The following is a 144,179-nucleotide window of genomic DNA, read 5'->3' on the forward strand; positions in this document are numbered from 1 at the left end:
AAACTGACCTCATATGGTATCTGATAGGAAACAGTTGAGAAATCGCAGTGTCATTTCCAAGACATTCTTACTCCAAATAAAAGAAAAAACCAAACTGAATCAAAGAAACACATTTGGATGACATTCTACAAAACAAACAGCCTTTCCACTTTAAAAGCATCAAAGTGATGAAACACACATGTGTAGGTGGAACAATCATTTCAAGTTAAATGAGACCAGAGTCATACAACAGCTATGTGCAATGTGTGGTCCTGGATTAGGTTCTGGGACAGGAAGAAAACGTATTTGTTTGAAGGACAGTTTAAGGGACATTAACAAAATTGGAAGAAGTGCTGTAGTTGGCTAACAGTTTTTTAGTGATACTGTTCTGGTCTGGATCCTCAAATTATAATTATAGAAGTCTTTGCTTTTAGGATATGGACTCAAGTATATAGGTACACATGTGTGATCTTTCCAAAATAACTCAGAAAACAGTAGGAATATAAAAGGTGGAGCGCAAGGCATCAGGGCCACCCAGGGAGAGAGATGGGTGAAGAGGGAGGGATGGTGCGATCAAACAGGCATGGGAAAGAAAGCAAATAATGAGTAATGCAGGGTACACAGAAGGCATTTGGACTTTTCTATCACCTTTTCTGAAGGCTTGAGGTCATTTCAAAATAATGTTGGGACTCAAAACCAGAAGGAAAACAAAAGGAGCAGGGAACTGAAAAAGATGACTGAGTGCTCTGGAAAGCACATGGGGTTTGTAGGATGTGACCTAGTGGGGACATGATAAGGGGGTTATTCGAGGAGTTTCTGATGTCAGTCTCTTCCATGAGGTTCTGGGATTAGAGTTCACTCATCTATTCTCTAGCCTGGAGGTATGGGAGAGGGTTGGGAATTTAGAGTCTTCATGCACAAAAACTTTCAGGCCCTCTCTGCACATTATTATTATGCACTGTCCAGGGCATAATAGAGTGTCTTATTCTTTGTTGATCTTTGAGGGCCTTGACTGAAAGCTGAGGAATCAGGCAGACATCCAATTGCTTTTAAAAAGAAGCCTTATACAAACCACAGGCACCTTTTGGCCCTCATTTCTGGTGCCATCTGATGTCAGTCTCAAGCTTTTGGAGGGAAGGCTTTTGTGGTATGAATTGAGCTGGTTCTCACATTCTTTGCTGCCAATTTAGAATACTGTTCTTTTGCTTCTAAATTATTTGCTTTTGGGCTTTCAAAGTTGTGATTCTGCTTTCTCCTCTCCCATGTTACTCTGTTTTGTAATTTATATACCTATTAAAAATACTACTTACTCTCATTCAGTGAAGGTCATGAATGTTCAACCCGTGATTATTTTGCAGTTGGTCTGCACACATGTCTCTCTGTGTTCTTAATGGCTTCCTCTGGATGGCATCCCAGAAGTGGAATTACTAGGTAGAGTGTGCCATCCCTTTTAAGGCTCCTTTCCCTTCCTCTCCCCACTATTCCATTTTTAAGGCTCTTGATGAACTTTACCAAATTGCTTTTCAATAGGATTATGTTCACACAGTTTCCATGACTTGATTCTTTTCCTGAAATTTTGCCTTCCCTGGGTAGGATCATTAAAAAATAACATATTAAAATATTTGTATTTTCAACAAGCCAAATACTACTGACTTTTGGCGCAATTCCCCTTAATGGGTGATTTTCTTTTCAGAGAGTTGTTACAGGTTCAGGCAAGCTGCAAATGGATTTGGCTAAAGGATGACTGGAATGGCAGGGTGGGGAATTGGGTTAGACTATGTTTGGTAGCTGCTCTCCAAAGAACACTGTTGTTTGTGTATAATAGGGAAAGAATCTGGGCCCTGAGTCTCTGCTTTCTTCAGCTATGATACAAGTAGCCCTGGTCCCATGATGGACACATTCACATAAACAGATTGGATCAAAGAGATAGAGATAAACGACAGTAACAATGGAAATGGAACAGTAATGCTTCTACCCAAGTAACACTGCCCTAGACTATACCTCCTATGGGTGGCCTGAATCCTCTTGTGATGCTAGTTCAGTTTCCATGTGCTTCTCATAGTTAGGGCCATTATGTCACATATATAATGCTTTGATATTTTGATATGTGCATTTTGTTTTGTGCAGCACAACCCTGACATGCCAGCCAACCTCTTTACATGGTGCTGAATTAATTTCTGTTCTATGAGATACAGTTTAAAAATAAAATAATAAGACTGCAGGAAGCCGATTTGCCGGCTGCCATTACAAGATGGCGCTGAACCCCTGCACCACCGAGTAAACAACTCCATATTAGGCAAGGCTGTAGACAGAACCTCTCGCATGCGCAGTAGTGTGCAGTAATCATGGCCAATCCCGTGGCCAGGGGCATCGAAAGATGAGCGAGTAGCCAATCCAGGCACGACCCATGTCCACTTTCCCTATATAAGCAGCTGCTGTTTAGTCCTTGGGGCCCCTCGCTTCCTGCTCTCCCTTCAACCAAGAGGCTCCAATAAAGCGTGATTTGAGAAGAATCCTTGACTGATGGTTGTTCTTCCCTGCTGGCCAGGGGGGTTCACCGCAACTGGTGCCAGAAACCCGGGATGCCGGGACATCTTTTGGTCACTGGGCAAGGGGCCGAAGAGGATTAAGAACTCGACACGCGGAGCGGCGACGTCGGTAAGCAAGTCTCCCAGGTATGATGATTGCTGGAGTTGAGCCTGGAGTGTTCTGCCTCGCTTTCGTGGTGATACTGATCTGTGTGTTCCTGTGTTGCTTTTGGTTGCACTGCCATAAGCCTGGTCAAGAGTGCCTCTGTTGTTGTGATTGTGCCTAGTCAAAAATCAGAAGTAAGACTGCTGTAGATTAAGCGGCTCCCTGGTAGGGCACCCATACATAAGACTGCATTATGGGCAACACTCAAGGGGTCGGCCCTGGTACCAACGACCTGATTAGCCCCTTGCAGGCACTGCTTAAACAACGTGGCCTGAAGGTTTCTCAGAGCACGATCAATACGGTCATGAAGGACATTGACCAAAACGCACCGTGGTTCGCGGTCTCTGGGGATTTCACCTTGCCCTTATGGGAAAAATTAGGATGGGACTTGGAAAGAGCTAAACATGAGGACAAAATAGGCCGCGGCACTATGCCGCTATGGCGACTAGTGAGGAACTGCTTACGAGGGGGTGATAATACAGATCTTGTTAGAAAAGGTAGGGAGGCATTAATGGCACACCAGGACAGCTTATCAGAATCGGAATCAAAAGGGGGAGACTTGGATAAGCCTAAAAGAAAAAAGGAAAAGGATCCAAAAGTTAAGCCCAGGGAAAAGGGCCAAAGAGAGCCCTTGGGCACAAAAATGGAGGAGAGGAATCGGCTTTATCCGGTTCTTGAGGAGTTTGCTGACCTAGACTTGTCGGACGATGAGCTGAGTCCTCAGGAAGAGGAGGACTTAGAGGAGGAAGTTGCTAGATATGAGGAGGAGTGGTGTGGGCGGCAAAGCCTGCTGCGGGTTCCTGCAGTTGGAAGCGGGGCCAGAGGAGGGCCTGGGCGGCTGCTGGGTGAGTTTTGACCCACAGCGCTGCCATCTTATGCGCAGGCAACACAGCCTGACAAAGGCTATCATTTCATTAGCAGTAATACTTGGGCTCGTTTGGCCTCAGCCTTCCCAGTGTTTGAAGATGCTGATACACATCATAGATGGTATGAGCCGGTGCCCTATAAACAGCTGAAGGACATAGTTGCCGTGGCTAGGGACTTTGGGCCCACTGCAGACTATACCATTGTGTTATTGCGCAGGCTCTGTACCCAGGTTTTAACACCCACAGACTGGACAGAGATTGCTAGGGCATGCCTGTCCCGAGGACAATTCCTGGAATTCAAATCCCTGGCCGCTGACAAGGCACAGGTTCAGGCTCGGCTTAATGCATGAAATGGCCACCCAGATTGGACTGCCGAGATGCTTTTCGGACAAGGACAGTTTGCTGGAAACCAAGTTAATCACCCCCTTGAGGTGTACCAGCAAATTAGTGATATTTACTACCTTGCTTGGAAGGTCCTACCCAATAAAGGGGAAGTGACAGGCAATTTGACCAAGATTGTCCAAGGACCCACGAAGCCATTTGCGGACTTTGTGGCCAGGATGACTGAGGTCTCTGAAAAGATCTTTGGAAATTCAGATGTGACCCTGCCGTTTGTGCAACAGATAATTTTTGAACAAAGCACTAAAGAATGTCAGCGAGCCATAGGACCAGTCAGGCAATAAAGGACTGGATGCTTGGTTGAAGGCCTGTAGGGAAATTGGAGGCCCTTTAACAAATGCAGGCTTAGCAGCGGCGGTGCTTTCGGCCACTAGATCGGCCCAGGATACAAAAAACAAAGGATGTTTTCGATGCGGCCAGATGGGACACTTAAAAAGAAATTGTCCTAATGGCAGCGGACAGCCCAAACCGCCTACAAGGCCTGGTCTGCGTATGCCAGGCACTTGCCCTAGCTGTAAGAAGGGAAAGCATTGGGCCAATGAATGCCACTCAGTGAAGGACATTAATGGTCAGCCTATCCCACAAGCCTCTAGTTCTGAGACAAAAAAAAGGGATGAGGGGCTCCAGTCCCCGGAGCCCGAAAATATTTGGGGTGCTTCAGGCTTCAACCCCACCTCTGAGTCACCAGAGGCATGCCCACCAATCCGGAGAGCCACCATCGGTTCTGCAGGGTTGGACCTCTGTGCCACCTCCGGAATGGTATTAACCCCAGACATGGGAGTTCAGATTATGGGAACTGACATGTCGGGCCCCTTGCAGGAGGGGCATGTAGGGATTGTTTTGGGGCGCTCCTCATCTACTATGAAAGGATTGATAGTTCACCCAGGTGTTATTGACCCTGATTATACGGGGCAGATTAAGATTCTTTGTCACGTTCTCCATGGTGTAATTTCTGTTGCTCCCGGTGACCGGGTTGCTCAATTGTTAGTTTTGCCCTCCAAGCATGAATCATTCCCCTCTGCAGACAGAGTAAGAGGGAATGAGAGCTTGGGGTCCACAGGAGTTGACCTTGCCTGTTTGTCCATGGCCCTTAATGATAGACCGATCTTAGAGTTGACTATTGAAGGAAAAGTTTTTTCAGGCTTGGTGGACACTGGCGTGGATCAAAGCATTATCAGAACCCAGTCCTGGCCTAAGCAATAACTTTACAGCAATCCTGCCAGTCCCTACAGGGGCTAGGGTACGCATGTACACCGTGCATCAGTTCTAAGGAATTGACTTGGAGAATAGAAGATCAGCATGGGAAAATACAACCTTTTGTAGTAGACCTCCCCATTAACCTCTGGGGGAGGGATGTTCAGCAGCAATTACAGCTCAGGTTGACTAATGAATTTTCAGATAAAAGCAAAGATATGATGAGGTTGCAAGGATTTGTTCCTTCTCAAGGCCTGGGAAAAAATCTCCAAGGCATACCCGACCCGATAATACCGGTCAGTAAGACAGACCGCAAAGGATTGGGTTTTTCTTAGGGGCCACTGACATATCGGCTTCCACAATGGGCTCCATACCCATACCATGGACAACAAATAAGGCTGTATGGATCCCCCAGTGGCCCCTTTCCCAGGAGAAATTGGAAGTCACTAGACAACTAATTGAGGAACAATTGCAATTAGGTCACATTGAGCCTTCTGTATCACCATGGAATACCCCGATCTTTGTTACCAAAAAGGCATCAGGAAAATGGAGGTTATTACATGACTTGCGGGCTGTAAACAGTCAGATGCAAGTCATGGGGGCAGCCCAAAAGGGTCTCCCATTACTCTCTGCCCTGCCAAAGGATTGGCCAATTATAGTACTAGATATCAAAGATTGCTTCTTTTCCATTCCGCTGTGTTCCCAGGATAGGGAAAGGTTCGCCTTCACTTTGCCTTCTGTAAATCATGAACAGCCTGATGCCCATTATCAGTGGAGAACCCTCCCCCAGGGGATGGCAAACAGTCCTACTATGTGCCAGCTATTTGTAGACTCTGCCCTGATGGCTGTAAGGAGACAGTTTCCCACTGTAAAGGTCATTCATTACATGGATGATATCCTGTTGACAGCTTCATCCCAACAGGTACTTAGGGAAGCTTTTCAAAATACTGTTCAGACCTTGGAAAAGCAAGGGCTAATTGTAGCCCCTGCGAAAGTACAGTGCTCTACACCTGCACAGTTTCTGGGTTCCATTATCTCCCCAGATACAATCAGACCCCAGAAGGTCCTTATTCGTACCCAAAACTTAAGGACACTTAATGATTTCCAACAGTTACTAGGAGATATTAATTGGATCAGAGGGTATCTACATATACCAAGGTCAGAGCTACTGCCCCTATTTTCTATCTTAGAGGGTAATCCTGACCTTACTTCCCCCCAGATGTTGACACCTGCCGCTATGCAATCTTTACGTAAAGTTGAGGGGGTTATATCCAAGGCACAGCTGTGCCGCCATGACCTGTCTTTGCCAATTTCTCTTTGTATATTAAAAACAAAAAATATTCCAACAGGAGTTTTATGGCAAGAGGGACCTCTATGGTGGCTGCATGGTAATTCACTTGGGGCAAGAATGCTTAGATACTATCCTGACTTGGTAGCTAATCAAGCCTTAATGGGAATAAAATTTTGCTTGACCTGTTTTGCAAAGATGCCTGATAAGCTGATTATACCCTATACTAAAGAGCAAGTGGAGGTCTTGGCCGCTACTGTGGACAATTGGGCTATTTTGCTTTGCACCTTTTCTAATACTATTGATAATCATTTTCCTAAGCATCCAATTTTGAGTTTTGTGGAAAAGAATTTGGTGTACTTTCCACGAGTTACCTCCCCTAAGCCCTTATTGGGAGCTGTAACCATATTTACTGATGGCTCAAAAACAGGAATAGGGGCTATGGTGGTGGATAATCAGCCACCGGTGGTATTTAATTTTCAACCCGATGCCCCTCAGACTACCGAATGCTTGGTGGTATTGGAGGTTTTTAAGAAATTTCCTGAGCCTTTTGTTTTCGGACTCACAATATGTAGTTAATGCGGTGTCCTCCCTCGAGGTGGCTGCTTCCATTTGCCAGTCAAGTCCGGTTTCCAATGTTCTAATACAGATTCAGCAACATATACTTCAAAGGAGTAATCCATTCTATATTGGCCATATTAGAGCCCATACCCTACTGCCTGATTCTATGTCTGAGGCTAATGCAAGGGCTGATCAGGCAACCAGAGCTATGGCCTTGGTTGCTGCAGACCCAGTGGAGCTTGCTCGAGAGTTCTACAGGCTCTATAATGTACCCGCTGATACCCTTTGTAGAAAATTTGCCCTGTCCAGAAGCAATGCAAGAGATATTGTGAAGGCCTGTTCCTCTTGTGTGACTTTTCTTCACCCTCCTCACACAGGGGTTAACCCTCGGGGCCTGCGCCTGACTAATCTATGGCAGATGGACGTGACTCACATCCCTGAATTTGGGAGGTTGAAATATTTACACGTGTCCGTTGATACCTGTTCAGGAATTGTCCATGCTACCCCCTTGGCAGGGGAAAAGGTTGCCCACGTTAAAATTCATTGCCTGGAAGCCTGGGTGGCCTGGGGTAAACCGCTGCATTTGAAAACGGACAACGGCCCAGCATATTCCTCCCACAGCTTTTGCTCCTTTTGCATACAGCTTCAAGTTGAACATACTTTTGGCCTGCCATATAACTCCAAGGCCAGGGGATCGTTGAAAGGCTAACAGAAGCCTCAAAGATATTCTAAAAAAACAAAAAGGGGGAATAGCAGAAACAGTGTCCCCCAGGGATAGAATTGCTTTGGCACTTTTTACATTTAATTTTTTAATTTTTGATGGTCAAGGCCGAACAGCGGCTGATAGACATGCTAACATGACCCCCGAAGATAAGGGAGTGTCTGTTATGTGGAAGGATGTGTTGGATAATAAATGGAATGGACCGGATCCAGTCATTGCGAGATCTAGGGGAGCTGTTTGTGTTTTCCCACAGAGTCAAAAAGTTCCTCATTGGGTACCGACACGGCTGACAAGAAGCCTGAGACCAACAGCTGAAGATGAGGGCTGCAACATGGATGCTGATCCTGGCAATAGAGACAACCCTGCTGAACGCGAGTCCAATGATGTTATGGGCGGTAACGAGGGCCTGGCCCATGCCGATGCCTGTTCATGCTAACTCTTCCATATTGCCCACATTGTTTTCCACCTCCTGTGATCTGGAGGCACCCTGTCTGCCTAACTCAGATGCTAAACAGGAGTTGTTTAATGCTACAAAGATAGCCCTAAATGGGACTATGTGTTTCTCCCTTGAGGGGAAGGGACCCTGCATAAGGCTTTTACACAAAACTTGACCAATTGGATGGATCCCCTGATGCAGAGTAAAGTTGGGATAGGGTTCCTGGGTGCAGCATTAGCCCAGGTGACTCAGGGTGCCACCTCAGGGTCAGGAGGGCCCAGTAATGCTACATCTATTAATGCTACCACCTTGGCCATGAGAGTGGAGTCCATGGTACTGTTGAGAGGTGCATCCACCCCTAAAAATGCCACTCATTTTAGGGTGTCACCACACTGTGTTCCAGATTTTTCATTTCCACCCACATTCACTGCCTGCCAAGCTAAGACTTGGGAAAAGGCACAGGTTGCCTATGGGTTCTCCCTATCCCCATCCATGAGGAGATACTTTTATAACCAGTCTAATCAAAATTCTACTATCGGATCAGGATGGTCCTGGTTTCAATGGCTGCTCTCTAATGAGATGGGAGCCACTGCGGACATCTCAGCCCTGGCAACGCTACAATTAACTAGGACTTGGCTCCTTAATGTTTCTGGTAGCATATCAGAGTCATTGGGCCAGGGGAGATGGCTTCACATTAATCAGGAAGAAGAACTGGGTAATGCCACTCTAGGGGAAGCTGCAGTCTGTGTGACCCCTCCTTTTTCCTTTTTGCTTACTAATTCCACCCCAGACTCCTCAGGTACCTTGGATTGCACAAATGGATCAGTTAATTGCCACTTGTCTGAATGTTGGAATGGCACCCAAAAGCTGGCTATAATGGTGAAGGTCCCAACCTTCGTACCCCTCCCGGTCCAGGCTGACCCGGACCAATTTCCCATCACAACGCTTTTGCATGAACGACGTGACTTTGGTATTACTGCAGCCATAGTCACCGCTATAGCAGTGTTGGTGGCGGCTGCCTTCACGGCTGGGATAGCCATGGCTAATCAGGTGCAAACGGCGACAACAATTAACGATGTGGTTTCAAAAACAGCTGATGCATTAGAAACCCAGAATAAAATCGGCAATCATATCCTTTCTGGCATAATATCTGCCAATCAGAGGATAGATTATGTGCAGACCCAGGTGGATGAATTGACCCGTCTGGTCCAGATCGGATGTGTCTCCTATCAAAAACATGTGTGCATTACTTCTCTTGTCTTTAACAATTCCAATTGGGGAGTATCTGGCAGGGAACTGGTCACGGGAAGCGGAGCTGTTTCTCCAGAATCAATTGTTTCAGATCACTATCCTGAACAATACTCATGTCCAGCCCATCACCCTTGAACAGTTTTCTGATTGGCTATATTCCTCTCTCTCCTTTTTTAAAGAATGGGTGGGGGTTGGGATATTTCTGGCATGCTGTCTGGGAGGATGCATGGTCTGCTTGTGGCTGATTTGCCATCTTCAAGCCCAAACAAATAGAAATAAGGTTGCTGTCCTACAGGCCCTAGCTGCTTTGGAGTGTGGTGACTCTCCCCAAATATGGTTATCGGTTCTTAAGAACCAGTAGGCATTTGTCCTGCATAGCTTTTGCACCCCTGTAGGGCTAGTTCCCATTGTACCAGGGAAGGTATGCTGAGACAATGCTTGAGATACTGCCTTTGCACCTTCTAGGGGTTTGGCCCATTGCACAGGAGAAGGAGTACCACAAGCCTGGGCCTCCCTTGATCCCCCCCCCCACATCATGAGGTGGGAGCCAGAACAGGAATAAGACCCCTTGTTGCCTATTCTGATATAAAAACAAAAAGGAGGAACTGCAGGAAGCCGATTTGCCGGCCACCATTACAAGATGGCACCGAACCCCTGCATCACCGAGTAAACAACTCCATATTAGGCAAGGCTGTAGACAGAACCTCTCGCATGCACAGTAGTGTGCAGTAATCATGGCCAATCCCGTGGCCAGGGGCATGGAAAGACGAGCGAGTAGCCAATCCAGGCACGACCTGTGTCCGCTCTCCCTATATAAGCAGCTGCTGTTTAGTCCTCGGGGCCCCTCGCTTCCTGCTCTCCCTTCAACCAAGAGGCTCCAATAAAGCGTGATTTGAGAAGAATCCTTGACTGGTGGTTGTTCTTCCCTGCTGGCCAGGAGCGTTCACCGCATAAGACAAAATAAAACCCCTTTGAGCTAGCAAGATGATTTGAAAGGTAAATGTTCCTGTTACCAAACCTGACAACCTGAGTTTGATCCTGAAGGTAGAAAGAAAGAACTGACAACAACATGAGTGTTGTGGTACACACACACACACACACACACACACACACACATGCACACATGCACGCATACACACACATACACACATAGATACACACAGAGGATATCACACAATATAAAAAAAGTTTTTATATTACAAAGCTACAAAATAGAATGTAGGATCCATTTATTATCTTCATTCAGGATCCTCATATGTTAACACATCACTTAACCAAAATCTTTACTGATACTCAGAAATTAATATTCATAACAGCCCCATTTATTGACCTATAGACCATATTTGACATTTACCAGTTGTCCTACAGAGAAGGAGATGCGCACCCTAGCGGGGTGGAGTTGGATTGGCATGGTCATTTAAGCCTTAGCCTCAGTGTTACCCACAGCTGGCTTGGCTAGCACAGCACAGTCCTTGTGTTCTCCTTAGACACAAATAATTTCTCAGATTGCCAACATCAAACAAGGCCCCTCTTTGACTAAGAGGGATGAAGACAAAACAAGGCTGCTCTGTACTCATGTCTTAACACAAACAACAACATGAACATTGTACAGACAGAAGGACCAAGCATCTCTCACTCTGACCTTAACCATGAAGAAGCTAAACAAAGGCTGCTCTTTTCCTAATGGAGCTCCAGACACGCTTCAACTTTTCTAGCCTGTACTGTGGATGTAATCTGATATACAATAATATAATTCCTTCCAATTCTTCATAGTATCCAGTTTAGAATATTTCAAGTGAGCATTTATGTGTAAATGGAATTTTATGGCTCTTCTACCTGCACAAAAATCAGCTTGTTTTATGTGCTCACGGTGCTTTTCTTCATGTGAATTCAGTCATTTATCGTCCTTCTGTACAAGGTGTGGCACCCTTTGTATGGATGCGCTGGAGTTTATTCTATAGTCCCGCATAACCACCTTCATGGTATTTCCAACATTTTGCTATTATAGTACATACCTGTTTATTTTTATCATAAATTAAGTATTTATTGCTTAATTGCAATGACTAACATTCCTGCAAACAGTATCTTGGATATATTGATTTTTGCACTGCTGACTGTGGCAGGATCCAAAGGGATACATGCCTGCTCCAAGAGCCAATTTTCCCTTGGGATTGCCATGCTTGCTGGCCCTATGGTCACAGTACAGGCCTGAAGCCATTCCTTACTCATCTGAGTGGAACAGGGGTGTTCTTCTTGTCTCCTTACTATCTCTTCAAAGAGCTCTAACATATGAGGCACTGGCATAAAATGCCTTTGCTGGGCAACGCCCCCAACTTGATTTCTTGGAAAGCAAACCTGCAAATGCTGTTGTACCCTGCTTGGGTGTCAAGTTTTTTCTATCATTTAAAATTCCTTCAAGAGCTGCAAGCTGATCAGAGAATATCCTATGTTCTTGTGAGCTCAATCAGGCCGATGTGTGTGGAAAGCAGGGGTAAGGTGGATAGGGGAGCCACAGCACCATGAGCTAACTAGGAGACTGGTGCTCACTGGGACAATATGTCCTCATTCTCTGCACATAATGAGCACAGATGGACTTGGTAAGGCTCCCTGTACCATGTTCACTGGAAGATTCCCTTCTGAGCCTGCTGGAGGGCCAGGCTAGGGAGGGAGGTGGGGACAGAAGCTGCCCAGCTGCCTTTCATGAATGACCAAGGGTCTGAATGGGAGAAGCACCAAAAATAACCACAGTCAGACTGTCAGTAGCCAGAGGGCTAGCAGCCTCCTGGGTAGGGGTCAAGATTTCCTCCAAAATGTCACTATGTTCTCTATGGAGAATGCCTCTGTTCTTCCCTTTCAAAAAGAGACAGACCCACATCACTTACAGGGGACAATATTTCTGCAAGAGTAAATCTCTTCCTCCATATTTTATACACAAAAAGAGTGAGTTCTGGAAAAGATAAATAACATGGAGAAAGTTATACAGTAACAGGATAGTCATGATTTGATAGCAAGTCAGTCTATTTCCAGAGATCAGGACTTTCCCCCAAAGACCTCAGTTTCAACAAAGTATTTCTGTTAACACCAGAGAAAACGTTCAGACTTAGGGAATCACTTATAGGCAGAAGTCAGACGATGCAAGAGCACAAGCAGGAAACTTAAAAACAACCACACTTAACAAAACACTGAAGCCAGCATTCTCCTGTGCTAAGTCAGACTTGTGGGCGAGCTGGCATTATATCTTCCTGATAACTGCAGTTGGTGGAGTCTGATCTCATAAGCCTTTGGCATATATTACATTTCATCCCTGTTCTAAACTTGCTCCCTTGGGTGTGAAGGTTAAATGAGCCCTTAGCAAATGCCAGCAAGACTCAATGTCAAATGTAAGGGGAATCCGTATCTGCACTCTGTCCCCTGGGCCAGCTTGGTGAGCCTGTAACCTATAGAGCAGAGGGCCTCAGCTCAGCTTTGCTGTTTCATTTTGCAACTATTAGTTGTTTCTGTACAGGTCCATCTCAAATTTTCATTTGTCTTTGGGCCCCACAAGTCACATAGCCAGTCCTACGGGCTAAAAGGCATAGCTGACAAAAACTGGCGAAATAATGCCTCCACTCAAATCCCAGGGAGTAGAGACTAGCTGGTGATAATTTTTTTCTGGTTGAAGGCTGAGTGCTGACTCAACTGTCTCTTGCCTGTTGAGAAGTCTTCCATCTGATGGGTAGCCATTATGGTGTATGAACAATGTAGGGAAGGGCTAAAGAAGGCACTCATTTTTCTCAGCCTCTGCTCTGGGTCCTGCCCTCCCTTGTTGTGGGGAACACAAAGTTCTCCACATCACTCCCAGACTCAGGAAGCTCCCAGACGGATGGGGAAGCAGGACACAGGTCTTCCTGAAATCATACTCAAATGAGGCACAAACATGTGGACCAGAATTTCAGGGACAAGGTTCAGAAAGTGTTCTGTAGTGGTTGGCCTATTTTAAAGGCTCTGCATAAATGGAGGACTGAACAGGCTCTTCGGTGATGTTTAGAGCTTTGGAGGAAGGAAGCCCTCAGCCCTGGATGGGGATACAGCACATGTTTCCCATGCCAAGACATGCTTCTGTTGTACTGGGACCAAAACTAGGGCCCTGAGCATGCTAAGCAAGGGCTCTACCAGTGCGCTACATCATCAGCCCAAGGACTACTTTCCATTTGCTCACAGTAGACTGTGGACAAGTATTGCAGTTGGAGCTCTCTGGAAGCTGATATTCAGTAGACTTTGGAGTATGTATTGGATTCCTGAAGGTATTTAAACAAATCACTATACAGAAGGTGGTGTATACCAATAGATTTATATCCTTTCACAGTTCTTGGGGTTCAGTGGGTTAAAGTTAGGGTAGCATTAGAGCCATGTTCCCTCTTAGGGATCTGGCAGAAGGTTCATCGCTTGCCTCTTCCAGATTCTGGTGACTCCTGGAGGCTTATAGTTGCCCTCATTCCAATCTTAGCCTCTGCTTTCACATCACTGGTTCTTCTCTCTTAAAAGTCCCCCAGCCTCCCTCATAATGAAGACAAATGGGCTGCCATTTAGGATGCACTTAGATAATCCTGGAAAGTCCCAGCATCCTTAACCATATCCCATATAAGGCAATTGTCACAGTTTCTGGGAATTAAGATGTGAACATACTTTTCTGGAGCTACCATTTTGGCACAAAATGGGCACAAGTTGTCTAGCCAACACCTGTGAAAAGAATTCAGAGGAAAAGGAGGAGTGGGGGAAGTTGGACTGTGATGAAGGGCCAGTAAAGTCTTGGTCTGATTCATGGAGAGTTTTGAAATAAAAACTACCCATCAGAGTTGTAGCTAAGTGGGACAAATTGCCTGAGACATCACATCTTGCCAAGCCCAGTGACTAGGTATGGATAAGCCTTAGGATGGGCGTGGCCTGGAGTGAAGCCACAGAGTGACCAAGGCAGAGCCCAAAAAGCTGGCAGTCAGTACTCTCTGCCTACTACACTCCTGCGTTGGAGAGAGAGGTGTCCTTTGAAGGAGCGGTAGAGAATAAACAGATGGCAGGTAGTGGAGAGTATATCCCTTGGAGATAACACCTAGGAGGGGGCCTGGGATCTTTAATCACAATGACAAGAGCAAGTCTGCTTTTTCCTCAAAAGGCATGAGAAAAGGGACTTCTCAACCTCCTGATCTTGCAAAAGGTCACTAGCTGAGGAGCTATTTCCAGGCCACTCCAAAGTGTTAGGCCCTGCCTAAGAGTTGTTTGTCCTCCTTTGGCCAGCCCTGCAGATGTGCTCACAGCTGCAAAAACACATAGTTTGCTTTAGCTTGTACTAAAAACAAATATCCCACTCTCCTCCAGGGGGTACTCAGATAGTTTTGTTCTTTGCTCTCTCCTGGGATGCGATCAAGGGTGACATAAGATGTCTTTGTCTAGATTCAAGAGGTGTCTAGGGCTATGTTCCCTTCTGAGAATCAGCAGCTCCACTCTTTAGAGTCCCAGATCACTGGTCCAGAGGAGAGTTTCCCCCCCTTCTTGCCTTCCCCACAGATATGTGGTAGAGAGATAAGAAGAGGGTTATAGTAAGTTCCATTTTTCAACTCCCCCTGGGGCGTCACTCAAAGTCACTTACAGTCTTTAGTGGAAAAACAATGGTTCTGTTGAGAGAGGCCAGGCCTGGCATGCGTACTGGAGAGTCCTGAGGACAGTCTTATGTTCATGTGCACCTTTGGGGAGTCTGAGACTGTAGCCTCTTCCCTGGGTTCTGGTCAGGAGGCTGTCTGGGAGCACATACCGTAAGCAAGTCAGTAGGGAGATGCAGTCGGACTTGATTCTCAACAGTCAACCAGAAGACATCAGCTTTAAAGCTTCTCAGGCATATGACAAGCCAGTCCTTGCAGCAGCTTGGCCTGCCATCCTCACTGTTGTGGTTCCCAGGGGACAGAGAGTGTCTGGAGCAGTCAAAAGGCAAAACTGAAAGGCCCCCCAGTATACCACAAGATAGGGATTTATGTTTAAATGTGAATGAAATTATAACTGAATAGTCCAAGATGAGAGTCTGAGACTGATGGGGAAGGCAACAGGGGAATGAACTGGTAGGGAGGGTTTTGGCATTATCCAAGCAAATCACATCCTCCCTGGGCCTCTGTTTCCCCACGGGTGCATCAAGGCTTGTTGACTGGGTATTCTGACCTCCAAGGTGCTGATTTAGAGGTAGTAGAAAGGAGGTAGACTGATCAATTCCCAGGAGTAGAAGACTAGTAGGGAGGCTAGGCAAAGGTCTAAGAGCCCTTTATGATTATTAAGGAGACATGCACAGAGGCCCATAAGCCATGTAGTTAAATATTTTAAAGGTACAGCAGAGGGAAATGCATTCCATTGATTGATCTTTAAAAAATATTTTTTTTTGTTTTTTGTTTTAAATAATAACTTGTAAGGTCACATTTGGATGAAAATTCTAGGACTCCTTTGAGTCTTGCACTGAAGCATGTGGTGTGGAAGAGACCAGGCCCTGGTCCCAGGCTTCAGCTACAATGAGCAATGGAACCTGTCTGGTGCCCTCAAGCTGCTGTGCTCTGAAATCTGTCTTTGTAGCTAAGCTGTAGTCACACTTGGGCAACCTGTTCTGTCTAGCCCTGAACACACAGGGCTAATACAGCAGACCTGTTCGTGAGAGACATGGAGCTCTCTTGGTGTATGGCTCCATATTGGTCTTGTAGATATCCAGACAATCTTTCTTGCATTGCCTATTTTTTTTTTTTTTTTTTTGCTGGTGGGTCAGAGTGCAGCACGAGTTCGCCTGTCAGCCTTTGCCTGTTTGCCCTTCTTACCTTCCCCATAGCATGTCCTCTCTAAGAAAGCTCATGTAATTGTGTTTTGACACTTGTCTTTTAGAGAACTTGAACGCAAGCACATAGATGAATTTCTTTCACTAGCTTTGAGTGTTTCTTAGAAAAAGTAATGTACTTAAATATTTAAACTGAATTGCTTCTTCCAATTTGGCATCAACTCAACCAGGGACATGGAAGAGCTTGTGGATTGTCCCTTCAAGCTAGTTAGGCCCCAGTCACTCAGAACCTGTCATTATACTTGCAGTCTGGGTAGCGGTAGGCAAATCTAGGGTCACAGGTTCTCAGTGGTCTCAAGATGTCCTTCAGAAGGTTGGTGGCCCCTAAAACTTCCATGTCTGTGCTGGCATTCTTGCTACACAAACTGAGAGCAGAGTCTATTTTCTCTTGCACAGGGGAAGGGAACTTTCCCTGGAGAAGTCGAGGCAGCAATTGTTGACACACCAGCACCAGGTTTTGCTTCTCAGAGACAGTGTCACAGGAGGACAGCTGGACCTGGCAGTCAGAAACCAAGCAGCTAAAAATGTCTTCATTCTCTCCAGTCCCGGAAGCTGCTTGGTTGCCTAGAAGAGAAGTAGAAAATATCAGATATTGTAAACCTATTCTTGTGGGGGTGGGGGTGGGGGTGGGGATGGGGTGAAGGGGGACTGCGAATTACAATTGCAGAGTGAAGTGCTTTAGTATCCAAGCATTTCCCTGTCATCAGAAGATGTAGGGCTCAAGAACACAACAGCCCCTTTGGAGAACAGTATTGAGTAATACTGTCCTACAATTAGGCTAAAGCCCAAGCATGGAAAACCCACTTGTCCCTACCAGAAGCTGGGCTATAATTCTAAAAATCATAACCACATTGTTACTTTCCTGTTATTACTGAATTAGGGAAGTGAGGATGGTATTAGGATTGGTTTTATTATACAATTAGGATAAAAAGTCAGGGAGGAAAACATGTCATCTAAAATATGTGTTCAGCAGGTTCCAATGGAACTGATGTTTGCCTAGCTGGGATCAATCTCTCTTCTAATTTGATTCTTCTTAATAAAGGCAAATCAGGAAGTGAGGAAAGGTTTTTTTCTCTGTCTTTGCAGAGTTTGTTAAAAAAAAGTGTCAGAAATGGGAAAAAAAATCTTTTGTCCTCAGCAAATTCGGTCACCTTGAGAAACTGGGGCTTAATGGTCTCTAGAACACTTGGCTGAGCTGTTGTAAACAATGAGAACTGTGACTTGCTCACACACCTCATTCAGTTCCCCGTCTTTGTAATTTTCAAACCTTACAGGGTCAATATTTTAACACTAACTGCAAAGTGAACTAGTGCATCAGGCCAGCTGTTGTATCTTAGATAAAGGCTAAGAGCATCTAAGGAGAAAGGGTCTGACGGGGAGAGGGGCCTGTAACTTGTTTGTGAGTAAGATCCAGAACTACCCTGGGAGGGCTCACCAGGGGTCCATACCACCATGGACAATGCCCCTTACAGGCAAGACCAAATTCATTTTCCCTTTGAAAATAAAGATAAAACAGAAATTCAAATGAGGGTGAGGGGATATTGTGCTATGACCAATAACATTTCCCAAACTTGGATTACTCTGTGACATACAGAGAGTACAAAGGCCCAGGTCACCCCTCCTTAGCCTTGGTCACCCTAACATCCCCTTTGACAGCTGCTCAACCAAGCCCATGCTGAGTACCTTCCTGCTTGTCGATGACACCTAGTGCACTGGCATCCCGGATGAACAGATGTCCATTGTCAAAGATGCCAAACATGTCTGCATCAACATGGGTGAAGTAGAAGAAATAGTTCAAATCATTGCTCCTCAGGGATTCCAGGACCCCAAGGAGTTGGTAGGCAAGGTCAGCAGCTTGTTCTGGGGGTGCATCGTAAAATTCTTGCAGTGGTCTGGTGCTGGTACTGATCAGGAATCTACCACAGGAGCCCAGGTACTTGGGCAGTGGCCAGCCCTCTGCCCCTGGGAAGATCTGCCAAGCCAGAAGGAGCAGGCATTAGACACAGAGAGATCTCACAGAGCAGTTTGTTTTCTACCTCTCACCCACAGCCCACACAAATAAGTCTTACTGCCAGCCTGGATCTCAAAACATGCTGGCAAAACATTTCCCCATCTTTTCATAGCTTTTGGAACATAGTAAGGCCCTGCCCTCCCCCCACTTTGGGAGTATGTTGCTAATGGAAAGACTCAGGAAGGAGGCTGCTCTCATTTATGCAGTGGATCAGATTTTACGAGTTTCTCCAAGTGGAACCTGAGAATGCTAACCAACCTTCAGTGATTTTCAGTGGTATCCAGGATTCAGGGTATTTTTCTTTTAAGTTGTGCCATTTAAAAAATATGACTAGTCTGTACTTTCCAAGATATCATTACTTAGGAAGAGGCCATGGAAAAAAATAAAAGAGCAACTTCAGGGCAACTGAAAGACAAATAATAATAAATAACTAAATAAATATATTACAAATAAGGTATCATATGAGCTGGTTTCTTCCAGCTGCTCAGAAGGATGAGGCAGGAGGGTTGAGGTCAGCTTGGTCAATAGTGCTCATGAATAAATAAATGAATAAATATAACTACCTGGTTCTAGGATGGGACAACAATAATTCAGGTGGCAGTCCCCGCTTCTAGACTGGACAATCCTGCATGGTTCAGGTAACTACACACTTAAAGATTCTTCTCCACTGGTAGGAAGCTTTCAGATAGACTAACATTGGTCTAGGGAAGCATAGCCCAGCCTCTGTCCTTGTAAAAGCTCTCAACTTGTGGATTTGGGTAATATAAAGTTAGGAAGAAATCCTAGCTGTTTTTTCTTGACCATTTTTTAAATATTTTATTTGTTTTTGTCTGTTTTTTGTATATCATAAATGAACCCTGTAGCTCCATCATTCCCACCCCTCCCTTCCTCCTCTTAACTTCTGTGTCCCCCTTTTTTCTCCAAAATTCGTGATCTAGTCTTTATTATTGCTATACATAGATACATATATTTATAGATATATATAATCACACACATATATACAACCTACTGAGTCTATTTAGTGTCACTCATATGTACATGTGACCAGAGCTGGTCATTGGAATTGGAAAATCTATGTGGGAATTTGTCCATGGAGAAAGAAGACTGATTCTCCTTCTCTCAGTAGCCATTGGCCACTTGTATTCATCTATTGGTAGGGCCATAAGGAATATTCCCTGTCTGTGTTAGAGCTTTAACTGTTGATCATTTTCTCAATGAATCTGTCTAGAACTGACAAACAAAATTATAAACACCACTTTTCCCTTTGTTTACCTTCTTAAGAAATCAAAGTAAGTCTGAGTGATGCATCTTAGTAGCAGACTGCTTATCTGACATACACAAGGCCCTGGGTCCCATCCCCAGCACTACAGAAAATAAAAAAAAAAGTGGACTTTAAAGTTCTCTCTCTCTCTCTCTCTCTCTCTCTCTCTCTCTCTCTCTCTCTCTCTCTCTCTCTCTCTCTCCTGTATCTTCTACCTCTTTTAAGTCACGTTATAAAGAGTCATGCTCTTTGAGCTTCCCTAACTGGAGTACCTTATACACTATGTGCCTCCAAGGGACAACCTGGACCTACTGACCTTGTTTAAATGTGCAAAACCATCATTCCTTGGTCTCATACCACACTCTTTCTGGGTAAAGCCCAGGGTTGAGTAAAGTGTCTCAGCCCCATGGTTCCAGGTCAGGTCTCTCAGGAACCAGTCTTTCGGGTAACCAAGATGACAACAAAAGTTAGAATTGTGAGTAAAAGGCCTCCAAGAAGACCCCTGAGCATGTAGGACAAAGAGCAGCTTCTTCTCTGTCACTGGGATGTCAAATACCAAAGACACTAGGCAGGTTTAGTGAGTAGAGTATAGCTTCTGTTGTCTCTGATGGCAGACATCTTTGAGTTTAGCATTCACAGGTGATAGTGGGTGGCTAAGGCACTTCTTCTGTCTTATTCCCAATGGGGATGACAATATCATTCTGGGGGCTTGTAGTGAGAACTAATTGACAATGCTAGCCATTATTCAGTACACCTGGCATGCAGCAAGAACCTAATAACCAACAGTCTTCATTGTGTAGTCATTCATTAGTTTTTTGGCAAATATTTAGGATCTATCTGTGTTGTGGCTCCTTTCTTCTCTGCCTGTATTTTTATATTATGGTATTTTAAAAGATGGTCTCATGCCAGGTGGTGGTGCACGCCTTTAATCCCAGAACCAAGAGACAGAGACAGGCAAATCTCTGTGAGTTCAAGGTCATACTGGTCTACAGAGTGAGTTCTAGGACAGTCAGGGTTACACAGAGAAACCCTGTCTCACACCCCACGCCCCCAAGAAGATAGAAAAAAAAAGAAAAAGAAGATGGTCTTGTTATACAGCCTGTGCTATCATGCCAAGATTTCCCTCCTCTTTTCCTTCCATCCTTTTCTCCCTCCCCCTACTATTCTCTCTCTCCCTCCTCCTCCCATCCCACTCCTTCACCTTTTACTCTTCTTTCACCCTTTCTACTACTCCCTTGTGACTTCTGGTATCTTTTCTGTCCATGATGTAACTTACGTGTCCATGTCCTGACCCTTGGTCTGGGGTAATTTAGCTCCATGAATTCTATGGATAACTGTTAACATGGTGTCTCTATCTTTTTGACTAAGTGTGTCCCAGGCCCAATATGTCCTCATTTATTTGACCACTTTTCAATTATGTCACTTCCAGTTTTTTTCTCCTTTCCAAACACAGCTTCAAGGTATATCTCTAGGTAGCTGTTTCACCAATCCTTTTAACTTGCTCAGATCATGTTTCTCTTAGTGGCAGAGATTAAATTCGCCTCCCTTAACAAAGGCCTTCCTGTCTGCCTCAACTTGTAAATTTGATTGCTGTTCCCTGTCACCCACATTCCCAGCCCTTCACTCCCATACCTCTTTCCTCACTAGCTCCCAAGGCTGTCACTTACCTGATGTTGCAAATGTACGAGCCCAGATTTATGGCCCCAAGACATAAAGCAAGAAGGGGAGAAAAATCAACCCATGGATGGCCTCTGAAATTCCAAGGTGGTAACATAACCTGGAGAGCTTGTGGGTGTCACCAAGTACCTGCAGAATGATGGGGTGTGCATTGACAGCCAGTGTGTAGAGGAGACGCAGCTTGTCACGGTCAGTGAAGTGGTCCATGAAGATGCTGCCAGCATCAACCACTTCAGCATAGCGTCGAACCACACGATCCAAGAGTCTTTGGGAAGGGCAGCGTAGGAAGGGACTGGGCAGGCCCTGGAGACACATGAGAGAGACCCAGGATGAGTTACTGGACTCTTGTAAGGGACACAGATATTGGATTGGGAGTTTAGATAAATAGTAGAGGAGAGATCCATGGGTGGTTGAGGAGGATGCTGAGCAAGAGGGTGGACACCCCTGGGTGGGACATAGAGAATGGGAGAGGGCATAGAAGGCTGTGCAAGAATTGGGGCACTGGGACTATACAGAGGCAAGCTCTGCCTCTTTGAAAGTTTAAAGTTTTGCTTTTTTTTTTGCTCCCATACAGAAAAAAAATCAAAAGAGAATTAACAGTACAAGTCATACTGCTGTCCATGTGCTTCTAATGGAAGCTCCTTTCCCATGACTGCCTGCTTAGAGAAGTAGGATAAGGATAAGGCTGTCTTGGATGGATCCAGAATTTCCTATGTAAGGACTCTTCCTAATGGGGCAGATGGTAAAGTTAGCTTAATCCCCTTGAGGATTTACATTTGGAGATCCATCTGAGACAGAGGGTCTATGAGAGAGCTATGAAGAAAGCATGAGATGCTGTGAACCAAAGTGATTGGAAACTTATGAAAGAAAATTTAGAACAAAAATACAACCTTGTTTCATTCTAGAGCACAAGACTTATAAGCTGTTATACTACATGTTAAGTCGAAGACGGTGTTACGTTTTGACTTTGGTCCTCAAATTGGAACTTTAAATCCCAGTCATATGTTAATGGTATTTGGAGGTGGGATACTTGAGTGGTAATTAGGATTGGATGAAGTCAAGAGGGCAGTCCCAATAATAGCATTAGTGGCTTTTAAGAAAAGGAAGAGAGACCTAAGCTAGCACACTTGCTCTGTCTCATCACGTAATGCCTCTGCTAGGTCATAATACAGCCCACACCAGATACTAGTGTCAAATTCTTGGACTTTTCAGCCTCAAAAACCATTAGTGAGACAAACAGCTATTCTTTAAAACTCAGGGATGATGTTCACATATGCCAATAGGAAACAGACGAAGACAGCAGCACCACAAATTCCTTTTCCAGAGAGTGGCTTCACTGAGTCTTTGTTCCTTGTCCCAAGGAAGCCAAGCAGCTTTAGCAATTTAGAGAAATGTGGCTTTCCTGAGGCACTGAAGGAAAGGCAGTGGTTAGGATAGGAAGTCCTGAATCTATTGAAACTTAACCTTAGCCTCAGGAAACTTAACCTTAACCCTTTCTCTCACCTCACAAGAATGACCCTTCAAAAAGTTCTTTTTAAACACTCAGCATCCTGGGTTTCAGAAAACCACATTATGGTTAAGCTAAAGTGTATATTAATCACTCAAGGTTGTTCTGACTGACTTGATGTTTTCAAAAGCAAATACTGCTCAAAAGGTGATGATTTACCACTGCTGAACAATCTAAATATCTGTTCTGATGGAAATATAAATGCATGAAGGAAAAGAACACCAGTTATTCTGAGAAAGAAAATCTACGACCAGCAGTATGGCTTTTCACCCTAAGATTGGAAGTTGGCTCTTCTCAGTAAGGTTGCCTCCACCAACTGACTTTAGAATGCTGAAAGCAATGTACAGCAAAGGAAGTTTTACTTTGAGGAAATTGGCTGTTTGCAAGCTCTTCTAGCCTCCAGGAGAAAACGTGAATTTGAATAAACTTACTTCCAGTTATACATCTGAACACCTTTTACACTACTGTTCACTTACGTATGCTTGTAAAACAGAGCTAAGTTTAACCATGAATCACAGTTAATCAACGGGCTTCTATTAAGACAATAAAATTTAATAATTGTCTCAATTGTTATGGATAGTTAAAACTTCCTTTATTCAAAACAGGAAAGCCCTGTTTTATTTTATTAAGATAAACAACTGACAGTTTTATGACTACTCTAATTTTGTTCTTTTAATAAAGTTGTTTTTTTTCCTCTGAACACAACAGAAAGTGTTTTGGTGTATCAATTACCATTCTATAAGTATCTAATAGCATGGCGATGGCTTTGAAGTAACCACATGGATGCTTTTAATCATTTAGAAATCCAATAGCAACCTTGTTACTCTCAGGTAACTTGACAGGCAGAGTTCTTCTTAGCTCACTGTTACTAGAGGAAGGAGGAGAAGCTTTAAGTAGATGGTCCCTAAATAATTTCAATTTTTCTTCGAAATCCATAAGTTAGGGCAGGTTTATGATAAGTCTCTTTTCCCTTAGGAAGTTGCTCTATGCTACCTAGGCTGATCAACCTAGAGTCCCTGATATTAAGGCACTGGTACAAAGTCACCCTAAAAGGATAGAGGTAGAGGAGGAAATGAGCTCAGGGGGAGTGCTGAATTTGGAGTTTGTCTTAGATCATGTTAGAGTGAATAGCATACTCAGGACAGTTGAGTAGACATTAAATCCATATTCAATTAGCCGAATGACTTGTTGAGAAGGGTAAACAATATGGAAGGTATTCCATGCACCACAAGTACAGTCTCTCAAAGACCAAGTTTCTATATAAGACAGGTCCTCTCACTTCTGATGACATCTTTCCTTAGGCAGGGTTTCTGTTTGTTTAGATTCTTACTTGCAGAGACTCAATGTTGTTCTCTGAGGAGCAGAGCAGTTGTGATTATGTCCCATTTTGGTTGCTGCAGGATATTCCAAGGAGAGGAGTAACGAGTGTGTGAAGTTGTATTGGCTTTATCCTTTTTCCTGCCTCTACCAGAGTCTTCCAACACATTTCTGTCTTACCTCTCCAAACTGACTGCCTATTTCCCTTTATTCAACCTTGTACTCCTCTGACCTAAAGAGGGATTTCAAGCTTGAAATCACAACCAAGCTTGGATTTCAGAGACCTTCAGAATGCAGTGTGATGAAAAAGTTTCAAGCACATCCTTTACAGGAAAGCTGGCAGGTTCGAATTCCAGATCTGTCACTTAACAACTGCATGATCTGGGAGTTCTTTATCTTATATGTAATTTGGGGATAACTGTTAAGGGGATCATTTGTCTTATCTTCTGAACAAGGAGCTTTTTTGAGAGTGAAAGAGGTGATTTCAAGAATTTGATTAATTAAAAAAAGATAAACATACTTGTATTGTATTACATTCACCTCCACTATCTTCTCTAATCCCTCCTCTACTTCTATTGACCTCCTCTTTCCAATCAGTCTCCCTCCTACCCTTGTGTCCTTCCTTTCCTTCTTCCCTTGCCTATACAGGCAGTCACAGTTTCTGTGTGTTCATGATTCTATAGCTGTGCCATATCCAGAAGACATACTCCACTGCACTTCTCTTGGTTACTTCCCATAGTCCTTCCACCCACTCTTCCTCAATGATCCCTGCATTTTAAAGGGGGGGGGGGTGTAACATAGGTGTCCCTTATTAATCCAAGCACTCATCAGTTACTTATTCTCAGCACGTTGATCAGTTATGGGTTCCTGCTTTGAGCATTATCTACTACCAAAAGAAGCTTCTCTGATCTGTAAACGATACATTCTCTGTCCTACCCTGTCCCATAGCTGCTTCCAAATAATCATTCAGAGGCTTATATTAATTATTAATGCTCAATCAATAGAATACATATTCACAACATACAGAAATATCATCTCACAGCACCGAACGAATCTGAGAACTCAGAAAACCACTTGCCTCTACCTCCAGAGTGCTGGGATTAAAGGCATGTGTCACCACTGCCCAGCTTGCTTTTTGACTTTAATTGGTTTGAACACACTTTTTGATCCTTGTAACTGAAACACACAGGCAACAGAGAAGGCCAGCAGGAAGTGAAGCCAGGCTATAAATCCGCAAAGTCCAAGTGACAAGTTTTCTCCAGCAGTGCTCCACCTTTGAAAGGTCCCATAGCCTCTCCAAATATTGCCACCAACTGGGGACCAAGTATTCAATACATTAGCTTATATATTTCTCATTCAAACCACACCACAGTGAGCTCATAAAGCAGTAAGTTTCTTTGTGGCTTTTCCATACATTCTTAGTTTGGTTGACCATCTCCCCAACACCAACCTTTCTCTTATCTGCCTCCCCCGCTTTCCTTTAAATATGTCTTACCCCAGGATTCTCCCCTTTTTCTTCCATATGTTATTTTCTTCTCTTTTAGGCTTCTTCCTCTCACCCTGTAGTAGGAGACCACTTGTTTGTTCCTGGTTGCTCAGCCCCAAAATAACCACACAGAAACTGTATTAATTAAATCACTGCTTGGCCTATTAGCTCTAGCTTCTTATTGGCTAGCTCCTACATCTTAATTTAACCCATTTCCATTGTTTTATATTTTACCATGAGGTTCATGGCCTTCCGGTAAGGTTACAACTGACAGCTGGCATCTTTCCCCTCTGGCGGCTCTATGGTGTCAATTGACTCTGTCCTCTTTCTTCCAGCAGCATTCAGCTTAGCTTTCCCCACATAGTTCTGTTCTGCCCTGACATAGGCTCAAAGCAGTTCTTTATTAATCAATGGCGATCTCAGCATTCAGAGGGGAATCCCACATCATCGTGAAAAAATGTGATTTTAACAATGAAATAAATACAGTAGGCATGCACTAAGGCCACTTGAAAGAAGTCTGAACAACCTATTAATTACACATGCTCATGCGTGGGTTGAAAGGGTTAAACTATGTAGAAAGCTAATGGGTATTGTGCCTGTTGACTTTGTGAGAATAAAAGCAGCAGCTAATATTATTGAATGCTTGTTCTGTGCTGGGTAAATGTTGTATTAATTTTTATACTTTTAGGGGAACAGACTTGGCGCTAAGTCACAGTGGAGATTTGTTTGCCAGGGAGTTAAAAGAGAGATTAATAATTTTGTATACAGTGACGGAGCCAGTGATGGAGCCAGGATACTAACCCAGGTTTGTCTGAGTGCCAGTCCATATTCCCTCTTTGTATTGACTCTCCAGTCTCTGTTGGACCTTTTCTCTCCAATACTGTCAGGGAGTCCAGATGAAGGAACTGGATCTCACGTGCCCTCATTTCTCCACAAATTCCCTTCTAGATATTGTGTGGCCTATGGTAAGTGCCATACCAACAGGATCTTCTCTCCCTTCCCTACTTTCTCCATCAGTTTGTGTGAACCCCATTCTATGTGGGTGTATCCTGACCTACTTTTGCCATGAAGTCTCTCTAATCCTTTTCTGAACCTCTTCCTTTCTAACCTGTATACAACATTTAAACTTCCTTATGGAAAGACCCCACTGTCCTCAGTTGCTTTTGTCTCCAAATACGAATTCTCAGAACCTGCTCAGATCTTCTGAAGAAGCACCCCGGGGGCCAGAACCCAGTGATGTATGTGGTAAGAAGCTCTTCAGGATTCCTGATGCATGTTGGCAGCTGAGCACCATTTCCAACAAGTGATGTTTAGCTATCTGCTCCCAGCCCCAGCCTGGTCATCACAGTGTTTGTAAGTTCAACACAGTGACAATAGGTCATGACACTTCCATCTTCCCATAATCACACATTATTTTCCATTCTCTTTGTGCTGCCGACAGAGGATACATAACCTTTTCTCTACCTCATCCTTCCTCTTCAGGTCATACCTCCTCCAAGCAGCTTCCTGGATCTTGCAACACTCATTTTCTTTTTTCTCTTGTTGCCTGTGCCTCATAGGTCTTAGGCTATATGCTCATCACATGTCTCTTTAGTCATCTGGTCCCTCGTGGCCAGGACTTTGGAATTTTACACTTCTGTAACCTAGTAGTGTGTGGACAGCTTTGAAATTTTAAGAAATAAATCCTTGTTCACAGACTGATATGATGCAGTATGTAATTATGTACTTTCTTGAGGTATGTGCCCTAGTCTTCAAATCCTGAGAAGCTTAGTAAGGCAGCTGGTAATTGGTCCAAGAACTCTGACTTCCGGTAATGTTGGGGGAGTAGAAAGCATGAATAACATGGAAGGATACAGTTGACCCCACAGGTCATAGCATGTAGTGAGGGGCTGTGGGCTGCATTCCCGCCGCCCTGCTTTCGGCCTTATGACTAGCTTATGCCCCAAAATAATTACACAGAAACTGTATTCTTTTAAACACTGCCTGGCCCATTATTTTCAGGCTCTTATTCACATCTTGACTAACCCATATCTAATAATCTGTGTAGCACCACAAAGTGGTGCCTTACCAGGTAGATTCTAGCATGTGTCCATCTTGGGCTGGAGCTTCATCGCATCTGGCATCTCTCTGAGGAGAGGCACGGCGGTCTGTCTAACTTAGGAGAGAAGTGGCATCTGACTGAGCCATCTACCTCACTTCCTTCTTCCTGTTCTGTCTACTCCACCTACCTATGTTCTAACCTATTAGGCCAAGCAGTTTTCTTTATTAATTAACCAATGAAATCAACAGATTGATAGAAGACCCGCCTCCATCAATAGCATGGACTTCCAGAAATGGATATATACAAGAAATGAATGGGCCATGAAACAGACATAAGTGGACTGAGCGAAATGTCTTGCAGCTTCCTAGTTCCCTGGAGGAGGCAGAGGTAGATACATTTCCAACACATTAATCGTATTAGTTACTTTTCTCATTACTTGACAGAGGCAACTAAATGAGGAGTTTTTTTTTTCACTTCAGAGCTTGAAGGTACAGTTCATCATGGCAGTGAAGGCATGAGAGCAGGATCATGAGACACTTGGCTATAGTGCATCTGCAGACAGGAAGCAGAGATAGATGAATGCTGGTACTCGGCTCACTTTCTTCTTTTCTTCCTTCTATTTAGTCTGAGTCTCCAGCTCATGGGACAGTGCTACCACATCCAGGGTGAATCTTCTGTCCTCTATTTAACTTCTCTGGAAACACCTTTCCAGTCATTACCAGAGGTGTGTCTCTTAGATTATTCTAAATTCAAATTAACAATCAAGATTAATGATCGTACTAACTCCTTTTTTACTTTATTTATTCATTTTTTAAAAATTTTTGAGTCAGAGTTTTTCTATAGCTTTGGAGCCTGTACTGGAGCTAGTTCTTGTAGACCAGGTTGGCCTCAAACTCAGAGAACCACTTGCCTCTACCTTCAGAGTGCTGGGATTAAAGGCGTGTGCCACCACTGCCCAGCTTCCTTTTTGACTTTAATTTGTTTGAACACACCTTTTGACCCTTGTAACTAACTTCACTCTGACCTTAACCACGATTAAGACACAGATGAAAAGTTGAATGTAGTGTCACAGTCCTTCAGTTCCAGCACGGGGGAGACTAAAGCAGGAACACCAAGTTCTGGGCAGCCTGGGCTTCAGCGCGAGGTCCTGTTTAAAAACAAAACAAAACAAAACAAAACCAAAACACCACCACCACAACCACCAAACAATTGCCTAGCAGATTTGCCTTGTCATGTAGAAGTAGAGGACCATCTTAGCTCATCATCCTATACTGTCATGCTTTGTGTCATGTGTAGCTATAGCCCTTGTCAGGCTCCTTCCCCTCTGTGTTTTCATGTCTCTTGTGTTTCCATGTCTCTTGTGTTTCCATGTCTCTTGTGTTTCCATGTCTCTTGTTGGCAAACCACTGGTATTCAGAATCTCACCTGGTTTTGCTCACAGGGTTGTCGACATCCTGGACTACCTGGCAGATGGAAATCTTAGCTGGCTTTCCCCTCCTGCTGGGGACTCTTGTTTCTTTCCTCCTGCTTCCTGTTCTGTCCTGCACCTTCCTCTCTCTCAGTGCCCCTGGAGCTTTGCCACTAGAGCCTTTGTGGGTTGCTCAAAGATTTTCACTGTGCCAGATGAAATCATCACTGTGGAAGGCAAAGTAGTTGACAGCTGGGGTGGGCAGGGCAACTGATACAGAGTAAAATGTTATTCAATGATCTGTCATTTGGATTCAGGCATGCTAAGGTGGATCATAATTCTCCACTGGGCCATTTCTTTTTATGGGCTACTGATTTTCTCTTTTCTTCTTCTTTTTCCAATAAAAAAGTAAGAAGCTAAGCATCTCTGTCAGGGCTGGTCCAGGAGGTTCTGAGAATTCTGATTGTCAGAAAAGCACTCCTGTTGGCCTAAGAATGGAGGGGGGGGGCATTGCTAGGTTTTTTTCTCTACCGCTCCTTGAGTCCTTCAGGTGATATTATACCACATGTATTAGGCAGGATTCAAATAGAGAGGAAGATTCATGGGACTTTTCCTTTTTGTGCTGGGAATAGAACTCGGGGCCTTGCACCTCCTAAGCCTGTGTTCTGTATCTGAGCTATAGCCCCAGCCGCTGTATCCTTGTTTCATATTCTATCTTAACCCTATGTTTTCTCTTGTTAGTATCCCCACTCCTGTGCACCCAGAGTGGCTTCACAGGGTACCATCTACTGTGCCTTTTTTATGGTGGAAGGAAGGGCTGTGGGCAGAAAAAAAAGTAAGTAGCTTCCCAGGCATGAGATAGTAGTCCCAGAAGCAATGGGAAGAGAGGTCTAGAGCTGGGATCAGTCTCAGTTAAGCACCCCTGGCCCCCAGAAGGAAGTGTTAGCAGTCCCAACTCACTGTGAATGTGTCTAAGCTCAGATCCAGCCATTGCATTTCAGACAAAATCAGAAAGAATTGGGAAAATAGACCACTCCAGTCATGCACATATGTTAAACAAAGCTTTGTCAAAATTTATGCAAAGTGTCATATATATAGAAGGGGTCATAGAGATAAATAAAAGAAGGTCCCTACCTCTAAGGAATTGGTACTATTATGAGCCAGAATAAAAAGTCACAAAGTTCACTGTGGGATAGAATACAACAAATGCTCCAGGAGGTGTAAATCAGGCATTGCGGAAAGCAGAACAGCAGGGGAATCTGGATAGGTGCCACAGAAGTAGCCATATGTGCCTGGCTTTGAGGCTGAGTTGGATTTGGGTCAGTGGATATTTCAAGTCAGTGCTCTTCAGGCCACAAGGTCAAAATTGACAAAGAATAGAGGCATATAAGGAATAGAGTTAAAAGCTATCTCTGGCCTGGAACATACAGACATGGAGTCACCCAAGGAGAAGACTGGAAAAGAAAGCTGAAAAATGAGCCATTTGAATGTTGATCACATAATGTACATAATCTTAGAGGCAAAGGTTATGGTTCATGAAGATGCTGTGAACATACTTTAAAATTTTTAGTGAGTGGGAGGATGGCAAGATGGTGCAGCACTTGCCGAGTTTGATGCCCAGGATCCACATGGTGGAAGGAGAGCATTAGCAGCTGCAAACTGTCTTCTGATTTCCAAACAGGATATGGCATGGTCTCTCTCTCTCTCTCTCTCTCTCTCTCTCTCTCTCTCTCTCTCTCTCTCTCTCTCTCACACACACACACACACACACACACACCTCTAGTGCAAAATGCTCACATCCTTGTGGTTAGTAGTTCTACTATAATAACATAATAAAACAATAGAGAGTAAGCAATGTTTATGGTTGTAATTTCTGGAGTCAGGAGAAAGGCCTGTGTTCAAATCCAAGTTCCCAAATTTACTAGCTGTGTAAGCTTTGAACACATGTTTTAGATTCCCCATCTAATGGGGACAAAAATGTTTCAGGCGCCAAAGATCAACTATCACCAATGTGTATGAAGGGTGCTTGGTCAGTATGTGGTAGCTTTGAAAAGAAAATTTATCTCAAGGACATAATAAGATTCAGACAAAGCCTTTGCACTAACATTTTCTTCAAAGTATATTTTGATCAGTGAAAAATCAAGCAATAACAATATTCAACAATAGTAAATTAAACTATGCTGTATCAACATGATGAAATAATGTTTATCATTCCAATAGCAAGGGGACTAGTATGGGATATGCAATTAAGGCATAAGGAAACATTACACATAGAACTCATCTGCAGCCAAGTTAAATTAAACATGACCAGAAAAGGTCTAGAAGGAAGAACTACAATATGTTCAAGTTGTTGCCTCCGTTATAGGTGATTTTCATCTTCTTAATTTCCTAATGTTTTGTTCCATTGTTTTATGGTCTTGGGTATAAAATTCAGGGCTTTCTACATGCTAAGCAAGCACTCTGTGACTGATCTACATCTCCAAACTTCATTTTTATAAATACATAGAGACTATAAATTTTTTTTCCAAGACAGGGTTTCTTTGTGTAACAGCCCTGGCTGTCCTGGAACTAGGTCTGTAGATCAACCTTAAACTCAGAGAACCACGTGCCTTTGCCTCCTAAGTACTGGGATTAAAGGCGTGTACCACCATGCTGGATGAGACTATGAATTTTTATAAAAAGTAGTTTTTTCTCAGTATCCATGGGGGATTAGGGCCAGGACTACCCTATAAGCGCTAAAAGTCCCTTGTGTAAAATGGTAAAACATTTACATAAAACATAGGCTTATATCTGTGTATATATGCCAAACCATCTTTAAATCATTTCTAATACTGTTATTGGTTTAAACTGAAAATGTTCCCCACAGGCTCATGTTTTGAGCATTGGTTCCCCAGGTGTTGGTACTATATTGGGGGACTGTGACACTTTTAATAGGTGAGACCTAGCTGGTAGTTGGCTAGGGTAGATCATTGAAGGCTATAGTGTGTTTCCCGGTTCCAGTATCAGACTGTGTACTTCCTGGCCTGTCTTTCTACCTCCCAGGGAACAGAGACTAAGGGTGCTGTGTAGGAGGGTTACCTTGTTGGAAGGAGAGCCTTCCTCATACTGGCAGGTCCATGCAGAAACAAAAAGATCTATAAGAATCTACTTATAATATACATATGTGATAAAGAAATCGTGTTTGGAACGTAAATATAATTTGTGTAAGTTGCAAAAATCAATAATAAACACAGAAAACCTTACAAAATGGACAAGTACCTTATCAAAGATAAAAGAAACCAATAAATACATGAAAACAGGCCCTATATTATAATTTATCAGAAAATACAAGTGAGACCATGTGAAATACTGCTAGATGCCCACTAAACTACCTGAAGTTCAAAATTAATAAGAGTGAGCTAACTCAGAGAGGAAAGAGCAATCAGTACCCTCTCTTCCATTGCATATAGGAGAAGCATATATGCATACTGCATATAGGAAAACCAGTGGACAGTACCTTCAGACTCTGTCCATATGTAATGTTATGACCATGGAAATTCATTTTGACATGTATAAGTTCAACAAAGAAAGCTGACATCAATCATTCTGAGTGAGATAACCCAGACCGAGAAAGACAAACATGGTATGTTCTCACTCACAAATGGATATTAACTGTAAAATAAAGGATAGCCATGCTACAATCCACAGACCCAGAGAGGCTAGAAAACAAAAAGGGTTCATGGTGGTGGGGCACCCAGATCTCCCTGGTAAGTGGAATAGAAGAGATTTCTTGAGTTAATTGAGGGCTGGCCAGGATGGGAACATGAGTGATCAGCTTGTGGGGGGAGGTGTGGAGCTGTGGGAGAGAGTACTGAAACAGACTACTGGAAAGGGGTGGCATTTAGGGTCAGATAAAAATCTTGTGCAAGAGAATCTCCCAGGAATCCACAAGGAAGATCCCAACTTAGCAATAGTGGATAAGTAGCCTGAACTGACAATCTCCTGTGATGAGTAATTTTCATCAGAGAGGCTTCATCCAGCAACTGGTGGAAACAGGTGCTGACCCACAGCCAAGTGTTAGGCAGAGTTCTGGGAATCCTATAGAAAAAGGGGAGGAAGGATTGTAGGAGCCAGAGGGGTCAAGGACATCACAAGAAAACTCACAATATTAACTAACCTGGGCTCATAGGGACTCACAGAAATTGAACCAATAACCTGCATCGGACTGACCTAGCCACTCTGCATATTTGTTACAGTTGTATAGTTTGATCCTTTTGTGGGACTGCTAACAGTGGGAACAGAGGCTCTCTCTGATTCTTTTACAGGTTTTTCAGACCCTGCTCCTCATACTGGGTTGCCTTGTTCAGCCTTAATACATGGAGGAGGAGGGTGCTTAGTTTTATTGCAACTTGCTATGCCATGTTTTATTAATACTTATGGGAGACCCGCCCTTTCATAAACAGAAACAGAGGAAGAGTGGAACAGGTGGTGGGAACTGTGAGGGGATGGAGGAGAGGGACTGGGAGGAGAGGAGGGAGGGGAAACTGCAGCCAGGCTATAAAACAAACAAACAAACGAGAGAATGTTGACATAAATTTCAATTGACAATAACCCAAAGTAAATACAACTCAAATGTTCATCAATGGCAGAGTATGTAACTTATATCATCAAAAGTAAACTATCATATTTTTAGAAAAAAGAAAATTAAGTATTGATTCAATAACATGGATATATACCATGACTTGATGAAATTCTAGCATTATAATACTGTGTTATTACATTTAAATGAAGTTCAAAAACAGACAAAAATCGGGAGGTAGAGACAGGTGGACCTTTTTGAATTTGAGGTCATCCTGGTCTACAGAGCGAGTTCCAGGACAGACAGGGCTTCACAGAGAAATCCTGTCTTAAAACAAACAAACAAAAACAAAGCAAAACAAAACAGGCAAAGAACGTCCAAGGTGGTTCAGCCCAGAAAGGTGATTACTTTTAAAAGGAGATAGAGTGAGCTTTTAGTTGAACTGGGATTGAGAAGTTGCCTGGGATATTGTACTTTTATTGCTAAAATCAAGTACTTCTGAGCAGACTGGGATTGTTTGTCATCCTAGGAAGGGATTTTTTACTGGAAAGGGACAAAAAAAAAAAAAAGCCTTCTGAGGGGCCAGAAACATCCAGGATCTTGTTGTAGGTGGTGTTTCTGAGTGAACCCACATGTTACATTTTACCCAATATACTTAAGATTTATGTAACTATGTAATTCATACTTTAATTAGAAGTCTTTAAAAATAGCTATTTGAGCTGAGTGTGGTGACACATGCCTGAAATCCCAACACTCATGTTGGAAGATCATGAGTTTAAGGCTAGCCTGAGATAAATAGCAAGACATTGTCCAAACCAAACCAAACCAAACCAATTAACCAGCCAACTAAACAAACAAAAAAGCAAATCTAAAACCAAACAATCCCAACACTTGGCATCGTACAGAGATTTAAAAAAGGCTTGTTGAATAGGGTCATGGGAAGAATTTTGGTGGCTAACAAACTGAAGGGTCTGCTTTTTTTAAGGTTGACTGTCTTCTTTGCCAGATGATGATCTGAAAAGAGTGGAACAAGGTCTGGTGAGTAGCAGCGGAAAGCCAGCTGCACCAAACAAGCTTGTACTATTCTGAACCAGACCCACGGAGACTTTGTAAACAGTATCTCTGGGCCATGGGCAGTCGATGAAGGTGTCAGAAAAGACTTAAAAGTATATTTTAGATATTCCAAAGGAGCACAGGGTGGATTAGAGAAATCGGCTCGTCTTGGATCATGGTAAGTATCCTAAAGTAAGGCTTTAGTGGGATGATTTAGAGACTTCTGGGAAGATATTTGATATCATGGAGCCACTGAGAATTCTGTTAATCAAGTATTTCCTAACTGGCTTTCTTTTTTGACCTGGTGATTTTATTTCTTTTTAAATCTCAGAAGTGAAATGGACTTAGAATATGTGTATTTAGTGAGATATTCAACAATGATTCTTAGTATAACACTGAACATCTTGACTGCAACAAAACAAAGATAATGCTAACTGGGTTTGCCTGAAAATTAATAGATAAATTTCCATGGAACAATAAGGTTTTCTTTTTAGCTCTGTCCCATGTAGAAATTTTATTAACAACTGAAACTAAAGTTTTGTTAAGTAAAACTGAGGGTGAGGTGTACTTGAGATGATAGTAATATGAGAAAGAATCAGAATCAGGAGGCTAGAGAGCTGCCTCAGCAGTTAAGATCATTGGCTGTCTTTCCAGAGGACCAAGGTTTGGTTTCCAGTGCTCATAACTATATTGATTGCAGGGAATTGAAAACTTGCCTTTGGTTTCGGCAGGCACCAGCATGCATGTAGTACACACACATACATGTATGCAAAACACACATTAAATAAAAATAAATAAATATGACTCTTTTAAAATCAGGATCAAGCTGGTAGACTAGAGTAGTGGATTTAATCTAGGATAATATTTATTGGGTTAAATTAAATGTTCTGTTCTTTATGAACTAAAATCTAGCCACAGAGTTTATAGCTGATATAAAGATTAATACACTTCAATATGAGGGCAATGGGCAGATGGGAAATAGGACTAGGAATGTTTAGACTAGAGACACAACAATTTAGAAGGACAATCTTAGAGGAATCTAATAGAAATAATTTATATGCAGGAAAGTTACAAGAAGATAGATTGACAGTGCATTTTTAGGGGCCTGAGCTCGGATCCCCAGTGTCCATATAAAATCTGGGGACGGTAGCATACATCTGTAACCTGAAAGTTGGTGAGTAGAGACAGGATCCTAGGAACAGCTCTAGGTTCAATAAGAAACTATGTCTCACAGAAAAGAAAATGTAGAGAGGTGCTTTAGGGAAATCCTGATGCCAATTAAATAAAATATTATATAATTATAGCAACGTACTATAATAAGACTTACTTCAAAGCTATGAACTATTTGCTTCTGGAATTTCCTGTTTGATATTTTTTGAATGACTGTGGGAACTAGAAAATGGAACTACAAATAAAGGAAGGGCTACTGCATATCAAAAGAGGGGCAGTGAGATCTTTAATGAAGCATTTCATAGCAAAATGGAGGCTTGATGCCCTTTGAGAGGTTTGGCTCACTACTGTGCAAATGCTGGACAAGGTTAAAACCCTGTGTAGACAGGCCCCCTTTCATGGTCTGTCTTGACTGTCCAGACTTCAGTTCTCTTTCAACTGGGGGCTTCTCTTTTTTTGAGTAACACATGGGCAGGCCTAGGACCTGTCTCATGCTTACTTTTAACTTAGTTTTCCCTTGCCTCCTTTTTCTTCTTAAACTTGGCCATGTTGAGCCTGAAAAAGCCTTTCAGCATGTTCTGTTTTGTTTTCATTCATGAGGTCCATGAAGAATGATTTAGGAGTCATTTTATCAGACCAAGTGGGTGACTTACTTGCCCCTTTTTCGCGAATCCACAATGCAAAGTACGGCCTGGAAATTAGTATGTCAAGCATCTTAATTTTGCTTTTGTTTGGTTGTTGTTCTGTTTATGGAGACAGGGTTTCTCTGTGTAACAGCCCTGACTGTCCTGGAACTCAGAGATCCATCTGCCTCTGCCTTCTGAGCCATAGGATTAAAGGCACGTGCCACCACCTCCCAGCTTAATTATTTTCTATTGCTGTGATAAAACACTATAACCAAGGTAACTTATAAAGGAAAATATTTGATTTGGGTTTATGATTTTTAGAGAGTTAGAGTCCTTGATGGTGGAGCAAAGGTACAGTGGCAGGAACAGTTGAGAGCTTACATCTAGATGTGCAGAAAGAGGCAGAGAGAGGGAGGATGAGAGAGTGAAGGAGCTAGAGAGATATAGATAGATAGATAGATAGATAGATAGATAGATAGATAGATAGATAGATAGATAGATAAATAGATGGCGGGAGAGAGGGAGAGAGAGGAGAGTAGGAATAGCAGGAGTCTTTTGAAACTTCAAATTACCTCATTTCACCCCTAGTGAAACACTTCCTCCAACAAGCCCCCCAATCTTTTTTCCAGCAAACATATGAGCCTATGGGGTCATTTCATTCATATATCCTAGGCTGGCTCTCCACTTGCCCTCAGCTTCCCAAATGCTGGGATTATAGATGTGCCTCATCACGCTAGGCTAGTCATTTCAATTTTAACTCCAGTGTTAGACAAGTATGAAAACGATACAGCCAGCAGCAAGCTATTTTTATGTTTCAGCATCAATATAGTCCTGCTAATATTTGAACAAAGAAACAAACAAAACCTGTTGAAAGGTTTGGAAAGGTCCTTGTGAGGAATTAAAATTTATATTCTGAAAAGTAGCCTTGAATCTCATATAAAATTGCATCCATGATAGCATCCATGTCTGATATCAGAATGCATATAGTGCAGTCTGTAACCACACTGAAGTGTCAACTTCTAGAGTTTAGGGACCTGGTTTCCTCCTAGTGTCCTTCCAGTTCTGTAAACATCCCTTTAGATATTTTTGAGCTAAATTTAAACAAAAATGAATTCACCTTGTTCGGCAGTTACATATTAGCCTATATTGACTGAATGATTAAACTGTGTTTTGGTGAATTTTATCTATTAAAAGAAAAGGAAACTAGGAAGTAAAATTGCCAGGCATCCTGGTTTAAACAAAGCTGTTGAAAGACTCTGTAATGCCATCTAGTGGTCAAAAAGCTCCTCTTCCGTCTAGCGCAATCTTGGAGGTTTTCCGGCCAGCAGTTAGAACTATGTCCCAGGAAGATTACTGGGTTCTTGAAGGAATGGAAGACAGACACGATGGAGGGTATGTTTATCCCTCTCCAACACCTGCCTGGCTAGGGTTCTTTGCACTTGGCATAACAACAGAGGAAGCCTTCTTTGTGATTTTACAAACAAGCATATCGTGAAAAACAGTGTGGTGTTCTTGGCTGTGCTGCTGTTCGGGGGACTAGCAATTTAGGCTGTGGGATATTTCCATTAGAACAATGCAGGAAAGTCACGGTTTAATTACTGTAAGCGCTGGGAACACACAGCCACATAAGCCCTGGATTTTCAACTTCCTCTTGATTCTTAGTTCTGCCACCATCTTTGGCAGCTCCCGCTGTAAATAGTTTGTGGTTCCAGGGAGTGTCCTTGTGACAGAGCTGTACTTGGCTCTATAGGAGGGGAGCCCCAGACTCCAGAATCTGCCCCTAATAGTGGTGACCACTGGCCCTTTCACCCATGCCGACTTTATTACCAAACAAGACACAGTGTAGAGATCTAAGGTCCACTGGCCAGCTGGATGGCTTCTTGGTTCAGTTCATTTTCATTTCTGTATTTTCCCCCCTCCTCTCCCCTTTGCCTTTCCAGTTCTCTGAACAAGACCTGCTAGTTTATTGTAGCCTTTTTTTTTTACCTTCCCCAAATATACGAACACACACATAATATACAGACACAGTGTTCTCTCTCTCTCTCTCTCTCTCTCTCTCTCTCTCTCTCTCTCTCTCTCTCTCTCTCACACACACACACACACACACACACACGCACACACACACACACTTAAGGGATCTGACCTAGATCACTGTTACAAAGTGGCACTTGAGGAAATGAGAGTTGGGGTAGGCAGCTTAAGTTAAACACTGACAGATGCCAGGGCTGGCTTGGTAGGTAGGCTGAGCTGGCTCTGGGCTATTTGGTGTAAATTGAAAGATGAGGTACATATCCTTTCAATCTATCCCATAATAGCTCCCCATTTTGTTCATAAAACTCACACATAAGTAAAAACAGGATTTCCCAACCAGAAATAAAGATGTACGCCTGATGGATTGTCAGAAAAGCAGGGCAGAGCTGTTCAGCCAAATCAAGAATGAATGGTGTCAGAGTTCTCAGCTTTTTCTGGATGAGATCAGGAACAGAGGTTGCTTGTTTGGAATGCTATTGAGAAGGATTCGGTAGCTATATTTGACCCCCAGGAGAGGAATAGGCAGGTATGTGGTTGGCTTTATGATCTTCCACAATACTTGATCATTTGTAGACAATGTTGGAGTGCTTGTGTAGAGTCCAGGCTAGATGACTTACAATAACCCAAATCATATACAAATAGCTATACTTTACTGCTTAGGGAAAGACAAAAAGAAAAAAAGCATGCCTACAGTTAATACAGACACTTTTAGATTGTTTTTAGGTAGTTTCTCTGCATAGACTATTTTAGAATTCCTGAGTTTCAGGAGTGCTTCTGCCTCAACCTCCAAAGGAGCTAAGACTACAAGTGAGAACCACAGATTACTATGCATCCACGATTGGTAGAATCCAGAGATATGGAGTTCATTAATATAGAAAGTTGGCAGTATTAGGAACATCTGAGACAGTTAACAAAACACTATTGTTATTATTATGCCGTAGAATTACATTGTTGGCTTTGTACTCAAATTGTTTCTTGGAGAGCTGATAGTGAAATGCTCTCACTGTTAACATTTTGGCCTAGGTTAGCTGTCCATCACATGACTCTAAAAGAATGGAGTCACAAGATAGGCTAGTATTTTAATGACTCCTTCCTTTTTTATTGACAAACATTCACTGTACCTAGCACTGAGTTTAACAAGGACATATTCATACTTGGACACAATGTTCTTTGGTCACATTCACCCCATCATACTTCCACTTATTACTTAGCTAAAGGTCACATAACATTAAAAAGAGTTCACTGTCAGGTGTGGTGGTGCACTTGGGAGGCAGATCTCTGTGAGTTCCAGGCCAGGCTGGTCTACAAAGCAAATTTCAGGACAGCCAAGGCTGTTACACAGAGAAACCCTGTCTGGAAAAACCAAACACACATAGAAAAATGTTCATATATATATATATATATATATCACAAAGTTCAACACTTTATTGTTTCTTTCAGTAAAATATCTCACTATGTAGGGAAGAATGGCTTCAGACTTGCCAGCTTCCTGCCTCACCTTCCCAAGTGCCAAAGCTACAGGCACGCACCACAGTGTCTGGGCACTTTAGTCATTTCAAACTATACAATTCGATGGGTTAAAGTACATTCACAAAGCTATGAAAACATCATCAATACCTCATTCTAGAATCTGTCATACCCAAAGGAACTGCATCCCAACAATACTCACTCTGAATTCTTTCCTATTCTTAGATTTTGTCAACCACTAATTTTCTTTTTGTCTCTGTTCATTTGCCTGCTGAGACCATTTCCTATAAATAGAATCACACTTGCCCTCTGGTGTCTGGCTTATTTTATGGACCATGTTTTCAAGGTTTATCTGTGTGGATGTGAATCAGTATTTTTTCCCTGTTACAGCTGACTAATAAATAGTTTGTGGTTTGGACACAACACATTTTATTTAGCCATCCATTGGTTGATGGACATTGGGGGCTGTTCCCACCATTTGGCTATGATAAGTAGCACTGTTATGAATATTTACTATAACACTTTTAACGTCTGGTTTTCAATTCTCCTGGGTTAGGCTAGGTGAGGGATTTTTCCCTCCAGTGTTAGTAGAAAAGGGTATATTTGAAACTAGATTTTTCTCAAGCTAAGAAGAGGCCTGTGGGTGATAGATGAGTCCTAGGAGTAGCAAAAATTCAAGGGAAGATAGCTTTTAGAATCCAAGGGCAAAGGTCTCTGGGAAAAGTATGACAAGAAAGGGAGAAGATGCTGACAGAAAAGAATACTGACAACTTTGATCTTCATGAATAGAAAAACAATGGAGTTTTTCCTGAATTTATAAACTGGTTGGTGATATTTTTTCTGTTTTTTAAATATATTTTTTCTTTTTTTTTAGGTCCAGTGGGGGATGAAAAGATGTGTTAGGGGAGGGCCAAGGAAAAGTGAAAATAGTTCTGGCTTGGGCTGTTTTATTGAGTCTTGGGGAGAGATGTTGTTTGGGTAGGAAGAAAGGAAACTCGCAAGCTACATGTCAAATACAAAATAAAAAATCAGACGGAGAAGAATTTTGCATAATGACGCTCAATTGTTACCAAAACTCCACATGCATTTCTGTAGTGATAGGGTTTTTCTAAAGCATTTCCCATCTTTAAGAATATGAGGATGAAGGAATCAGGCAGACAAGGAGCATGTACTGCCATTTTAGAAATGAGAGAATCCAGGACCTCGCAGTACAACGGTAGCATGTCTGCCTCCAGAAATGAGAAAATCCAAGCCTAGCCCAGCACTTGGTGATGGCAGATGTCAGGTGCGTCTGTGAAGTAAACGTGGCAGAGCCACAGAAGTCAAAGAATGTCAGAACCTGGAGGGTCTTTTGTCAAAGCAGAATAGGGTAAGTCTAAGGCTTAAATTCCAGGCCATTGGTCAGTGAATAAAAGACTTAAATCAGTACTCTGGTCCTTGTCCCCATAGAGACTATCATCGCAACATGAAAGAGTTGGTAGTGAAAGTGGTCTTATCTGTCTCCACCACTGAGCCAAAAGACTAGGGCAGGAGGTTGTGTGTGATTCATCTCCAAATCCAAAGCTGAAGCACAGTTGTTGAACTTGTTGAATGTTTGAATGAGAACCAGAAGCACCCAGTTCTTCTTGGGACTCTGTTTCTTCTCATTCTGCCACAACTTTTAGTGGGAGATCCTAGATTCAAGCACAGTTTTTATGTTCCATGGAGCTCTGGCCTATACCTTGATGTCTACATACATCAACACAGGTGACCCTAGATGTATCAGAAGGGTGCTCTGAACATGTCAAGACCCAAGGGATAACTTACATCTATTGTTAATATGGAAGTGTCTAGAACTCGAAGGGAAAAGAGTTTTCCTGAGTCTAGAGAAGTAGTTCTCAACCTGTGGGTCACATATCGGTTATATACATTATTATTCATAACATTAGCAAAATTACAGTTATGAAATACCAATCAAATACTTTTATGGTTGGAGGCCACCACAATATGAGGAACTGTATTAAAGGGTCTCGGCATTAGGAAGTCTGAGAGCCACACTTGTCTAGAGGCTAAGGCCCATCTAGCCACATTATAATGTCTTTTGTGGGAGGTATGGTGGTTGTTGTGCTCACAGACAAGCCCTAGGGGAACCAGGAATGTTACAAGGTTACACAGAACCTGTTTTTCACCCATAAGAGTGGGAGCAGAGATGACTGGAAACTTGCACTATCTGTGTGGCTAAGATATGAGCTCATCAATGAATCAGATCTGTCTTTCTGGGAGATGTCACATGTACTTTACAAAGAGTATTATCAATGTAGTTATGTCTTAAGTTTTCTTGTACACACAAGATTGAGTTATTTATCAACAGGAAGTTATTCACCCAATTTTGCTGTGTTTAAAAACTCAAAAAAACCCTCAAATGCCTGAAAAGCTATTTGTGTTCATATTACCAAAGTTTGAACCAACACTGGCTACTTAGTCATGCTGAACCAAACTACTGCTTTGCTTCCCTGCGACAGAATTGCTCACCTGTGGCTGTGGTGGTAACAGAGATCCCCACAGACTTTAGAATTTATCTTGTACTCTAGGAAGTTCCTTCTTTTGCTGTTTCCCAGTTTCCAGACAGAAATATTCTTGCCTTGAGGGACTGTGAGCCTTGGGATGGACTTGTGAAAAAGAAGGTAGGGCAGGACAACCTTGGGAAGCTCAGCTTTGTCCAGTGTCAGATGTTGGCTTTGAGACCAACCCTGCACTCTTCCTGATGCCTGCTTTCAAAACAATCTCCACATGTACCAGTCAGGTTTGCTAAAGGTGCAGATCATGGTGTGTGTGTGTGTGTGTGTGTGTGTGCGCACGCACACATGAGTGGTGTAGGAGGTCCTTCTATATTTGTGTTGATTTCATTGGTTGAATAAAGAAGCTGCCTTGGCCTTTTGATAGGGCAGCCCTTAGGTGGGTGGAGTAGACAACAGAATTCCAGGAGGAAGAAGGCAGACTCAGAGAGAGCCGCCATGAAGTTGCCAGAGTCAGACATGCTGAATCTTTCCCGGTAAGCCACAGCCTTGTGGTTCTACACAGATTATTAGATATGGGTTAAAGCAAGATGTGAGAGTTAGCAAATAAGAGACTAGAGAGAATGGGCCAGACAGTATTTCAATGAGTACAGTGTCTGTGTAATTATTTCGGGCATAAGCTAGCTGGGCAGTGGGACAAGGCCGGTGCTGCTCATCATAGAGAGAGAGAGAGAGAGAGAGAGAGAGAGAGAGAGAGAGAGAGAGAGAGAGAGAGAGAGAGAGAGAGAGAGAGAGAGACTCACTTTGTAGCCTAGACTGGCCTTCACCTTGTGTCATGCGCCTCCTGCCTTTGCCACCTGAGTACTGGGGTTACGGAGAACATGCTCCCATGTGTGGTGATTCCCCAAGTATAATATTATTTTCATTGCTACTTCATAACTGTAATTTTGCTACTGTATGAATCATAATATAAATATCCGGATTTTCTGATTGCCTTAGGTGATTCCTGTGAAAAGGCCATTCAATCCCCAAAGGGGTCATGGCCCACAGGTTGAGAACTACTGAGCTGTGAGCTATGAATGGATATCTCCTGCCACCCCTCATTCTACCAAGGCCCACACTCACCTGCACTAGGTCAGGTGTGAGTCGCTTGGCCTGCAGCCATTTCTGGAACCTCCCTGTTTTTCGCAGGATGCGCTCAATGCTGCAGGTTTTCGGAGCCGATGCAGAGGCACATATTCTTCTGTCAGAGATCTCGCTTTGGTACTTGCTGACCAATCGAGAGACCTCCACAGGGCGCCAGGTTTTAGAATCATCCGAGTAATTTGCAGAATAAGAAGGCAAGTCCTGAGGAGGCGGTCTCAGGTGGGAAGTCATCAAGTTGTCAAAGCTGTGGGAAGCATAGGATAAGCCTGTGAGGCAGAGGTGAGCCAGGGAGATAAGGCAGCAGCCTGTCGGAACATTTCTTTCCCTTTGATTTGTTCCAAACTCCTTTTCCAAGAGGATTATCTGGTTTTGGCCAAGCTCAGAAGTGTACATGTGATGTCAAAAGAAGTCACACAAAAACTGCCCTCTTCCCACAGAAGGAACAACTATGGCTCTTTGAACTTCAACCCCATTTAAAGACAATAGCTTTACATTTTTGTTTCTTTTCATGCCCCACTCTCACCTTACACATGTGGAAATTGAGGCTGATAGAGTCTAAGTATTTTGCTCAAAATGGAATACAATGTTGACAGTCAGAGGTATAAAGCACCAAATCTATCCTTTGCCTACTCTGCCTGTCCAAACTACCCATTCTTTGACCAATGCCTGGGTTCTGGAAATACAGTTCTCCAAGAGGTTCTTGGGCCTGAACTTGCGAGACCACTCCACCCTCATATCGACATTGATTTAAGCCATCAGCACCAAGCAGATTTCAGGCATCCATGGCAGCTTCACGTCCATCAAATCTGAAGCCATCTGGCTCCAGCAGGTGTGTGACAGTGCACTGTGGTGCAGTCAGCTTTTAACCCTCCTCAGGGGAGAGGCACTGGCCTCTTGTCATCTGCTGGTTTTCTAGGCTCCATGGTTACACTTTCTAGCAGAGTCACCTCTCCAGCTGTGCGCTGACATTTCCATTAGGGAAGAATGTTGAATCTGCTTTTGATTTATGTCTGAAAAAATTACTCAGAAAAAGTTTGCATTCATTATTATTAACTGAAGGTCATATTGCAAGTGAAAGTCAGACTATATCAAATACTGAACTTAAAAGGGCGTTTTCCATTCTTGTTATTGAGCACTATTGGGCAGTCATTGGTAATGAGTTTTAGCTAGTATATTTTCAATGAACTAGTATTTCGATGAATCTGAAACTGTATATTGTTTTGTTTTCTTACTCATATAATTCATAGTTGTTCGAAGAGATTACAAGTTTTCCACCGATTGTTAATTGCAGTGCTGGGGAGGAATCTCAGGACCTTGCGTGTGCTACTGAAATGTGCTACAACTGAACCACACTATCAGTTCATTCCTAGTATTTTGATAGCCAGGCAAACCACAGAAAAAGTTTAAGGACAAAAGGCCAAGGTCAAGAAAGAATAGCCAGAGATCCCAGGTTTCCGAGTCCCTTCTGTATTAGAGTGCCAGTCTCTTATATTTGGGAAAGAGCTGCCAGCAAGCTGCTCCTGCAGTATAACAATGCAAACAGCAATGGATGCAGGCTCAAGAGGTTCTGTTTAAGAATATTGCCACAGGGATACTGAAGAAGAAGAACTCGAAAAGTGTCATCCCAATGGAAGTTTGAAGACAACTGCAGAGAACCACTTTCCCCTCTAAGAAGGATTAGAAAGGGCTCAGGGCCCAGAGATAGTCCTGCTTTCATTGGCTTCTCCTGCTCATGAAGTTCCAACCCCACAAAGGTCCTGGAACTTAGGATTTCCAATGAGAAACAGTAACTTAAATTTATGAAGCCTTTAAATATGTCATCTTCTTTGCTAAACTATGTGTATTAATTCATTTAATCTTTTTGTATTACACCCAGGGTATCAAACATACTAGGCAAATGCTCTACCACTAAATCACATCCCTAACACATAATCTGTTGTAGGAGGCTGCTCGTTCATTTCCTGGTCACCCAGACTCCCAAAATAACCACACAGAAACTATATTATTTGAAACAGTGCTTGGCCAATGATTCTAGAGTATTCCTAGCTAGCTCTTACATATTAAATTAACCCATTTTTATTATTTTATATTTTACCACAAGGCTCATGGCCTACCGACAAGGTTCCTGCTGGCAGCTCCTGTTTTTCTCCTCTGGTGACTCCATGGCTTCTCCCTGACTCCATCTTTTTTCCTTCCAGCATTCAGCTTGTTTTTTCCCACTTAGCTCTCTTCTATCCTATCACAGACTCAAGCAGTTTCTTGTTTAACCAATGGCATTCACAGCATACAGAGGGAAATCCCACATCATTATAATCCTTTCAATATACCTATGATGTTGTTATCATTACAAATTGTGCAGATGAGGACCCAAGGCATGGGATAGCTATATAATGTTTCCAAAGATATTTGACCAGGAATTGGAAGAAGTAGCATCAAGGCTGCAGAATTTGCAGTCCTCACAATGTTGCAATTGCTTATTCCTATATAGTCCATTTTATGAGTTAGCTCATGGGAGCAGGTCAATAATATTAAAGGCCAGAACCAGCAAGTCCTGAAAGCTTATTCTATTCTTACCCCCATTTCCATCTTATTTTGAGGATGAAAAACTGAAGACAGAATATTTGTGGCTTCTCTGAAGAATCACAAACAATTACTAATAAAGGGAAGCAGCTCCTAGGGAGTCCTTCAGCCAACTGGTAGAGTTGAGAGGAGAGAGACTTCCTACTCTGTGGGGCCATGGTTATTGTTCTTTTTCTCTGTTTTCATTTTCTGAGGAGGCTTGATAAGATGACAGCATGTCTTTGTAGGTGATCTGCAAGTTCAGTCATGGCCAAAGGGATTTCATAATGAATTTGAGGAAAAACAGACAGGTTCTCTCCCATTCAAAATGGTGTGACATTTAGTGCTGTAAAGGGGAAGTGTGTATCTCACAGTATCAACTGCCTACTTCACAGACTAGAAGAATGTTGATGAAAGCGTGCCCTGCTCTTCATTCATTAAAATACCACTATTCTGGAGTTTGGAAAACAAAACAAAACAACAACATAAAATCCAGGCATCTTTGTACTCTTTCTTTTGAATGGAGATCAAAGGCATGATTGAGGTAAGGCTGGCTGCAGAAAGGGCAGATCAGCAGGGCCATACTTCCTCAAAACTGGAGAGAATTAAGGTGAATAGGGCAGACATGTGGTTGGTAGTGGTGGTGGTGCTAGGGAAGATGGAACTAGAATTGGAATGAAGTATTCTCTTTTACTGTATTTGCACATACCTTTTAAAATATTTCTTGTCTCCTCTTTTCATGCCCCAGATCTATGCTGAACCCTAAAAACACCCATCTTCTTTCTAAAACTCTCAGGACAAAGTCATGGTCTTTAGCACAGTCCACAGTGATCTTTCAAGGCTCATCACCTGCTGTGCTTTCATTCTCCTTACACATTTCCTTTGGTCTCACTAAGCTACTAGGTACCCTTGGATAACTATATCCTTTCAGGTTTCTGACATGCCCTTCCCTTTGTCTGAAACACTTTCCTCCTGTTTCTTCTCTGGATGGCACCTACTCAACCTTTTAAATCCTTGACAGGTACCACTCCTGATCTTTATTTGTTTTGCTTCTATTTGAGATGGCTTTCTTTCTATGTGTTCCCATGACAGTCTGCATTGGACATTTTATATATTTTGCCTTAAATATTACTTCGTTTTTCCGTTTTCTCAATAACAAGCTCCTCATGGGAAAATATTTCAACTTTATAACTCAAGCGCTTACCAGAGTGTTCCTACCAAGTTGGTACTCAATACCGTGTAGTTGGATGAATGAATGTTTGGATGTATAGATGGACCATGGTGGATATTTAGATGAGAGGAGAGAGATGTTCAAAGGACAGGATCATAGAATGCATAAAATGATGATGGTGTAGAGAAGAATGCATGGAGGACTGACCAGATGAATAGCTAGTTGGACAATGGATGAGTGGGCACATGGATGAATAGATGAATGGGTTGTATAGGTCCCAGAGCTGACAAGACTTCTGAATTGGGGTCAGAAAATTAATTAAGGCAATAATTACTGTTCTCTTTGTTAAGAGACAGTCTTTACTACCATCTTGAGTAGATTTCAAATTACCTGAGAAATACCTCTGGGTATGCCTTGGAGGGGGTTTCTAGAGAGGTTGGACTGAGGTAGGAAGATGCACTCTGAATGTGGTAGCACCATCCCATGTACTAGGGCTCCCGACCAAGTCAAAGAGTAAAAAGGAGGAAGCTGACTGAACATCAGCATACACCTCTTTCTGCTTCCCATCTGCCAATACTATTCAGCCAGATGCTGATGCCTCCTGTGGCTACAGAGCTGCCAAGTGTTCCCTGACATACCTTCCCTGCTATAATAGACTGGATTACCCTCAAACTACAAGGCACAATTAAACCATCCCTCCATTAATATGGAGTAGGAGGGCCTTCTGTCTATGTGTTACTTTCATTGGTCAAATAAAGAAACTGCCTTGACCTTTTGATAGGACAGCAGCTTAGATAGGCAGAGTAGACCGAACAGAATGCTGGGAGAAAGAAAGCAGATTCAGGTAGACGCCATGGCTCTCCTCTCCAAGATGGATGCTGGTTAGACTCATGCAGGTAAGCCACAGTTAAGTGGCAAAACACATTAATAAAAATGGGTTAATTAAGATGTAAGAGTTAGCCAATATGAGGCTAGAAATAATGGGTCAAGCAGTGTTTAAATGAATACAGTTTCCATGTAATTATTTCAGGTAAAGCTTCCTGGGAGCAGGGTGGCAGGAATGCAGCCTGCCACTCCGCTTACAACAGAGTGAGTTGTGGCAATAAAAATGGCTACAGCCAGTACCTCCACCATGAGGCTGGAAAGCTAAGGAATGGGCTGGATCTAGCCATCAAAGCCACAGCTTTAATCCTCTCCATAAAGACTCATGTGGTCAGAAAAAAAAAGATATACTGTAAAGAGAGATTCAAAGATGAAGAAGACCTCTAAATGGTTTACATTGTTAAAAATATATGCAGGCTAAAGGTTAAAGTGCTTAAAAATAAGAAAGAAAGAGAGTAGTTGGGTGTGGTGGTAGATACTTTTAATCCCAGCACTTGGGAGGAAGAAGGCAGTGTGGCAGACACCATGGCTCTCCTCTCTGAGATGGACGCTGGTTAGACTCATGCTGGTAAGCCACAGTCAAGTGGCAATACACATAAATAGAAATGGGTTAATTAAGATGTGAGAGATAGCCAATATGAGGCTAGATATAATGGGCCAGGCAGTAATTTAATTAGTACAATTTGGTGTGGTTATTTCAGGTATAAACTAGCCGGGTAGCAGGACGCAGCCTGCCGCTCCTCTTACAACATTAATATACTTTTTTTGGTCATGTATTTGGTCACAGAGACAAGAAAAGTAACTACCAACTCTTTCTTGCAGGGGACAAAAAAAAAAAAAAGGAAAGGGGAAGGCAAAAACCAAAACATAAACAAAACCCAACTTGTTTTCTGGCAAACCCTTCACTAGTCAGTAAGAGGTGTCTGAACATTCTTTAAGGTTTTGAGAGTAAGAATAAGAGATGTTAGCCCAATTACATGTAGTCAGGAGGATGAGATAATGAATCAGCCCTGGTGCAGGCCCAAGATTCCCTAGGAGGGATCCTGGTCATACGTGCCTCCCAGAATATTTCTTTCTTCTCTTCTCTCTTTTATGTGCCTCTGCACCACACCAAGCCCTTGAAACATTCAGGATCTTTCCAAAGCACTCAGGGTATAGTCATGTTACTTAGCACAATTCACTATGACCTTTCTAGGCCTATCATCTACTGTTCCCCTTATAAACTTGCTTTGGTCTTATGAAGTCACTGTTGACCCTTGAGTAAACCACATCTTTTAGGTCTCTGTCAATATTTCTAAAACACTGCCACTAAGTACTCTTGCATGCACAGTATGGGCAAATATTAATAGATCTAGTGGTTGGAAGCATCACCTCAGCTTCCTGGCACCCCTTTATACAAAGTCTGGAATATTTAGTCGGGGGCTTCACCCCAGCCCCCTGGCATCCACTTTTGGAATGCTGGACAGAAATCTCCACTCCAAGTTCCCTCCCATGGGAGTTGCCTCAGTCCAAACTCCACCTTCGAAAAAGTCCACCAAAAGGAGACCCCTCACCAGGGAAAAGGAGACCCCTCACCAGGGAGGGTCAAGGAAACCCACCAAATGGTGACCCCTCCTTAGGGAAGGTCAAGACCACTCTCACAGGCTATTTACACTGCCCTCCAGAGAATATACATGTGGTCTTCCCTTTTCCTCTCTGGTGGTCATTTCAGCTTTTTTCCCTCCCCTTTGTGTTTTTCCAGGACCACCCAAGAGTACAGGCACTCAATTAAACCTGGGTATATTTTAATTCAGTCTAATTTGGTCTGATTGGGGTTATTTGCATTGGTGGAGAAGTTTGATTAAGAAAATACTTAACATTTGTAATGTTAATATATGTAATAACATATTATTCATATTATTGATTAGTATTAATATCAAATAAAATATTTGTGAATGTGCAAGAAATGAGCTTTATAGTTAGGAGTACTCATTCAAAGATGTATACATGTATATACATGTAGAATTTCCAAATATTGTTTATAAATGTTTCTTTACATTTAAAGGAGGATATGCTATAGAGATCAATACTTTGCATTGGTATGAATCTTGGTTTATTGATAAAAATTAAGATCAATTTTGTTATATACATATACATATTTTTTTCTGGTCTTGATTAAGGCATTATGTTTGTGCAGCTCATTTAAAAATATAATGTATAATTAAGAAATACAGGTTAATAGTCATCTATAATAGTCAAGCTTATAGCCATGCTAGTTAGGTTTTCTAAATATGTAGAGATATATTTCAGTTAGGTATTCTTCAAATCTTTCAGAGACCTTCAGAATATGGTATTTAAAATGTTTTAAAAACTTGAGACTTTTCATGACAATGAGACACATCTGCTCCTGGCAGTACCAATTACTTCAAGAGGATGATGGGCACCATAGAGGCTCTTTATGGAGTTTGTTAGCCATTTGGGCAAGAAACTACTCTTGCCTGAACTGCTTGACTGGACTTGCAGGACCCACAGAAAAATGACTGCTGAAGTTGCCTAAAAAGAGTGAGCAGTCCTTTGGGGTTCCTGTTTCATGAAAGAGTCTGCCAGACATTCTGCAGGACAACAGAAGAAAGTGACTGACAAACTGCCAATATATGTGGAACTATCTTTGACATTTCCTGCTTCCTGGAAAAGTTTGCCAGATACTATGGCCCTATAGGCTGAAGATGGGTACCCCATTGTTACAGAAGAACTTTGGGTGACTGTCCAGGCAGTGAGATATCTCTGTCAATTCTAGAGTTTTGGAAGTTGCTTACAATGCACTTTATGTTTACTTAGGTAATATTATATTTTTCTGGAGTCTTTGATGGAGTTAAAGAATAGAGTTATGGGGCTGGAGACATGGTTCAGAGGTTAAGAGCATTGCCTGCTCTTCCAAAGGTCCTGAGTTCAATTCCCAGCAACCACATGGTGGCTCACAACCATCTGTAATGGGGTCTGGTGCCCTCTTCTGGCCTGCTGGCATAAACACAGACAGAATATTGTATACATAATAAATAAATATTAAAAAAGAATAGAGTTATAATTATAGTTTTCCATATTTATGATAAAAATAAAGTAGATATAAATATTGTAACTGTAATTCTTGCTTGATACCGGTTTTGTTATAAGTAATTTTACTGTGTTAAAGTTAAAACCTTCCTTTTTATTTAGACAGAAAAAGGGAGGTGATGTGGGGTTCCCCTCTCTATGTTGTGAATGCCACTGGTTAATAAAGAAACTGCTTTGGCCTATGATTGGGCAGAATAGAGCTAGATGGGAAAATCAAACTGGATGCTGGAAGAAAAAAGTGGACTCAGTAAGACGCCATGTGGCCACTTAAGATGTAAGTGTGAGCTAGAAATATGCATAAGCTAATAGGCCATGCAGTGTTGTAATTGATATAGTTTTTGAGTGATTGTTTTGGGCACCTGGGAAATGAATGAGCAGCGTCTCACTACATATACATATATACAATCCTAAAAATTAGTTTTTTTCATTCATATATACCATTTTTCAGAGTTTGTCACAGGGAATTAATGAGATGCACAAATTCTTGCTGCAGTAATGTTTGGCACATCATTGTTTATAATATTGAAAAGTGAAAAAAATTCTGTTGTCTTATGCTTGTGGGTTAGTTAAATATGTTATAGTTGGTGCTGTACCAATATCATGAAGCCATTAAAATCAAATTATGGAGGAGAATATTTATTAATGTAAACAAATATTCTTTACATACTGTTAAACTCCCTAGAGAGTACTGGATCTTTATACGGGTGGGCATGTGCATGCATGCATGCATGCATGCATTTGTGTATGTATGTGCATGCAAGCACATGTGTATTTGGGTGTAGATGCTACTGTTTGTATGTATGTGTGAAGGTCAGAGGTTGATGTCAGGTGTCTTTCTTAATCATTCTCCATTTTGTTTTCTGAGACAGCCTCTCTCACAGAACCTAGAACTCTCTGTTTAAGCTAGGCTGGCTGGTCAATGAGCTTCAGGATCTTGTCTGTCTCTGCCTTCCCAATACTAAGATTATGTTTTTCAAAAAATTTTATTTATTTATTTATTTTTTAAAATCAATAAAATTTTATTGTTTTAATTTGAAACATTCTTAGAGTTTTTTTAAAAATTAACAAACAATAAGGAAATGATGGTAACGAACAGGAATCAGTCATCATCCAACATGGCATATTGGAAGCCATGGCAAGAGGGTTATCATCTCTGGAGGCAAATCTTTCATTAACATTGTGAAAACAGCCTTTCTATTTTAGTGAAGAAAAATTGTTTGATTTAATTATAAATCCTACAAAAAAGAACCATAGAAAAGGTGCTTTGACTAATAATAGGATATTTCTGCTTTCTGATATAGGGCATTATAATTTAGTGAAAATATTTAATATAGAATTTATTTTTGTTTTTATTGAGATATATATTTTTCTCTGCTCCTCTCCCTTCCTCTCCCCTTCCCTTCTATCCTTTCCCATGATCCCCATGCTCCCAATTTACTCAGAAGATCTTGTCTTTTTCTACTTCCCATGTAGATTAGATCCATACAATCTCTATTAGGATCTTTGTTGTCTAGGGTAGGTAGAAATTAGAATTAACATAGTAAAAATGGCAATCTTACCAAAAAACAATTTACAGATTCAATGCAATGCCCATCAAAATCCCAGAAAAATTCTTTACAGACCTTGAAAGAACAATACTCAACTTCATATGGAAAAGCAAAAACCCAAGGATAGCTAAAACAATCCTGTACAATAAGGGAACTTCTGGAGGCATCACAACCCCTGACTTCAAACTCTACTACAGAGCTATGGTACTGAAAACAGCCTAGTATTGGCATAAAAACAGACAGGAGGACAAATGGAACAAAATCAAAGACCCAAATATTAATCTACACACCTGTGAACACCTGATTTTTGACAAAGAAGCTAAAAATGTAAAATGGAAAAAAAAGAAAGAATATTCTACAAATGGTGCTGGAATAACTGGATATTAACATGTAGAAGAGTGAAAATAGATCCACATCTATTGCCATGTACAAAACTCAAGTCCAAATGGATCAAAGACTTCAACATAAAGCTGGCCACACTGAACCTTCTAGAAGAGAAAGTGAGACGTACACTTGAACATATGGACACAGGGGACCACTTCCTAAATATAACCCCAGTAGCACAGACATTAAGAGCATCAATAAATAAATGGGACTTCCTGAAACTAAGAAGCTTCTGTAAAGCAAAGGACATGGTCAATAAGACAACAATAACAGCCTACAGAATGGGAAAAGATCTTCACCAACCCCACATCAGACAGAGGTCTGATCTCCAAAATATGCAAAGCACTCAAGAAATTGGTCATCAAAAGAACAAACAATCCAATAAAATGGGATACAGACCTAAACAGAGAACTCTCATCAGATGAATCTAAAATATATACTCACTCGTAAGTGGCTTTTAGACATAAAGTAAAGAAGAAACAGTCTATGACTCACAATTCCAGAGAATCCAGACAACAAAGAAGACCCTAAGAGAGACATAATTTTATATATTTTTTAACAGGGTATCTGGGGACTCATCTGTTACCACTTACCAGTTCTGGAGTTACAAGGCCATATAGCCATGTCCAGTATTTGTGTGTGTGCTAGGGATCCAAGTTCACGGCAAGCACTTTACCCATGGATCCATCTCTATAGCCCATTTGAGAATGAATTCTATATGATTTTTATTTTGAATTTTCCTTAATATTTCTAAAATAACTACAGTGCTTATAATAAAATAAAATTATTTATAAGGTAGTGAGGCAGGGGATGAGCAAGTCCATAACCTTAGGCATTCTTTGTCTCTTTATGTTGAGGTTAAGCATTCTCAGCATAGAGTGCTGTAATCCCACTAGCCTGCCATGTTTGATGTTTTCCTTTGTCCAGCTACATACTTTCTCTTTAGGCACACATGGAATGTCTTGAACTCTGAAGAAAGAGTGTTGCAAGAAAAAGCATCTGGAATTTGATGAAGGAGGGCGGGAGCCTAGAGCTGTTCTTTGGAAAACTGCAGTTCCTTTCTCTCCCAGTTTAAACTAGATCGATATCTTCATTTGTTGCTCTCTCTAAGTAATCAGCACACTTCACTATGTTCTTGATTCTCTGCACCCCACTTCCTAGGTGGGAATTTCTGAGTTCAAATTCAACATCTCTGTATTTATATTACTTTCTTTCACAATTCATCAGTCAACAAAATGAACACAGAGCTGAATTCAGATGGCTTTTTTCTGCCCTCTTTGTCTGAAGTGACCTCTCTTCTGGTTCTTCAGTCCCTAAGAGCAACCCCAGGCCACCCTGCCTATGGCTTTCTGTAAGATCCCCCTTAAACATGAATTTTTATCTCCCAGCTTAGCATCTTTCCCATTGTCTGCAGCAGAGCAGTCTTAATTAGGGATCGTTCAACTTTGCAACTTTCACAAAGCCTTTATCCAGCCGGAGAGCACTTGGCTGCATTCGAAAGGCCCTGCATTTTCATTTCATCACTAAGAAAAAGAAAACAGAAATGGAAAATTCTTAACTCTCTAAAACATCTAAAATTATAAGAGGAAGTTTAATATATCTAGGGATATAGCTCAGTGTTAAGAAAGCACTTTTAGAGCAGGACCAGATTGGAGTCCCAGCAGCCAACTGTCTGGAACTCCAATCCCAGAGGATCTGTCTTCCTCAAGTACCAGCCATGCATTTGATGCACAGACACACATGCAGGCAAAACACACACAAACATGAAATAAAATAAAAATTAAGTTTAATGTTCTTACTCTCTCTGTGTCTCCCTCTCTCTGTCTCTCTGTCTCTGTCACTGTCTGTCTCTCTCTCTCTCACACACACATACACGCACAGACACACACACACAAACACAAACACACAGAGACACACATGGAATTTTATGCAACCATAAAGAATAACATAATTATGTCATTTTTAGGAAAATGGATGAAATTGAAGATCATCATAGTAAATGAAATAAGGTAGACTCAGAAAAACAAATACCACATTTTTCTCATATGTGGACCTAAATTTTTTTAAAAAATATATAAAATGAAAATAAAGAGGAATGATTTGAGTAGAGGAATGTTATTGGGAAGAGGCGCTCAAGAAAAAGTAATGGGGTAAACACCACTAAGGCACATAATATACATGCATGGCAATGTCATAAGGAAGCCCATTATTTTGTAGAATGAATATGTAGTAATAAAAAAGCAAAATAGAAAAAGAAATTTAACATTTTTGATTGAACTTTTCTACTGTTTCTTTTTAGTAACTTAGTGTAACAATCATAGATATCTGGCTAATGGAGAGGTTGTATATTATTGCTTATGCCTTTTGTTTAGTCACAGCATCTTACAGGCAGAAGGCTAGGTTTCAGTGAGGTGAGAGGAGGACAAAGGGTGTCTGTCAAAAGATCTTTGGTTCTGAAAAAACTGGAAGCTACTGACTCACAAGCTAAGTTCTCCATTTCTTGGTCCAGCATTCAAGGGACTGTGCCTCACGTGTCGTTCCAGGCTTCTCCTCTGCCTGTATCCACCTATACCCAGGGCTTCAGCCACTAGCACCTCTCATCTCTCCCCACATACTTCCACCCATGTTTATGATCATTCTTCTGCCTTCCCCTTGCAAGATCCACAGTTCACCCTGAAAGACCTTGCTCAGAAGTCCTCTCCCCAGAAAATCTCTCTCTGTAATCAGTGTCCCCTGTCTGGCACTCCTGTACTCTCGCCTGCATCAGACCAAACCTCAATATTATTTGTAATATTGTCGTTTCTCCTGACCATCCAGAACATAAGGAGCAAAGTGGCTGCTCCCACGTAGTCCCAGCTGGATTCTAGCCTTGTTAAATACCCTGTGACTGTGTACTAATCGGCATGAATGCCTTTTTCTGATGAGAGACACACATATCACAATGAACTAAACTGTGATTTTCCTCAGATCATTATCACACAGCAGAAGACAGGCTCTGAAATGTTGGAGCAAACTGTCTTTGTATCCCAGGTCTGCCTCGCACAAGTTCCTTAATCCTGCCATGTCTGCTTAATGTCTGAATAATGGGTGCAAACTGTCAACACCCAAAATTGGAATGGTTTAAAATGTCCGCCACATAGTAGTTTCTTATATATTTTATTCTTCGCATTATGAGGAATGAGTAGGAAAACTCAACAGTCTCTGGCCACCCCAGTCATAGAAAAGAAATTTCAGGCTTCAGTTTCAAGTGGAAACTTAGACTTTAGAATTTAGGGCTAGAATTTGGCTTCCACCCTTGCCCTTCTATGTCAAGCTATTACCACTGTTAAATGCCTTCCTCTAGCTCCCACCCATAAATTATATCTCTTCACACTAAGAGAAACTTAATTTGCTCCTCAGAGTTATTTCATGGAGATTCTGACCTTATTTCTTCTTTAAAGAACTTCTTACAAATGGATGTCCCGATGCAGGCATTGCATTTATCAAGACCGAGGAACGTCCTTCCCAGAGTGTAGCTGCTTCTGACTCGGGGTACCAGGGACGGAGGGAGAGAAGCTGGTGAGGAGAAAGAACAGCTCAGGGCTGAGACCCACAGCAGCAGCCGGGCTGGCCAGCGCTGGTGGAAGGCGGCAGTGTCAGCTCCAGCTAGGGGCTCCATCCCGCTTTCTGTGCTGCAGCTGCGGTGTTGAGCGTAACACTCAGAGCAGCACAGAGACCAGGCTTGACCAGAAAGGAAACTATCAAAAGCAACTGGCCTCAGGATGCTGACCCTATCCCAGCCTCTGAGGTTTCTGTCTGAGGATGCTAAGGAGCTAGCAGCTAATGGGGTTGGGCAGGAGATGAGGAAATCCATGGAGGATGCTGATAACGCATTTCCAAAGTCATTCTTCCTCTGCTTGGGGCGGCTGCCTCAGTCTGGGGAGGGGCACACTGTCAGATTTCAGGAAGGACAATGGTTATGGCTTCCCTGTGTAGTCCTTTTGACAAACACAGGATATCCCAGCTGGGCAGGAAAAGTCCATGCAGGATGTGTGTAGGACCTAGGTTCCACCTGGGAGTTTCAAAGAATCCTGAAGGCCTCCACCCTCCACTGTTTTTATTCTGGGTACATCTGTTCCTGTGGAAAGCACACACACACACACACACACACACACACACACACACACTACATACCTTGCATACCTCCACCAACATATGCATACACACATCCGCTCCATCCCACCCTACTCCATCACACATAATGCACACATACCTCACACCACATAGATATGCACTCCACACACACACACACACACACACACACACACACACACACACACACACACATTTAACACCTTGCAAAATGAACATCACAAGACATACAGAGTCTAATACACATACAAACACATGCATCCTATCCCAAATCTCTATCCTACAACCCCTGCAAACATACACATGCACACCACACCACATCTCACACACACTTCACATCACATATACATATACCACACAACACACACACAACAAACACTCCATAACATACAGATACACACACACACACACACACACACCACTCCTCTTCCCAACCCTCATGCACATACAACCCCACATCGAACACACACACATCTCACAGCACATATATTTCACAACAAAACCCTATAATACACACACACACACAGAGTTTAACACACACCGCACCCCTATCTCCATCCTCCTTAACACACATATATACACAACCCCCTCTGTCTCTTTTTCTCTCTTTCTCATACACACCTTCTACCACATATAGAAACACCCCACAACACAAACCCCTTAACACATACATACACAGAGTTTAACACACACACATGCACTACCACCACCCCACACTAACTTCCCCTTCTCTGAAGGTGCTAATCTGTTCTGCACTTAATCAGTCATACTCCCTGACTTTCAGCAAATTCCATAGTGAGATAGCTAGAGGTTAGCTTGCTGGCCATTAGGCAGCACATTTAACACTGATTTGAAAGCTTTTTGCTGCTTAAGGAATAGAAAACCCCAGATTAGTCCATTTCTTGCTGATCTGAGAACAAGAGCATAGAAAGAAGCTGGTGGCCTCTATAGCTTGATGAGGGCAGCAGCAGAAGGAACCCTGCTGTACACAGCTGTGTTCAGCTCTCTTTGTAGGCCTGAAAGCCCCTCTTTTCTTTACCACCTTGCCCCACTTCTCAGCTTTTACTTGACTTGGGACAATTTAAGTGTCCAGGATTGACTTCCCCTGGATACTAAGATGAGGTTCACAGCATGGAGTAGATGGGAATAAACTGTGAGGACCAAATCAGATTGCCTGACTTTACACAAGGGTTGGGAGTACCTTGCTAGGCTACTGTGCATAGGAAGACAGGGCTGGGGGAGGAAAAAAGAAGGTGGGAGGCAATGAGGATGGTGTCAGGGAAGTGATGAGTTTAGTTAAACATTAATGAGAAGAGAGGCTATTTATTAGCTATCTTTGTGTTCTTGGTGAAGAGTTTGATCATGTTATTTATTGCTGATTTAAGAAATGTATTCATTTATTTCTTTGTATGTGTACATACAATGTTACATGTTCTGTGCCATAGTCTGTGGAGGTCAGAGGACAGCTTTTGGGAATTGGTCCTCTTTTTCTAGCTTGTTGAGGTATGATCCCTCTTGATTCTCCCATGCTTCCTATTGTAGATTCAATGGCTTCCAAGGTTTAAGGGATTCTCATGTCTTTACCTCCCACTCGCTGTAGGAGTACTGGGTTCACAAACATGTACTATGGTGTCCAACTTTTACATGGGATCCAGAGATCTGTATTTAGGCCATTATTCTTGTGTGTCAAGTGCTGCTACCCACTGAGTCATCTCCCTGTTCCCATTATTAATTTTTGAGATTTCAAAAACATGTTCTAGATCTTAGGTCTTTGGTGGTTATGTGATTCTATAGTTTAGACCTAGAATGTCCTCCACAGACAGATGTGTTAAAGTCTTGTTCTCCAGTCTGTGATGCTTTAGGAAGGTTATAGAAACTTTAAGAGGTGGGGCCAGTAGGCGATCCTTCTAGGCCTGGCTCATGACAGAGACTGTAGGCCCATGGGTCTCTTAGTCACTCTTTCTTTGCATCAACACTATGAGATATTCTTCTACTAAGTGCTCCCTGCTGTGATGTACTGCCTCACAACAAACTCCAGTTGAGCCTTTCAACCACTGAAAATCCCAAAATGGTGCACAGAAATAAACCTCTTTTTCTTTATAAATTGGTTTTCACACTGGTGGGAAGCTCTCTGCTAGGTGGCTTGTGAATATTTTCTCTCAGGTGGCATATTACCCGTTAAGAAAAAATCCTAAGAAGGGGCAGCTCCACCAGCGCAAGAAAATCCAATTAGGTCAAACCAAACCAAATTAAAATGCCCATCATTTTATTAAGTATGGCGCTCTCGGGTGGCTGAGCGCATGGTGGGGAGACAGGAAAGTGGGGAGCACATGCAAACCCAGAACCATGTGTTTCTCCTCTGGGAGCCCACTTAAATACTCTGTCAGGACCTGGAATGCTGGGATTTGGAGTCCAGACTAATATACTCTCAGGCCAGGGGGGGCTGGGCTGGTTGCCAGGGGTTGGGGTTATACTCCAGCCTTAACATTCCAGACTCTTTGGATATAGGGGTGACAGGAAGTTGAAGTGATAGGCTTTCTTTGAAAAAAGGGGGCATAGACTCGTCTGGCTACTTCCTGCAGGCATAGGGTGACATGGGGAGGGGAGAGCTGGGTGTTGGTGGGTCCATGTTCAGCGGGTGGTGTAGCTGGAAAGGCATCCTGATCACTGTCATTCCGGAAATGCCAGGCATTTGTTTCTTAAGGGAAGTAAGAAGGCAGGTGTCTAGGAGAAAAGTATTGTTATTATTGGACCTATGAAATGGGGCTAGCCATGGGATGAGATACAATAGCAGATGAAACCAGATTTTAGTTGGCAGGTGTCTGTGATCCAGAAGAGCTGGTACCAATGAAGTCCCAGGAACTGGTACAGGTGCTTTTGGTGTTGTCCTGGGAGCATTTTGTAGGTTGGTCTTGACTAGGCAACAGGAGTAACCTGTAAAATATGCTTAAAACCGGCTGGGGTTAAAAGGTAAAAGCCTTGGATTTTACCAGACCTGATTTTTGATGTAGGATAGAAAACCTGTTAATCCTGAACTATGAAGCCTGTTAAAGAACAGTACCTTGAGTTGTCAAATGCCTTTAGACAGATCTGGGAGGGATAGATGAGCAAAAATTGAGACAGCTTTTGGCCAGTAGGCAATCTCAAGTCCTCTCCTTGTCCATGGAGAACATCAGGCTTAGAAGCAGTATTTGCCATTAGCTGTTGAGTGTGAGAGGCCCACAGATTTTTCCTGTGAGCGGGAAGAATTTACTTTACCTGTCTTGGCAAGAAAAGCAGATCAATTCCCTGGGTAAAAGGCCTCTTTGGCTTCTGTGTTGGTGGCTTTGCAAACCAGAGCAAGCCTGGAGATGGCAGGTCTTTTGTCTTCTTGGAAGACACATGGTACTGAAGAAGCTGGCTGTCTTTGTTAGAAGCTCTTGTTAAAATGACATGATCTCAGAACTATAAAGGCACTTGAGAACCAAGTATTATTACCTGGTACTTTAAACTGGGCAAATAAGCTAAAATTTTAAAGCTGTTGTAATCTGGAAGCACACATAAACACAAAACTCAAATTCACATCACGAAAACACAGTTACACACTTAAACACAATGAGCACATTATGCTAAGAGAAACAGATAGGACAGCCTTAGGGAAACTGTGTCAGCTGACTAGGCGTTGCAAGAGAGAAAAGAAACATAAAGACAAAACATTTTTGTAAGAGTTTTAGAGTGGAAGGATGGGGAAAAAAGCGGATTTATTGTCAGCAGGGAAGAGCAGGGCAGGAGCAGTCTGAGTATGGATGGCAGAGACCAGGGTAACAGCTCAAGTGCCACTCTAGGAACCAGCCGTGCGGTGTCTCTGTAACTGATGGGCAAGTGCCACTCTGCTAACTGGCCATGCCCTTTCTCTGTTGTTAGGTGTACAGCGGCAGTGTTGGAATTGGCCACTTTGGAATGGAAGTGGGGGCAGGACAAGGCACTAATGTGAAATCCATTGTTTTTGGGGGGCACACAGCAGTGGTTACAGAGGGGCAGAAGTGTGTACAGTGCAAAGAGCTGATGGCGAATGAACATAGAGATAGAAGTGGAGGCGGGACAAAGAACTGCCAGCGAATGAACACACAGAGAAATGGAAATAGGGTCAAGACAAAGTGGGGTCACCAACTAACAAGAAAAAACAGTGGAAGTGGCTGGGGGGCGGACATGAGCGCCATACTTAAAAAAAAAAAACATGGCTTTTGGAGCGTAATTTGCCTTTGCAATTTAAAAAGGGTTTTAAGTGCCCACTTAAGGGCATTTGAAATCCGCTAGGAATTGCAAGAAACCCACTTAAATGCATGCCTCTGAGACTAGCCCGTTGCAGTGTGTCCATATGAAAGGTGGCACCGAGTCAGTTGTTATGTATGGGGTACATGGGAAATTGTCTGGGAACATCTTTTGTCACCCAGATCTCATCTCAGTAGGAAACACGGCCTCTGCGTGTGTGTGTGTGTGTGTGTGTGTGTGTGTGTGTGTGTGTGTGTGTGTGAGAGAGAGAGAGAGAGAGAGAGAGAGAGAGAGAGAGAGAGAGAGAGAGAGAGAGGCTTTAGTCATGGCCATGACTCCAACAAAAGACTGAAAAAGCAAATGGGTCACCCCCAAACCCTACCTGCATCAAGTTTAAAGGGGAAACTCACCAAGTGAAGCTGAACTTGCCTGGCAGAGCGTGCATGCAAAAAGGCCTGTTTTCCAGCATGGCCCTTGACCCCAGGCCCTGGGGCCTGGGCCCCACAGGAAAAACTGAGACCTCTCAGTGGGGAACCTCCATATGTTAAGAAAAAATCCTAAGAAGGGGCAGGTCTGCCAGTGTAAGGAAATCCAATTAGGTCAAATCAAACCAAATTAAAATGCTCATCGTTTTATTAAGTATGGCACTCTCGGGTGGCTGAGCACATGGTGGGGAGACAGGAAAGTGTGGAGCACATGCAAACCCGGAACCATGTGTTTCTCCTCTGGGAGCCCACTTAAATACCCTGTAGGAGTGGTTCTGACCTAGCATGCTGGGATTTGGAGTCTAGACCAATATACTCCCAGGTCAGGGGGGCTGGATGGATGCCAGGGGCAAGGGTTATGCTCTAGACTTAACATTACCTAGAGGTTAATTGTTAGCTCTGATTTCTACCCTTCCTTCTTCTCTCCTTTCCTCTCTCCCTCCTTCCCCCCCCTCCTCCTCTTGCCCTTCTTTTTTGAAATAGGGTCTCATTAAGGCTGGTCAGGAACTCACAGTCTTTCTGCTACAGAGTCTAAATTCTGGGATTACAGCAATATGGCCCCTATAGCCAGCTTCTGATTGCTACAGTTTCTGATTTCAATTGACTGCTTATATTAGGTTTTTTTTTTTTTTGTTCACGTAGGAATTTAAAGTGCTGGAGTGTCTCCAGTCTCATGGCCCTTCAGTTACATGTTTTGTTTGTTAAATGTAAGAATTCTTCTAAAGTTAGGGCCAGTAAGACAGCTCAGTGGGCAAGGATGCTTCTTGTCAAACCTGAATCTGACCTCTAGAAACAAGATGGTGGAAGGAGAAAGGGAACTTCTGCAAGTTTTTCTCTGATCTCCCACCACCTATGATGGTGCTTCAAGCATATATGCATACAAATAAATGCCAAAAAGAAACAGAATTCTATGGAGTCCTGTGTTCGAAAGATTTTATCTTGTGACTTTTAATGTTTCATAGTTTTTTGTTTTGTATTTAAATCTATAATACATTTTGAGTTAATTTTCCCCCATAGGACAAGATTTGTATTTGTGCTAGTGGATGTGCAGTTATTCTAGCACCATCTGTTAAAAAAGTCCTTTATCAATTGATACTGCTTTTAAACCTTTGTAAAAATTTAGTTGTCTGTACTTGTGGGTGACTGTGCCTGGGTCTGTGTTCTATTGAGTCATGTGTTTGTTTATCTGCTGATACCACACTGATGATAATTGTAATAATGATGTGATAAATATTGAGACTATAAAGTGATTCTTTTTATTTTGTTCTTTTCCAAAAGTCTGTCAGCTGCTCTAGTTCACCTGGCTTTCCAAATACATTTTAGAACATTCTTGTCTGTATCTCCAAAGACATTACAGAGTTTTTCTAGGAACTGGGTTAAAATCTATATCACCCTGTCTTTTTTTCTCAGTTTTCAAAGTGAATCGATCTCTTTCTGATGCTGTCTTCAAGTCCTTGAACACCTTATTTCTCTTCACTTAGTTACAAGCTTTTTTTTCATTTAAAAAAAGACAATGTTTTATGCTTGGCAACTCCCTAATCTTGCAAACGCTATTGAATGTAAAATTCATTCATTTTAATTGGCAAATAATTGTATATATTTATTGGGTGTGACATAATGTTTTAAAACATTGAGATAGCTAATATACACATTGTGGAAGGAAGGCCATTATGGAGAGATTAGAAACCCTGAATATTACAATAAGAACTTGTGAGGCAAGGTATGCCCACAGGTGTAGAAGGAGCTACGGGCTGCTTTCCGCCACCCGGCTAGCTTTACACCTGAAATAATTGCACAGAAACTGTATTTATTTAAACACCGCCTGGCCCATTAGTTTCAGCCTCTTATTGGCTAATTCTCATATCTTGCTTTAACCCATATTTAGTAATCTGTGTAGCACCATAAGGTGGTGGCTTACCAGGAAAGATCCTAACCTGTGACAGTCTCAGGTCGGAGAATCATGGCGACTGACTGACTCGGCTTTCTTTCTCCCAGAATTCTGTTCTGTCTACTCTGCCTACCTAATTTTCTATCCTATCAAAGGGCCAAGGCAGTTTCTTTATTAACCAATGAAAGTAACACATAGACAGATGACCCTCCTCCATCACACAGGCATAATAGTAGCATTGAAGATACTATATAAGAAATAAAAGACATTATCAGAAAATGAAAAGATCTCCCATGCTCTTGGATAGGTAGGATCAATATAATAAAAATGACAGCACTACCAAAAGCAATCTACAGATTCAATGCAATTCCCATCAAAATACCAACACAATTTTTCACAGACTCAATATTCAACCTCACATGGAAAAACAAACAAGCAAGCAAGCAAACAAACAAACAAATCCAGGATAACTAAAACAATCCTGTACAATAAAGGAAATTCCTGAGGTATCACCGTCTCTGACATCAAGCTCTATTATAGATCTACAATAATGAAAACAGCTTGGTAATGACAGAAAAACAGACAGGTCAACCAATGGAATTGTACTGAAGACTCTGATATTAATCCACATACCTTTGCACACCTGATTTTAGACCAAGACGCTAAAATTATACAATGGAAAATAGGAGCATCTTCAACAAATGATGCTGGTATAACTGGGTATCAGCATAAAGAAGAATGCAAATAGATCCATATCTATTCCCATGCATAACACTCAAGTCTAAATGGATCAAAGACCTTTACATAAAGTCAGCCACACTGAACCTCATAGAAAAGAAAGTGGGAAGTAGCCTTGAACACATGGGCATATGAGACTACTTCCTAAATATAACCCCAGTAGCACAGATACTGAGAGCAACAATAAATAAACTGTACCTCCTGAAACTGAGAAACTTCTGTAAAGCAAAAAACATGGTCAATAAGACAAAACAGCAGTCAACTGAATAGGAAAAGATCTTCACCAACCCCACATCAGGCAGAGCTGATCTCTAAAATATATAAAGAACTCAAGAAACTAGACATCAAAATACCATATAATCCAATTAAAAATAGGGTACAAAGCTAAACAGAGAATTCTCAACAGAAGAATTCCAAATTGCTGAAAGACACTTGAGGAAATGTTCATCATCCTTTGCCTTTACAGAAATGCAAATCAAAATGACTCTGAGATACCATCTTACACCAGTCAGAATGGCTAAGTTCAAAAACACCAATGATAGCTTATGCTGGAGAGGATACAGAGTAAGGGGAAAACTCCTTCACTACTAGTGGCAGTGAAAACTTGAACAACCATTTTGGAAATCAGTATGGTTGTTTCTCAGGAAATTGGGAATCAGCCTACCTTAGGATCCAGCAATACCACTCGGATATATATATATATATATATGTATATATATATATATATGTACACACACACATATATATATGTGTGTATATATATATATATATATACCCAAAGGATGTTCAATCATACTATAAGCACATTAGCTCAACTGTGTTCATAGCAACATTATTCATAATATATAGCCAGAACCTGGAAACAACCTAGATGCCCCTCAACCAAAGAATGGATAAAGAAAATGTGATACATTTACCCAATGGAGTATTACTCAGGGGTAAAAAACAATGACATCTTGAAACTTGCATGCAAATAGATGGAACTGGAAAGAAAAACATTCTGAGTGAGGTAACCCATACCCAGAAAGACGAACATGGTATGTACTCACTAATAAGTGGATATTAGATGTAAAGCAAATGATATTGAGCCTATAGTCCATGACCCCAGAGTAGCTAGGTAACACAGAGTTACATATATAGATATAAGTAACATATATAGATGTAAGAGTAACATATATAAATATCCCTGTGAAGGGGAAATAGACAAGATCTCCTTAGAAAATTAGGAGTGTGGGGGTGGGGGAAGAAGGGATGTTGGAAAGGAAGGAGCAGAGGAGATGAAGAGGGGAGGAAAAATGAGGGAATGGGATGGTCGAGATGGGGGAAGGACAGAGAGGGCTAGCAAGGGCAGAGATATCTTGATTGAGGGTGCCATTATGGGGCTAGCAAGAAACTTGAAATTCCCAGGAATCCACAAGGATGACCTCAGCTAAGACCCTAAGCAATAGTGGAGAGGTTACCTGAACTGGCCTTGCCTTATAGTCAGATTGATGACTATCTTAAATGTCACCATAGAACCCCCATCCAGCAATTGATGGAATCACTGTAACAGCTTACTGGAATTAATGGGAGCCCACTATCTCTCACCTGAAAGTGAGGGAGCCATCATAGCACCAAACTAGGCCCTCTGAATGTGGGTGACACTTGTACGGCTGGGGCAGACTGTGGAGCCACTGGCAGTGAGACCACAATTTAGTAGGGTCTGCTTGTACTGGCTTTTTGGAACCCATTTCCTTTTGAGGGATACCTTGCTCAGTCTAGATATAGTGGGGAGTGCCTTGTTCCTGCCTCAAAGCAATATCTGAGTGATGTGTTATTTCCCTCTGTATACTATGAATATGTTTTATTACCATTGTTTAATATGCTATTTATAACTGATGGTAATAAAACATATTCACAGCATACAGAGGGGAATCCCACAACACTAGACTTTGGTGACTTCCCATGGGAAGCCTTACCTTCTCTGAGGAGTGGATTAGGGGTGTGGTGGGGGGAGGTGGAGGGAGCATGAGGAGGGGAGGGAGTGGGAACTTGGATTGGTATGTAAAATGAGAAAAGATGGTTTTATAATAAATAAATAAAAACAGAAAAATAAAAGAAATATTGCTATAGTGTAAATCACACGTTGAACCTCACATATTAATTGTGGGAAGCTTCAATACCCCACTCTCACCCATGGACAGGTCATAGAGACAAAAACTGAAAAGAAAAAATAGTGGAACTAACAGGTTTTATGATTCAAATTAATCTAACAATATCCACAAAACATTTCACTCAAATACAACAGAATATACCTTTTCAGTACCTCATAAAACATTCTCCAAAACTGACCATATACAAGTCTCAACAGATTCAAGAAAATTGAAATAAATCCCTGTACCTTATTTGACCACCATGGATTAAAGTTAGATTTCAACAACACAGAAAGCCTACAAAAACTGAACAACTCTCTACTAAATCACTACTGGGTCAAGGAAGAAATAAATAAAGAAATTAAAGACTTCCTAGAATTAAATGAAAATGAACATACAACATACCCAAACTATGGGACACAATGAAAGCATTACTAAGAGGAAAGTCCATAGCACAAAGTTCCTTAATAAAAAAATGTAGAGAGATCTCATATTAGTGGCTTAACAGCAAACCTGAAAACTCTAGAACTAAAAGATACAAACACACCCAAGAGGAATAGAAGGTAGAAAATAATCAAACTCAGGGCTGAAATCAGTAAAATAGAAACAAAAGGAACACATTAAAAAAATAAATGAAACAAAGAGTTTGTTCTAAGAGAAAATCAACAAGATAGACAAACCTGTATCCAAACTAAATAAAATAGAATATCCAAATTAATAAACTCAGAAATGAACAGGAGAATCTAACAACAGACACCTAGGCAATCCAAAGAATCATTATGTCAGACTTCTAAAACTTGTACTCTTCAACTGAAAAATCTAAAAGAAATGGACAATTTTCTCAATAGATACTACTTACCAAAGTTAAATGAACAAAAGATAAACAATTTAAAAAGACCTATAACTCCTAAGGAAATAGAAGCAGTCATTAAAAGTCTCTCAACAAATAAAAATTCAGGGCCAGATGGCTTTAGTTCAAAATTCTACCAGACTTTCAAAGAAAAGCTAATACCAACACTTCTCAAACCTTTTCACAAAAGAAAAACAGAAGGAAGATTGTCAAATTCATTTTATGAGGCCACAGTTACCCTGATACCAAAACCACACTGACTCAACAAAGAAAGAGAATTACAGACCAATTTTCCTCATGATCATTGGTATAAAAATCAATAAAATACCCACAAACCAAATTAAAGAGCACATCAAAAAAATCATTCACGATGATCAAGTAGGCTTAATCCCAGAGATGCAAGGATAGTTCAACATACAAAAAACTATCAGTGTAATCCATCACATAAACAAACTGAAAGAAAAAAAAACACGATCATCTCATTAGATGCTGAAAAAAAAAGTCTTTGACAAAACCCAACACCCTTCATGATAAAACTCTTGGAGAGATACAAGGGACATACCTAAATGTAATAAAGGTAATATACAACAAGCCTATAGCCATATGAAATTAAATAGAAAGAAACTTAAAGTAATTTCACTAAAATTAGGGGCAATACCTGACTGTCCACTCTCTCCATATTAATTTAATATAGTACATAATTTTTAGTTATAGAAATAAGAAAACCAATGGAAATTAAAGGCATACAAATTTGAAAATAAGAAGTCAAATTATCACTATTTGCAGATGATATGATAATATACGTAAGTGACCATAAAAATCCTACAAGGGATAAACACTTTCAGTGAAGTGGCTGGATACAAATAAACTAAAAAACAAAATAAAACAAAAAACAGTTGCACTTCTATATACAAATGATAAATGGGATGAGAAAGAAATCAAGGAAGCAAAAACCTTCACAATAGCCACAAATAATATAAAAATATCTTGACGTAACCCTGACCAAGTGAGTGAAAGGCCTTTTCAAAAAGAATTTCATGTCTTTGAAGAAAAAAATTGAAGATATCAGGAGATGGAAAGGCCTCCTAGGCTCATTGATCAGTAGGATTAACGTAGTAAAAATGGCAATCTTACCAAAAGCAATGTACAAATTCAATGCAATCCCCATCAAAATACCAACACAATTCTTCACAGAATTTGAAAGAACTATACTTACTTAACTTTATATGGAAAAACCAGGATATCTGAAAATATCCTGTACAATAAAAAAACTTCTGCAGGTATCAACATCCTCGATTTCAAGCTATAGTATAGAGCAGCAGTAATAAGTACCTCATGGTACTGGTATAAAAACAGACAAGTGGATCAATGGAATCAAATTGAAGACCCAGAAATAAGTCCACTCACCTATGGAAACTGGAATTTTGATACAGAAGCCAAATTATACAAGGGAAAAACGAAAGCATCTTCAACAAATGCTGCTAATCTAACTGGATAGATCCATATCTATCCTCATGCACAACACTCAAGTCCAAATGTATGAAAGACTTCAACATTAAATGAGATACACTGAACCCGACAGAAGAGAAAGTGGAGAATAGCCTGAACACACTGTTACAGGAAACCACTTCCTGAACATAACACCAGTTGTGCAGTCACTAAGATCATCAATTAACAAATGGGAGGACCTCATAAATCTGAAAGGCTTATTTTGTAAGGTAGATATCAAAAACCCAAAATAATCAATTAAAAATTGAGTATATATGCAAAAAGAATTCTCAGCACTAGAAACTTAAAAAGCTGAGAAACAAAGAAATGTTCAATACCCTTAGCCATAATGAAATGCATATCAAAATGACACCGAGATTACATCTTATACTTGTCAGAATGGCTAAAATATAAAACACAAGTTACAGCTCATGCTGGAGAGGATGCAGAGCAAGGGGAACATTCCTTCACTGCTGGTGGCAGTATAAACTTATACAGCCATTTTGGAAATCAACATGGCACTTTCCAATAAAATTAGGAATCTACCTCCCCAAGATCCATTTATACCACTCCTGGGCATATACCCAAAGGATGCTCCACCATACCATAAGGACATTTGTTGGAGGAGGGGCCGCTTGTTTGTCCTGTCCACCATGCTTACTTAGACCCAAAATAATCACACAGAAACTGTATTAATAAATTACTGCTTGGTCCATTAGCTCTAGCTCCTTATTGGCTAATTCTTACATATTAATTTAACCCATTTCTATTAGTCTGTGTATGGCTGCGTGGTTGTGGCTTACTGGACAAGTTTTGGTTAAGTTTCATCATGTCTGATTCTGGCCACAGCTCCATAGTCTCTCTCTCTCTCTCTCTCTCTCTCTCTCTCTCTCTCTCTCTCTCTCTCTGCCTTCCTTCTCCCAGCATTGGGTTTGATTATGTTCATAACATCTCTATTTGTAGTAGCCAGGAAAAGGAAACAACCTAGATACCCCTCAACTGAAGAATGGATAAAGAAAATGTGGTCCATTTATACAATGGAGTATTACTTAATTGTTAAAAACAATGACATCAGGAATTTGCTGACAAATGAATGGAACGAGAAAAAAACCATCCTGAGTGAGGTGACCCAGACCCAGAAAGACAAACATTCTTGTGGAATATTGGTTGAAGATGTGTTACATTTGTTTATGCTGTGAAACTTTTGTTTAATGATGCAAAGATGTGTTGCATTCTTTTATATTGAATTTGTGTAACTGTGAATCTGTGTTACCTTGCCTGTCTAAAACACCTGATTGGTCTAAAAAAAGAGCTGAATAGCCAATAGCTAGGCAGGAGAAAGGATAAGAGGGGCTGGCAGGTAGAGAGAATAAATAGGAGAAATCTGGGAGGATGAAATTGAGGAGCAAGAGGAGGAGAAAGAGAGGAGGATGCCTGGGGTCAGTCACAGCCACACAGCCAGATACTGAATAAGAAAGAAAATATATACAGAAGGAGAAAGGTGAAAACCCAGAGACAAAAGGTGAGGGAATAATTTAAGAAAAGCTGGCTAAACATTAAACTAAAGGAAGAGAAACTCACAGCAATCCCAATGAAATCAGGAACAAGACAAGGTTGTCTGCTCTCTCCATATCTATTCAATATAGTTATTGAGGTCCTAGCTAGAGCAATAAGACAACAAAAGGAGATCAATAGGGTACAAATAAGAAAAGAAGTCAAACTCTCACTATTTGCTGATGATATAATAGTTTACATAAGCAACCCCAAAAATTCTACCAAGGAACTTCTACAACTTATAAACACTTTCAGTAATGTAGCAGGATACATGATTAACTAAAAAAATCAGTAGCCCTCCTTTACACAGATGACAAATAGGCTGAGAAAGAAATCAGAGGAACATCACCCTTCACAATAGCCACAAATAGCATAAAATATCTTGGGGTAACTCTAACCAAAGAAGTGGAATACTTGCATGACAAGAACATCAAATTTTTGAAGAAAGAAATTGAAGAAGGTGCCAGAGAAAATGGAAGGATCTCCCATGCTCTTAGATACATAGAATTAACATAGTAAAAATAGCAATCCTACCAAAAGCAATCTACAGATTCAACGCAATGCTCATCAAATTTCCAGCAAAATTCTTCACAGACCTCGAGAGAACAGTACTCGACTTCATATGGAAAAGCAAAAAAACCCAGGATAGCCAAAACAATCCTGTACAATAAAAGAACTTCTGGAGGCATCACAATCCCTGACTTCAAACTCTACTACAGAGCTAAAGTACTGAAAACAGTCTGGTATTGGCATAAAAACAGACAGGAGGACCAATGAAACCAAACAAAGACTAGAATATTAGTCTACACACCTATGAATAGTTGTTTTTTGATGAAGAAGCAAAAATAGCAAGTGGAAGAAAGAAAACATATTTAACAAATGGTGCTGGAATAACTGGATATCAGCATGTAGACGAATGAAAATAGATCCATATCTATCACCATACACAAAACTCAAGTCCAAATGGATCAAAGACCTCAACATAAAGCCAGCCACACTGAACCTCATAGCAGAGAAAGTGGGAAGTACACTTGAACACATTGGCACAAGAGACTGCTTCCTAAATATAACCCTAATAGCATAGACACTGAGAGAAACAATAAATGGGACCTCCTGAAACTGAAAAGCTTCTGTAAAGCAAAGGACACAATCAAAAAGACAAAATGGCAGCTTACAGAATGGGAAAATATCTTTCACCAACTCTACATCAGATAGAGGTTTGATCTCCAAAATATACAAAGAACTCAAGAAATTGTTCATCAAAAGAACAAATAATCTAATAAAAAATGGAGTACAGATCTAAACAGAGAACTCTCAATAGAGAAATCTAAAATGGCTAAAAGACACTTAAGGAAATGCTCAATATCCATAGTCATCAGAGAAATGCAAATCAAAACAACTTTGAGATTCCATCTTATACCTGTAAGAATGGCCAAGATCAAAAACACTGATGACAATTTATGCTGGAGAGGTTATAGGATAAAGGATACTCCCCTGCATTGCTGGTGGGAGTGTGATCTGGTATAGCCCCTTTGTATATCTGTATGGTGATTTCTCAGAAAATTAGGAAACCACCTTCCTCAAGACCCAGCAATACCACTTTTGGGTATATATCCAAAGAATGCTCAATTGTATCACAAGGACATGTGCCCAACATGTTCATAGCAGCATTGTTTGTCATAGCCAGAAACTAGAAACAACCTAAATGCCCCTTGACCAAAGAATAGATAAGCAAAATGTACATTTACCCAATGGAGTACTATACAACAGAAAAAAAATAACGACATCTTGAAATTTCCAAGCAAATGGATGGAGCTAGAAAACATCATATTGAGTATGGTAACCCAGACCCAGAAAGACATTAATCATATGGACTCGGTTTTTAAATATACAGCAATGAAAACCAGCCTACAAATCACAATCCCAGAGAACCTAGATAACAACGAGGACCCTAAGAGCGACATACATGGATCTAATCTACATTGGAAGTAGTAAAAGTCATGATCTTCTGAGTAAATTTGGATCATGGGGACCTTGGGAGAGGGTTGAAAGGGAGTTGAGCGGCAGGGAGGGGAGCAGAGAAAAATTTATAGCTCAATAAAATCAATAAAAAGAAAAAAAAGAAAAGCTCTCTAGAAAAAAGCCAAGCTAAGGAGAGGCATTCATAAATAAGAATATGTCTCATGTATTTATTTGGGAGCTGGGTATCAGACCACCAAAAGAGAAAATAGTAAAAAAACAAACAACTACAAAACATGGTACGTATTCACTCAAAAACTAATATTAGCCATAATGAAAAGGGTAACCATGCTGCACGACTCAGACCCAGAGAAACTTAGTAACAAGGAGGGCTTGCATGAACCTCATTGTGAAGGGGAAATAGAATGAACATTACCAGAGGACAGGGGGAGGGAGCTGGAAGGAGGGTGGGGATGGGAACAGGAGGGATTAGGTGTGGAGAGGGTGGATGGAGAGAGTACTGGGAGAGACAATTGGAATCTAGGGGGCATCTCTGGAAAGAACTAGAAACATAGAGCAATGAAAACTCGCAGGAATCTATGAGAGTGAACCTATCTATGAGAGGAATCCTAGTAATAGGTAATATGGAGCCTGAAGTGGTCATATCCTGTAACCAGACAAGACTTCCGGGGGACGGACTGAAACAGCAACCCTGCGTACACGATATACTGTGATATAACACAGCAATTGTGGGAGTGGCCAATCAATGACTAGTCTAACTTGAGACCCGTGCCATGAGAGGGTGCCCACCCCTGACACTGCCTGGAGGCCAAGGTCACAGAGGCTGGATAGTCCAGAGACCTAGGTTAGAGCCAAACGTGACTGGCAAAAAAGTCAATGAAATGATTTCTAATGATATTGTTATACTCATAGATTGGTGCCTAGCCCAGTGGTCATCAGAGGGGCTTCACCCAGCAAATGAGGGAAACAGATGCAGAGACCCACAGCCAAACATTCAGAGAATCAGCCACACTCAGAGAATCCTACTGAGGAGAAGGAAGAAGGGTTGTAGGAGTCAGAGGGCTCAAGAACTCCACAGGAAAATCCACAGAACCAACTAACCTAGGCTCACAGAGAATGAATCAACAACCAGGGAGCCTGCATGGGACTGACCTAGGCACTTTGCATATGTTACAGTTGTGTAGTTTAGTCTTCTTGTGGGATTCCTAACAGGGAATGTCTCCAACTCTATTTTCTGCTTTGGGGATACATTTCTCCTACCAGATTGCTGTATCTGGCCTTAATAGAAGAGGAGGTACCTAGTCCCACTGCAACTTGATATACCGTAGCTGGCTGATATATGTGGGAGGCCTGCCTGTATCTAAAGAGAAGCAGTGGAGGAGGAGTGGGGCAGGGGGTGGAGCGGGGGAAGAACTGGGAAGAGGGGAGCGAAGGGAAACTTAGATTGGGATGTAAAAATAAAAACAAATAGACATCAAAGACCTGCATCAGAAAGCACTAATGACAGACAAGGATATGTAAAAGAATGAATGTTAAGAAGAGATTACAAATTCAAGATAATAATATACTCAAATATAGATAAAGCCAAAAATTAATGAACATGCCCTCAACTTCCAAGTCTGGGATACATTAAAGAGACTGCATCTAAGAATCATGGCATAGAAGGAGGGTCTGGGGTAAAGGCAAAATGAGTAGACAAGTTATTTAATTATGGTTAAAATGTCTCAAACTTAAAGAAGTTAACACTGAAACACAATAGACACTTTGAACCCTAAATAGATATGACAAGAGAAGAACTCCTCCACTATGTAACATAGTGTTTCAGCACAGCTTATATAGGGGTTCCTAACTGATTGCCACACCCCAGTCAAACCCACCAGAGACCATTCCCCTGCCATTAGGAACTCCCGAGGGTCTCCAGCTCAGAGCAGCTGCAAACACAGGAAAACAAGTTGTTTTGCTCAGAGCAGCTGCAAGCATAACAAGTTGTTTACAGGAAATTTAGGGTCTGGGTCCACAGCCCCAACAGTTTCCTATCTGGGGTGAGTAGATATTTGTTAATATCTCCCCAGAAATAGCATCACACAACACATGTTCATAGCTGTTTATTCATAATTGCTTGAAAATAGTAAGATTAGATGTCTATCAACTGGTAAATGTATAATTAAACATGGTATATATATATATATATATATATATATATATATATATATATATATATATATATACAATGGAGTTCAATTCAGTTGTAAATAAAGGTGACCCAGACTCTGAAAGACAAATCCTGCATGTTCTCTTCTGCATGTCCATCCTGGCTTCTAACTGGTAAATGTGTGTATTGAGGTTGGAGTGTAAGTAGAGGCTACAAAACTAGAAAAAAAGCTAGTTAAGATGGGAGAAAGAGGTTTTAAAGAAAGATGTTGGGGAAGATAAGATAGAATTTATTAGATCTGGAAGTGGAAGGGAGAATATTAGGGGTAGAAAGGTTTCCTGGGAAAAAGGGAGTGGGAGAGACTTGTGGTTGAGGAAATTACCTCAAACTAAGTATGTATGAAATGCTATAAGAAAACGTGTTATTTTGTAAGATAAAAAAACTTCAAATAAAACCCTAACATAAAAACATAAACATATTTAAACAAAAAACAAAACACACACACACAAAAGAAATAAAACTATAGGATACTGCTTTCAAATATTTTTCTTCCATACACAGTAAAATAGGTTTCCTGTACATAGAGTTTGTTTAGAACTACCCCCTCTCCCTCCTAATTGAGTTATTTGTCACTAGCAGTTAGAGATCTTTGCTTATAAGTCATACAAAATCCTGACAGATTTTTTAGAAATAGCTCTTCATTTGGATGCTTCACCAGATAGGGATTTTTTTTTGTCTGTTTTGCCTACAGCATTCAGAGCAGTTTCTACCATATGCTTCCTCAAGCTAAGTAAAAACTCAAGACTCAAATTTAATATATGACTGTTGTCTTAGGGTTTCTATTCCTGTGAAGAGACACCATGGCCACAGCAACTCTTATAAAGGAAAACATTTAATTGGGGGTGGCTTGCAGTTTTAGAGGTTTAGTCCATTATCGTCATGACAGGAAGCATGGTAGCATGTAGGCAGACATGGTGCTGAAGAAAGCTGAGAGTTCTACATCTGGATCTGCAGATATCAGGAAGAGAGAGACACTGCGCCAGGCTTGAGCATCCGAAACTTCAAAACCTGTTCCCAGTGATAAAATTCCTCCAACAAAGCCACACCTACTCCAACAAAGCTATACCTTTTACTAGTGACATGCCCTATGGACCAAGCATTCAAACACATGAGTTTATTAAAATCATCACATTCCACTCTCTGGCCCCCATAGGCATGTATCCATAACATAATGCAGAAATGCATTCAGTCCAACTTTAAAAGTTCCTATATCTATAATAGTCTCAATCCTGTTTAAAAGTACAAAGCTCAAAGTCTCTTTTGGGATTCATGCAATCTCTTAAGTGTAATCTTCTGCAAAATCAAATGAAAAAGCAGATCACATATTTCCAACATATAATAGCATCAGTGCTCCAAAAGGGTGGAAAGGGAGCATAGTAAGGAAAACCAAACTGGCAAACTCCAAATTCTGTATCAATATGTCTGATGTCAAAGTGCTCTTCAGATCTTCAATTCCTTTCATTTTTCTTGACTATACCACACTTCTTTCCCTTTGGCTGGTTCTACTCCATGTTAGCAGCTCTTCTCGGTGTCCCATGACTCTGGCATCTCCATCATCTTGTGTTCTCCAAGGCAATCCAAGTTTCACCTTCACAAATTCATAATGGCCTCTCTAGGCCTCCATGTAGGTACACCCCTCACATATACCTGGCCTCAGTGGCTTTCTTTAGTAGGGGAAGGAGATTCCATAACCCTTTTATCTATCCTTGACTCTAAAGCCAGAACCACATGGCCAAAGCTGCCAAGTTCTGTTGCTTGCTGGGGCTGGACCATGGTACCCTAATTCAATTACATCTTCACCGGTTTTCTATGTTTAATGGTTTCCTTCACTGCCCAATCATGGTTGTCTTGAAACTTGCTTTGTGGACCAGGCTGGCTTTGAACTCAGAGATCTTCCAGCCTTTGCTGTCTGAGTACTGGAATTAAAAGTGGGCACCACCTTGCCTATACCTAAACTTTTCTTCAATTATTTTTCACAAGCTTGAAGATTAGCTGTGTGGGGTCTTGCCCTAAGGTCCCCTACTACCTTTACTTCATCTAACATCAGGCTTTTCTGTTTATTTCCTTGAATACAAGATTTAACTTCATTCCACTTCCTAGTGCTCCTTTTCTCTTTAACTTGCACATTTTGTATTTTTCCATGATCAGCTGGCTCCTTTTTATTATAGATCTTCGTAAGACTGAACACTAATAACCACACAACAAATCAATACTATGCTATTTGAAATTTCTTCTGCCAATGCAGCTGATCTAAAACTCTTCAATTTAGCCTGAGGCAGACTTTTTGGGCAAGGACAAGAAAGCAGCCACATTCTTCACCCAAATATCACAAGAATAGTCTTTAGGCCACATACTAACATTATTCTTCTCTGAAACCTCTTGAGTCAGATACCTAGAGTTCAAATCACCTTCAGTACCACTTTCTTCCACATTCCTACTATTGTGGCCCATTAAATTCTGCTTAAAGTGTTCATCTGCTTTTTTAATCCAAAGTTCCAAAGCCCATATTCCTCAAACAAAAACATAGTCAGTCTCTGGTACCAACTTCTGTCTTAGGATTTCTATTGCTGTGAAGAGACATCATGACTGTGGCAACTCATAAAAACATGTAATTTGGGCTGGTTTATAGTTTTAGCGGTTAAGTCCATTATCATCATGGCAGGAAGCATGGCATCAGGAAGACATGGTGCTGGAGAAGGAGCTGAGAGTTCTACAACTTGATCTATAGGCAGGAGTCAGAGAACTGACTTGAGCTGCTGAGACCTCAAAGTTCACCCCCTAGTGACTTCTTTCAACAAAGGCACACCTACTCCAACAAGGATACACCTCCTAATAGTACCATGTCCTATGGACCAAGCATTCAAACACATGAGTCTATGGGGGCCATCCCTACTTAAACTACTACAGTTGTAATAACAAGTAATCTTCTCCACTATTGCAAAATTCTTAGAATTATATAAAGGGAAGTCCCTTTCATAATTTACCTATCCTTAAGCCTCTTTTGTACTCCATCGTAAAGTCTTTCCTAATTAAGAAAATCTTAGGAACAGCGGAATAGCACGGTAGCTATCATATAAAAAGAGGCATAGCAAACTCCATTTCTTGATTATATAATTCAGTGATGATATATATGAGCAAGGGAAAGGCTCCATTGTAGAGGCCTTGGCCAGTAAGCCATTGAGAAGGTCAAGGTGGAGGTATGGGAAGGTAAGGGATAAAAAAAAGTGCATGTGACTTACTGTGGTATCAGCTTGGCTGAAAGCAATGGTGCCCAGGTTTAGAGATGAGGCAGTGAGAATAAAGGCAAAGGTTCAATGTGGGAGGTAATAAAAGAGCTTGATCTGCATGGTATAGAAACTGAATCAACAACAGAGTAAGGAAGAAGCAATAATTCAGATATGCTCAAACTTTTCAAATCTTGGTGTTTAGGAAATTATAGTACTGTTGCTTGATTCTGGGAATGAAGGAGAGGGGCTTGTACTGGAAGAAGAACTTTTGGGCCTTTTAATCAGTATTAGCTACTGATGTAACGTTTCTTGATTGAGTTACATGAATATGTTGCTTAAGTTGATCAGAATGTGCCCAGATTAACTATTTTTCAGTTCCTTTATGGCCCTTTGATAATAATAATCTTAATAATCATAAATAAAAACTGAAATCAATTTACACTAGAAAACTCACATTCTTCTAATGTGCCAGTCTGATTTCCACTGAAAGCACGTGTCACCACAGCATTTTCAGTATGGTTCCCAACTCATCTGTAGTGGTTTCCAATGCTTGTTACAAGGAAGTCAGGGCCTCCAGGGCTTCGGCCAACCATGGAGACATGGTGGGACTGATCTAATGGGAGCTCACCAAGGCCAGCTGGAATGGAACTAAATGAGCCTGTGATCAAACCAGACTTTCTGAATTTGGCTGGCAATGGGGGCTGACTGAGAAGCCAATGATAATGGCACTGGGATTTGATTCTACTGCATGTACTGGCTTTTTGAGATCCTAGTCTGTTGGATGCACACCTTCCTAGTCCTGGATGGAGGCCGGAGGGCCTTGAACTTCCCGCAGGGCAGGCTACCCTGCCTTCTCTTAGGATTTGAGGGGGAGTGGGGAGGGTGAGCAGGGGGAGTGGCAGGGAAATGGAAGGAGAGGAGAAGGTGGAAATTTTGAATGGTATTATTTACAAAGCAATAAAGAAGAATGTTATAAATATCTTTAAAAACAACAAAAAAAAGCTTCAAAGTACTCCATTCAAGAATACAGTCTAGCCTTCCTCATCCTCCCGTCTTTGGGGCCACAAAATCCCACAGCTCAGCCTGTTTGGGCTCTGGGGACCCGGAATTGAGTGCACCCAGGCCGGTGGGAGGTCCCCTCCTTCATTTGACTGCCTGGGGCAAGGTAGGCCTTTGTCTGAGAGCTGCTTGGCCTGCAAGGGGACCTCACAGTCTGCAGAAGGATCCATCATTCTTTGGGGTGAGTGAGGAGTGAGTGCCCGAACCAGGGCAGCTGCCCTGAGAGGGACCACCGACTCTCCACAACTCCCCCTGCCACCAGCACACTTCCTGCTCTTCCTGCAGGGGTTATTCTCCCCGGATACTGCCTCTCTCTTCCTGTCCCTTCCCAGCTTGCACCCAGAATCCTCCCCCCCTCCCCCTGCCTCATCCTCCCGTCTTTGGGGCCACAAAATCCCACAGCTCAGCCTGTTTGGGCTCTGGGGACCTGGAATTGAGTGCACCCAGGCCGGTGGGAGGTCCCCTCCTTCATTTGACTGCCCGGAGCAAGGTAGGCCTTTGTCTGAGAGCTGCTTGGCCTGCAAGGGGACCTGACAGTCTGCAGGAGGATCCATCGTTCTTTGGGGTGAGTGAGGAGTGAGTGCCCGAACCGCGGCAGCTGCCCGGAGAGGGACCCCCGACTCTCCACAACTCCCCCTGCCACCAGCACACTTCCTGCTCTTCCTGCAGGGGTTATTCTCCCCGGATACCGCCTCTCTCTCCCTGTCCCTTCCCAGCTTGCACCCAGAACCCTCCCCCCTCCCCCTTCCTCATCCTCCCATCTTTGGGGCCACAAAATCCCACAGCTCAGCCTGTTTGGGCTCTGGGGACCCGGAATTGAGTGCACCCAGGCCGGTGGGAGGTCCCCTCCTTCATTTGACTGCCTGGGGCAAGGTAGGCCTTTGTCTGAGAGCTGCTTGGCCTGCAAGGGGACCTCACAGTCTGCAGGAGGATCCATCATTCTTTGGGGTGAGTGAGGAGTGAGTGCCTGAACCGCGGCAGCTGCCCTGAGAGGGACCACCGACTCTCCACAACTCCCCCTGCCACCAGCACACTTCCTGCTCTTCCTGCAGGGGTTATTCTCCCCGGATACCGCCTCTCTCTCCCTGTCCCTTCCCAGCTTGCACCCAGAATCCTCCCCCCCTCCCCCTGCCTCATCCTCCCGTCTTTGGGGCCACAAAATCCCACAGCTCAGCCTGTTTGGGCTCTGGGGACCTGGAATTGAGTGCACCCAGGCCGGTGGGAGGTCCCCTCCTTCATTTGACTGCCCAGAGCAAGGTAGGCCTTTGTCTGAGAGCTGCTTGGCCTGCAAGGGGACCTGACAGTCTGCAGGAGGATCCATCATTCTTTGGGGACACCAAACACCTCCGCGCTCCTTTTGAAGGAAGAGATGGGCAGGCGCCAATGCAGGAGCTCCTCCAACAACATGAAAGGCAACATGACATCACCACAAGCCAGACATCCCGAAACAACAAGAATTGAACACCCTACCCCAGAAGATATAGACATTAAACAGTACGTTATGAAAATAATAGAGGACCTTAAACAGGAGGTAAAAAACTGCCATAAAGAAATGGAGATGACAAACAAAAAGGTAGACGAAATAAATAAATCTCTCAAAGATACCCAAGAAAAACAAGAAAAACAAGAAAAAGCAATCAAACAGGTAAGGGAAACAGTACAAGACCTGATAAATGAAATGGAGGTATTGAAGAAAACACAATCTGAGGGACGACTGGAAATGGAAACTCTGAGTAAACGAACAGAAACTTCAGAGACAAGTATTTCCAACCGAATACAAGAGATGGAAGAAAGAATCTCGGACTCTGAAGATACTATAGAGGAAATAAACTCACAGATTAAAGAACTAAACAAATCTAACAAATTCTTAACACAAAACATTCAGGAAATCTGGGACACCATGAAAAGACCAAACCTAAGAATAATTGGGGTAGAAGAAGGAGAAGAATTACAACTCAAAGGCCCAGAAAACATATTCAACAAAATTATAGAAGAAAACTTCCCCAACCTAAAGAAGGATGTCCCTATGAAGGTACAAGAAGCCTACGGAACACCAAATAGACTGGATCAAAAGAAAGCATCCCCACGCCATATAATAATCAAAACACAAAACATACAGAATAAAGAACAGATATTAAGAGCTGCAAAGGAAAAAGGTCAAGTAACATATAAAGGGAAACCTATCAGAATCACACCTGATTTCTCAATGGAAACCATGAAAGCCAGAAGAGCTTGGATAGATGTGCTACAGACACTTAGGGAACATGGATGCAAGCCTAGACTATTATACCCAGCAAAGCTTGCATTCACCATTGATGGAGAAAACAAGATATTCCAGGACAAAAACAGATTTAAACAATACGCAGCCACAAATCCAGCCTTGCAGAAAGTAATAGAAGGAAAATCACAAACCAAGGAGTCCAACAACGCCGACAATAACTCAGGCATCTAGCGACCCTTCACCAGCACAACTAGAAGAAGGGAAACACACAAACTCTACTACTAAAAATGACTGAAGTTAACAACCACTGGTCATTAATATCACTTAATATCAATGGACTCAATTCACCTATAAAAAGGCACAGGCTAAGAGACTGGATACGAAAACAGAATCCAACATTTTGCTGTTTACAAGAAACACACCTCAACCACAAAGACAGGCACCTACTCAGAGTAAAGGGTTGGGAAAAGGTTTATCAAGCAAATGGCCCTAAGAAACAAGCGGGTGTGGCCATACTAATTTCCAACAAAGTTGACTTCAAACTAAAATCAATCAGAAGAGATGGAAAGGGACACTTTATACTCATAAGAGGAAAAATCCTTCAGAATGAAGTCTCAATCCTGAATATCTATGCCCCTAATATAAAAGCTCCCACTTATGTAAAAGAAACACTTCTAGAACTCAAGGCAGCCATCAAACCACACACACTAATAGTTGGAGACTTCAACACTCCTCTCTCACCAATGGACAGGTCAATCAGACAGAAACCTAACAGAGAATTGAAAGACTTAATGGAGGTAATGAACCAAATGGACTTAACAGACATCTATAGAACATTCCACCCAAATAGGAAAGAATATACCTTCTTCTCTGCGGCTCATGGAACCTTTTCGAAAATTGACCATATACTTGGTAACAAAGCAAACTTCCACAGTTACAAAAAAATATTAGTAACCACCTGTGTCTTATCGGATCACCATGGATTAAAATTAGAATTCAACAACAATGCTACCCCCAGAAGGCCCACAAACTCATGGAAACTGAACAGTCAACTACTGACCCACACCTGGGTCAAGGAAGAAATAAAGAAAGAAATTAAAGTCTTTCTTGAATTTAATGAAAACAAAGACACAACATACTCAAACCTATGGGACACAATGAAAGCAGTGCTAAGAGGAAAGTTCATAGCACTAAGTGCCCACTTAAAGAAAACGGAGAAAGCACTCATTGGTGACTTAACAGCACACCTGAAAGCTCTGGAAAAAAAAGAAGCAGACTCACCTAGGAGAAGTAGAAGACTGGAAATAATCAAACTGAGGGCAGAAATCAACAAAATAGAAACACAGAAAACAATCCAAAGAATCAATGAAACAAGAAGCTGGTTCTTGGAGAAAATCAACAAGATTGACAAACCCTTAGCCAAACTAATCAAACGGCAGAGGGAGAACACGCAAATTAACAAGATCAGAAATGAAAAGGGGGACATAACCACAGACACAGAGGAAATTCAGAAAATCATTAGATCTTACTACAAAAGCCTGTATGCCACAAAATTGGAAAATGTAAAAGAAATGGACAGTTTTTTAGATAAATACCATATACCAAAGTTAAACCAGGACCAGGTAAATGCTCTAAATCGTCCTGTTAGTCGCGAAGAATTAGAAACTGTTATCAGAAACCTCCCTACCAAAAAGAGCCCAGGACCAGATGGTTTCAATGCGGAATTCTACCAGAACTTCCAAGAAGACCTAATACCTATACTCCTTAAGGTATTTCATAATATAGAAACACAAGAGTCACTGCCAAATTCCTTCTATGAAGCTACAGTTACCCTGATACCTAAACCACACAAAGACTCAACCAAGAAAGAGAATTACAGGCCAATCTCACTCATGAACATTGACGCAAAAATTCTCAATAAAATACTGGCAAACCGAATCCAAGAACACATTAGAAAAATTATCCATTACGATCAAGTAGGCTTCATCCCAGAGATGCAGGGCTTGTTCAACATACGAAAATCTATTAATGTAATCCATCATATAAACAAACTGAAGGAAAAAAACCATATGGTCATCTCATTAGATGCTGAAAAAGCATTTGACAAAATTCAGCACCCTTTTATGATAAAGGTCTTGGAGAGATTAGGGATACAAGGGTCATTCCTAAATATAATAAAAGCTATTTATAGCAAGCCGACAGCTAACATCAAATTAAACGGAGAGAAACTCAAGGCTATCCCACTAAATTCAGGAACACGACAAGGCTGTCCACTCTCTCCTTATCTCTTCAATATAGTGCTTGAAGTTCTAGCAATAGCAATAAGACAACATAAGGGAATCAAGGGGATTCAATTTAGAAAGGAAGAAGTTAAACTTTCATTATTTGCAGATGATATGATAGTATACATAAGCGACCCCAAAAACTCCACCAAAGAACTCCTACAGCTGATAAACTCCTTCAGTAACGTGGCAGGATACAAGATCAACTCCAAAAAATCAGTCGCCCTCCTATACACAAAGGATAAGGAAGCAGAGAGGGAAATCAGAGAAGTATCACCTTTCACAATAGCCACAAATAGCATAAGATATCTGGGAGTATCGCTAACCAAGGAAGTGAAGGATTTATTTGACAAGAACTTTAAGTCTTTGAAGAAAGAAATTGAAGAGGATACCAGAAAATGGAAGGATCTCCCCTGCTTGTGGATTGGGAGGATCAACATAGTAAAACTGGCAATTCTACCAAAAGCAATCTATAGATTCAATGCAATCCCAATCAAGGTCCCATTAAAATTCTTCACAGAGATTGAGAGGACAATAATCAACTTTATATGGAAAAACAAGAAACCCAGGATAGCCAAAAAAATCTTATACAATAAAGGTACTTCTGGAGGCATTACCATCCCTGACTTCAAACTCTATTACAGAGCTACAGTATTGAAAACGGCTTGGTATTGGCATAAGAACAGAGAAGTTGACCAATGGAATCGTATAGAAGACCCGGATCTTAAACCACAAACCTATGAACACCTGATTTTTGATAAAGGAGCCAAAAGTACACAATGGAAGAAAGAGGGCATCTTCAACAAATGGTGCTGGCATAACTGGTTGTCAACCTGTAGAAGAATGAAAGTAGATCCATATCTATCACCATGCACAAAACTCAAGTCCAAATGGATTAAAGACCTCAATATTAATTTGAACACATTGAGCTTGATAGAGGAGAAAGTGGGAAGTACTCTACAACAAATGGGCACAGGGAACCGTTTCCTATGCATAACTCCAGCTGCACAGACTTTAAGGGCAACATTGAATAAATGGGACCTCCTGAAGTTGAGCAGCTTCTGTAAAGCAAAGGACATTGTCACTAAGACACAAAGGCAGCCTACTGACTGGGAAAAGATCTTCACCAACCCTGCAACTGACAAAGGTCTGATCTCTAAAATATATAAGGAACTCAAGAGACTAGACGGTAAAATGCCAATTAACCCAATTAAAAAATGGGGCGCTGAACTGAACAGAGAATTCTCAACAGAAGAAGTTCGAATGGCCAAAAGACACTTAAGGTCATGCTCAACCTCCCTAGCTATCAGGGAAATACAAATCAAAACAACTTTGAGATATCATCTTACACCTGTCAGATTGGCTAAAATCCAAAACACCAATAATAACCTTTGCTGGAGAGGTTGTGGGGTAAGGGGCACACTCATCCATTGCTGGTGGGAATGCAAACTTGTGCAACCACTTTGGAAAGCAGTGTGGCGGTTTCTCAGGAAATTCGGGATCAACCTACCCCAGGACCCAGCAATTCCACTATTGGGAATCTACCCAAGAGATGCCCAATCATACAACAAAAGCATATGCTCATCTATGTTCATAGCAGCATTATTTGTAATAGCCAGATCCTGGAGACAGCCTAGATGCCCTTCAGTGGAAGAATGGATGAAGAAACTGTGGAATATATACACGCTAGAATACTACTCAGCGGTAAAAAACAATGACATCTTGAATTTTGCAGGCAAATGGATGGAAATAGAAAACACTATTCTGAGTGAGGTAACCCAGACCCATAAAGATGAACATGGGATGTACTCACTCATATTCGTTTTCTAGCCATGATTAAAGGACCTCGAGCCTATAAGTTTGGGATCCTTGAGAAGATAATAAGAAGGTGAACTCCCAAAAAAGATATAGTAATCCTCCTGGATATTGGAAGTAGACACGATCGCCAGGCAAAATTGGGAACTTGAGGGTTGGGCAAGACTGGGCAAAGGGAAGATGGGGAGAGAAAAGTGTGAAGGGGAGAGCGGGGGGAGCTCGGAGGAATGGGGTGCTTGGGATATAGGAAGGGTGGATATGAGAGCAGAGAAGCATATATCTTAATTTAAGGAGCTACCTGAGGGTTGTCAAGAGACTTGACCCTAGAGGGGTTCCCAGGTTTCCAGGGAGACGCCCCCAGTTAGTTCCTTGGGCAGCTGAGGTGAGGGAGCCTGAAAAGGCCAGTTCCTATAGCCATACTGATGAATTTCTTGCATATCACCATAGAACCTCCACCTGACGATAGATGAAGAAAATGATAGAGCCCCACCTTGGAGCACTGGACTGAGCTCCCAAGATCCTGATGAGGAGCAGAAGGAGAGAGAACATGAGAAAGAAAGTCAGGACCGTGAGGGAACCCCCAGCTGGCGACAGATGGGGAAGGTGACTGAGCCCCACACTGGAGCACTGGACTGAGCTCCCAAGGTCCCGATGAGGAGCAGAAGGAGCGAGAACATGAGGGAGAAAGTCAGGAACGAGAGGGGTGCCTTCACTCATGGAGACGGTGGGACAGAACTAATGGGAGATCACCAACTCCAGTTGGAATGGGACTGATGGATCATGCGACCAAACCCGTCTCTCTGAGTGTGGCCAACAGCGGGGGCTGACTGAGAAGCAAAAAACAATGGCTCTGGGCTCTGATTGTTCTTCATGGACGGGCTCTGTGGGAGCCTTCTCAGCTTGGTCGATCACCTTCCTGGACCTGGGGGGAGTTGGGAGGACCTTGGTCTTAGCATAGAGTGGGGAACCCTGATGGCTCCTTGGCCTTGAGAGGGAGGGAGGGGAGGTATGGGTGGAGGGGAGGGGAGGGAAGGGGGAGAAGGAGGGGAGGGAGGGGGGAGGAGGAGGGAAGGAGATGGAAATTTTTAAATATAAAAAAAAAATAAACCATGAGGAAAAAAAAAAGACAAATAAATGTGAATAAAAGCATTAAAACCGAATAAAAAAAAAAAAAGAATACAGTCTAGAATTTTTAGAGACCACCTCAAACACACACACACAACCAGCACTACCACCAACAACAATGACAAATCACGTCTGAAAGTCGTTAGTCTCTGGGTACTTGTAGTGTTTTCAATTTTTAAAATGATATTTTTATTCCTTGAATTTAATATTTTTATAACAGTCTTTCCTCATTTTCCGTGCCAATCCCAGTTCCTCTGGCCCTTTCCTCCCACTTCCCTCAACTTTCACCCACCCCACCCCAACTGTTCCTGAAAGAGGGTAGTTGATTCCTATGAGGAGTCAATAAAGTCAAGGTCCTCTTACCTATATCTAGGTTGAGCAAGGCATCCCTCCAAAGAGAATGGGCTCCAAAAAGCCAATTAAAGAACTAGAGATAAAGGCTAGTTCCACTGCCAGTGGCCCTACAGACTGCCCCAGCCAAACAACTGTCACCCACATTCAGAGGGCCTACTTTGGGCCTAAGCAGTTTCCCTTACTGTCAGTCTGAAGTCAGTGAGCTCCCACTAGCTCGGGTCAGCTGTCTCTGTGGTTATCTCCAGCATGGCCTTAACCACTTTGTTCATATTATCGCTCCTTCCTCTCTTTGACTGGACTCTGGGAGCTTGATCCAGTGCTAGCTATGGATATCTGTATCTGCCACCATCAGTTGGTGGATGAAGGTTCTATGATGACAATTAAGGTAGACATCAAACTGATTACAGGGGAAGGCCAGTTCGGGTACCCTCTCCATCATTGCTTAAAGACTTAGCTTAGTCATCCTTGTGGATTCCTGGGAATTTCCCTAGTGTCAGGTTTCTTGCTAACTCCATAATGACTCTCTCAATCAAGATATCTCTGCCCTTGCTAGTCCTCTCTGTTTTTCCCCCACCTTGGCCATTCCATTCCTTCATGTTCTCCTCCCTCTCCCTTCCGTTCTCACTCTTCCCTTCCTCCTTCCCTTCTCCCCATCTCCCAATGCTCCCAATTCTCTCAGGAGTTGTTGTCTATTTCCCCTCCCCAGGGGATCCATGTGTTCTCTTTGTTACCTAGCTTCTCTGGGGTCATGGATGATAGGCTGGTTATACTTAGCTTTATATCTAATATCCACTTATGAATGAGTTCATTCTGTGTTTGTCTTTCTGGGTCTGGGTTACCTTACTCAAGATGTTCTTTTTTTATTCAAATTCCATCCATTTGCATGCAAATTTTAAGGTGTCATTGTTCCCCCCACACACACTGAGTAGTACTCCTTTGGGTAAATGTGCCATATTTTCTTTAATCATTCTTTGTTTGAGGGGTATCTAGGCTGCTTCCAGGTTAAATAATGCTGCTGTGAACATAGTTGAGCAAATATTATGAGTGTGCATCCTTTGGGTATGTGCCCAAGAGTGATATTGCTGGGTATTGAGGTAGATTGATTCTCAATTTTCTGAAAAACCACCATACTGATTTTCAAAGTGGCTGTAAAAGTGTGTACTCCTACCAGCAATGGAGGAGTGTTGCTCTTACTCTGCATCCTCTCCAGCACAAGCTATTATTGGTGTTTTTATCTTAGCCATTCTGACTGGTGGTGTCTCAGAGTTGTTTTGATCTGCATTTCCCTGATAGATAAGGACATTGAGCAATTCCTCAAGTGTCTTTTGGCCACTGATAATTCTTCTGTTGAGAATTCTCTACTTAGATCTGTACCCCATTTTTTAAAATTATATTATTTTGTATTTTGATGTCTAGTTTCTCAAGTTCTTTATATATTTGGAGATTAGTCCTCTGTCTGATGTGTGGTTAGTGAAGATATTTTCCCATTCTTTAGGCTGCTGTTTTGTTTTATTGACTATGTCCTTTGCCTTACAGAAGCTTCTCAGTTTCAGAAAGTACATTTATTAAGTGTTGCTCTCAGAGTCTGTGCTACTGGTGTTATATTTAGGAAGTGACCTCCTGTGCCAATGCATTAAAGGCTACTTTCCCCTTTCTCTTCTGTGAAGTTCAGTGTGGCTGGATTTAAGTGAGGTCTTTGATCCATTGCATTTGAGTTTTGTGCATGGGGATAGATATGGATCTATTTGCATTTTCTACATGTTGCTATCCAGTTATGCCAGCACCATTTTTTGAAGATACATTCTTTTTTTTTTCATTGTATAATTTTAGCGTCTTTGTCTAAAATCAGGTGTTCATAGGTGTGTGGATTATTATCAGTGTCTGCAATTAGATTCCATTGGTCAACCTGTCTGTTTTTATGCCAATACTAAGCTGTTTTCATTACTAGAGCTCTATAGTAGAACTTTAATTCAGGGATGGTGATGCCTCCAGATGTTCCTTTCTTGTACAGGATTGCTCTGTTTATCCTGGGTTTTTATTTTTCCATATGAAGTTGAGTATTGTTCTTTCGAGTTTTATGAAGAATTGTGTTGGGATTTTGATGAGGATTGCATTAAATCTGTCAATTGCTTTAGGTAAGATTGTCATTTTTACTATATTGATCCTACCTATCCAAGAGCATGGAAGGTTTCTCCATTTTCTGATATCGTCTTCAATTTCTTTCTTCAAAGGTTTAAAGTTCTTGTCAAACAGGTCTTTTGTTTGTTTGGTTAGAGTTACTCCAAGATATTTTATGTTGTTTGTGATTATTGTAAATGGTATTTCTCTGATTTCTTTCTCAGACCTTTTATCATCTGTATATAAGAGGACTCCTGATTTTTTTTCAGTTGATCTTGTATTCTGCCACACTACTAAAGGTGTTTATCAGCTGTAGGATTTTTCTTGTAGAATTTTTGCAATCATATATACTATCATGTCATTTGCAAGTAAAGAAAGTTTGATTCCTCCTTTCCAAATTGCATCCCTTTTATCTCCTTTTGTTGTCTTATATCTCTAGCTGGACCTTTGAGTTCTATGTTGAAAAGATAAGGAAAGAGTGGACAGCCTTGTCTTGTTCCAGATTTTAGTGAAATAGCTTTTTCTCCCCATTTAAATTGATGTTGGCAGTTAGCTTCCTGTATATTGCTTTTATTATATTTAGATATGTTCCTTGTATCCCTAATCTCTCCAAGACCTTTGTAATGAAGGGGTGATGGATTTTGTTAAAGTTCTTTTCAGCATCTAATGAGATGATTATGTTTTTTTTTTTTCTGATTTTTGTATGTCGAACCATCTTGGATGAAGCCCACTTGATCATGGTGGATCACTTTTTAATGTATTCTTGGATTTGGTTTGCCAGTATTTTACTGAGTATTTTACATCAATGTTCATGAGAGAGATTGGTTTGTAATTCTTTCTTAGTTGAGTCTTCGTGTGGTTTGGGTATCTAGGTAACTGTAAAAAGAGTTTTGTAAAAAGAGTTTGGCAATATTGCCTCTGTTTCTATTGTGTGGATCCATTTGAGGACTACAGGTATTAGCTCTTCTTTGAAGTCTTGGCAGAATTCCTTGCTGAAACCATCTAGCTGTGGGCTTTTTAGTTTTTAGTAGGGATGCTTTTGATGACTGCTTTATTTTCTTATTTTCTATTTGGTTGTAGTTCTGTTTAAATTGTTTCTCTGCTCTTGGTTTAGTTTTGGTATGTTGTGCCTAAACTAATGGACAGAAAATTGTCCATTTCTTTCAGATTTTCCAATTTTGTAGAGTATAGATTTTCAATGTATGACCTAATGATTCTGTGGATTTCCCCAGTGTCTGTTTTTATGTCCCCCTTTTCATTTCTGATATTGTTAATTTGAATATTCTCTCTGCCTTTTGGTTGGTTTGGATAAGGTTTTGACTAGCTTGTCAATTTTCTCAGAGAACCAACTCTTTATTTCAGTGATTCTTTGTATTATTTTCTTTGTTTCTATTTTATGGATTTTGACCCTCAAGTTGATTATTTCCCATAATCTACTCCTACTGGGTGAGTCTGCTTATTTTTGCTCTAGAACTTTCAGGTGTGCTGTTAAGTCATGGGTGTGAAATTTCTCCATTTTTTTGATGTAGGCACTTAGTGCTATGAAATTTCCTCTTAGCACTGCTTTCATAGTGCCCCATAGGTTTGGGTATGTTGTGCATTCATTTTCATTGAATTCTAGGAAGTCTTTAATTTCTTTCTTTATTTTCTTCCTCGACCTAGGGGTGATTCAGTTGAGCATTGTTCAATTTCCATGAGTTTGTAGGCTTTCTGTAATAGTGTTGTTGTTGAATTCTAACTTTAAGCCATGGCGATCTGATACGACACAGGGGGTTATTCCATTTTTTTGTATCTGTTGAGGCTCGCTTTGTGACTGAGTATGTGTCAATTTTAGAGAAGGTGCCATTAGGTGCTGAGCAGAAGGTATATTCTTTTGTGTTTGGGTGAAATGATCTGTAGATTTCTATTAAGTCTATTTGAATCATGACATCTGTAAGTTATCTTATTTCTCTGTTAATTTTCTGTCTGGAAGACTGGTCCATTGGTGAGAGAGAAGTGTTGAAATCTTCTGCTATTAGTGTGTGGGATTTGATGTGCAATTTAAGGTTTAGTAATGTTTCTTTTACATATGTGGGCTCCCTTGTATTTGGAGCATAGATGTTCAGAATTGAGGCTTCATATTAATGAGTTTTTCCTGTGATGAATATGAAGTGTTCTTCTCCATCTCGTTTGTTGTTTGATTTTAGTTTGAAGCCATTTTTTTTTCATTTTGGTATTTCAAGACAGACTTTCCCTGTGTACTTTGGAGCCTCTCCTGGAACTCATTCTGTAGACCAGACTGGTCTTGAACTCACAGAATTCTGCCTGCCTATGCCTTCTGAGTGCCTGAATTCAAGGCATGTGCCACCACCACCTGGTGTTTGAAATCTATTTTGTTACAAAGGTATACCTGTTTTTTTCTTAGGTTCCTTTGATTGGAAATTCTTTTTCCATCCCTTTACTCTAAAGTAATGCCAGTCTTTGAGGTTGAGGTGTGTTTCTTGTATACAGCAGAAGAATGAATCTTATTTACATATCCGTTCTGTTAGTCTGAATCATTTTATCGGTGGATTGAGCCCATTGATATTAAGAGATATTTGTTGCAGGAGCTCCTTCTGCTCCTTCAGCCAATAGCCGCTGAGATACCAGCCCAATGGGGCGTGGTCTCTCTCTTTAAAAATGTAGCCACTTCCCTCTGCTCACTCTCTGGCTTCCAGCTCCACTTCTGGCAACTAGGCTCCCTTCCTGATTGTGCAGAGGGCTATTGGCTGGGATGGTGATCTGTAAGTTTTTCCCCTTTAAATAAATAACCATTCTATTAATCATAATTCCAAACTGGTATGGGATTGTTTGTGATTTATGCCTTCATCTGGTGCCCGAACATTTGGTTTTAGGACCCTTCCTACACCCCCTACCCCCCCCCCCCCCCCACCCCCCCACCCCCACCTCTCGGCAGCCTGTCACAAGCTCAGCTTGGCGCGAGCCCTCCCTCCCTCAGCCGAGGCCTGTGCTTTGTTCATGGAGCCAGCAGTTTAATATAAATTGTCACGCAGTGGCTTTTCTTGCTGAAATTCTTTATATTTTCCCTTTACATGCTTCAGATTGACTTCAAGTCCCCACGTACCCCATTGTTTGCCTCCCCACGTGGATTTAAACTCCACAGGCCCACACAGTCTCTGCCTGCCTGGCCTACACTTTTCTGAGACTTAAATCTCCCTTGCAAGCACAACGCTTAAGTGGCACAAACCAGAGCGCAAGCCATTGCCGAAAGCTGCAATCCCTCAGGGCGACTCTGTCACGTGGAGGCATACTTCCGGGTTGCTCTTCTCTACCCCTGGATTCTGGGTTTCTGGTTCTGTGTATGGAATTGATTTAATTACATTTTCTTTGTTGAGCAACTCGCATTTCCCAGTTTTTAACAAATACTAAGGCGGACACTGAAACAGGACCCCATTTTCATCACCTTTGCAGCGGTTCTAGTCACGACTCTGCAACATCGCCACCTGCTGGATAATAGGTAATATGTCAGTTTTCGTTTCCAATGCAAATTTTATTGTTTTGTTTACTAATACAATGGATTATATCATGCAAGGTTTATATGACTATGGGGATACCTTAATTTACTGGTTACTGGGTTTCAGTATTCTTTTCAATATTCTATCATTAAGGAAAGATATGGCACTCCTAAGAACCATACAATCTTTACTAGAAACTCAGGCAGGTCAGGAGATTCAAGATTTAAGAGAGACAATAATAAAAAGATCTGAAATGATTGAAGAAATTATTGGAGCTGGTGAACTGAGTGAGAAGGCACAAGGACAAGATACAATGCCACCACCAGCTATTAGAACTGGCTTACCCAGGGTTTTAGTGACATACCCTGTAATTTATTCTGACAAAGAGTCAACTTCTAAAGGCTCAAAGGGAATCAAAGAAGCTAGATGGATGCCAATAGGAATGAATGATCTAAAAGAAATTAAGCAAGCTGTCATTAATTATGGCTTACACTCTGCATTTGTTAAGGAAATGATAAGAACTTGGGCTTTTAATGTCAGACTACCTCCCATGATTTCTTTCAGTTAGTGTCTGCAGTTTTAGATGATGGACCTTCCTTGATGTTTTGAATTTATTTCAGAGAAGAATCCAAACATATGGAACAGTAAGGAAGAGCAAAAGGTGTGGAGGTTTCCCAAGATCAAATTCTTGGTGTAGGAGCGTATGCTGATCCACAGGTCCAAGCTCTTTATGATGAAGAAGTATTGTCATTATGTCACAAGGCAGCCTTAAATGCTTGGAATAGAATACAAGATCCAGGGAAAAGGGTTGAATCATATACCAGGATTAGGCAGGGACAGAGAGAACCTTTTGTTGACTTTTTGCAAAGATTAATTAAGGCTCTGGACATAGGGGTAACAGACCCAGAAGATAGAATAATACTTCTTGAATCTCTAGCTTTCGAAAATGCAAACATAGATTGCAAAAAGATAATTGGGCCTTTAAGGTCTAGATCAGCACCTATGGATGAATGGATTCAGCATACGATGAATGTTGAGACGTTTAGCTATAATGATGAATCTTGGGTTGGAGAAGCCATTTCCAAAGCAATGAGGAGACATCAAACTGCAAGGTGTTTTAATTGTGGTAAATTAGGACATCTGAAAAGGGATTTCAGGCAAAGAATTTCTAGGAATAATATCTCCTCTTGGAATGACAATAATAGGAGACCCCAGCCTTCAGGTATATGTAGGAGATGTGGTAAAGGCCGACAGTGGTCCAACGAATGCAGGTCAACAACAGACAGACAAGGAAACCTGATACCATCGGGAAACCCCTTGAGGGGCCTCTCTCAGGCCCCCAAGCCAGAAGTTTCCTAGTCATTCCCAGTCACAGTGGAGAATGTGCCTCACCAAGAAAATTAAAAGCTCCAATTTCTGCTGTAAAAAGTAATACTCGTTTAAAGGATGAATTACATGTGGAGGATGAGTCAAAAAATCCAGTAGGACAGAGTAAACGTATATTTTGGCAGATTTCTATTAACTATCAAAGACCAAAGCTAAGAGTCTGTATAAATGGCATTTTTATTGAAGGCTTATTAGACACAGGTGTGGATGTAAATATCATTACTCCAGAATCTTGGAATCTGAATTGTCCTCTTCAACAGGTGGACATTCAGTTCCTGGGAACTGGAACCCTATCTCGTGTAAAACAAAGTATAAGATGGGTTGAATGCATAGGGCCTGAAGGGCAAATAGGAAGACGAAGGCCATATATAGCCAATATTGCAATACATTTATGGGGGCGTTACCTGCTACAGCAATGGAATACCCAGATTAACATTCCTGTAGTTCCAGGAACTCATAATTCTGGGAAGGATATGATGAGGTATTATGGGAAAAGGTCACCAGCCATTCAGGCTGTACAAAAACATACAGCAAATAGCAAACCTTTAGAGGTACCCAGCAGCCCTACCTTTAAAATGGCTAACTGAAAATTATGGAAAATTATGGATCAAACAGTGGACTCTAGCTGAAGATAAATTACAGGCATTGGAAGAGCTGGTACAAAAGCAACTAGATGCTCACAATATTGAGGAATCAACCAGCCCTTGGAATTCTCCTGTGTTTGTTGTAAAAAAGAAATCTGGTAAATGGAGAATAGTGACAGATCTAAGAGCTGTCAACAAGGTAATTCAACCTATGGGCCCACTACAGTCTGGAATTCCTTTGCCTTCTCTATTACCAAAAAATGACCTCTTATAGTTATTGATTTGAAAGATTGTTTTTTCACTATACCTTTACAAGAAAAGGATAGAGAAAAATTTGCCTTCGCAGTGCCTACTTATAATTCTCAGCCTACTAGGAGATATCAATGGACTATCCTCCCACAGAGTATGCTCAATAGTCCTACATTGTGCCAATAGTTTATAAGCCATTGGAAATTATTCATAAGCAATTTCCCAAGTCCATAATTTATCATTACATGGATGACATTTTGTTATCTGATTCAAATAAAGATACTTTAGAAAGTATGTTTGAAGAAGTAAAGAAAGTCTTGCCTAAATGGGATTACAAATTGCCCCTGAAAACATTCAAAGAGGAAATTCTATTAATTATCTAGGTTACAGAATAGGGTTAGAGAAAATTAAAACGCAAAAGGCACAAATTAGGAGAGACCAGTTACAGACTCTTAATGATTTCCAAAGATTGTTAGGAGATATTTCCAGTTTATGACCAGCTGTTGGGATAACACTTGATCTAATAGTTCATTTAAACAAAACCTTAGATGGTGATAAAGATTCGAATAGTCCAAGAAAACTGACAGCTGAAGCAGAAAAGGAACTGATAATGATTGAGGAAAAATTACAGGAGGCACATGTGGATAGGGTGAACCCAAATCTTAGCTGCATTCTAGTCACATTGCCTTCCAGAATTTCTCCTACAGAGATTTTAATGCAGAGGGAAGATATTATTTTAGAGTGGATATTTATACATAATAAACCAAGTAAAAAATTAAAAACTTATGTGGAAAAAGTCTCTGAATTAATTATGAAAGCTAAGCCAAGACTTCGTCAACTAGCAAGTATAGACCCAGCAGAAATTATAGTGCCTTTTACTACTGAGGAAATAAAAAATTTATGGGAAGACAATGAACCATGGCAAAGAGCTTGTGCTATTTTTGGGGGGGAGAAATTAATAGCAACTATCCCAAAAGTGATATACTTAACCTCATAAAGAGAACTTCTTGGATTCTTCGTAGAATTGTACGAGATGCTTTAATAACTGGAGCCCATATGTTTTATACTGATGCAAATAAATCAGGGAAAGCAGGTTACAAGTCAGATGAATTGAGTTAGGTGGAACAAAGCCCTTATAATTCTGCCTAAAAGGCAGAATTATATGCCATTCTTATTGTGCTAAGGGACTTTAAAGAACCTCGTAATATAGTTACAGATTCACAATATGCAGAAAGAGCTATCTTGCATATTGAAACCACTGAATTCTTACCAGATGACACAGTTGACTTCATTGTTTATCCAGGTACAAGACATAATCAGGAATAGGCTTTGTCCAATGTACATAACACACATCTGGTCCCATACGGGTCTGCCTGGTCCTCTAGCACAAGGTAACACTGAGATTGATCAATTATTGATTGGAAGTGTGTTGCAGGCCTCAGAATTTCATAAAAAGCATCACATCAATAGTAAATGCTTAAGGAAAAAATTTTCCACTCCATGACAACAAGTTAAGGACATTATAAAGAGATGTCCTACTTGTTTTTTCTATAATCAAACACCATTGCCTGCAGGTAGTAACCCAAAGGGTACTCAAAGGAATGAAATCTGGCAGATGGATATGTTTCACTTTATGGAATTTGGTAAATTAAAATATGTACACCACACCATAGACACATATTCAGGTTTTCAGTGGGCTACTGCCCTGAGCTCAGAAAAGGCTGATTCAGTAATCACACATTTATTGGAAGTTATGGCCATCATAGGTATACCTGCACAAATAAAGACAGACAATGGTCTAGCATATGTATCTAAGAAAATGAAATGCTTTTTGGATTATTATAATATAAATCATATTACAGGTATACCAAATAATCCTACAGGTCAGGCAGTTATAGAAAGATCAAATCGTACTATAAAGGATATGCTGAGCAAAGAGAAAGGGATGGAAAATACCCCCAGGAATAGATTGCATAATGCTTTATTAACCTTGAATTTTCTTAACGCTAATGAGAAAGGAACAACAGTGGCAGAAAGACCTTGGATAATGGAAAAGTCTGCTAAACTAAATCAACCGATTTATTTCAAAGATGTTCTGACCTCTCAGTGGAAGCCAGGAGATGTGCTACGTTGGGGAAGGGGTTTTGCTCTTGTTTCCACAGGAGAAGAAAAGTTGTGGATACCATCAAAATTAATAAAAGTTCGATTTGAAGAGGAGAAACCTCTTGGAAAGGTGAAATGACAGCTCATCCACAAAGATGATATTCATACAGGTAAGAAAAACATATAGAATGGGGGCAGGGTTCTGTTCTTATCTCCACAGGTAAACATTCATCTTTGAAAAATTAAAGGTACCCTGGATGTTTGAATACAGACAGATGGAAAAATAACTGCCCAATAGGGATTATCAAGAAAACTGAATAGGTTCCATAAGTAAAATATACTAAATCATATTTCTAAATTTATAGAGCTGGTTTTGGAATTGGACTCTGGCTCAGTCCCTCTCTAATTCCAAGCCTGTTGTTCAGAGAAAAACCCAGAGTTTATGGAGCTTCTGTCTCATGTCAAGAGCCATGATATGGGACAGAAAGAAATATGAGTTTAGAAAACATCTTTGCTTTTCTTCATATCTATCATACCTTTCATTGAATATATCTATCATGCCTTTCATTGAATATATGTATGTCTATATATGTCTATATGATTAATGTTTAAGTTTTTCACAATGAAAAATGAGTTTTTCCTGCAGTGACATTTGAAGTTTTCAGGAAGAAGATGGGGCCCCATAACAACAACTCCACCTCGTTGATATGACATCATGATACTGATCGTGCTACTACAAGACCCGTTTTGGGTACCAGCTGCACAAAACAGTTCCAGCTTGGTTAGCTGAAGTGGTGCACATCTTGTACAACATTCTGACAAGACCTGCACAAAATACTCAGAGACTATTTGTAATTTTAAAAAACATTGATCTTGAAATTTAACCATCATTTTACTTTCACGGGATCCCCCAGAAAGAACGTCGCCCTCATAACAGCTGGAAGTAATTCTAGAGGACAATGTCCCCTCTCCCAGTAGAGTTTGTCCTTGGGTTTAGGGACATCATTTAAGGGTTGATTATAATTAGTATATGGTTGAGGTTTGGTGGGTTAGGGGAGGAATTTATAAGCTCAGGGATATTTTGGGGAAAAAAGAAGGGATAATTGGATGATGGGATAATAGATTTGTAATTGTGAGTTCCTGTTTTTAGACAAATATATTGACATAGATTCTTGTATATTTATACAAAGTTAAATTATATTGACTATTGTATGCATGCATGTTTCTACCTCTGTTTAAAACATTTTTTATGTATTTATATATATTGTATTGATATATTGTATATATTTACCATATTGCAGTGTACATTTCTATCTCTGATTAAGATACTTATATATTGTTTATGTATTGATATATATTTACCATATTGCATTGTATATTTGTACATTGCTTTTATTTGAGGTCATATTGTCCTCATTTATTGTACAGTTGTTTATTGTCTTAGTCTTTAAGTTAGATAGGTATTGAGAATTATATAGATCAATAGTCATCTAAGTTTGTCATTTATAATTAGACTAATCAGGTTCTTTAGATGCATAGAGATTGTATTCAGTATAGATAGATAATCTTCAACCTCTTCAAAGAGCTGTAGAAAATGGTCTTTAATCTAACTCAGTTTCATGGTAGAGAGACACAATTGCTCCTGGCAACACCGATCTATTCCTGAAAGAATGTTGAGCCACTAAAGACACTCCACCTGGAGCCTTTCTTCTTGGCAGAACTGGCCTTTGGGCAGAGAAATGCCCACACCTCAACCACTGACAGAGATAGAGTATTCATAAATGGATAAAATTGGACTGTCATATCCTGCCAAGACAGGGTAAAATAGTTTTGAAGTTTTTTGCCTTTGAAAATAGTATATCATGCTACGCCCACGGCTGTCACGCCTGTGTAGCAGAAAAATGCCGCTAAGGTGAAACGACGCTGAAGGGTTGGGGTCTGCGCTCCCAGGAGCTGAGCCCCAGGCAGTTCCCTGGCAATCAGCCACAGTCATGATTCCGGATCAGCAAACTTGCCTTCGCTAGCCCTGGCGCTGTATTGAGCTTTCTGTTCCTTCTTTGTTTCTGTGTAGTTCTTTTATCTTGCCAGCAGAACAAGAAGTTCCAGGACATTACCAATAATAATAATCAAACTACTGAGGCATATTGGACTCTGGCTCGCTCTTTGGGAAAACTTATGGATACCCTAGAACAAAAGGAGCTCAAGATAGGAGAGGCTAGCCAGAATGAGAACCCCCAGGTGCATTTTAGATAAGAGAGAAAGGCAGGATTCTTGACATTAAGAAACCAATTATTCATCATCAGAGCAAGCCTTGGGAGTAAGACCCGAAAGAATGGTGTTTTGGGTTACCACGAGAACAGATATGATTTAGGGCTATGAGAAAGTAGTTGGTTTGTGGTGTGAGACAGATTTCAAAGAAGAGCTCTGCCTACCTGGCCCTAACCACAAGACATACTGGAAACAATCAATTGCTTGTAATCAATTTTTCTCATGTAAAGCTTTTGATTATTGCCTGTAATCATTCTTCTCATGTTAAGCTTTTTGTTTGCCAACTTCCTTCTGTAATCCTATAAAACTGATGCTTGAACTTCAGTATATTTGCAGCAGCATATTCAACCTTATCAAGTGTGTCTGTCTGTCATTTCCTCGCCGATTCCTGATTTCTCCTAGCCTTCACCCCTGTTCTCCCGCGTTCGGTGGTCTCCACGAGAGGCGGTCTGTGGCATATCAGTTATGTTAGGCCTTAGCCAAAGTTGGTTGTTTCAATGCTGCAAACGTGACTTTGGGTGATTGCCCAGGTAGCTAGTTGTCTCTGTGATTTGTTGCATGTTTTGGAAGTTGTTTAATTGCACTTCCTAATTACTCAGGTAACATTATTTCCCTTCTCAGATCTTCGATGGGGTTGAAAACTATATAAACGTAGTTACTTTCCTCTCATGACTTGGCCAAGTTATTTATTATACACAACTTAAGCTAGTTGGAATAGGCTATTTGTACTTATTGTATATAATTTTATAGTAGGTTTAGAACTCTTATTTAAACAAAAGGGGGAGGTGTTGCAGGAGCTCCTTCCACTCCTTTAGCCAATAGCCACTGAGATACCAGCCCATTGGGGCATGGTCTCTCTCTCTTTAAAAAAGCGGCCACTTCCCTGTGCTCGTCTCTGGCTTCCAGCTCCACTTCTGGCAACTAGGCTCCCTTCCTGATTGTGCAGAGGGCTATTGGCTGGGATGGTGATCTGTAAGTTTTTCCCCTTTAAATAAATAACCATTCTATTAATCATAATTCCAAACTGGTGTGGGATTGTTTGTGACTTACACCTTCAGATATCAATGACCAGTGATTGATCATTCCTGTTATTTTTGGTGGTAGTGTTTGTGTGTTTCCCTTCTTTAGCATTTGCTGGTGTGAGATTATTTGTTGCCTATGTTTTTATTGATGCAACTAACTTCCTTTGGTTGAAGTTTTCCTTCTATTATTTTCTGTTAGGCTGTATTTTTGGACAGGCATTGTTTAAATCTGGTATTGTTGTGGAATATGTTGCTTTCTCCATCTATGGTGATTGAAAGCTTTGCTGGGTATAGTAGTCTGGGCTGGCATCTATGATCTCTTAGCATCTGTAGCAAATATGACCAGTACCTTTTGACTTTCATGGTTTGCTTTTATATGTTACTTGTCTTTTTTCCTTTCCAGATCTTAATATTCTTTTTTTTAATTCTGTAGTTTAGTGTTTTGATTATTATATGGCAAGGGGACATTTTTTGGTCTATTCTATTTGGTGTTTATTCTTTCATAGGCATATCATTCTTTAGGTTAGGAAAGTTTTCCTCTCTGATTTTGTTGAAAATATATTCTGTGCCTTTGAGTGTAACATGGGGGCCTGCTTGCTTGGGTTTCTATCCTGCCCAGTTCCCACAGCTGGTAAGCCCCAAAGAAAATTATACAGAGGTCTCCATAAGTTATAAACTGATTGGCCCATTAGCTCAGGCTTCTTGTTAACTCTTATAACTTATGTTAACCCATTATTCTTACCTATGTTAGCCACATGGCTTGGTACTTTTATCAGTGGGTAGGTCACATCTTGTTTCTTCTATGGTCTGGGCAGGACTGCAGGAAGAGCTTCCTTCTTCCCAGAACACTCTTGTTCTTGTTGCTCCGCCTCTATTTCCTATCTGGTTTTCCCACCTATACTTCCTGCCTGGCTACCAGCCAATCAGCATTTATTTAAAATATAATTGACAGAATATGGAATTGTCCTGCACCGTTTGAGCTGAAGTTCTTCTTCTGTCCCTATTATTCTTAGGTTTGGTCTTTTCCTGGTGCCCCAGATTTCCTGTATGTTTTGTGCTAAAAATTTGTTGGATTTATTATTTTCTTTGACCAATAAATTTATTTCCTGTACTGTATCTTCACCTCCTGATCTTCTCTCTTCCTTCCATTTCTTGTATTCTGTTGGTTATGCTTGCATCTATAGTTCCTGTTCATTTACCCAGTTTTTCTATTTCTAGAATTCCATCAGTTTATGTTTTTCTTAATGCCTCTATTTCAGTTTTCAAGGCTTGAACTGTTTGAACTGTTTTCTTCACTTGTTTGATTGTTCTTTCTTGGCTTACTTTAAGAGATTTATTGATTTTTTTCAATTTCCTGTTCGTATTTTTCTCCACTTCCTTATGATAGTTTTTTATTTCCACTTTTAGGGTCTTTATCATCTTTAAATACAAAGTTATATTATGGTAATTTTTTCTTTTTTTTTTTGTTTCTTCTGATTTAGGATGTTCAGATCTTCTTGTTGCAGGACCACTAGATTCTGGTGTTGCCATATTGTTCTTTAGATTGTTGAATGTATTATTACATTGACACCACCATCTTCCTTCCTTTCTTCCTCCAATTTGTGCAGGCAATGGCTTTGCCTCTTCAAACCTAGAAGTCTGTGTCTGTGTCTCAGGGATTCCCTCTTGGGCCAATAACTGCAGTTACTGTTTGTGTCTCAGGGAGGTGCTTTTGGTTCCCTCTGTTCAGTCACTGTCTGTGTCTCAGGGAGCCACTGAGGTCTTAGGATTGGTAGGTTTGGGGGAAGAATGGGACTTGTTGGGTTACAGAATCCAATGTGGGGGTGTTGGAGTAGCCTGCTTGGAGAAGGGATGTCTGCTGTCAGGCTAGTGCAGCTGCGCCAGGTAATGGAGGTCTCGGGGTTTCGCCCTGGTGCCTAGGGCCTAGAGACTGAGCTGTCTATGTGGGGGGCTGATCACTCACCTTTTGGTCTTCTCTATGTAGTCCAAGTCTTGTCCCAGAGAGCTGCTGAAGATGTGAGGGATGGGTGGGTTTGGGTGCAGAGTGGGACTTGTAAATTACAGGGTTTGGCGTGGGTTTATGGAAGTAGCTTGCCTTTACTCTTTGAAATTTTTATACAACATATTTTGATCATCACAACCCTCAACTCTTCCTATATTGCCTTCTCTACCCTCACCTCCCTACCTGCCCAACTTTGTGCTTTCTCTATTTCTGTCTTCCTCCTTTTCTTTCCCCTCTCTCCTACCCTCCCTCCCCCTTCTTCCCTTTCTTTCTTCACACTCTCTCTCTTTCTTCCTTTCTTTTTGTACATTCTTATCCCCTCCTCTCCTTCTTATTGCTCTCCTCCTCATCCCCATCCTCCTTTTTCTTTACCTATTGAATCCAGTTTTTGTTGCCTAGCTGTTTATAGAAGTGGGGTCTGCCCTGAAGTATGGTTGACTTAACAGGGGTTAAACTATTAGTGAAAGCTAACTTTCTCTCTTCCAGATGCTATCAAGTACCAATTGCTCCCCAGTTAGTGGTGTAATTTAGTGCCCATGTTGCCCCCTTAAAACCCATACTGGGATTTTATATGGCTTGAACTTGTTCAAATCTTGTGTATGCTCTCACAATATTTATGAGTTCATATGTGCTACTGCTGCTTTGTTGTGTCCAGAAAATACTGATTCCTTGAAGATACCACCTATCTTTGGCTCTTACAATCATTCTGTTCCCTCTTCCATGAAGTTCCCTGAGCTTTTCAGGGGAAGAGTGATATCTATCTATGTCTATATCTATATCTCTCTATATATCTATATCTATATCTATATCTATATCTATATCTATATCTATATCTATACCTATACCTATATCTATCTATCTATCTATCTATCTATCTATCTATCTATCTATCTATCTATCTATCGATATCTCCTATTTAGGGCAGAGAACTCCACAGTCTCCTATTTTCCGTATGCTCACCAGTTGGGGGGGTCTCCGTGTTAATTTCCATCTGCTCCAAGTAGAGGTTTTCCTGATGAGATTTAAGAGATACACTCATTGTTTCATAGGTATAGCAATAATCATTAGGAGTTATTTTGGCACTATTTCCATTTAGCAGAATAATTGTAGTAGGTTCTCCCCTAGGGCCTAGAATCTATCTAGCCATAGGCTTATGGCCCCATTCACGGTTCCAGGTATAGGTTCTATCTCATGAAACAGACCTTTGAGTCAGTCAGAAAGTGAATGATTATTCCCATTGCATTCATGCCACGATAGCATCAATGGGTATATCTTATTAAGCCAGTTATTATTACAGCTCATATAGTTCACTTCTAGGTGAGAATGAGGGTTATTTTTCTCTTCCAGCATGCAAGTAGTACCTTCCAGCACTGTTAAAGCTTGTTAGTAGGGATGAACCTTCCAAATGAATGCCAGTTTGATTTTGCTATGCTCTATGAATCAAGTATATGGTGTCTCCAACAATAGGGTCCTAATGTCAAGTTGTCGATAGTAACCAGAAATATTGACAATAGCTTTTAATGTTTAGGAGTCTATGGGAATCCATTGGTTAACAATTCACAAAAGGTGATTCATTCGTGGTACTCAAGTATGTGATGTATTACTCTCCCATTGTAGGGTAGTTTCATTAAAATTCTTTTTATATATGAATATGTATATGTTTTAGGAAGCTCCTACAGTAGTATGTTTTCATATTGCTTTTTTTCAAAAAGCTTTAGTGTTTATTATCCTTCCAATATTCCTTCCTCTCTCTTGCCCTCCCGTCCTGCACCAAAATTAGCACTTCTTATTCCATTAATCCCTTTTCCCCTTCATATCACTGAATTCTACATACCTCTACTTGAAAGATTCCTTTCTCTCTCATGGCTTCTTATTAGTTTCATAGCCCTATGGGTATTACAAATGAAATATGCATATCAAAAAGTTAAAAGACGGCTGAATTATAGAGTTTTAAAGTATATCCTTATGATTCTCTGAATTTCTTCAGTATTTGTTATAATATTTACTTTTTCTTCTCTGACTTTATTAATTTGGATTTTTTTCTTCTTTTGGTTAATTTGGCTAAAGGTTTGTCAATCTTGTTAGTATATTTAAAGAACCTATTCCATTTCATTGATTTTTTGTGTTTTTTTGTTTGTTTTTATTTTGTTAGTTTCAGTATGATTTTTATTATTTCTTCCAATCTACTCTTCTTGAGTGTTATTTGTTCTTATTTTCGAAAGACTTGAGATGACCTCTTGTCTGCGAGGTCCCTGGCCAGCAAGTGGCCTGGATCCAGTATCAGAAGATCTGTCCTTCCAGAGGGGTGAATGAGTGCCTGACCAGAGGCTGGCCTGATGCCCTGGAAAGGGGCAATCAGGCACCCCCCCATTCCCCTAAACTTTCTGGCCATTCAGTGGGTGCTTCCCCTGGCTGCTGCCTTACTCTTCTTACCCCATCCTAGCTTGCCCCCCAAGCACCCCTCTTCATCTGCGGAGTCATAGGATTCCCCAACTCAGCCTGCTTTGGGGCTGAGGGTCTGGGGACAAAGTGGTGAGGGCAACTGCTGCAGGAGTTTCTTTGTCCCACTGAGCCTGCACCCAGCAAGTGTGCCCTTTTGCCTGCCAGGTCTCTGGCCAGCAAGTGGCCTAGATCCTGTACCAGAAGATCTGTCTTTCTGGAGGGCATTGGAAGGAATAGATGGGCAGGCACCAATACAAGAATTCCTCCAACAATATGAGAAACAACATGATAACACCAGAATCCAGCGAACATACAACAGGAAGACTTGAACACCCTAATCCAGAAGATGTAGAAGAAATAGACTCTAAATGTAACATTATGAAAGTGATAAAGTCCCTTAAACAGGAAATGAAAAACTCTGTTAAAGAAATGGAAGAGAAGACAAACAAAAAGTTAGAAGAAATTAATAAATCCCTCAAAGATACCCAAGAAAATGAAGAAAAAACAATCAAATGGGTAATGGAAACAGTTCAAGACTTGAAAACTGAAATGGAAGTAATGAAGAAAACACAAACCGAGGGATGGCTAGATATGGAAAATCTGGGTAAATGAACAGGGACTACAGAGACAAGTATAACCAACAGAATACAAGAGATAGAAGAAATAATCTCAGACACTAAAGAAACTATAGAGGAAATAAACTCATTGATCAAAGAAAACAGCAAATTCAACAGATTCTTAACACAAAACATCCAGGAAATCTGGGACACCATGAAAAGACCAAATCTAAGAATAATAGGGGTAGAAGAAGGAGAAGATTTACAGTTAAAAGGCCCAGAAAATATATTCAACAAAATTGTTGAAGAAAACTTTTCCAACCTAAAGAAGGATATTCCTATGAAGGTACAAGAAGCATACAGAACACCGAACAGACTGGATCAAAAAAAAATCCCGTCACCATAAAATAATCAAAACACAAAACATACAGAATAAAGAAAGAATATTAAGAGCTGCAAAAGAAAAAGATCAAGTAACATATAAAAGTAAACCTATCAGAATTACACCTGACTTCTCTATGGAAACCATGAAAGCCAGAAGGTCTTAGATAGATGTGCTGAAGAAACTAAGAGCATGAATGCAAGTCCAGACTACTATACCCAGCCAAGCTTTCTTTCACGATCAATGGAGAAAACAAAGTATTCCAGGATAAAAATAAATTTAAGCAATACATAGCCACAAACCAGCCTTACAGAAAGTATTAGAAGGAAAATCACAACCCAAGGAACCCAACAACACCGACAATAACATAGACATCTAACAACCCTCCACAAGCACAACTCAAAGAAGGGAAACACACAAACTCTACCACAAAAAACCACCCAAAACTGGAGTTAACAACCACTGATCATTAATATCACTTAATGTCAATGGTCTCCATTCACCTATGAAAAGGCACAGGTTAAGAGAATGGATGTAAAAGCAGGATCCGACATTCTGCTGCTTACAAGAAACATACCTCAACCACAAAGACAGACATTTACTCAGAGTAAAGGGTTGGGAATAGGTTTATCAATCAAACGGACCTAAGAAACAAGTGGGTGTGGCTATTCTAATATCTAACAAAATTCAATTCAAACTAAAATCAATCAGAAGAGATGGAGATAGACACTTTATACTCATAACAGAAACAATTCATCAGGATGAAGTCTCAATCCTGATTATCTATGTCCCTAATATAAAAGCACCCACATATGTAAAAGAAACATTACTTGAACTCAGAGCACACATCAAACCCCACACACTAATAGTAGGAGACTTCAACACTCCTCTCTCACCAATGGACAGGTCAACCAGACAGAAACCTAACAGAGATATAAGAGAACTAATGGAGGTAATGAATCAAATGGACTTAACAGACATCTATAGAACATTCCACCCAAATAAGAAAGAATATACTTTCTTCTCAACATCTCATGGAACCTTCTCGAAAAGTGACCACATACTCAGTAACAAAGTAAACTTCCATAGATACAAAAAAATTTAGTGACCACCTGTGTCTTATCAGATCACTATGGAAAAAAGTTAGAATTCAACAACAATTCTACTTCCAGAAAGCCTACAAACTCATGGAAACTGAACAGTCAACTACTGAATGACCCCTGGGTCAAGGAAGAAATAAAAATATTAAAGTCTTCCTTGAATTCAACAAAAATAAAGACACAACATACCCAAACCTATGGGACACTATGAAAGCAGTGCTAAGAGGAAAGTTCACAGCACTAAGTGCCCACATTAAAAAAACGAAGAAAGCTCACATTAGAGACTTGACAGAACAGCTGAAAGCTCTAAAAAAAAGAAGCAGACTCACCCAGAAGGAGTAGAAGACTGGAAATAATCACATTGAGGTCTGAAATCAACAAAATAGAAACACAGAGAACAATCCAAAGAATCAATGAAACAAAGAGCTGATTCTTTGAGAAAATCAACAAGATTGACAAGCCCCTATCCAAACTAATCAAAAGGTGAAGAGAGAATGCACAAATTAACAAGATCAGAAATGAAAAAGGGGACATAACAACAGACACTGAGGAAATTCAGAGACTCATTAGGTCTTACTACAAAGACCTATATGCCACAAAGTTGGAAAATGTAAAAGAAATGGACTTGTTTTTAGATAAATACAATATGCCAAAATTAAATCAAGACCAGGTGAACAATTTAAATAGACCTATAAGTTGTGAGAAAATAGAAGCTGTCATAAAAACCTCCCAACCAAAAAAAGTCGAAGACCAGATGGTTTTAGTACAGAATTTTACCAGAAATTCCAATAAGAGCTGATACCTATACTCCTTAAGGTGTTTCACATAATAGAAACAGAAGAGTCATTGCCAAACACTTTTTATGAAGCTACAGTTACCCTGATACCAAAACCACACAAAGATTCAACCAAGATAGAGAATTACAAACCAATCTTGCTCATGAGCATCGATGCAAAAATTCTCAATAAAATACTGACAAACGGAATCCAAGAACACATCAAAAAAATCATCTATTATGATCAAGTAGGCTTCATCCCAGAGATGCAGGGTTGGTTCAACATATGAAAATTAATCAATGTAATCCATCATATAAATAAACTGAAAGAAAAAACCCATATGATTATTTCATTAGATGTGGAAAAAGCATTTGGCAAAATTCAACACCCCTTTATGATAAAGGTCTTGGAGAGATTAGGGATACAAGGATCATATCTAAATATAATAAAAGCAACATACAGCAAGCTGACAGCTAACATCAAATTAAATGGAGAGAAACTCAAAGTGATTCCAGTAAAATCAGGAACAAGACAATGCTGTCCACTCTCACCATATCTCTTCAACATAGTGCTTGAAGTTCTAGCAATAGCAATAAGACAGCATAAGGAGATCAAGGGGATTCGAATCAAAAAGGAAGAAGTCAAACTTTCATTATTTGCAGATAATATAATTGTGTATATCAATGACCCCAATGACTCTTCCAAAGAACTCCTACAGCTAATAAATACCTTCAGTGAAGTGGCAGGCTACAATATCAACTCAAAAAATCAGTTGCCCTCCTATACACAAAGGATAGAGAAGCAGAGAGGGAAATCAGAGAAACTTCACCTTTCACAATAGCCACAAATAACATAAAGTATGTTGGGGTTACACTAACCAAGGAAGTAAAAGATCTATTTGACAAGAACTTTAAGGCTTTGAAGAAAGAAATTGAAGAGGACACCAGAAAATGGAAGGATCTCCCATGCTCTTGGATGGGTAGGATCAACATAGTAAAAATTGTATTTCTACCAAAGGCAATCTATAAATTCCAAGCAATCCCTATCAAAATTCCAACAAAATTCTTCACAGACATTGAGAGAACAATAATCAAATTTATATGGAAAAACAAAAAACCCAGGACAGCCAAAACAATCCTATACAATAAAGGAACTTCTGGGGGCATTACCATCCCTGACTTCAAACTCTATTACAGAGCTACAGTAATGAAAACAGCTTGATATTGACATAGAAACAGAGACATTGAGCAGTGGAATCAAATTGAATATTAACCCACAAACCTAAGAACACCTGATTTTCGACAAGGGAGCTAAATTATACAATGGAGGAAAGAAAGCATCTTCAACAAATGGTGCTGGCATTACTGGATGTCACCCCATAAAAGAATGAAAATACATCCATATCTATCACCATGCACAAAACTCAAGTCCAAGTAGATTAAAAACCACAATATAAATCTGACCACACTGAACCTGATAGAAGAGAAAGTGGGAAGTAGACTGCAACACTTGAGAACAGGAGACCACCTCCTACATATAACCGCAGTAGCACAGATAACAAAAGCAACAGTGAATAAATTGGACCTCCTGAAACTGAGAAGCTTCTGTAAAGCAAAGGACACTGTCATTAAGACAAAAAGGCATCCTACTGAATGGGAGAAGATCTTCACCAACCCCGCAACAGACAAAGGTCTGATCTCTAAAATATATAAAGAACTCAAGAAACTGGACATGAAAATTCTAATTAACCCAATTAAAAATTGGGTACTGAACTAAACAGAGAATTCTCATCAGATGAAGTTCAAATGGCCAAAAGACACTTAAGGTCATGTTCAACCTCCTTAGCAGTCAGGGAAATGCAAATCAAAACAACTTTGAGATACCATCTTACACCTGTCAGATTGGCTAAAATCCAAAACACCAATGATAGCCTTTGCTGGAGAGGATGTGGAGTAAGGGGAACACTCATCCATTGCTGGTGGGAATGCAAACTTGTGCAACCACTTTGGAAATCAATGTGGCCATTTCTCATGAAATTGGGAATCAACCTACCCCAGGAACCAGCAATATCACTCTTGGGAATATACCTAAGAGATGTCCAATCATACTACAAAGCATTTGTTCAACTATGTTTATAGCAGCATTATTTGTAATAGCCAGAACCTGGAAAAAACCTAGATGCCCCTTAGTGAAAGAATGGATAAAGAAAATGTGGAATATATACATATTAGAGTACTACTCAGCAGTAAAAAACAATGTCATCTTGTATTTTGCATGGAAAGGATGGAAATAGAAAACACTATGCTGAGTGAGATAACCCAGACCCAAAAAGATGAATATGGTATGTATTCACTCATTAGTAGACTCTATCCATAAATAAAGTACATTAATTAAGCCTATAGTTCACAATCCTAGAGAAACCAAATAACAAGGTGAAGTCAAAGACAAACATACATAGATCCTCCTGGAAATTTGAAGCAAATAAGATTGCTGTGCAAAAGTTGGGAGCATGAGGGTGGGTGTAGGGGTGGAGGTAGGGTTGGAGGAAGGGGAGAGGGGAAGAGAGAAGGGAGAAAGGAAAGACTGGATAGAGCTTGGGGGAGTGGGAGGGTGAGATGGAGGAAGGGTAGATATAGGAGCTGGTAAGAAGGTATCTACATTAAGGCAGCCATTTTAGGGCTGGCAAGAGACTTGGTTCTAGAGGGGATCCCAGGTGTCCTTGGGGATGTCCCCAGCTAGGTCCTTGGGCAGCAGAAAAGAGGGTGCCTGAACTGGCCTTGCTCCACTACCACAGTGATGATTATCTTGAATATCACCATAGAATCTTCATCAGGGGATGGATGGAGATAGAGACAGAGACCCTCATCAGAGCAACGGACTGAGCCCCCAAGGTCCAATTGAAGAGCAGAAGGAGGGAAAAGATGAGCAAGGAAGTCTGGACTGTGAGAGGTTGGTTCACGCACTGAGACAATTTGCTTGTTCTACTGGGAGCTCACCAAATCCAGCTGGACCAGGACTGAATGAGCATGCGATCAAACCGTACTCTCTGAGTGTGGCTGAAAATGGGGGCTGACTGAGAAGCCAATGATAAAGGCACTGGGATTTGTCTCTACTGCATGTACTGGCTTTTTGGGACCCTTGTCTATTTGGATGCAAAGCTTCCTAGGCCTGAATATAAGGGGGAAGGCCTTAGACTTCCCAAAGGGCAGGGTTCCCTGCCCTCTCTTAAGGAGGGAAGGGGAGGCAGGAGGGTGACTGGGGGAGTAAGAGGGGAATGGAAGGAGGGGAGGAAGTGTAAATTTTTGAATGGAAAAAATAAAAAAGACTTGAGATGAAACATTAAGTTATTTATATATGAGCGATCTCCATTTTTATTGATTTTTATTGATGTCTACATTTTTCTCTGGTCTCTTCCCTGCCTCTCCCCTCCCCTTCAACCTTCTCCCAAGGTCTCTGTGCTCCCAATTGACTCAGAAGATTTTGTCTTTTTCTACTTCCCATGTAGATTTAACCCATGTATGTCTCTCTTAGAGTCTTCATTGTTGTCTAGGTTCTCTGGAATTGTGATTTATAGGCTGGTTTTCTTTGCTTTATGTTTAAAAATACTTATGAGTGTGTGCATATGATAATTGTCTTTCTGGGTCTGGGTTACTTCACTCAATATGATGTTTTCTAGCTCCATCTATTTGCCTGCAAATTTCAAGATGTCATTTTTTTTTCTGCTGTGTAGTACTCCATTGTGTAAATGTACCACATTTTCCTTATCCATTCTTTGGTTGTTTCCAGGTTCTGGCTGTGACAAACAATGCTGCTATGAACAGAGCTGGTTACATGACCTTATGGCATGGTTGAGCATCCTTTGGATATATACCCAAAAGTGGTATTGTTGTGTCTAAAGGAAGGTTGTTTCCTAATTTTCTGAGAAATTTCCATACAGATATTCAAAGGGGCTGTACCAACTTGTACTCCCACCAGCTATGCTGGGATTGCATTGAATCTGTAGATTGCTTTTGGTAAGATTGCCATTTTTACTGTTAATTCTACATATCCAAGGGCATGGGAGATCCTTCCACTTTCTGGTGTCTTCTTCAATTTTTTTTCTTCAAAGATTTAACATTCTTGTTATTCAAGTCTTCCACTTGTTTGTTTAAAGTTACCCCAAGATATTTTATGCTATTTGTGGCTATTGTGTTTCTCTGATTTCTGCCCCAGGCCTTTTATCATCTGTGTACAGGAGGGCTACTGATTTTTTTTTAGTTAATCTTGTATCCTGCTACATTATTGAAAGTGTTTATGAGTTGTAGAAGTTCCTTGGTAGAATTTTTGGGGTTGCTTATGCAAACTATCATATCATCAGCAAATAATGAGAGTTTGACTTCTTCTCTTCTTATTTTTATCCCCTTGATATCCTTTTGTTGTTTTACTGCTCTAAGCTAGGACCTCAAGAACTATATTGAATAGATATGGAGAGACTGGACAACCTTGTCTTGTTCTTGATTTCAGTGGGATCGCTGTGGCTATCTCCATTTTTTTTGATGTAAGCACTTGGTGCAATCTATAACTTTTCTCTTAGAACTGCCTTTGTTGTGTCCCATAAATTTTGGTATGAATGTTTTCATTTCCACTCAAGTCTAGGCATTTAAAAAGTGTTCTTGTTTATTTCTCTGTTGATCCAATTCTTTTTCAGTAATGTGTTGTTTTGCCCCTATGAGTTTGTGTATTTTCTGTCATTTCTGTTGTTGATATCTGGCTTTATACTTTTGCTATTAGATAGCATGCAGGATGCAATTTCAATTTTCCTAAATTTGTTCAGACTTGCTTTGTCTTATAATATGTGGTCAATTTGTAGGAGAGTTCCATGTGCTGCTGAAAAGAACATATATTATTTTAATGTTTGGGTGGAATTTTCTGTAACTGTCTGCTTGGTGCATTTAATTTATTATACCATTTAGCTCCAGAGTTTCTCATCTTGTTCTTTCCAAGTGACCTGTCTATTGTTAAAAAGAGAATGTTGAACTTGCCTACTTTCACTGTTCTGGAGTCAAACTGTGATTTTAGATACAATAGTACTTCTTTTATGAAGTTGATGTCCCTGTGTTTGGTACATAAATTATTAGATTGGGATAGTTTCTTGATTTTCCCTTTAATGACTATAAAATGTTCTTCCCTAGCTCTTCTGACTAGCTCTGGTTTGAGATGTATTTTGTCTGGATTTGGAATAGCTAGCTGTTCCTGCATGTTTCTATGTTCCACTTGCTTATGATACCATTTTATAACCTTTACGCTAAGTAGTGTCTATCATTTGTTGATGAAGAGGTGTGTTGCTTGTATGCATCAAAAAGATGGATCCTGCCGGGCGGCAGTGGCGCACGCCTTTAATCCCAGCACTCGGGAGGCAGAGGCAGGCGGATCTCTGTGAGTTCGAGACCAGCCTGGTCTACAAGAGCTATTCCAGGACAGGCTCCAAAGCCACAGAGAAACCCTGTCTCGAAAAACCAAAAAAAAAAAAAAAAAAAAAAAGATGGATCCTGTTTTCTTTTTTTAAAATTCATTAATTTTTTCTCACTTGTTCACAGTTTCTCCTTCCTCCTTTCTTTCCTCCCAATCTTTCCTCCAAACCTCCCTTCTTCTTCACTATTTACTTTTCTTCCTTTCTCTTCAGAAGATGGCAGGTCTCACATGTATATCAACTAGCTGTGCTATATCAAGTTGTAGTAAGACTAGGCACCTCCTTTCTTATTAAGGCTTGTTTCCAGTGTGAGGAAAGGGTCCCCAATGCAGGTAACAAAGTCAGAAATCACCCCTTTCCCATTGTTCAAAGTCCCACAAGATGATCAAGCTGCGCAACTGTAACATATGTGCAGAGGGCCTAACTCAGACCCATGTAGGCTTCCTGGTTGTTGCTTCAGTCTCTGTGAGTCCCTATGAGCCCAGGTTAGTTGATTCTGTGTATTTTCTTGTGCCCTTGACCCTCTAGCTCCCCAATACTTTTTTCCCTTTTCCACGGGATTCCCTGAGGTCCACATAACATTTCATTATGGGTCTCTCCATTTTTTCCATCAATTGCTGATCAGTTTTCCCATAAAGTCTCTCTGATGACAGCTGGACTAGGCACCAGTCTATGACTATAACAGAATATTATTAGGAATCATTTCATTGACTTTTTTGCCAGTCATGTTTGGATCTATTCTAGGTCTCTGGGCTGTCCAGCCTCTGGGTCCTGCCTCTCCAGGCAGTGCCAGTGGTGGGCTCTCTCTCATAGTATGGGTCTCAATATGAATGCATCATTGGTTGGTCATTCCCATAATTTCTGCTCTACCTATACCCTAGCATATCTTGTAGGCAGGACAATTTGTAGGTCAAAGGTTATATTCCTGGGTTGGGCAGTTCTAATCCTTCCATTGGAACTCTTTTCTGGTTACAATAGATAGCCAGTTCAGACTATGTATCCCTTAGTGATACTAGAAATCTTAGGTAGGGTGGCCTTCATAGATTTCTGGGAGTTTCTATTGCTTTAGGTTTCTAGCTCATCCCAAATATATCCCTGATTCTAGCTGTCTTTTCCCATACTGTCTCTTTTTATCCTCTCCAATTTGCCTCCAGTTGCCATACCCACTTCCTATCAGACCCCTTCACCCATTACTTGTGATGTATGTTTTATTGCCCCTTCACGGTGAGATTCATGTACCCCCATTTGAGCCCTCCTTGTTACTTAGCTTCTTTGGGTTAATGGATTGTAGCATAGTCATCCTTTAATTTACATCTAATATATATATGGTGTTTGTCTTTCTGGGTCTGGGTTACCTCACTCAGGATGATCTTTTCTTGTTCAATCCATTTGTCTGCAAATTTTATGATATTATTGTTTTTAATGGTTGAGTAAATGTACCACATTTTCTTTATCCATTCTTTAGTTGAGGGAAATCTAGGTTATTTCCAGGTTCTGACTACTATGAGTAAAGCAGCTATGAACCTGTGTGAGAAGGTGTCCTTGTAGTATGGTAGGGCATCCTTTGGGTATATGCCCAGGATATAAGTGGGTCTTGAGGTAGTTCAATCCCCAATTTTTTTTTCTGAGAAGCCACCATATTGATTTGCAAAATGGCTGTATGAGTTTACATTCCCATCAGCAGTGGAGGCATGTTCTCCTTGCTCCATATTCTCTCCAGCATAAGTTGTCACTTGTTGTTATTTTTTTAAAAAAATTTTAGCAGGTATAAGATGGAATCTCAGTGTCATTTTGATTCGCATTTCCCTGATGGCTAAGGATGCTGAACAATTTTAAGTGATTTTCAACCATTTTAGTTTCTAATGTCAAGTATTCTCTGTTTAGATCTGTATCCCATTTTTTAATTGGAGTTTTTTGATGTTCAGTTTCTTGAGTTCTGTATATATTTTGGATATTATCTTTCTGTCAGATATGAGTTTGTTGAAGATCTTTTCCATTCTGTGGGATGTTCTTTTGTCCTTTGGACAATGTTCCCTGCCTTACAGAAGCTTTTTACTTTTGTGAGGTCACATTTATTGTTGATCTTAGTGTCCACACAATTGGTGTTATGTTCAGGAAATTGTCCCCTGTGCCAATGCACTCTAGGCTATTCTCTTCTATTAGGTTCAGGGTATCTGGTTTTATGTTGAGGTCTTTGATCCACTTGAAATAGAGTTTTGTGAAGGGTAATAGGTATAGATCTATTTGCATTTTCTATATGCTGAAATCAAGTTAGACAAGGACCATTTGTTGAAGATTTTTTCCATTGTATAATTTTGACTTCTGTATTAAAAGTCAAATGTCCATAGGTAAGTGGATTTACTTCTGGGACTTTAATTCAATTCCATTTATTAATCTGTCTGTTTTTATGCCAATATCATATAGCTTTTATCACTGTTGCTCTGTAGAACAGCTTGAAATCAAGAATGTTGATACCTCCAGAAGTTCTTTGATTATACAGGACTGTTTAAGCTATCATTGTTTTTTTTCTATATGAAGTTGAGTATTGTTCTTTCAAGTTCTATAAAGAATTGTGTTGGAATATTGATGGGAATTGCATTGAATCTGTAGATTGCTTTTGGTAAGATGACCATTTTTACTTTTAATTCTGCCAATTCATGAGGATGGAAGATCTTTCCATCTTCTGATAGCTTCTTCAGTTGCTGTCTCTGAAGACTTAAATTTATTGCCATGCAGGTCTCTCCTAGTTTGGTTGGAGTTACCCTAAGATATTTTATATTATTTGTGGCCTTTGTGAAGGTTGTTGTTTTTCTAATTTCTTTCTCAACCCATTTATCATTTGTTTATAGGGTGGCAACTGATTTTTTGTTTTGAGTTTATTTTGTACGCAGCCACTTTACTGAAGGTATTTATCAGCTGTAAGAGTTCCCTGGTAGAAGTTTTGGGGTCACTTATATATACTATTATATCATCTGTAAACAATGATACTTTGAATTCTTTTCTAATTTGTATTCCTTTGATCTCCTTTAGTTGTCTTATTCCTCTAGTTAAAACATCAGGTACTATAGTGAACAGATGCGGTGAGAATGGACAGCCTTATCTCGTCTCCGTTTTTTTTTTCTTTTTTTTTCTCATTTTTTTAATTAAAGATTTCCATCTCCTCCCCTCCTCCTACCCCTTCCCTCCCGTCCCTCCCACCCATATCCCCACTCCACCCCTCTCCAAAGACAAAGAGCCATCAGGGATCCCTTCACTATGTTAAGTCCAAGGTCCTCCCAGCTCCCCCTAAGTCCAGGAAGGTGAGCAACCAAACTGACAAGGCTCACAGTGAGCCCATCCATGCTGTAGAGTTCATGTTCATTGCCATTGTCCTTGGTTTCTCAGTCCTCCTCCACCGTCAGCCACATTCAGAGAGTCCGGTTTGGTCCCCTGTTCCATCAGTCCCATTCTGACTGGACTTGGTGGTCTCCCCTTAGATCTGTCCCACCGTCTCAATGGGTAAACGCACTCCTCACGGTTCTGACTTCCTTGCTCATAATCTCCCTCCTTTTGCTCCTCATCAGGACCTTGGGAGCTCAGTCCGGTGCTCCTATGTGGGGCTCTGTCATTTTCTCCATCCAATGCCAGGTGAAGGTTCTATGGTGATATGCAAGATATTAATGAGTATGGAAATAGGATCTGTACATTTCTGGCACCCTCTCCTCAGCTGCACAAGGAACTAGCTGGGGGCGTCTTCCTGGACACCTGGGAACCCCTCTAGAGTCAAGTCTCTGCCAACCCTAGAATGGCTCCCTTAACTAAGATATATAATTCCTTGTTCCCATATCTACCCTTCCTATATCCCAACCATCCTATTCCCCCAAGCTCTTCCCATCCTCCACTTCACACTTTTCTCTCCCCATCCCCCCATCCCCCATCCCACCCCACCCCCATGTTCCCATTTTTGGTCCTGCAATCTTGTCTACTTCCAATATCCAGGAGGATAACTATATGTTTTTCTTTGGGTTCACCTTCTTATATAGCTTCTCTAGGATTTTTACGAATTATAGGCTCGATGTACTTTATTTATGGCTAGAAACCAATTATGAGTAAGTACATCCCATGTTCATCTTTTTGGGCCTGGGTTACCTCACTCAGGATGGTGTTTTCTATTTCCATCCATTTGCATGCAAAATTCAAGATGTCATTGTTTTTTTACCGCCGAGTAGTACTCTAATATGAATATATTCCACACTTTCTTCAACCATTCTTCCACTGAAGGGCATCTAGGTTGTTTCCAGGTTCTGGCTATTACAAATAATGCTGCTATAAACATAGTTGAACAAATGGTTTTGTAATATGATTGGGCATCTCTTAGGTATATTCCCAAGAGTGGGATTGCTGGGTCCTGGGGTAGGTTGATCCCAAATTTCCTGAGAAACCTCCACACTGCTTTCCAAAGTGGTTGCACAAGTTTGCATTCCCACCAGCAATGGATGAGTGTACCCCTTACTCCACATCCTCTCCAGCAAAGGCTATCATCGGTGTTTTTGATTTTAGCCATTCTGACAGGTTTAAGATGGTATCTCAACGTTGTTTTGATTTGCATTTCCCTGATTGCTAAGGAGGTTGAGCATGCCCTTAAGTGTCTTTTGGCCATTCGAACTTCTTCTGTTGAGAATTCTCTGTTCAGTTCAGTGCCCCATTTTTTAATTGGGTTAATTAGCATTTTAAAGACTAGTCTCTTGAGTTCCTTATATATTTTGGAGATCAGACCTTTGTCTGTTGCGGGGTTGGTGAAGATCTTTTCCCAGTCAGTAGGCTGCCTTTTTGTCTTAGTGACAGTGTCCTTTGCTTTACAGAAGCTGCTCAGCTTCAGGAGGTCCCATTTATTCAATGTTGCCCTTAATGTCTGTGCTGCTGGGGCTATACATAGGAAGCGGTCTCCTGTGCCCAAATGTTGTAGAGTACTTCCCACTTTCTCCTCTAACAGGTTCAGTGTGTCCAGATTGATATTGAGGTCTTTAATCCATTTGGACTTGAGTTTTGTGCATGATGATAGATATGGATCTACTTTCATTCTTCTACAGGTTGACATCCAGTTATGCCAGCACCATTTGTTGAAGATGCTTTCTTTCTTCCATTGTGTGCTTTTAGCTCCTTTATCAAAAATCAGGTGTTCATAGATTTGTGGGTTAAGATCTGGGTCTTCTATTCGATTCCATTGGTCGACTTCTCTATTTTTATGCCAATACCAAGCTGTTTTCAATACTGTAGCTCTGTAATAGAGTTTGAAGTCAGGGATGGTAATGCCTCCAGAAGTTCCTTTATTGTATAAGATTGTTTTGGCTATCCTGGGTTTCTTGTTCTTCCATATAAAGTTGATTATTGTCCTCTCAAGATCTGTGAAGAATTTTGACTTCATTCTGATAGATTTTTCCTGTAATGAGTATAAAGTGTCCCTTTCCATCTCTTCTGATTGATTTTAGTTTGAGGTCAACTTTGTTAGAAATTAGTATGGCCACACCCGCTTGTTTCTTAGGTCCATTTGCTTGATAAACTTTTTCCCAACCCTTTACTCTGAGTAGATGTCTGTCTTTGTGGTTGAGGTGTGTTTCTTGTAAACAGCAGAATGTTGGATCCTGTTTTCGTATCCAATCTCTTAGCCTGTGCCTCTTTATAGGTGAATTGAGTCCATTGATATTAAGTGATATTAATGACCAGTGGATGTTAACTCCAGTTGTCATTTTTTATTTGGTAGGAGAGATTGTGTGTTTCCTTTCTTTGAGATGTGCTGGTGAAGGGTCAGTAGATGTCTGAGTTATTTTGGGCAATGCTGGACTCCTTTGTTTGTGAATTTCCTTCTATTACTTTCTGTAAGGCAGGATTTGTGGCTATGTATTGTTTAAATTTGTTCTTATCCTGGAATATTTTGTTTTCTCCATTTATAGCGAATGAAAGCTTGGCTGGGTATAGTAATCTGGGCTTGCATCCATGGTCTCTTAGTTTCTGAAAAACATCTATCCAGGAACTTCTTGCTTTCATGGTTTCCATAGAGAAGTCAGGTGTTAGTCTGATAGGTTTACCTTTATATGTTACTTGACCTTTTTCCTTTGTAGCTCTTAATATTCTTTCTTTATTCTGTATGTTTTGTGTTTTGATTATAATATGGCGAGGGGATGTTTTTTTTTTTTTTGATCCAATCTATTTGGTGTTCTGTAAGCTTCTTGAACCTTAATAGGAATATCTTTCTTTAGGTTTGGGAAGTTTTCTTCTATAATTTTATTAAATATATTTTCTGGACCATTGAGCTGTAATTCTTCTCCTTCTTCTACACCTATCATTCTTAGGTTTGGTCTTTTTATTGTGTCCCAGATTTCCTGAATGTTTTGTGATGAGATTTTTGTTGGATTTGCTGTTTTCTTTGATCAGTGCGTTTATTTTCTCTGTGGTATCTTCAGAATCTGAGATTCTTTCTTCTATCTCTTGTATTCTGTTGGTTATGCTTGTTTCTGTAGTCTCTCTTCGTTTACATAGATTTTCCATATCCAGCTGGCCCTCAGGTTGTGTTTTCTTCCTTGCCTCCATTTCAGTTTTCAAGTCTTGCACTGTTTCCATTATCTGTTTGATTGTTTTTTCTTGGTTTCCTAGGATATCATTTACGGATTTACTCAATTCTTCAAACTTTTTGTTATTCTTCTCGTCCATTTCCTTAAGGGAGTTTTTCACCTCCTGTTTAAGGGACTCTATTACTTTCATAAAGTCAATTTTTTCTACTTCTTCTTGGTTAGTGTGTTCAAGTCCTCCTGTTATAAGTTCGCTGGGTTCTGGTGCTTTCATGTTGTTTTTCAAATTGTTGGAGGAATTCTTGCATTGGCGCCTGCCCATTTCTTCCTCTGAATAATCCCTTTTGGGTCTTCTTTTAGAAGTTCAATTCCCTCCAATGAATTCAGTTCACTCACCCCAGTGAATGATGGATCCTCTGGCAGACTGTCAGGTCTCCTTGCAGGCCAAGCAGCTTGCTGCAAAAGGGACTACCTTGCTGCAGGCAGGCTAATGAAGGAGGGGACCTCCCACCGGCCTGGGTGCACTCAATTCCAGGTCCCTGGCGCCCAAACAGGCTGAGCTGTGGGATTTTGTGGCCCCAAAGATGGGAGGATGGGGGGGGGGGTTCTGGGTGCAAGCTGGGAAGGGACAGGAGTCTCCGATTTTTTTGAGTTTCTATACATTTAATATGATGCTAGCTATCAGCCTGCTGTATATTGCTTTTATTATATTTAGCTATGTTCCTTGTATCCCATATCTCTCTAAGACCTTTATTATGTAGGAGTGTTTGAGTTTGTCAAAAGCTTTTTCAGCATCTAATGAGATAATCATGTGGGGTTTTTTCTTTCTCTCCATTTATATTGTGGGTTACATTGACATATTTCATATGCTGAACCATCCCTGCATCTGTGTGATGAATCCAACTTGATCATGTGGATGATCTTTTTGATGTGTTCATGGATTCAGTTTGCAAGTATTTTATTGAGTATTTTTGTATCAATATTCATGAGGGAAATTGGTCTGTAATTCTCTTTGTTGAGTTTGTGTGGTTTGGGAATCAGGGTAACTGTGGCATCAAAAAATAAATTTGGCAATCTTCCTTTTGTTTCTGTTTTATACAATAGTTTGAGAAGCATTGGCATTAGCTCTTCTTTGAAGGTCTAGTAGAATTCTGCACTAAAACCATCTGACTCTGGGCTTTTTTTTAATTATATAATTTTACAAATTTTTCCCTCCTCCGCTCCTCCCATCTCCCTTCCCCTCCCCCATCCCCCTCCCCCAGGAAGTCAGGACCGTGAGCGGTGCATTCACCAAGACAATGGGACTGATCTAATGGGAGCTCACCAAGGCCAACTAGACTGGGACTGATGGAGCATGTGATCAAACCAGACTCTGGGCTTTTTTTGCTTGCGAGACTTTTGATGACTGCTTTTACTTCCTTAGGGGTTATAGGTTTATTTAAATAGTTTAACTTATTTAACTTTGGTAAATGCTATCTATTGAGATTATTGTCCTTTTTCTGTTTCTGTTTTGTTTTGTTTTGTTTTGTTTTTTGATTTTCCAGTTTTGGGGAGTACAGTTTTTTTTTGTAGTCTGATGCAATGATTGCTTGGATTTCCTCAGTGTCTGTTGTTATATCCTCCTGTTCATTTCTTTCTCTGCCTTTTATGTAGTTTGTATAAGGGTTTGTCTATCTTGTTGATTTTCTCAAAGAACAAATACTTCATTTCATTGATTCTTTATATTTTGTTCTCTTTGTTTCAAATTTATTGATTTTGACCCTGAGTTTTTTTCATGCCTTCTATTCCTCCTGGTTATTTTGTTTCTTTTTGTTCTAGATCTTTCAGATGTTCCATTAGATAACTAGTATGAGATCTCTCTACATTTTTTGAAGGTACATAGTGCTATGGACTTTCTTCTTAGCAATGCTTTTATTGTGTCCCATAAATTGGGTTTGTTGTGCACTCATATTCATTGAATTCTAAAGATTTTTTAATTTCTTCCTTTATTTTTTCCTTGACACAGTGGTAATTAGGTTTAAAGTTATTTAGTTTCCATGAGTATGAAGATTTTCTGTTGTTTTTGTTATTGTTAACTTTAATCCATGGTTATCTGATAAGAAACAAGGGGTTATGACAATGCTTTTTAAAAAATCTGTTGAGATTTTGAGATTTTCTTTGTGACCAAGTATGTGGTCAATTTTAGAGAAGGTTCCATGAGGTGTTGAGAAGAAGGTATATTTTTGTGTTATGATAATGTCTGTTAGTTTCCTTATTTTTCTGTTAAGATTCTGTCTGGAAGACCTGTCCATTGGTGAGAGTGGGGTTTTGAAGTCTCCCACTATTATTGTGTGGGGCTTGACATATGATTTAAGTTTTAGTAATGTTTCTTTTACAAATGTGGGTGTCCTTGTATTTGGAGCATAAATGTTCAGAATTGAGATTTCATCATGATGAATTTTTCTTTTGATGAGTATGAAATGTCCTTTTCTATCTCGTTAGATTAATTTAGTTTGGAGTCTATTTTCTTAGGTTTTAAGCTAGCTATACCTGCTTGCTTCTTAGGTCCATTTGATTAGAAAATCTTTTCCCAACCCTTTACTCTGAGGTAATATCTGCCTTTGAAGTTGAGGTTTGTTTCTTTTTTAAAATTGTTTTTATTGAGCTATATATTATTCTCCATTTCCCTCCCTTCCTCTCCCCTCCCCTTCTACCCTCTCCCAAGGTCCCCAATGTTCCCAATTTACTTAGGAGATCTTGTCTTTTTTCTATATCCCATGTAGATTTGATGCATCTATGCCTCTCTTAGGATCCTCTTTGTTGTCTAGGTTCTCTGGAATTGTGAATTGTAGGCTGGTTTCTCTTTGCTTTATATCTAAAAGCCACTTATGAGTGAGTATATATGATACTTATCTTTCTGAGTCTGAGTTACCTCACTCAATATGATGTTTTCTAGATCCACCCATTTGCCCACAAATTTAAAAATGTCATTATATTTTCAGTTGTGTAGTACTCCATTCTGTAAATGAACCATATTTTCCTTATCCATTCTTTAGTCAAGGGGCATTTATATTGTTTCCAGGTTCTGGTATGGCCAATAATGCTGCTATGAACATAGTTGGGCACATGTCCTTGGGGTATGCATCCTTTGGGTATATAGCCAAAAATGATATTGCTGGGTCTTGATGTAGGTTGTTTCCTAATTTTCTGAGAAATTTCCATACTGATAGACAAAGTAGGTGTACCAGTTTTCATTCCCACCAGAAATGGAGGAGTGTTCCATTTACCCCACATCCTCTCCAGCATAAGCTGTCATCTGTGCTTTCCATCTTGACCATTCTTACAGATATAAGATGGAATCTTAGAGCTGTGTTGATTTGCATTTCTCTGATGGCTAAGGATGTTGAGTATTTATTTCCTTAAGTTTCTTTCAGTCATTTTAGATTCCTCTGTTGAGAGGTCTCTGTTTAGGTCTATACCCCTTTTTATTGAATCATTTATTCTTTTGATAACCAATTTCTTGAGTTCTTTGTGTATTTTAGAGATCAGCTCTCTGTCTGATATGGGGTTGGTGAAGATCTTTTCTCATTCTGCAGGCTGCCATTTTGTCTTGTTGACTGTGTCCTTTGCTTTACAGAACTTTCTCAGTTTCAGGAGGTCCCACTTATTAATTGTTTCTCCCAGTGTCTGTGCTACTTATATTTAGGAAGTGGTCTCCTGTACCAATGCATTCAAGTATACTTCCCACTTCTTCTTCTATGAGGTTCAGTATTGTTGGTTTTGTATTGAGGTCTTTGAACCATTTGGACTTTAGTTTTGTGCATGGTGATAAATAAGAATCTCTTTGCATTCTTCTACATGCTGACATCCAGTTATGCCAATACCATTTGTTGAAGATGTTTTCTTTTTTATTGTATAATTTTAGCTTCTTTGTCAAAAATCAAGTGTTCATAGGTGTGTGGATTGATATCTGGGTTTTCAATTTAGTTCCATTGGTTCCCCTGTCTGTTTTTAGGACAATATCAAACTATTTTCAGTACTGTAGCTCTGTAGTAGAGTTTGAAGTCAGGAATTGTATTGCCTCCAGAAGTTACTTTAGTGTACAGGATTGTTTTGGCTATCCTGGGCTTTTTGCTTTTCCATATGAAGTTGAGTATTGTTCTTTGGAGGTTTGTGAAGAATTGTGATGGGATTTTGATGTGTATTGCATTGAATCTGTAGATTGCTTTTGGTAGGATTGCCTTTTTATTATGTTGATCCATTTTTTGATATCTTCAAATTCTTTCTTCAAAGAATTAAAGATTTTGTTAAACAGAACTTTTACTTGTTTGATTAGTGTTACCCCAAGATATTTTTTTTTGATATGTAACAAAATATTTATTTGGGTACATTCAATTTATACATTTATGTAAATCAACATTTCAAAGTATATAAACTCCAACCTTCTGTTGAGGTAATGAGTAATAAGACTATTATATAAGAAAATATTTTATACCCTGTGCCTTTGTACCTATAGGACAAAAAAACAGTGTTAAACTTTGAATTATTTTGAAAGTTCTTCAAAGATTTATAAACTGTGTTTTTCTGGTTGATGGGTGGATAGAGTGAGTTACTTGTATTATGGCACTGTGACAAATGGATTTTTTCCTAGTGTTCTTTAGAAGCAAAAAGGTCACTCTGATATATATTTTTAAAATCCTCACCCACAACAGTATTCCTTGGAGAAATATTTCTTTTATAACTAAGATGAAAAAATATTTATAAATATAAAGATTCAAGTAGTCTTACTATAACTGATCTTGGTAAACTCTCCCTCTCTTCTCTCTCCTTTTTTCCTGTGCCTTATGTTTTCTTTGAGTCTCCAGTTTAAAAGACAGAGTGGGATTGAAGAGTAGGAGAGTTCAGGGACTAGAGATGTGGCTGTTGACAGTGTGCTGGCTTGAAGATCACAAGACTCTAGTTTCAATTCCCAAGGCTACATACACTTTACATGGTGGCACATACTTATAATCCCAGCACTTGTGAGATAGAGGCAGAAAGATCAGGAGTTCAAGGTCATCCTCAGTCTATATAGTGGATTCAAGTGCTGCCTGGAATATTTCTGGGATATTGTGGTTAAGGAAGGAGGAATATCTAGACATCAAATCATTCCCATGTAACTCGTATGTGATCTTGCTGTGCTCCATTTATTTACTGGTTATTCTTGTCTTGAATAGAGATAATTGGAAAAACTAAGTAATTAATAATTTGAAATTAAAGGATTAGACATAAACAGCAAGTCAAACACAAAATAGACTTGGAAATCAAACCCTCTACCTGGTTTCAGTATCAATTGCACCTCCTGTGCTTTATACTGACTGTTCCTCAGATCACAGAATCTGGGTCACAGTGTTTAGAAAGGAACTTGGTGTTTATGGAATAAATTCTGGAAACAGAGGAAAGATATTGACTACCTAATTACCACATTTCTATGGTCCAAGTTTGAGTAGTGCTTTTTTAAAAAGGCAGACAATATATTAAGCAATGCCTTCTAACTCCTCTCTCTTCCTACCCACTCAAGTTTTTAAAAATAAATTTTGTAAGTGTGTTTGGGTGTTAGTGAGTGTGTGTGTGTGTGTTTCTTTGCATGACTAGATAAACTGCATGTGTTCGTAAGTTTCCAGGCCAATAGAAACCTGCAAGGGGAGCTGGGGAAAACACAGAATGGCCACCAAGACAGTTTACATGGAAAAGGAGGAAAAAATAGGGGAGTAAAGAAGTTAATCACAATTTTATAGAAGCAGCAAGAAAGCCATGCGAATCACAAAGTTGCAAGAGGTGGACATGTCATGTCTCCACACTTTCAGGAAGTGTCAGTTGAAATAAAATTGTTCCATCATGATGTAAAGGTGGGGATTGAAACAATAGAACATTCTAAACACTTGCACCTTAATCAAACATTAGGCTAACTTTGGGGAATAGATAAAGAAAATGGAAACGAAGTCCTTAGAAAATAATTTAAATCATTTTTAAGAGTGATTAGTCTATTGCTAACCCTAAAATGTCTCCCTTAATTAAGATATCTTCTTCCTTGCACCCCTATCCACCCTTCCTCCATCCCAACCATCCCATTCCCCCAGGGTCTCCCCATCCTCCCCTCCTCACTTTTCTCTCCATAATTTTTTTTAAGGTTTATTTAACTTTATTTTATGTGCATTGGTGTGAAGGTGTCAGATCCCCTGGAACTGGATTTTCAGACAGTTGTGAGCTGCCATTTGGGTGCTGGGAATTGAACCTGGGTCCTCGGGAAGAGCAGTCAGTGCTCTTAACCACTGAGCCATCTCTCCAGCCCCCCCCAAGATATTTTTTTATTTGTGGTTATTGTCAAAGGTAATGTTTCTCTGATTTCTTTCTCAGATCTTTATCATTTGTATATAGGAGGGCTACTGATTGTTTTTGCATTGATCTTGTATCCTGCCACATTGCTGAATGTGTTTATCAGCTGTAGGAGTTCCCTGGTAGAACTCTTGGGGTCACTTATGTATACTATCTTGTCATCTGCAAATAGCAGAGTTTGACTCCTTTCTTTCCAGTTTGGATCCCCTCGATTTCCTTTTGTTGTTTTATTGCTCTAGCTAGAACTTCAAGAACTATGTTGAAGAGATATGTAGAGAGTGGATAGCCTTTTCTTGTTCCTTATTTTAGTGGAATCTCTTTTTGTTTATCTCCACTTAATTTGATGTTGGCTGTTGGCTTGCTGTATATTGTTTTCATTATGTTTAGATATGATCCTTCGTATTCCTGATCTCTCCAAGACCTTTATCATTAAGGGCATGTTGAATTTTATGAAATGCTTTTTCAGCATCTAATGAGATGATCATATGCTTTTTTCTTACAGTTTATTTATATAATGGGTTACATTGGTAGATTTTTATATGTCAAATCATCCTTGCATCTCTGGAATCAAGCCAACTTGATTGTGGTAGGTAATATTTTTGATGTGTTCTGGGATTTAATTTGCCAGTCTTTTATTTAATATTTTTGCATTAATGTTTATGAGTGAGATTGCTCTACAATTCTCTTTCTTGTTTGAGTCTCTATGTGGTTTTGGTATTAGGGTAACTGTAGCCTCATAAAAGGTAATTGGCAATGTCCCTTCTGTTTCTATTATGTAGAATAATTTGAGGAGTATAGGTATTAGTTCTTCTTTGAAGTTCTGATAGAATTCTGCAATGAAACCATTCTTTTTTTTCTTTCTCATCGTTTATTTTTTTATATATTTAAAAATTTCCATCTCCTTCCCTCCTCCCCCTCCCTCCGCTCCTCCTCCCCCTTCCCGCCCCTCCTTCTCCCCCTTCCCTCCCCTTCCCTCCACCCATACCTCCCCTCCCTCCCTCTCAAGGCCAAGGAGCCATCAGGGTTCCCCACTCTATGCTAAGTCCAAGGTCCTCCCAACTCCCCCCAGGTCCAGGAAGGTGATCGACCAAGCTGAGAAGGCTCCCACAGAGCCCGTCTATGCAGAAGAATCAGAGCCCAGCGCCAATGTCCTTTGCTTCTCAGTCAGCCCCCACTGTTGGCCACACTCAGAGAGACGGGTTTGGTCGCATGATCCATCAGTCCCATTCCAACTGGAGTTGGTGATCTCCCTTTAGTTCTGTCCCGCTGTCTCCATGAGTGAACGCACCCCTCTCGTTCCTGACTTTCTCCCTCATGTTCTCGCTCCTTCTGCTCCTCATCAGAACCTTGGGAGCTCAGTCCAGTGCTCCAATGTGGGGCTCAGTCACCTTCCCCATCTGTCGCCAGCTGGAGGTTCCCTCACGGTCCTGACTTTCTTTCTCATGTTCTCCCTCCTTCTGCTCCTCATCAGGACCTTGGGAGCTCAGTCCGGTGCTCCAATGTGGGGTTCTGTCATTTTCTTCACCTATCATCAGGTGGAGGTTCTATGGTGATATGCAAGAAATTCATCAGTATGGTTATAGGAACTGGCCTTTTCAGGCTCCCTCTCCTCAGCTGCCCAAAGAACTAACTGGGGGCGTCTCCCTGGAAACCTGGGAACCCCTCTAGGGTCAAGTCTCTTGACAACCCTCAGGTAGCTCCTTAAATTAAGATATATGCTTCCCTGCTCCCATATCCACCCTTCCTATATCCCGAGCATCCCATTCCTCCGAGCTCCCCCCATTCTCCCCTTCACATTTTTCTCTCCCCATCTTCCCTTGGCCCAGTCTCGCCCAACCCTCAAGTTCCCAATTTTGCCTGGCGATCGTGTCTACTTCCAATATCCAGGAGGATTACTATATCTTTTTTGGGAGTTCACCTTCTTATTATCTTCTCAAGGATCCCAAATTTATAGGCTCAATGTCCTTTAATTATGGCTAGAAACCGATTATGAGTGAGTACATCCCATGTTCATCTTTTTGGGTCTGGGTTACCTCACTTAGAATAGTGTTTTCTATTTCCATCCATTTGCCTGCAAAATTCAAGATGTCATTGTTTTTTACCGCTGAGTAGTATTCTAGCATGTATATATTCCACAGTTTCTTCATCCATTCTCCCACTGAAGGGCATCTAGGTTGTTTCCAGGATCTGGCTATTACAAATAATGCTGCTATGAACATAGATGAGCATATGCTTTTGTTGTATGATTGGGCATCTCGTGGGTAGATTCCCAATAGTGGAATTGCTGGGTCCTGGGGTAGGTTGATCCCGAATTTCCTGAGAAACCGCCACACTGCTTTCCAAAGTGGTTGCACAAGTGTGCATTCCCACCAGCAATGGATGAGTGTACCCCTGACATCACAACCTCTCCAGCAAAGGTTATTATTGGTGTTTTGGATTTTAGACAATCTGACAGGTGTAAGATGATATCTCAAAGTTGTTTTGATTTGCATTTCCCTGATAGCTAGGGAGGTTGAGCATGACCTTAAGTGTCTTTTGGCCATTCGAACTTCTTCTGTTGAGAATTCTCCGTTCAGTTCAGCGCCCCAATTTTTAATTGGGTTAATTGGCATTTTACCGTCTAGTCTCTTGAGTTCCTTATATATTTTAGAGATCAGACCTTTGTCAGTTGCAGGGTTGGTGAAGATCTTTTCCCAGTCAGTAGGCTGCCTTTGTGTCTTTGTGACAATGTCCTTTGCTTTACAGAAGCTGCTCAACTTCAGGAGGTCCCATTTATTCAATGTTGCCCTTAAAGTCTGTGCAGATGGGGTTATGCGCAGAAAACGGTTCCCTGTGGCCATTTGTTGTAGAGTACTTCCCACTTTCTCCTCTATCAAGCTCAATGTGTTCAGATTAATATTGAGGTCTTTAATCCATTTGGACTTGAGTTTTGTGCATGGTGATAGACACGGATCTACTTTCATTCTTCTACAGGTTGACATCCAGTTATGCCAGCACCATTTGTTGAAGATGCTTTCTTTCTTCCATTGTGTGCTTTTAGCTCCTTTATCAAAAATCAGGTGTTCGTAGGTTTGTGGTTTAAGATCTGGGTCTTCTATACAATTCCATTGGTCAACTTCTCTGTTTTTATGCCAATACCAAGCTGTTTTCAATACTGTAGCTTTGTAATAGAGTTTGAAGTCAGGGATGGTAATGCCTCCAGAAGTACCTTTATTGTATAAGATTTTTTTGGCTATCCTGGGTTTCTTGTTTTTCCATATAAAGTTGATTATTGTCTTCTCAATCTCTGTGAAGAATTTTAATGGGACCTTGATTGGGATTGCATTGAATCTATAGATTGCTTTTGGTAGAAATGCCATTTTTACTATGTTGATCCTCCCAATCCACGAGCAGGGGAGATCCTTCCATTTTCTGGTATCCTCTTCAATTTCTTTCTTCAAAGACTTAAAGTTCTTGTCAAATAAATCCTTCACTTCCTTGGTTAGCGATACTCCCAGATACCTTATGCTATTTGTGGCTATTGTGAAAGGTGATACTTCTCTGATTTCCCTCTCTGCTTCCTTATCCTTTGTGTATAGGAGGGCGACTGATTTTTTGGAGTTGATCTTGTAACCTGCCACGTTACTGAAGGAGTTTATCAGCTGTAGGAGTTCTCTGGTGGAGTTTTTGGGGTCGCTTATGTATACTATCATATCATCTGCAAATAATGAAAGTTTAACTTCTTCCTTTCCAAATTGAATCCCCTTGATTCCCTTATGTTGTCTTATTGCTATTGCTAGAACTTCAAGCACTATATTGAAGAGATAAGGAGAGAGTGGACAGCCTTGTCGTGTTCCTGAATTTAGTGGGATAGCCTTGAGTTTCTCTCCATTTAATTTGATGTTAGCTGTCGGCTTGCTGTAAATAGCTTTTATTATATTTAGGAATGACCCTTGTATCCCTAATCTCTCCAAAACTTTTATCATAAAAGGGTGCTGAATTTTGTCAAATGCTTTTTCAGCATCTAATGAGATGACCATATGGTTTTTTTCCTTCAGTTTATTTATATGATGGATTACATTGATAGATTTTCGTATGTTGAACCAGCCCTGCATCTCTGGGATGAAGCCTACTTGATCGTAATGGATAATTTTTCTAATGTGTTCTTGGATTCGGTTTGCCAGTATTTTATTGAGAATTTTTACGTCAATGTTCATGAATGAGATTGGCCTGTAATTCTCTTTCTTGGTTGAGTCTTTGTGTGGTTTAGGTATCAGGGTAACTGTAGCTTCATAGAAGGAATTTGGCAGTGACTCTTGTGTTTCTATGTTATGAAATACCTTAAGGAGTATAGGTATTAGGTCTTCTTGGAAGTTCTGGTAGAATTCCGCATTGAAACCATCTGGTCCTGGGCTCTTTTTGGTAGGGAGGTTTCTGATAACAGTTTCTAATTCTTCGCAACTGACAGGACGATTTAGAGCATTTACCTGGTCCTGGTTTAACTTTGGTATATGGTATTTATCTAAAAAACTGTCCATTTCTTTTACATTTTCCAATTTTGTGGCATACAGGCTTTTGTAGTAAGATCTAATGATTCTCTGAATTTCCTCTGTGTTTGTGGTTATGTCCCCCTTTTCATTTCTGATCTTAATAATTTGCGTGTTCTCCCTCTGCCGTTTGATTAGTTTGTCAATCTTGTTGATTTTCTCCAAGAACCAGCTTCTTGTTTCATTGATTCTTTGGATTGTTTTCTGTGTTTCTATTTTGTTGATTTCTGCCCTCAGTTTGATTATTTCCAGTCTTCTACTTCTCCTAGGTGAGTCTGCTTCTTTTTTTTCCAGAGCTTTCAGGTGTGCTGTTAAGTCACCAATGAGCGCTTTCTCCGTTTTCTTTAAGTGGGCACCTAGTGCTATGAACTTTCCTCTTAGCACTGCTTTCATTGTGTCCCATAGGTTTGAGTATGTTGTGTCTTTGTTTTCATTAAATTCAAGAAAGACTTTAATTTCTTTCTTTATTTCTTCCTTGACCCAGGTGTGGGTCAGTAGTTGACTGTTCAGTTTCCATGAGTTTGTGGGTTTTCTGGGGGTAGCATTGTTGTTGAATTCTAATTTTAATCCATGGTGATCCGATAAGACACAGGTGGTTACTAATATTTTTTTGTAACTGTGGAAGTTTGCTTTGTTACCAAGTATATGGTCAATTTTCGAAAAGGTTCCATGAGCCGCAGAGAAGAAGGTATATTCTTTCCTATTTGGGTGGAATGTTCTATAGATGTCTGTTAAGTCCATTTGGTTCATTACCTCCATTAAGTCTTTCAATTCTCTGTTAGGTTTCTGTCTGATTGACCTGTCCATTGGTGAGAGAGGAGTGTTGAAGTCTCCAACTATTAGTGTGTGTGGTTTGATGGCTGCCTTGAGTTCTAGAAGTGTTTCTTTTACATAAGTGGGAGCTTTTATATTAGGGGCATAGACATTCAGGATTGAGACTTCATTCTGATGGATTTTTCCTGTTATGAGTATAAAGTGTCCCTTTCCATCTCTTCTGATTGATTTTAGTTTGAAGTCAACTTTGTTGGAAATTAGTATGGCCATACCCGCTTGTTTCTTAGGGCCATTTGCTTGATAAACCTTTTCCCAACCCTTTACTCTGAGTAGGTGTCTGTCTTTGTGGTTGAGGTGTGTTTCTTGTAAACAGCAAAATGTTGGATTCTGTTTTCGTATCCAGTCTCTTAGCCTGTGCCTTTTTATAGGTGAATTGAGTCCATTGATATTAAGTGATATTAATGACCAGTTGTTGTTAACTTCAGTCATTTTTAGTAGTAGAGTTTGTGTGTTTCCCTTCTTCTAGTTGTGCTGGTGAAGGGTCGCTAGATGCCTGAGTTATTGTGGGCGTTGTTGGACTCCTTGGTTTGTGATTTTCCTTCTATTACTTTCTGCAAGGCTGGATTTGTGGCTGCGTATTGTTTAAATCTGTTTTTGTCCTGGAATATCTTGCTTTCTCCATCAATGGTGAATGCAAGCTTTGCTGGGTATAGTAGTCTAGGCTTGCATCCATGTTCCCTTAGTGTCTGTAGCACATCTATCCAAGCTCTTCTGGCTTTCATGGTTTCCATTGAGAAATCAGGTGTAATTCTGATAGGTTTCCCTTTATATGTTATTTGACCTTTTTCCTTTGCAGCTCTTAATATCTGTTCTTTATTCTGTATGTTTTGTGTTTTGATTATTATATGGCGTGGGGATGCTTTCTTTTGATCCAGTCTATTTGCTGTTCTGTAGGCTTCTTGTACCTTCATAGGAACATCCTTCTTTAGGTTGGGGAAGTTTTCTTCTATAATTTTGTTGAATATGTTTTCTGGGCCTTTGAGTTGTAATTCTTCTCCTTCTTCTACCCCAATTATTCTTAGGTTTGGTCTTTTCATGGTGTCCCAGATTTCCTGAATGTTTTGTGTTAAGAATTTGTTAGATTTGTTTAGTTCTTTAATCTGCGAGTTTATTTCCTCTATAGTATCTTCAGAGTCCGAGATTCTTTCTTCCATCTCTTGTATTCGGTTGGAAATACTTGTCTCTGAAGTTTCTGTTCGTTTACTCAGAGTTTCCATTTCCAGTCGTCCCTCAGATTGTGTTTTATTCAATACCTCCATTTCATTTTTCAGGTCTTGTACTGTTTCCCTTACCTGTTTGATTGCTTTTTCTTGTTTTTCTTGGGTATCTTTGAGAGATTTATTTATTTCGTCTACCTTTTTTTTGTCAACTCCATTTCTTTATGGCAGTTTTTTACCTCCTGTTTAAGGTCCTCTATTATTTTCATAAAGTACTGTTTAAGGTCAGATTCTTCTATATCTTCTGGGGTAGGGTGTTCAATTCTTGTTGTTTCGGGATGTCTGGATTGTGGTGATGTCATGTTGCCTTTCATGTTGTTGGAGGAGCTCCTGCATTGGCGCCTGCCCATCTCTTCCTTCAAAAGGAGCCCGGAGGCGTTTGGTGTCCTAGACCAATCTTTGCTGTGACTGAAACTGGTTGGATCTCCCCTGTGTCAGAGGAGGACCTATTCCTTGCGTCACAATCTGAAGAAGCCCGCACTCCCTTGCAGGAATCCCCAGACCTGCCTGGAGGCCAGAGTCTGATTCCTCTGGGTGGATGGCCTTAGAACAGGAACAGGACACCAGTTCAGGTGGAACTGAACTGGTGGAATACCACACAGCGAACCTGGCAGCACAATCTGAAGGAGCCCGCACCCCTCCGCAGGAATCCTCAGACCTGCCTGGAGGCCAGAGTCTGACCCCTTTGGGTGGATGGCCTTAGAACTGGAGCAGGACACCTGAGAACACTAGGGAATGCTTGGGAGACACAGGGATGGGAGAAACAGACACAAGCCTGCAGAGGGACGTGGGGGTAGGGGGTCTGTGCTCTCTTCCAGGGCAGGTTGTGCCAGGGTCCGCATTCACTCACCAGTTCAGATGGAATGTCAGTGCACAGGATCAGGGATTCCAGGCAGCCCAGGTTCGCAGCCCAGAAAAAAGGGCCAAGGTGGGGGCAGGGCGGGATGGAATACCTCACAGTGAACCTGGCAGCACAATCTGAAGGAGCCCACACCCCTCCACAGGAATCCTCAGACCTGCCTGGAGGCCAGAGTCTGACCCCTTTGGGTGGATGGCCTTAGAACTAGAACAGGACACCTGAGAACAACTAAGAAAATATCACTGGTGCTACTGTGTTGAGAGGTCAGCGAGGTATGAAAGTGCATCTCCAGAAGTCGTCATCAGGACTGCAGTGTCCCAAAGAATGATGGATCCTCTGGCAGACTGTCAGGTCCCCTTGCAGGCCAAGCAGCTCTCAGACAAAGGCCTACCTTGCCCCGGGCAGTCAAATGAAGGAGGGGACCTCCCACCGGCCTGGGTGCACTCAATTCCAGGTCCCCAGAGCCCAAACAGGCTGAGCTGTGGGATTTTGTGGCCCCAAAGACGGGAGGATGAGGCAGGGGGAGGGGGGAGGATTCTGGGTGCAAGCTGGGAAGGGACAGGAAGAGAGAAGCAGTATCCGGGGAGAATAACCCCTGCAGGAAGAGCAGGAAGTGTGCTGGTGGCAGGGGGAGTTGTGGAGTGTCTGTGGTCCCTGTCCGGGCAGCTGCCGCGGTTCGGGCACTCACTCCTCACTCACCACAAAGAATGATGGATCCTCTGCAGACTGTCAGGTCCCCTTGCAGGTCAAGCAGCTCTCAGACAAAGGCCTACCTTGTCCCGGGCAGTCAAATGAAGGAGGGGACCTCCCACCGGCCTGGGTGCACTCAATTCCAGTTCCCCAGAGCCCAAACAGGCTGAGCTGTGGGATTTTGTGGCCCCAAAGATGGGAGGATGAGGCAGGGGGCGGGGGGGGGGTGGGAGGATTCTGGGTGCAAGCTGGGAAGGGACAGGAAGAGAGAGGCAGTATCCGGGGAGAATCTGAAACCATTCTTACCTGGGCTTTTTTTTTGGTTGGGTGGCTTAGATGACAGCTTCTATTTCTTTGTAGGTTATAGGTCTATTTAATTCATTCACCTGATCTTGATTTAATTTTGGTATGTGGTACCTATCCAGAAAAATTTCCATTTCTTTTACACTTTCCAATTTTATGGAGTACAGGTTTTTGTAGTACGAACTAATTATTCTCTGAATTTTCTCAGTGTCGGTTGTTATGTCCCGCTTTTCATTTCTGATTCTGTTAATTTGGATGTTCTCTCTGCATTTTGATTAGTTTGTATAAGGGTTTGCATTGGTTTTCTCAAAGAACCAACTCTTTGTTTCATTGATTCTTTGTGTGTTTTTTTGCTTCTCATTTATTGATTTCAGCCCTCAATTTGATTATTTGCTGTCTTCTACTTTTCCTGGATGAGTCTGCTTCTTTTTTTTCTAGAGCTTTCAGGTTAAGTAACTAGTATGAGCTCTCTCCACTTTCTTTTTGTAGGTACTTAGTGCTATGAACTTTCCTCCTAACACTGCTCCCATAGGTTTGGGTAAGTTGTGCCTTTATTTTCGTTGAATTCTAGGAATTCTTTAATTTCTCTCTTTATTTTTTCCTTGACCCAGGGGTGGTTTAATAGAGCACTGTTTTATTTTCATGTGTTTGTGTGCTTTCTGTAATTAGTGTTGTTGTTGAATTCTAACTTTAAGCCATGGTGATCTGATATTATACAGGGGGTTACTCCAAATTTCTTTATCTGTTGAGGTTTGCTTTTAGGGCATGTGGTCAATTTTAAAGAAGATTCCATTGGGTGCTGAGAAGAAGATATATTCTTTTGTGCTTGGGTGAAATGTTCTATAGCTTTCTGTTAAGTCCATGTGAGTCATGACATCTGTTATATCTCATTTCTCTGTTAAGTTTCTGTCTGGTTGATCTGTCCATTGTTAAAAGTGGAGTCTTGAAGTCTTTTACTATGAGTGTGTGAGGTTTGATGTGTGATTTAAGCTTTAGTAATGTTTCTTTTACATAAATGGGTTCCCTTATATTTGAGGCATAAATGTTTAAGACTGAGAGTTCATCTTGATTGGTATTTCCTGTGATGAGTATGAAGTATTCTTCTCCATCTTTTCTGATTGATTCTAGCTTGAAGTCTATTTTGTTAAATATTAGAATAGCTACACCTGCTTGTTTCTTGGGTCAATTTGATTGGAAAGTCTTTTTCCATTCCATTACTCAAGTAATGTCTGTCTTTGAGGTTGGGGTATGTTTCTTATGTACAGAAAAAGGACAGATGCTGCTTTTGTATCAATTGTGTTTGCCTGTGTCTTTTTATAGGTGAATTGAGTCCATTGATATTAACACACATTAATGACCAGTGATTGTTAATTCTTGTTATTTTTTGGTGGTAGTGTTTGTCTGTTTTCCTTCTTTGAAGTTTGCTGGTGTGATGCTTTCTGTTGCCTGTGTTTTTTGGGGGGCAGTTAGATTTCTTGGGTTGGAGTTTTCTTTCTAGCACTTTCTGTAAGACTGGGATTATTAATATCTATTGTTTAAAATTTAGTTTGTCATGGAATATCTTGTTTTCTCCATCGATGGTGATTGAAAGCTTTGCTGGGTACAGTATTCTGGGCTTGCATCTGTGGTCTCTTATTGTCTGCAACACATCTGTCCAGGACATTCTGGTTTCATGGTTTCCATTGAGAAGTCAGGAGTCAGGGGTAATTCTTATAAGTCAGCCTTTATATGTTACTTGGCCTTTTTCCTTTGTAACTCTTAATATTATTTCTTTATTTTGTATGTTTTTTGTTTTGATTAATATATGGCAAGGGGACTTTTTATTTGGTCCAATCTATTTGGTGTTCTGTAAGCTTCTTGTACCTTCATATGCATATCTTTCTTTATGTTTGGAAAATTTTCCTCTATGATTTTGTTGAATATATTTCTACATATAACACAGTAGCACGGACAATAAAGGCAACATTGAATAAATGGGACCTCCTAAAACTGAGAAGCTTCTGTAAAGCAAAGGACACTGTCACTAAGACAAAAAAGCAACCTACTGATTGAAAAAAGATCTTCACCAACCCCACATCAGACAAAGGTCTGATCTCCAAAATATATAAAGAACTCAAGAAACTAGACTTCAAAATGCTATTTAACCCAATTAAAAATGGGTACTGAACTGAACAGAGAATTATCAACAGAAGAAGTTCAAATGGCCAAAAGACACTTAAGGGCATGCTCAACCTCCTTAGCAATCAGGGAAATGCAAATGAAAACAACTTTGAGATACCATCTTACACCTGTCAGAATGGCTAAAATCAAAAACACCAATGATAGCCTTTGTTGGAAAGGATGTGAAATAAGGGGAACACTCATTCATTGTTGGTTGGAATGCAAACTTGTGCAACCACTTTGGAAATCAGTGTGGCAGTTTCTCAGGAAATTCGGGATCAACCTACCCCAGGATCCAGCAATACCACTGTTGGGAATATACCCAAGAGATGCCCAATCATACTACAAAAGCATTTGTTCAACTATGTTCACAGCAGCATTATTTGTAAAAGCCAGAACCTAAAAACAACCTAGATGCCCCTCAATGGAAGAATGGATGAAGAAAGTGTGGAATATATACACATTAGAGTACTACTCAGTGGTAAAAAACAATGACATCTTGAATTTTGCATGCAAATGGATGAAAGTAGAAAACACTATCCTGAGTGAGGTAACCCAGACCCAAAAAGAGGAATATGGTATATACTCACTCATTAGTGTATTATAACTATAAATAAAGGACACTGAGCCTATAATTCAGGATCCTAGAGAAGCTAAATAAGAAGGTGAACCCAAAGAAAAACATATATAGATACTCCTGGATATTGGAAGTAGACAAGATTGCCAGGCAAAAATTGGGAACTTGGGGGTGGGGTGAGGTGGGGGTAAGGGGAGAGGGGGAGAGAGAAGGGAGAAGGGAAAGATGGGGAGAGCTTGGGAGAATGGGATGGAGGAAGGGTGGTTATGGGAGCAGGAAAGTATATATCTTAATTAAGGGAGCCATTTTAGGGTTGGCAAGAGACTTGACTCTAGAGGAGTTCCCAGGTGCCCAAGGAGATGTCCCCAGATTGTTCCTTGGGCAGCAGAGAAGAGAGTGCCTGAACTGGTCTTGTCCTATAGCCACACTGATGAATATCTTGCATATCACCATAGAACCTTCATCTGGCGATGGATGGAGATAGAGACAGAGACCTACATTGGAGTACTGGACTGAGCTCCCAAGGTCCAAATGAGGAGCAGAAGGATGGAGAACATGAGCAAGGAAGTCAGGACCGCGAGGGATGTGCCCACCCACTGAGACGGTGGGGCTGATCTAATGGGAGCTCACCAAGGCCAGCTGGAATGGTACTGATTGAGCATGTGATCAAACCGGACTCTCTGAATGTGGCTGACAATGAGGGCTGACTGAGAAGCCAAGGACAATGGCACTGTGTTTTGATTTTACTGCATGTGCTGGCTTTGTGGGAGCTCACCTTCCTAGACCTGGAGGGAAGGGGGAGGACCTCAGACTTCCCACTGGGCAGGGAACCCTGACTGCTCTTTGGACTGGAAAGGAAGGGAGAAGAGGGATGGGGGAAGGGGAAGGAAAATGGAGGAGGTGGAAATTTTTAATAAAAAAAGAAAAAGATATATTTTCTGTGCCTTTAAGTTGAAGTTCTTCTCCTTCTATACCTATTATTCTTAGGTTTGATATTTTCATGGTGTCCCACATTTCCTGGATGATTTGTGTTAAGAATTTTTTGGATTTATCATTTTCCTTGATGATGAATCTATTTCCTTTATAGTATCTTCAACATTTGAGAGTTTCTCTTTTATGTATTATATTCTGTTGGTTGTGCTTGTATTGGTAATTCCTGTTTTTTTTTTTTTGTCAGATTTTCTATTTCCCGAATTCCTTTGGTTTGTGTTTTCTTATTGACTCCATTTCAGTTTTCAAGTCTTGAACTGTTTCCTTCACCTGTTTGATTACTTTTTAAAAATTTTCTTGAGTTTCTTTAAGAGATTTATTGATTTATTCCAATTTATTTTTTCCTCCGTTTCTTTAAGGGAAATTTTTCATTTTCTCTTTAAGGGAAAATCATCTTCATAAAGTTACATTTAAGATCGTTTTCTTCTGCTTCTTCTGGGTTAGGATGATCAGATCTTCCTGTTGTATGACCACTGGGTGCTGGAGTTACCATGTTGCCTTTTAGATTGTTTAATGAATTTTTACATTGACGTCTACCCATTTCTTCCTCCAATTCATGCTGGCAGTGTTTTTGCCTCTTGGTCCAATACCTGCAGTTGCTGTCTGTGTCTTAGGAAGCTGCCTTAGTCTACTCTGTGCAGTCACTGTCTGTGTCAGTGAGCTGCTGAGGTTGCTCTTGGCCTACTCTCTGGGTTTTCTCTGTGCAGTTGCAGCCTGTGCTTTGGAGTCCTCTGAGATTGCAGGGAATGGATGGGTTTGGGGATGGAGTGGACCTTGTAACTTACAGGGTCCAATCGATGGGGGTGGGTATTGAAACAGCCAACCTGCAAGAAATTTGCCTGCTAACTGGCTACTAAAGCTGAGGCAGGTGGGGGAGGGGCCTGGCATTTTGCCCCAGAGACAATGCACCACCCCACCTATCAAGACTAAAATGTTTTTTAAAAATACTGGCGAGACCCAGGCGGCAGCTATAGGCAGGCAGTGGACTCCGGGAGCAGCCAGTCCCAAGGCAGAGATGACTGTGAGTCCCTGCAAGATTCCGGGGGTGGCATGTGAGCAGGCAGCAAGCTCACAGAGCAGGGAGAACCTGGCGGGTCCCCAGCTGCTCACTCCAAGGTCCCCGGTGGGGTGGGCTGCTTGCCATGTGATGAGATGGTGAGCCGGCAGAGACAGCTTGTAGCCAGTCTGGGAGAGCCACCCAAGTGGGCAGGTATGAACAGGTGGTGGGTAAAAGGCACATAGACACAGTAGGCAGGCATAGAACTGGACATTTAATACTTAGAGGAGAGGGGGGAGGGAGGGAGAAGCGGGGGAGAACACGTGTGCTCCAGGAGGGGAACAGAAAGAGAGAGATCCAAGATGGCAGTGAGAGGTCAGGGGTCACCGGGAGTGGGTGTGGCTTGCCCCTTATTGGTGCCAGACTTAGGAGATTTGCCTGCCCCACACTTTCACCCAGGGCCGGGGTTTCCAGCTTTGGTCCGGGGACCAGGACTCCAAGCTCCAACTTCTGGGGACAGGATCATGACTGAGGACCTTCTCAAACAACGACCCATGTGCTCCATCTACCTGGGCGTGGCCCCTCTGAACAACACCGGCTTCTAATCATGAGTGTCCCCATTTTGGCCAGCTTAACCATCTCTTTTAATCCAAGGAATTGACCGTTGAGCTCCCAGCAACCCTCTGGTGTTTCTTGGGATGGGGGGGAATACCCCCAACCGTGGGTCTTCAGGGCCTCGGTTTTTCCCTTCGCTGACATTCAATTTCAGCTTGCTTCCTTGGTTAAGCCCATGTCTGGGACAGCACAGCCTTGGCCAGCCCCCAGCTTACCTGCAGCTGAAGGCCCGGGGTCTTCAGTTATTCCTCTTTTTCTTTTTTCATTCCTTTTCCTTTCTCTTTCCATCGTACTGCCACTCAGAGAAGCTCCCATGGCCTCTGGATTCTGAGTTACTTGCCCAGATCCAGCTAGGCCAATAGCACCCCACACACAGATGTTGGATGCGCCCCCATGTGCCCTGGGTGTTCACGCCATCTGCATCTTGCCTAAATGGGAAGCTGTTCTTGTTGTAGGCTTTGAGGTGCTGCTGTTTCTGTGGGTGTTTGTTTTCTCGGCCTTGACCATGGGAAGCAAAGCGTCCAAGCCTATCAATCTGGCCTCCCCGTTGGGATGCCTTTTGGATGCCCTGCAGCCTCATGCTTTAATGCCTTACTTACAAACCTCTACACTTATCCATCTTTGTTCAAAAAAATGGCCCCAGTATACCTTAGAGAAAAATTGTAAATGGCCGCCTCATGGCACCTTTGATCCCAACATTTTACGGAAATTGTCAAACTACTGCCACTGTACAGGCAAATGGAAAGAACTCTCATATATCCAGGTTTTTTTCTATGTAGGCGCTAAGATGGCTTTTAAAATTCCACACGGCTTTTTCAATTCCAGTCCTGGCATGGTGCAGTTTTTTTGGTTCCAGCTTTTTGCCCCCCTCTGTGGCTTGTGTTATGGCATGGCAGCTCAGCAACAGAACAGATCATACCTTTAGGTCCCTTTCATTAAGCTTAAAATCCTTACAGCTCAAAAATTGTGACTTTTTTCAGACAACATTTGGCTGCTGCTGCCACATTGACTGGGGTCAGGTGACTTTACCACCATCTTGGCTGAGAGCCAGGTCATGTGACCAAGCTCTCCCATTCTTACGTATATCCTGCCTTCCCCCCCCCCCCCCCCCCGGGTTTTCACTAAAATCCTCTTGTTAACTCTGTTACATTTTGCCCATGGCATGCCTTTGATAGGGCCCATCAAAGGCGTCCACGTTTCCCAATTCCTGTTCACTCTTTCTATATATAATAATTGTTCATTACATCTCATTTCAAACTACAAAATCATAAGTCTCATATTTTAAACTGGTATGTACTTTTAAGTCTCTTACAAAAATGCCTGATATTTAATATTAAGCTGTTCTCCACTATTGTCAGTTCTGCCATTAACCTTCCATTGCAAGCAATTTCTTTTATCTGTCTTTTTTATGAGTGTAAATCTTACCTGTTAAGAGCCAAAACAGACAAGCTCAGACCCAACCTTGCAGACAGATTCTATACTGTAGTATACCTAATAAACAGCCTCAACTGCTCAGAGATCAGGGGAATGTGATATTTAAAGAGTTAATTATTAAAAAAAAACTTTTCATAACAAAAGGAGACAGTTTGGCTCCTTAGCAGTAGCACTCTGCTTCCTCCAAAGAAGACAGAAGACAAATGGGTGCAAAACAATGTCCTTCTGCAGTTCACTTCGACTGACGAGCGCTGACCATTGGGCAAAACTGCCTTTCATCTAAAGTAAAGACCTCCAGATGTGGACAGAATTGCTGGAATCAACAGCCTAGCTGCTCAGGTCAAGGTAGGCCTGTCTTCCTATAGATTTCTTAGCCCACAGGGTCTTCTGGAGAATGGCAGGCGCTAACCAGCAAAGGTCAAGTACAACCTTCAGCGACCATGGAGGACCCAAAAAGTGGAGCTCTGGGTGCCAACCAAGTAAGTTTTCTGTCATTTTTTAATCAGTAACTCAAGTAAAATCTTATCCTTCTCAAAGATCTCTGACAGTTTGATAGCTGAGAGGTTTTGCCAGGTTACCTCACCAAACAAATTTCAAATCAAATTTCTCTTATGCTGCCTTCCATAGTCTTAAAAAATACTTTTCATTATACAAAAATATGCGACAGTCATTATATGTCTAAAACTTCTGTTTTCACAAATTCAAGGAGTTCTTGTGAGTTCCAGGGAGCCGAATTAAAGGATCTTAAACAGGTCAGATACCCCCTCAATTCCCTGGTCCAAAATTTTTTTCTCCTTAATTTAACTTTGTTCTTTGTTCTGCCAATACCTTAAACAGGATATGGGACACCAGACATTTCCATGTCACAGACACCCGGTCGGGAGCAAAGAGACCAGCTATGCCAAGATGTGGCCAGCACCCAGCCTTAACTCAGGTCACCCCAAAGACAACACCCACAAATCAGCCAGAAACAGTTTTGAGAATCCGCCGCCTCAATTCCATCAAACTGTGGTGTCTAATCTCCTGCTTTTTATTATAAGGAAGACCTGGGAATGTTATGGTTTGGGCCCTTTAAGGGGCAAGCCACGCCCACTCCTGGTGACCCCTGACCTCTCACCACCATCTTGGATCTCTCTCTTACTGTTCCCCTCCTGGAGCACATATGTTCTCCCCTGCCTCCCTCTCCCTTCCCCCCCTCCTCTAAGTAATAAATGTCCAGTTCTATGCCTGCCTACTGTGTCTATATGCCTTTTACCCACCACCTGTTCACACCCACCCACTTGGGTGGCTCTCCTGGACCTGCTGCAAGCTGTCTCTGCTGGCTCATGGCATGGCAAGCAGCCCACCCAACCAGGGACCTTGGAGCAAGCAGCTGGGGACCTGTTGGGCTCCCGCTGCTCTGTGAGCTTTCTGCCTGCTCACATGGCCCCTGGGAATCTTGCAGGGACCCACAGTCATCTCTGCCTTGGGACTGGCTGCTTCCAGAGTCTGCTGCCTGCCTACAGCTGCTGCCTGGGACTCCAGTATTTTTAAAAAACATTTTAGTCTTGATAGGTGGGGTGGTGCATTGTCTCTGGGGGAGCCTACCCAGAGGTCTGGGTCAAAGTTCACAATGTGCTGGTACTGGAGAACATGGTCATTAGAGTACTGATAGGCAGGCAAGGAGGAGAATGCATCTGGGGAGATCTACCTAAAATTCTTTGTTTGCCTCTACACAGTGCTGGTGCTGTTTGGGGCCATGGGAGTGACTGACACTGGGTGGGACAATGAGTCTGGGGAACCTATGATGGGTTTCTGCATGTTATTTAATATTACAGTAGTCACCAGGGTTTGGTGATGTAAAAGATGTTTCAGTGAGTAAAAGTGTTTGCTGCAAAGTCTGTCAGCCAGAGTTTAATCCCCAGGACTCACATGGTGGAAGGTGACAACAAACTCCTGTAAATTATCTTTTGACATCCATAGCAACCACACTCAGAGCAAATACATAAACAATGTAGTAAAAATACTTTAAAAAGAAAGTATGGATATTGGCATTAAAGGGTACAGTTAGTTAAAGTCTCCAATTCTTAGCACTTCAGGATCCAGTTCAGTGTTTGGCTGTATCTGGGCATTGATTGAATAGCTAATTGGAGGTCTGGCTACCTCTACCCAACATGGAATTCTTTCAGTGGCTGTAGAGTTCCTAGTGGGCTTTGATTATTTCTCAGTAATGTCACTCTTACTCTTTAATATTTGAAAATACTTCTCTCATTGTAATATGTGAGGACCAAATTATGCAGGTCCATATTTCACATTGTCTGTCAGTGAGAGAATCTGAACAATTTACAATGCATAATTTGCACCTTCCACAAGGAGGGGATCACCTGGCTCTTTTGAAGCAAAGCAAACGCAGTGTCACCTCAACAGGTGCCAGGATATGCTAATGTAGTTTTGCTCCTTCTGTTGTAAATCGGGAGGTCACCTGGGGAAAAGGTGTTTTCAGTCTATGTGGCAAAATAGGCACAAGCAAGACATGACCTAAGTCATCTCCCCTGCTACCTAAGAATCAATGCTAATAAAGTTTTTGTTAATTTCCCTCTCAGTTTGCATAGATAAATAAAGCTGTTTGGAAAATAAACGTGGGTGATTTCAGGATTTAAATGATCACTGAAACTCCCTCCTGGTACTGTCATGTGAATTGTGTCTTCATTCCCATGCCTCCACTCTAGTATGAGAAATGTTTTATGTTGGGGCTGGACTGCCCCTCCCCACGACAGTAATAGCTTATGTCCCACCTCATTGCCTCTAAGAGGAACTCCAAGGGGGAAGATTTAACCTTTGTCAATTAGGTTGTCAGGCTTGAGGGCAAGTACCTTTACCTGAGGGACAGTGTAGACAGTCCTCAGATACAGTTGTTGCAAGAAAATAGCAGAACCTCATCTTTTTTTTTTTGAGAAAGAATCTTAGTATGCATTCTAGGTTTAGGGGTTAAGCCTCCTGCCTCAGCTTCCTGACTGCTGGAATGACAGGTCAGTACCATGACGCTCAGCACAATGAATCTTTTTATAGCATATACATAGAAACAAATAATATAGCTGTTAACATTTCTGAGTATTAACTTTACTCTGGTTACAGTTTATTCATACCACATCTGATTTCCACTTAAAACTCACAGAAATAATTTTCTATGTCATTAAATACTTTTCCTAAAAGAGATTCTTCCAAGGATGTACAATAAGTGCTATAATTTATTGAATCAGT

The 144,179-nt window shown here is 41.0% G+C and overlaps 1 protein-coding gene across 1 annotated transcript; it reads right to left on the minus strand.

The window, feature by feature from the left end:
• Positions 1–16,450: 16,450 nt before the first annotated feature.
• On the minus strand, positions 16,451–56,772 carry Dipk2b (divergent protein kinase domain 2B). Its single transcript, XM_038315683.1, has 5 exons — positions 56,537–56,772; positions 43,461–43,725; positions 21,306–21,479; positions 17,911–18,199; positions 16,451–16,791 (listed from the first exon to the last, which is right to left on the minus strand). Exons 1-5 carry the CDS (start codon positions 56,770–56,772, stop codon positions 16,451–16,453), a joined length of 1,305 nt encoding a protein of 434 aa, XP_038171611.1.
• Positions 56,773–144,179: the final 87,407 nt, after the last annotated feature.

The sequence above is a fragment of the Arvicola amphibius genome, chromosome X (genome assembly GCF_903992535.2).
Source record: "Arvicola amphibius chromosome X, mArvAmp1.2, whole genome shotgun sequence".
In the NCBI taxonomy this organism is placed as follows: domain Eukaryota; kingdom Metazoa; phylum Chordata; class Mammalia; order Rodentia; family Cricetidae; genus Arvicola; species Arvicola amphibius.

Coding starts and splice junctions, on each gene's coding strand:
- Dipk2b (XM_038315683.1), bottom strand. CDS start 56,772: ATGGAGCCCCTAGCTGGAGCTGACACTGCCGCCTTCCACCAGCGCTGG. Junction 43,726..56,536: donor TTCTTTAAAGAAGAAATAAG/GTCAGAATCTCC, acceptor TGCTTCCCACAG/CTTTGACAACTTGATGACTT. Junction 16,792..17,910: donor TGTCATCGACAAGCAGGAAG/GTACTCAGCATG, acceptor CTTCTCTTCTAG/GCAACCAAGCAGCTTCCGGG.